We start from the raw sequence: 144,179 nt of genomic DNA on the forward strand, positions 1-144,179 counted from the left end.
TGTCATTCGAAGCAAGGATCACCAGCTATGAATTGCCTACTTTGGACATGTCACATGATGACAGCAATCACTGGATGAGGACATCATGGTCGGAAGAATGGAAGGAACAAGACGAAGAGAAAGACCAGCAACCCGATGGCTTGATACAATCAAGGTAACAGTGGAGAAGACTCTGGTGGACCTATCTAAAATTTGCACACAATTGATCTCCCCATAGAGTGTTTAACACCATCAAGTCGCCATGGCTCTAACCGGAGTTGAAGGTTGTTAAATAACAACCTTACGAAGAATCCCCTTGCGCCACCTTATCGGCTCTGACTTATCAAATTTGAGATTTCACAAGATCTGTTAAGGTACTTAAGTGTATCACATACTTAAAGGATCGTCCGATACCTATAATTCCCTTTATAAATATCCATCCTCCATTCATAGTAACATAGTAACATAGTAACATAGTTAGTAAGGCCGAAAAAAGACATTTGTCCATCCAGTTCAGCCTATATTCCATCATAATAAATCCCCAGATCTACGTCCTTCTACAGAACCTAATAATTGTATGATACAATATTGTTCTGCTCCAGGAAGACATCCAGGCCTCTCTTGAACCCCTCGACTGAGTTTGCCATCACCACCTCCTCAGGCAAGCAATTCCAGATTCTCACTGCCCTAACAGTAAAGAATCCTCTTCTATGTTGGTGGAAAAACCTTCTCTCCTCCAGACGCAAAGAATGCCCCCTTGTGCCCGTCACCTTCCTTGGTATAAACAGATCCTCAGCGAGATATTTGTATTGTCCCCTTATATACTTATACATGGTTATTAGATCGCCCCTCAGTCGTCTTTTTTCTAGACTAAATAATCCTAATTTCGCTAATCTATCTGGGTATTGTAGTTCTCCCATCCCCTTTATTAATTTTGTTGCCCTCCTTTGTACTCTCTCTAGTTCCATTATATCCTTCCTGAGCACCGGTGCCCAAAACTGGACACAGTACTCCATGTGCGGTCTAACTAGGGATTTGTACAGAGGCAGTATAATGCTCTCATCATGTGTATCCAGACCTCTTTTAATGCACCCCATGATCCTGTTTGCCTTGGCAGCTGCTGCCTGGCACTGGCTGCTCCAGGTAAGTTTATCATTAACTAGGATCCCCAAGTCCTTCTCCCTGTCAGATTTACCCAGTGGTTTCCCGTTCAGTGTGTAATGGTGATATTGATTCCCTCTTCCCATGTGTATAACCTTACATTTATCATTGTTAAACCTCATCTGCCACCTTTCAGCCCAAGTTTCCAACTTATCCAGATCCATCTGTAGCAGAATACTATCTTCTCTTGTATTAACTGCTTTACATAGTTTTGTATCATCTGCAAATATCGATATTTTACTGTGTAAACCTTCTACCAGATCATTAATGAATATGTTGAAGAGAACAGGTCCCAATACTGACCCCTGCGGTACCCCACTGGTCACAGCGACCCAGTTAGAGACTATACCATTTATAACCACCCTCTGCTTTCTATCACTAAGCCAGTTACTAACCCATTTACACACATTTTCCCCCAGACCAAGCATTCTCATTTTGTGTACCAACCTCTTGTGCGGCACGGTATCAAACGCTTTGGAAAAATCGAGATATACCACGTCCAATGACTCACCGTGGTCCAGCCTATAGCTTACCTCTTCATAAAAACTGATTAGATTGGTTTGACAGGAGCGATTTCTCATAAACCCATGCTGATATGGAGTTAAACAGTTATTCTCATTGAGATAATCCAGAATAACATCCCTCAGAAACCCTTCAAATATTTTACCAACAATAGAGGTTAGACTTACTGGCCTATAATTTCCAGGTTCACTTTTAGAGCCCTTTTTGAATATTGGCACCACATTTGCTATGCGCCAGTCCTGCGGAACAGACCCTGTCGCTATAGAGTCACTAAAAATAAGAAATAATGGTTTATCTATTACATTACTTAGTTCTCTTAGTACTCGTGGGTGTATGCCATCCGGACCCGGAGATTTATCTATTTTAATCTTATTTAGCCGGTTTCGCACCTCTTCTTGGGTTAGATTGGTGACCCTTAATATAGGGTTTTCATTGTTTCTTGGGATTTCACCTAGCATTTCATTTTCCACCGTGAATACCGTGGAGAAGAAGGTGTTTAATATGTTAGCTTTTTCCTCGTCATCTACAACCATTCTTTCCTCACTATTTTTTAAGGGGCCTACATTTTCAGTTTTTATTCTTTTACTATTGATATAGTTGAAGAACAGTTTGGGATTAGTTTTACTCTCCTTAGCAATGTGCTTCTCTGTTTCCTTTTTGGCAGCTTTAATTAGTTTTTTAGATAAAGTATTTTTCTCCCTATAGTTTTTTAGAGCTTCAATGGTGCCATCCTGCTTTAATAGTGCAAATGCTTTCTTTTTACTGTTAATTGCCTGTCTTACTTCTTTGTTTAGCCACATTGGGTTTTTCCTATTTCTAGTCCTTTTATTCCCACAAGGTATAAACCGCTTACAGTGCCTATTTAGGATGTTCTTAAACATTTCCCATTTATTATCTGTATTCTCATTTCTGAGGATATTGTCCCAGTCTACCAGATTAAGGGCATCTCTAAGCTGTTCAAACTTTGCCTTCCTAAAGTTCAATGTTTTTGTGACTCCCTGACAAGTCCCCCTAGTGAAAGACAGGTGAAACTGCACAATATTGTGGTCGCTATTTCCTAAATGCCCAACCACCTGCAGATTTGTTATTCTGTCAGGTCTATTAGATAGTATTAGGTCTAAAAGTGCTGCTCCTCTGGTTGGATTCTGCACCAATTGTGAAAGATAATTTTTCTTGGTTATTAGCAGAAACCTGTTGCCTTTATGGGTTTCACAGGTTTCTGTTTCCCAGTTAATATCCGGGTAGTTAAAGTCCCCCATAACCAGGATCTCATTATGGGTTGCAGTTTCATCTATCTGCTTTAGAAGTAGACTTTCCATGCTTTCTGTTATATTTGGGGGTTTGTAACAGACCCCAATGAGAATTTTGTTACCATTTTTCCCTCCATGAATTTCAACCCATATGGACTCGACATCCTCATTCCCTTCGCTAATATCCTCCCTTAAAGTGGACTTTAGACAAGACTTTACATAGAGACAAACCCCTCCTCCTCTCCGATTTTTACGATCCTTTCTAAACAGACTGTAACCCTGTAAGTTAACTGCCCAGTCATAGCTTTCATCTAACCATGTCTCGGTTATTCCCACTATGTCAAAGTTACCTGTAGATATTTCTGCTTCTAGTTCTTCCATCTTGTTTGTCAGGCTTCTGGCATTTGCGAGCATGCAGTTTAGAGGATTCTGTTTTGTTCCAATCTCCTCACTGTGGATTGTTTTAGAAATGTTCTTACCTCCCTTCTGAGTATGTTTTCCTGGGTCGTCTTTGTTCGAGTCTAATGTTTTTCTTCCCGTCCCCTCTTCTTCTAGTTTAACGCCCTCCTGATGAGTGTAGCGAGTCTTCTGGCGAATGTGTGTTTCCCAGGTTTGTTGAGGTGTAGTCCGTCTCTGGCGAGGAGTCCATCATACCAGTAATTCACACCGTGGTCCAGGAATCCAAATCCTTGTTGTCTGCACCATCGTCTTAGCCAGTTGTTTGCATCAAGGATCCTGTTCCATCTCCTGGTGCCATGCCCGTCTACTGGAAGGATAGAAGAAAAAACTACCTGTGCATCCAGTTCCTTTACTTTCTTCCCCAACTCTTCAAAGTCCTTGCAGATTGTCGGTAGGTCCTTCCTTGCAGTGTCATTGGTGCCAACATGTATCAGAAGAAATGGGTGGACGTCCTTGGAGCTGAAGAGCTTTGGTATCCTATCGGTCACATCCTTGATCATCGCACCTGGAAGGCAGCATACTTCTCTTGCAGTTATGTCCGGTCTGCAGATGGCTGCTTCGGTGCCTCTCAGTAGTGAGTCTCCCACCACCACCACTCTTCGTTGCTTCTTGGCTGTACTTTTTGCTGTCACTTGTTGCTGTGTGCCCTTTTCTTTTTTGCTTGCTGGTATTGCTTCATTCTTAGGTGTGCCATCTTCATCCTCTACAAAGATTTGATATCGGTTCTTCAGTTGTGTGGTTGGTGATTTCTCCATGGTCTTCTTGCTTCTTTTGGTCACATGCTTCCACTCATCTGCTTTTGGAGGTTCTCTGACACTTTTTGCACCTTCTGTGACCAGTAGAGATGCTTCTGTTCTGTCTAGAAAGTCTTCATTCTCTTTGATGAGTTTCAAAGTTGCTATTCTTTCTTCCAGACCCCGCACCTTTTCTTCCAAAAGGGCCACTAGTCTACACTTCTGACAGGTGAAATTGGATTCTTCTTCTGGTCGATCTGTGAACATGTAGCACATGCTGCAGCTCACCATGTAGGTTGTCACATCTGCCATGTTGCTCCTAGATCCTGCTGACTTGCTGTGTGTTTTCCTTCTTGTGTAATCTACTCAGCCAAGCTCTCTTGCAATAATGTCCTACAGGCAAAAATTCGCGCGCCGTAAGGCGCGCGGTTTGGTGATGCTTTCGAAGCAGCTGGTCCCGGCTGTACCCAACGATCTTCTAGCTTAGGGAGACTTCGCTTCTCCCAGAAGGCACCTGGAATATGCAAATTAGCCTCCTGAAGCTTGAATCCCTGGTTTGGTGATGCTTTCGAAGCAGCTGGTCCCGGCTGTACCCAACGATCTTCTAGCTTAGGGAGACTTCGCTTCTCCCAGAAGGCACCTGGAATATGCAAATTAGCCTCCTGAAGCTTGAATCCCTGGTTTGGTGATGCTTTCGAAGCAGCTGGTCCCGGCTGTACCCAACGATCTTCTAGCTTAGGGAGACTTCGCTTCTCCCAGAAGGCACCTGGAATATGCAAATTAGCCTCCTGAAGCTTGAATCCCTGGTTTGGTGATGCTTTCGAAGCAGCTGGTCCCGGCTGTACCCAACGATCTTCTAGCTTAGGGAGACTTCGCTTCTCCCAGAAGGCACCTGGAATATGCAAATTAGCCTCCTGAAGCTTGAATCCCTGGTTTGGTGATGCTTTCGAAGCAGCTGGTCCCGGCTGTACCCAACGATCTTCTAGCTTAGGGAGACTTCGCTTCTCCCAGAAGGCACCTGGAATATGCAAATTAGCCTCCTGAAGCTTGAATCCCTGGTTTGGTGATGCTTTCGAAGCAGCTGGTCCCGGCTGTACCCAACGATCTTCTAGCTTAGGGAGACTTCGCTTCTCCCAGAAGGCACCTGGAATATGCAAATTAGCCTCCTGAAGCTTGAATCCCTGGTTTGGTGATGCTTTCGAAGCAGCTGGTCCCGGCTGTACCCAACGATCTTCTAGCTTAGGGAGACTTCGCTTCTCCCAGAAGGCACCTGGAATATGCAAATTAGCCTCCTGAAGCTTGAATCCCTGGTTTGGTGATGCTTTCGAAGCAGCTGGTCCCGGCTGTACCCAACGATCTTCTAGCTTAGGGAGACTTCGCTTCTCCCAGAAGGCACCTGGAATATGCAAATTAGCCTCCTGAAGCTTGAATCCCTGGTTTGGTGATGCTTTCGAAGCAGCTGGTCCCGGCTGTACCCAACGATCTTCTAGCTTAGGGAGACTTCGCTTCTCCCAGAAGGCACCTGGAATATGCAAATTAGCCTCCTGAAGCTTGAATCCCTGGTTTGGTGATGCTTTCGAAGCAGCTGGTCCCGGCTGTACCCAACGATCTTCTAGCTTAGGGAGACTTCGCTTCTCCCAGAAGGCACCTGGAATATGCAAATTAGCCTCCTGAAGCTTGAATCCCTGGTTTGGTGATGCTTTCGAAGCAGCTGGTCCCGGCTGTACCCAACGATCTTCTAGCTTAGGGAGACTTCGCTTCTCCCAGAAGGCACCTGGAATATGCAAATTAGCCTCCTGAAGCTTGAATCCCTGGTTTGGTGATGCTTTCGAAGCAGCTGGTCCCGGCTGTACCCAACGATCTTCTAGCTTAGGGAGACTTCGCTTCTCCCAGAAGGCACCTGGAATATGCAAATTAGCCTCCTGAAGCTTGAATCCCTGGTTTGGTGATGCTTTCGAAGCAGCTGGTCCCGGCTGTACCCAACGATCTTCTAGCTTAGGGAGACTTCGCTTCTCCCAGAAGGCACCTGGAATATGCAAATTAGCCTCCTGAAGCTTGAATCCCTGGTTTGGTGATGCTTTCGAAGCAGCTGGTCCCGGCTGTACCCAACGATCTTCTAGCTTAGGGAGACTTCGCTTCTCCCAGAAGGCACCTGGAATATGCAAATTAGCCTCCTGAAGCTTGAATCCCTGGTTTGGTGATGCTTTCGAAGCAGCTGGTCCCGGCTGTACCCAACGATCTTCTAGCTTAGGGAGACTTCGCTTCTCCCAGAAGGCACCTGGAATATGCAAATTAGCCTCCTGAAGCTTGAATCCCTGGTTTGGTGATGCTTTCGAAGCAGCTGGTCCCGGCTGTACCCAACGATCTTCTAGCTTAGGGAGACTTCGCTTCTCCCAGAAGGCACCTGGAATATGCAAATTAGCCTCCTGAAGCTTGAATCCCTGGTTTGGTGATGCTTTCGAAGCAGCTGGTCCCGGCTGTACCCAACGATCTTCTAGCTTAGGGAGACTTCGCTTCTCCCAGAAGGCACCTGGAATATGCAAATTAGCCTCCTGAAGCTTGAATCCCTGGTTTGGTGATGCTTTCGAAGCAGCTGGTCCCGGCTGTACCCAACGATCTTCTAGCTTAGGGAGACTTCGCTTCTCCCAGAAGGCACCTGGAATATGCAAATTAGCCTCCTGAAGCTTGAATCCCTGGTTTGGTGATGCTTTCGAAGCAGCTGGTCCCGGCTGTACCCAACGATCTTCTAGCTTAGGGAGACTTCGCTTCTCCCAGAAGGCACCTGGAATATGCAAATTAGCCTCCTGAAGCTTGAATCCCTGGTTTGGTGATGCTTTCGAAGCAGCTGGTCCCGGCTGTACCCAACGATCTTCTAGCTTAGGGAGACTTCGCTTCTCCCAGAAGGCACCTGGAATATGCAAATTAGCCTCCTGAAGCTTGAATCCCTGGTTTGGTGATGCTTTCGAAGCAGCTGGTCCCGGCTGTACCCAACGATCTTCTAGCTTAGGGAGACTTCGCTTCTCCCAGAAGGCACCTGGAATATGCAAATTAGCCTCCTGAAGCTTGAATCCCTGGTTTGGTGATGCTTTCGAAGCAGCTGGTCCCGGCTGTACCCAACGATCTTCTAGCTTAGGGAGACTTCGCTTCTCCCAGAAGGCACCTGGAATATGCAAATTAGCCTCCTGAAGCTTGAATCCCTGGTTTGGTGATGCTTTCGAAGCAGCTGGTCCCGGCTGTACCCAACGATCTTCTAGCTTAGGGAGACTTCGCTTCTCCCAGAAGGCACCTGGAATATGCAAATTAGCCTCCTGAAGCTTGAATCCCTGGTTTGGTGATGCTTTCGAAGCAGCTGGTCCCGGCTGTACCCAACGATCTTCTAGCTTAGGGAGACTTCGCTTCTCCCAGAAGGCACCTGGAATATGCAAATTAGCCTCCTGAAGCTTGAATCCCTGGTTTGGTGATGCTTTCGAAGCAGCTGGTCCCGGCTGTACCCAACGATCTTCTAGCTTAGGGAGACTTCGCTTCTCCCAGAAGGCACCTGGAATATGCAAATTAGCCTCCTGAAGCTTGAATCCCTGGTTTGGTGATGCTTTCGAAGCAGCTGGTCCCGGCTGTACCCAACGATCTTCTAGCTTAGGGAGACTTCGCTTCTCCCAGAAGGCACCTGGAATATGCAAATTAGCCTCCTGAAGCTTGAATCCCTGGTTTGGTGATGCTTTCGAAGCAGCTGGTCCCGGCTGTACCCAACGATCTTCTAGCTTAGGGAGACTTCGCTTCTCCCAGAAGGCACCTGGAATATGCAAATTAGCCTCCTGAAGCTTGAATCCCTGGTTTGGTGATGCTTTCGAAGCAGCTGGTCCCGGCTGTACCCAACGATCTTCTAGCTTAGGGAGACTTCGCTTCTCCCAGAAGGCACCTGGAATATGCAAATTAGCCTCCTGAAGCTTGAATCCCTGGTTTGGTGATGCTTTCGAAGCAGCTGGTCCCGGCTGTACCCAACGATCTTCTAGCTTAGGGAGACTTCGCTTCTCCCAGAAGGCACCTGGAATATGCAAATTAGCCTCCTGAAGCTTGAATCCCTGGTTTGGTGATGCTTTCGAAGCAGCTGGTCCCGGCTGTACCCAACGATCTTCTAGCTTAGGGAGACTTCGCTTCTCCCAGAAGGCACCTGGAATATGCAAATTAGCCTCCTGAAGCTTGAATCCCTGGTTTGGTGATGCTTTCGAAGCAGCTGGTCCCGGCTGTACCCAACGATCTTCTAGCTTAGGGAGACTTCGCTTCTCCCAGAAGGCACCTGGAATATGCAAATTAGCCTCCTGAAGCTTGAATCCCTGGTTTGGTGATGCTTTCGAAGCAGCTGGTCCCGGCTGTACCCAACGATCTTCTAGCTTAGGGAGACTTCGCTTCTCCCAGAAGGCACCTGGAATATGCAAATTAGCCTCCTGAAGCTTGAATCCCTGGTTTGGTGATGCTTTCGAAGCAGCTGGTCCCGGCTGTACCCAACGATCTTCTAGCTTAGGGAGACTTCGCTTCTCCCAGAAGGCACCTGGAATATGCAAATTAGCCTCCTGAAGCTTGAATCCCTGGTTTGGTGATGCTTTCGAAGCAGCTGGTCCCGGCTGTACCCAACGATCTTCTAGCTTAGGGAGACTTCGCTTCTCCCAGAAGGCACCTGGAATATGCAAATTAGCCTCCTGAAGCTTGAATCCCTGGTTTGGTGATGCTTTCGAAGCAGCTGGTCCCGGCTGTACCCAACGATCTTCTAGCTTAGGGAGACTTCGCTTCTCCCAGAAGGCACCTGGAATATGCAAATTAGCCTCCTGAAGCTTGAATCCCTGGTTTGGTGATGCTTTCGAAGCAGCTGGTCCCGGCTGTACCCAACGATCTTCTAGCTTAGGGAGACTTCGCTTCTCCCAGAAGGCACCTGGAATATGCAAATTAGCCTCCTGAAGCTTGAATCCCTGGTTTGGTGATGCTTTCGAAGCAGCTGGTCCCGGCTGTACCCAACGATCTTCTAGCTTAGGGAGACTTCGCTTCTCCCAGAAGGCACCTGGAATATGCAAATTAGCCTCCTGAAGCTTGAATCCCTGGTTTGGTGATGCTTTCGAAGCAGCTGGTCCCGGCTGTACCCAACGATCTTCTAGCTTAGGGAGACTTCGCTTCTCCCAGAAGGCACCTGGAATATGCAAATTAGCCTCCTGAAGCTTGAATCCCTGGTTTGGTGATGCTTTCGAAGCAGCTGGTCCCGGCTGTACCCAACGATCTTCTAGCTTAGGGAGACTTCGCTTCTCCCAGAAGGCACCTGGAATATGCAAATTAGCCTCCTGAAGCTTGAATCCCTTGAATTACAAAATCGTTTGTAATTTACTTTATCAAACAATTCCGTACCATTTTGCTACATAACTTTTTCCCAATTTCTTATATTACTTTATTTTCTGTGTTGTTTCATTTGAGGGGGGAGACTCAAACATGATGTCACAGGAGGATGGCTCTGCACTCACGCACAGCTTCTATCACCTTCCCATGGAATAGGATGCCATCAGAGGAAGAACAGTGACAGAAGCACCAACCCACAGATTTCTTCACAGCCCTCAAACGAATAGTCAACACCAGACGGTGCTGCTCACACTCACAAGGCTTCTATCACCACTCCCTGTAGACAATTCATTTAAGGGCGGTGATAGAAGCTGTGGTGCGGGGATTCTGTTACACTGCTTCTATCGCCAAACTTTAATAACATCTCATTTTAGGGACGGGTCATAGAAGCAGGGACTGTAGCGGCAGTGAAAAAAGTACATTTAAGGCCACTGAAGATGCAGGCAGCTGCCACATCTCTATCACCATCCGTCCTTCTGACACAGATCAGGGCACAGCAGTGACAGAAGCTGTGTTTTGTGACTGAGGCACCATCCTCTGATGAAGTCCTGTTCCAGGGGAATGATGGAAGCTGCAAGGAAGCAGCTGCAAAGTCGTTCTCCTGAAACAGTATTTGAAATATCACAGGAAAAAAAAGTGCGTTAGATATACAGATTAGCTGTATAGGGAGAATGGTAGAGAATTTTATAAAACAAAGTTTCAAAACGTTGTTAGGGTTTAAAGATGAATATGTTGATGTTCCTGCTCTCCGCCCATACGGCTTCCTCAGAACTCAATACCCCCAATTCCTAAGTTACAAGACTCATTAGACTTAACGCCTGCACCCAGAAATTTTTATCAAAGTTGTTGCCACCTTTGCAGTGTAGGATGGCAGGTAGATTTAGTCATATCACAAATGGATAACTGGCTTCACCCCCCAAAAAAAGAAAAGGCATCTTCAGAAGCCAGGTTGAGATCAGAGATTAAAGCCTCAATGTCCTGGTGTGCAATTCACCATCAAGCTTCTCCTGAACATTTTTTCATTGATGGAACAGGTATTCCCTTACAGTCTGGACAAGATTATGTCCTTTTCAGACCAGATGGGTCTACTGTAAAAATGTTGTCTCCATTTGAGCAAGGTTTTTACCCAGGATTCTTCAGATTGTAGACATCTGATGAGTCCACGATGTTCAGTAAGTCCAGGGCAGGGGTCCAAGTAAAAAAATGAAATAATCCAACCAGAGGGAATTGTGTGCCAATCACCTGGCCCTTTTCTTCTTCAGGGTCATCCCCTCATCCAGACGATTTGGCATACGTTGTGATCCCCTCATCCAGATGATTTGGCATAAGTTTTATGTAAACAACCAGGGATGTACTAAGTGTCTGTGGTGAAACATATATATATATATATATATATATATATATATATATATATATATATCCATGTGTGTAGGGACATATGTCTAGGGTTATATGTGTGACTAGTGATAATGTAACATCTGTCCTGAAGGCAAGTCGCACCTAGGTGTTAATAGGTACTTCCTTGGGACTAGTAGAAATTCTGTCTCCATATCTCACCAGGGTGTCTAACTAGGGCTGAGAAGAAAAGCAACATTTGGCACCTTCTAGGTCTTGGAGAATAATATATATTCATTAGTAGAGCAGCCGTGGCCCAATCAAACATACCGCAATTATGATATTAACCTTGGAGGCCGGTCTAGAAACCTGACCTCAGACCAAAGTTATAAATTTAGGCTGCAGACAGAGAATTGTGTTCACATGTGAGGGCAGCCTGAGAAGCTGATGTGTTCCACCAACTCCATTCACCCCCCCCCCCCCCCTCAGGGAGCAGAAAGTAAACTACCAGTTAGATGATTTCTGTAAGTTTTATCCTGTTTATTTTGACACAGTTTTGCATAAGTTGTATGTCTTTTTATTATCATATTTTTATACCCTTTTTCTTATGGTAAGCATTGAACTTTTTGCTATTAATGTATAAAACTTTAACAAGTTGAACCTTGAATGTTCTAAAAGAATCCATAGCCTAAAGGTGTGTGAGCCTTCTGAGTGATAGACATATTTTTATTAGTATTATTGTTAGTTCCGGGACTCATCGCCCGTGTATTCAATGAGTGGTGGCAGCACGTATGAGGGGCTGTGTGGCCTGGGTCGGTGTGTGATTTATGCTCCCATTACAGCATAGGACAGAGGTTGAATGCTGGACTGAGAGTGGGGAGATAGATTAACCTTTGCAGGCACAACCCCAAGTCACGTGTGAGAGCAGGCACGTGACGAATAAGTGACACCACGGAGAAGGGATCTGTGACAATTGGTGGCGAGCGGTGGGATAGAATTATTTCTATTAGAGCATTAGTGCATGGTTTAAGCAATTATTCCCTGTACTAAAGAATTGGTATCCTTGCGAGGATTGCACCAGTTCTTCAAGGTTCAACTCAGGGCTTACGTAGACATACTTGCAAACAGTTTCCCCTCCCCGTTTTTCTTTTCTATCTTTTATTTGGCAAAGGCTATTCATCGATATGGCAGCCCAGAACAAGAAGCAGAGCAAAGAAGCTCTGACCGGCCTCTGTGAGCAGAGAGGAATAGAGACAGCTGACAGATCCAGGGAGCTGCTGATACGTGCCTTGGTCGAGCAGGACATAGAGCAAAGTGCTGGAAGATCTGGGCAAGGAGAGAGCCCATCTCAGAGAGACCCAGCAATGCCAGCTCTTGCACCGGAGATGCCTGATGGAAATGTCACCAGTGCTGAGGAGCCTATGGACTGTACTTTGCAAATGGACTTACAACGGCTGGGAACAAATGATCCCAATCTGCGCATGCAGCTTATTCTACAGCACCGACAGGCTGAGAGAGAGGCTGCAGAACGCTGGGACCGACAGGCTAAGAGAGAGGCTGCAGAACGCCAGGCTGCTGCTGCAGAACGCCGGGACCGGGCTGAGAGTCAGGCTGCAGAACGCCGGGAGGACAGAGCGTTCCAGCTTCAGATGGCTCAAATAGAGCGGGGTATCAGTCCTCAGATAACCCGCTCCCAGAACATAAATCCAAGGCGGCCACGTCTTGAAAACTTCTATGATGGAGAAGGAAACGGACTTAGGTACTTTCCTACGGGGATTTGAAAAAACCTGCAGGCAGTACCATCTACCCCATGAGCAGAGGGCACAGTATCTAACCCCAGGGTTGAGAGGGAAAGCCCTGGAAGTTTTTGCTGACCTCCCACCAGAGCTAGATGTGAACTATGAGGCCATAAAAGAGGCCCTGATCAGGAAATACAACCTGACACCAGAAGTGTATCGTAGAAAGTTCCGGAACCTACAACGTGGATCAACTGACAGCTATGCGGATGTTGTGAGCACCTTGAGGACCACGTTCCACCAATAGATTAGGGGACTTTCTGTTAACAGTTTTGAGGACTTAACGGATCTTATGGTCAAGGATCAATTTCTTCACATGTGCCCCACGGATGTACGACAATTTGTGTGTGATCGGGAGCCACAAACTGCGGATCAGGCTGCTCAGATTATGGACTGCTATGTGGCTAACAGGATGCCTGAGGTGCGGAAGCCATCGGGATTCAGCTGGAGGGGAGGTAAGCCAAACGGGGACCCTTCTCCCTCTGCCGGCCGATCACCAGTGCTGTCCAAGCCCACCTTCTATGGGGCCCCAGGAAATAGACATTCTCTAGGCGATGCACGCCGGTGCTTCTCCTGCAACAAAGTGGGACATGTTAGCGCTGTCTGCCCTGATAGGGAGAAACGCCCAACTACCACCACAAAGCCGTCTGTGTCCCCACCGTCTGTCCTCTTTGTAGCCAGCTCTGATGCACTAACAGCCGACACTGTTGGCAATAAAGTCACCATTGGTCTCAGAGACACTGGGGCAAAGGTGACCCTGGTGCGTCCAGCCATGATAACCCCTGCTGATATCATACAAGGAAAGACTATGTTTCTAACCGGGATTGGAGGGGTCAGCCCTGCCCATGGCCCGTGTACCTGGACTGGGGAGCAGGGAAAGGACTGAGAAGTGGGAGTATCAGAGGCTATTCCCACCAATGTGTTGCTAGGCACGGACCTGGGGAGGATGGTGTCCCACTATGTTCCTCCCTTGCAAGTAAATGATGCAGAGATGGTGGAAGAAAGAGACCCACCTGAGATCCTGTGCGAGGAGGGAAAATATCCCATTGCACAGGACTGTAATTATGTGGCAGCTGTGACCCGGACTCAGGCTGCGGCTCAGAGATTAGAGGATGAGTCTCAGACAGAACTGCCAGGACAGGAGGCCCATACTGTGGTCCCGGAGCCTCAATACATGGCAGACCCACCAAGGTCCCTGATAACAGACACTGAAGACTCAGCTTCAGACCAGGGCCTGGCAGTCACACTAGGCCAGGGCCTGCAGGCTGACCGTCAGAGTTTCCAGGAGGCCCTGCAGACAGATGTCAGTCTGGAGGAGCTCAGATGTCTTGCAGACCAACCCCCTGCTGCTTCTGGCAAAGAGAGAGTATACTGGGACCAGGGCAGACTGTATACAGAGACTATCCCCACGGATACTGCAGAATCTTGGGACTATGAACGGCGGCTGATGGTCCCTTATCCATTTAGGGAACAATTATTGAGGATTGCCCATGAAATTCCTTTGGCCGGACACCTTGGAATACAAAAGACTAAAGCTCACCTGACACATAACTTCTATTGGCCCAAGATGGGGAGAGATATAGCCAATTACTGCCGATCGTGCGTACTTTGTCAGAGAGTTGGAAAGTCCGGGAATACACAGAAAGCTCCATTGATACCACTGTCAGTGATCGATAAGCCTTTCCAGCGAGTGGCTGTGGATATCACAGGGCCACTTGCAATCCCTAGCAGCTCTGGCAAAAAGTACCTCCTCACAGTGGTGGACTATGCTACACGATACCCGGAAGCTGTGGCACTATCCTCCATCCGAGCAGACAAAGTGGCGGATGCTTTACTGTGTTCTCTCGTGTGGGTTTCCCCAGGGAAATGTTGACCGATCAGGGAACCCAGTTCATGTCTGATCTGATGGAAAGCCTCTGTGAAAGAATACAAGTACAGCATTTTGTGGCCAGCACCTGTCATCCCCAAACCAACGGACTCTGCGAGCGTTTTAATGGAACGCTAAAGCAAATGCTCAAAATGTTGGTAGAGACTGAAGGAAGAGACTGGGAGCGGTACCTCCCCCATCTGTTGTTTGCCTACAGAGAGGTACCCCAGGCGTCTACTGGATTCTCCCCCTTTGAACTGGTTTATGGGAGGAGGGTCAGGGGGCCACTTGATTTGATTAAGGACTGTTGGCAGGATGACCCCAGAACTACTGGAGTCTCAGTGGTCAAATATGTACTGTGGCTCAGAGAGAGAATGCAAAAACTGAGCAACCTGGCCCATGAGAACGTGACCCAGGCCCAAATCAACCAGTAGGTCTGGTACGACCGTAATGCCAGACTGAGGGCGTACAAGGAAGGGCAGGTTTGGGTTTTGCTCCCTATGTTACAGAATAAATTGCAAGCTGCATGGGAGGGACCATATACTGTACATAAGCGGCTGAATGATGTTAATTATGTGGTGACACTAGATGAGCATGCAAAGCGTCAGAAAGTGTTTCATATAAATATGTTGAAGGCTCATCATGCCAGGGAGGCCTGTGTCTTACCTGTCTGTAGCCTGCCTGAAGAGGGGGAGGCTGATCTGTTATTGGATGTGGGGGCCGGGACTCAGTGCATGGAGTCCCTGGAGTCAGCAGAGTTTATCCCTGAGCTATCCCACAGTCAGAGGTCTGAGCTGATGTGGGCGATCAGCGAGTTCACCAAAGTCTTCACAGGGGAGCCTGGGAGGACACACTTAGCAGTTCACCTTGTGGACACTGGTACTAATTCCCCAGTACAGCAGTCTGTGTACCGTGTGTCAGCAGAGGTGAAGGCACACATGAGGGAACAGGTAGAGGAGATGCTGAAACTCAAGGTGATACAAAAATCCCAGAGTGCCTGGGCCTCGCCTGTGGTTCTTGTACCAAAAAAGGACCGTACTACCCGGTTCTGTGTAGACTACAGGAAATTAAATGTACTGACTACATGTGAGGTCTATCCCATGCCGAGGATAGATGAGCTGTTAGAGCAGCTAGCTAAAGCATGTTACCTTACCATCATTGACCTGAGTAGGGGATACTGGCAGATACCCCTGACCAGAGAAGCTCAGGAGAGGTCTGCCTTTATAACGCCATTCGGGCTGTTTGAGTTTCTGGTGATGCCCTCTGGTATGAAGAATACCCCTGCCACCTTCCAGAGGTTTGGTCAATCACTTATTGGAAGGATGTGATGGTTTTGCCGTCACTTATCTTGATGATATAGCCATCTTTAGTGATTCTTGGGAGGAACTCCTCGTACATCTCCCTCAGGTGTTGCAAAAGCTTAAAACTGCAGGTCTTAAGGTACCTTCACACATAACGATATTGTTAACGATATCGTTGCTTTTTGTGACGTTGCAACGATATCGTTAATGAAATCGTTATGTGTGACAGCGACCAACGATCAGGCCCCTGCTGGGAGATCGTTGGTCGCTGAATAAAGTCCAGAACTTTATTTGGTCACTGGACTCCTGCTGACATCGCTGGATCGGCGTGTGTGACACCGATCCAGCGATGTCTTCACTGGTAACCAGGGTAAACATCGGGTAACTAAGCGCAGGGCCGCGCTTAGTAACCCGATGTTTACCCTGGTTACCATCCTAAAAGTTAAAAAAACAAACACTACATACTTGCCTACAGCCGTCTGTCCCCAGCGCTGTGCTCTGCACTCCTCCTGTACTGTCTGTGAGCGTCGGTCAGCCGGAAAGCAGAGCGGTGACGTCACCGCTGTGCTCACAGACAGTACAGGAGTGCAGAGCACAGCGCTGGGGACAGACGGCTGTAGGCAAGTATGTAGCGTTTGTTTTTTTAACTTTTAGGATGGTAACCAGGGTAAACATCGGGTTACTAAGCGCGGCCCTGCGCTTAGTTACCCGATGTTTACCCTGGTTACCGGCATCGTTGGTCGCTGGAGAGCGGTCTGTGTGACAGCTTTCCAGCGACCAAACAGCGACGCTGCAGCGATCCGGATCGTTGTCGGTATCGCTGCAGCGTCGCTTAATGTGAAGGGGCCTTTACTGTTAAGCCAGGGAAGTGTCAGGTAGCCATGCGGGAAGTACAATACCTAGGACACCCGGTGGGGGGAGGACTGCTAAAACCTGAGCCAGGGAAGGTAGAAGCCATTACAGCCTGGGCCACCTCATGAACCAAGAAGCAGGTACTGTCCTTCCTGGGCACGGCTGGTTACTATAGGAGGTTTGTACCAAACTACAGTGCTCTGGTCAAACCGTTAACTGCTCTGACCAGGAAGAGACTTCCTAAAGTTGTCTCCTGGAGTCCTCAGTGTGAGGAGTCGGCATTGGTTAGTTCACCCGTCCTGCAGGCCCCAGATTTCACTTGCCGGTTTGTAGTGCAGACAGATGCCAGCACCTATGGGCTAGGTGCAGTTCTCGGCCAGGTGAACCAACAAGGAGAGGAACACCCAATTCTGTACCTAAGCAGGAAACTCCTACCCAGAGAAGTGGCTTATGCCACCACTGGCAATTGTGTTGGCTCTGCAGAAGCTGCAACCATACCTCTATGGGTGTAACTTCACCGTGATCACAGATCATAACCCACTGAGTTGGCACAACAGAATAGTTGGGGACAATGGGAAATTGCTTAGATGGAGCTTGATACTTCAGCAATATGATTTCACAATTCAGCACACGAAGGGAGTTGATAATGGCAATGCTGATGGCCTTTCTCGCCAAGATGGGGCAGAACCAGATACATGCTCGGGAGCTGACCTGTAAGTAAACCCCCATGCACGTTCATAAGGAGGGAGGTGTGGTGCAATATATATTTATATCTAGGTGTGTGTAGAAACATATGTCTAGGGTTGTATGTGTGACTAGTGATAATGTAACATCTTTCCTGAAGGCAAGCCACACCTAGGTGTTAAAAGGTACTTCCTTGGGAGTAGTAGAAATTCTGTCTCCATATCTCACCAGGGGGTCTAGCTAGGGCCGAGAAGAAAAGCAACATTTGGCACCTTCTAGGTCTTGGAGGGGAGACGCTCATTGCGGCCTAAGGGTAGCTGTCCCTGGGGACCACCTCACAAGTGTCTCCAGAGGAAAATAATATATATTCATTAGGAGAGCAGCCGTGGCCCAATCAAACATACTGCAATTATGATATTAACCTGGGAGGCCGGTCTAGAGACCTGACCTCAGCCCAAAGTTATAAATTTAGGCTGCAGAGAATTGTGTTCACATGTGAGGGCAGCCTGAGAAGCTGATGTGTTCCACCGACTCCATTCACCCCCCCCCCCTCCCTCAGGGAGCAGAAAGCAAACTACCAGTTAGATGATTTCTGTGAGTTTTCTCCAGTTTATTTTGACACTGTTTTGCATAAGTTGTATGTCTCTTTATTATCATATTTGTATACCCTTTTTCTTATTGTAAGCATTGAACTTTTTGCTATTAAAGTATAAAACTTTAACAAGTTGAACCTTGAATGTCCTAAAAGAATCCATAGCCAAAAGGTGTGTGAGCCTTATGAGTGATAGACATATTTTTATTAGTATTAGTTCTGGGACTCATCGCCCATGTATTCGATGAGTGGTGGCAGCGCGTATGAGGGGGTGTGTGGCCTGGGTCGGTGTGTGATTTAGGGGCTGTGCACACGTCAGGATTTTCTCAGGATTTTCTCAGGATTTGTAGCCAAAACCAGGAGTGGGTGATAAATGCAGAAGTGGTGCATATGTTTCTATTATACTTTTCCTCTAATTGTTCCACTCCTGGTTTTGGCTGAAAATCCTGAGAAAATCCTGACGTGTGCACAGCCCCTCATGCTACCATTACAGCATAAGACAGAGGTTGAATGCTGGACTGAGAGTGGGGAGAAAGATTAACCCTTGCAGGCACAACCCCAAGTCACGTGTGAGAGCAGGCACGTGACGAATAAGTGACACCACGGTGAAGGGATCCGTGACAGTCTCCAACTCCAAAAGTTCACATCCAGCGAGCAGTGAATGTGAAGGATTATCTCAGCAGGAACTTCTGGAATCCATGCGAGTGAATTCTTTCAGAAATATTCCTAAGGATCATCTCTCAGATCTGAATATTATGGTGTCCAGATTTTGTTCTCTTTTCAAAGGGAATCACTCAGGACAGGTCGGAAATTTCTTGGAAGTACACAAAAGATTTCTCCATGTTCTCCCCCTTCCTCAACCACATTCTGGAAGATCCTTGCAATTGTCTTTTTCAATCTGGTCCTGCAAGACCTTGTCTGAGGCTTTCGAAAAATGTAATGGAAAATGTATTTATTTTTTTCTTTTGAAACTCAAGTTGAAGCCAATATAAAGTTCCTGACACCACATGGAAGTCTACACCTCCACATTTATAAAGAGAGATAGGAGCAACAGTATCGTTACCAAAACAAATCTGCCCGATCTCTCCCGGTTTCTGTAATTTCCATAACTAATGACTCAGGAGACTATAGAATTTACCAAAAATTTCCTGTCCACGAGTTTTTGATTTTCTGCATAAATATAAGCATCTTCCCTCTCTGGGGTGGGAGAACGGATTATTGGACAGTTTCTCAAGATTGACGGTCCATTTGAGCAAAAAGATTTGCAGGAACATAGTCCAAGGCCAGGTCCGTACTCTGTGGCAGATCAGCCTCCTACTCCATGGCACCTCTTCTCACTAGTAGGCCTCCTTGACATCATGCAGGTCACATCACAATGACGTTGTTGGTCTGATCAGAAGATGCGCACAGAATAGGTGGATTACAGGGCTCTGGAGAGGCGGGCGGTCAGACACTCTCTGGAGCAGGGTCCGATGAATCTTTTTGCACAGCTCAAGTTAACTGACCAGGAAGACCAGCTATTGACTCCCTTAAGTTTTTTCACATACCCGCACATTGACTGAAGTCCTTCCACCTTTTTCAATTCGACAAGCTGCTGTCAAAAAGACACAGCTTAAAATTAAAAGCACAGCAAAAACAACTTGGGTGTTTTAAGTAGCTCAATAATAACCACAACACACACAAAAAAATCCGAAGACATTGGTAAAATACAAGGTTTTATTTTGAACGCTTCTAAACAAATACATGAAGGTTCAACTAATGACCACTGGAATGCTATGGAGAGTTCACTTGTTTTCCACAGCTCCACAGTACGGGGGGCAACACGGTTTACTCAAATCTTGACATTTGGCATGAAGACATAAAATGAAATGAGAAATTGATCAATTCTGGCCAATCTTAAAGCGGTTCTCCAGAATTAGAAAATAAAAAAAAAAAGTGGTTTCATGCTTCCAAGAACAGCACCACCCCCAGTCTACAGGTTGTGTATGGTACTAAAACCCATCTGCCATGCTGACCAGAAACAGTTGGTAGCGACGTTTTGGAGAAGAATGCAACCATATCTTTCAAAATTTTGGGAAAACCCTTTAAAAAAAAAAATTGTAACCCTTGCCTAATAGCTAATTCAGTTTTTGGAGGAGACAAAACAACTACAATTCAGTGACACGTGAATACTGATCATCGCTGAAGGAGCCCGATGGTCTACTGCATCTCGGCTAGGTGTAGGGCTAAAGACTGCGATAAAAAAAAAAGACCTAAAAAAAAAAAAAATTTAGCTTACTGAAGTCAGAACAGACCCTCAATATCCAATCACTGGGGGTCCGACCCCCTGGGCAGATGTACACCAGTTTAAAGAGTCACATTGCATAGCAGCCGCTTCCAGAAACGATGGATCAGATCTGGCGGCTAATCAATGCGGGTCCTGTATATTGAAAATCAACTAATTGATGTTGACCCATTTTAAAGGCTCATCTTAGTAAAAAACCCCTTTAAAAAGTCTCGTCTCACATCATTCAACTAGTCAGAATCCAGGTGACATTGTCTGGCATCTGACAAAAATCAATTTTTTATTTCTTTTTAGGAGGGGGGAACAAAAGTTTGATATGGCAGCTAGGACGATTCGAGTAACCGAAACAAAACATTGAAGTGATAGAATACAGGAATAGTAAATAAAATCATCATGAACTTGACAACAATCCATTTTTTTTCCATTAAACTGTCAAAAACACACAAACAAATGAAATAAATCGTCAAAAAGTTCTGCTCTAAAATCAGAAAGGTGAACAATGGATATCACAGATGAAGCCAGCAGAGGGGGTCTCATATTGGTTACATGTAGTTTTGGATATTTATGGGGGTCACACAACTGAGAAATAATCTTTGTTTTCTTGTATGAAGGCAAGATTATAGTTCTGTTTATTGTGATGGATTTAATGTGATCGATTGGTCTTAAAAACAGAAAATCAGGGGAAAAAAAAACAAAAAAACACACACAAATAAAAACAGCCACGCCGAATGCACATAAAGCATATTAAAACGATAGAAAACATTTCGCTAGTGCAGAATGTCAAATATGCCGAGGCTTCACAACAAGCTGGACATCAATATCAATGACAACCGACGGTTTGCTGGCTTTGTAGTAGTCTGGTGTGAGAAATCGCAAGATGTCACCCCCACATCAGATACCAATGTAGGTCTGGGATGTGTAAACCTAGTGCGGAACAAAGCTCAAAGGACATTGCTGCCCACATACTATGTACTCGGCACATCGCCATAAAGCATTCGCTTCTCATGTTGCAAACTAAACAGAACAAATTAAACAACTTTTTTTTTTCTTCAGGATTTTAGTTTGTCTCTGGAGCCTTTGCCATCTTGGAGTAAAGTTTCTAAAAGAGAGAAAAAAAAAAGATGCAAATATGTACAATTGTCAGAATATATATATATATATATATATATATATATATATATATATATATATATATATATATATATCTTCAGTGCCGATGCTCTAGTGGGCTTCACCTCTCATCACTTTCCTGCAAAGCCAGCGCTCATCAGTACTTAGTGGGAATTTGAGAAGTTGGTTGTGTACACTTTTCAGTAATTCATTTTTTTTTTTTTTTAACGACCCATCCATAAACTGTGCAATCCTTGCCAGTATTGAACGACACTCTCGATTTGCTGCTTTATCAACACACACATCTTTGAGTGTTTGGAAACTGGCTACGGTAATTCAGATCCATCAAGATGTGAAGGCGAATATTAAGAAGATGGCTGTAGAGCACTTCAACTCTGCAGGAAATTAAAGAGAAACCGGCAAAGCCAACTAGGGCAACGGCAATGAAGCAACAAGGGATTTAACAAGAGAATAAGGACATAATATTGCTTATTAAAATCTGCCATTGCTTCACAGCCAATGCTCTAGTGGGCTTTTGTCAGGCTTTCGTACTGGCCATATCAGTCACATGATGTACATGCCAGCACCAATAAGCAGTGGAAATCGGCTTTGTACATGGGGGAGGGGAGTCTGGCAGGCTGAAACAGAACTCGGCCATCCTCAGTGTCCTTTGTGAAAGGACAAAACGCTCACCTTCAGTTTCTGGTAGTGGGGCAAGGTGCTGCAGTGGGTGACCTTAGCCACGTTCTCGTTAGTGTAGAACAAGGAGCACAGTTTGCAGTAAAAACCAGTCTTGGCAACCACAAATTCCACCCCTTATAGAAAGAACATAAAAGAGAAGTCAAAACATGACAACTTTTTACAGGAAAAAACTGCAGCCATTGATCTGCAGTGCAACACGGCACCGCACCGTTACATATACTCACCAACAGGATTGTTGGCCTCAAACGGGCCAAGATTATACTCCGCTGTGCCTCCAACACCCTCGCTAGCAGATACTGGGCGCGTTTGGCCAGCCTCACCGTCCTCTTCATTTTCTTGTTCCGCTTTCTCCATGCTTGTGTTGGGCTCCACCTCAGCCTTCTCTTTTGCAGATTTCTTGGCGGCTCTCGCCTTATCCGGATCCTCGTCGCCGACCTCGTCAAGAGTAACAAAATCATCTATGCTCCCAGAAAACTTGGCTGCGCCCTGACAGCAAAAAACAGGTCATTAATAAATATATTCAAAAGGTCACAAATTTATACCAGCCCCATATTGAAACACAAAAGTCATCCAAATGGCGACTCCCGGATGTGCATTCAGCTTAGTACTTCTGACACGGGGAGGATGACGCTTTACTGACAAGTCTTTCCGCCACAGCTTCTCCTCCGGCTCCAGACTACAAAGAGGAGACTAAGGATGGCGGCTGACTGCACCGATTGGGAGCGTAAACAATCAGACTGTGCTTATGGTTCTCCCCTTTTTTTGCCATTAGAAGGAATCTGTAGTCAATAGACTAATGATTACCTCCTGGAACGCGAGCGGCAGAACATTACCGTGTTGTATCACTCGTGCCGATCATACCTTCTTTTTCTTGGGGACAGGTGCTGAGGGATCTGAAGAGTCCGGTTCCTGCGCCTCACTTTGGTCTTCCACATCGTTGTTTCCTTCAGCCTCATTTGGGTCCAGAACTTCTTCATCAGCCACGGAGCTGCCGGTTTCTAGAAGAGCAGCGGCTTCTTCATCGTTCCCCTCTTCTTCCTCCTCCTCCTCATCATCCTCAGCTAGCTCAGGTTCACAAGAATCGGTCACTATATCTTTCTCATCTGCCTCCTCCGAGGTGTGAATGGTGTCATCGGCGGTGGCTTCTTCAGATGTGGCCTGATCGCCAGTTTTAGAATCTGTCTTTTTCTGCTTCTCCTTTACACTCCCTTTTCGGTCCGGAGAATGAGCTCTCTTGCTACAAAAAAAACAAACAAAAAAAAAATTTGATTAGCGCAACTGACAACTACAACCCTGCCTGCCATGGCGGAATGGAAAGTGACCTAACATTAATAATCTTTAAATAATAATCTTTATTTTTATATAGTGCTAACATATTCCGCAGCGCTTTACAGTTTTGCACACATCATCACTGTCCCCGATGGGGCTCACAATCTAGAATCCCTATCAGTATGTCTTTGGAATGTGGGAGGAAACCGGAGTGCCCGGAGGAAACCTACGCAAACACGGAGAGAACATACAAACTCTTTGCAGATGTTGTCCTGGGTGGGATTACAACCCAGGACCCCAGCATTCTGTCACAATGGGGCGCTAACGGCACTGGGATTTATATATATTAAAAAAAAAAAAAAAAAAAGTTTTCTGAAAACTTTAAATATGTCCGACCCAGTAGAAGATTAATTCGGTGGGATTTGGGGCCATTCACTGGAAATAGGCTGCAAAGTCACCAGTTAAATTACACTGCAACAGAGAGTTTTCATAGGCTACGCCCTCCGTCAGGCTACGCCCTCCGTCTCCTTTACACCCCCTTTTCCGGAGAATGAGCTCTCTTGCTACAGAAAAAAAAAAAAATTTGATTAGCGCAACTGACAACTATAACTCTGCCTGCCATGGCGGAATGGAAAGTGAAATAACATTCTGTCACAAGGGGGCGCTAACGGCACTAGAATATATATATATATATATATATATATATATATATATATATATATATATATATATATATATATATATATATATATATATAGTCTTAGTTACTCACCGGTTAACGGTGTTTTTCGGAGTCCATGACAGCACTACGGAGAGAGGGGATCCGCCCTTCAGGAATAGGAAACCTACAGATACATAAGGGCGGCACCTCTCCCACGCATCAGTTGGTTTACAGAGCACAAGAGGACCACCAAGGTTAATAGCATTCATAATAAACAATAATACAATAACTAACTATTCACTACCCGTGAATTATATATATAAATAAAGGAAGAGGTGTACACCCAGAACTTAAGAAGACGGGAGGGTATGTACAGGTGCTCTCATGGACTCCGAAAAACACCGTTAACCGGTGAGTAACTAAGACTTTATTCGGTCGTCCATGACAGCACTACGGAGAGAATTACAGAGAGTAACTAACTAGGGAGGGACTACAGCTTGCAGCACCCTTACACCAAAAGAGAGGTCAGAGGAGGCACCCAGGTTCAATCTATAATGGTTATAGAAAGTGTTTGGAGAAGACCAAGTAGCAGCCTTACAAATCTGGTCGATCGACACCTCCAATCTTTCCGCCCACGAAGCCGCCATAGCTCTAGTGGAATGCGCTTTAAGACCTTCAGGCGCCGGCTTGCCCTTTGAGATGTATGCCAGCGAGATAGCCTCCCTGATCCATCTAGCTAGAGTAGATTTCGATGCTCTATGCCCTTTCCTACTACCCTGATAGGACACGAATAGGGCATTATCTAACTTCCAGGGATCAGTTACCGCTAGATATTCCAGGATACATTTTCTTACATCTAAAGTGTGTAACTTCCTTTCCTTATCATTAGTAGGATTGGGGAGGAAAGATGGAAGAACTATTTCCTGTGTTCTGTGGAAACTGGACACTACCTTAGGAAGATATGCTGGATCAGGGGACAGTATCACTCTATCATCCCTAAGCTGCATGTAAGGGGGAACCCTGGATAATGCTTGTATGTCACCTATCCTACGCGCCGATGTTATGGCCACCAGGAAGGCTACTTTAAGGGATAGATGTTTAATAGAGGCTGAAGTAATTGGCTCAAATGGGGCCTCTGTCATGGCTGAGAGGACTAGGTTCAGGTCCCATGGCATGACTCTATTCTTCACAATTGGCCTAGACCGTTTTGTTGCCCTGATGAATCTGCTGATCCAGTGATTCTCAGCGATGTTGCAGCCAAAGAGGGCCCCCAAGGCTGATACCTGCACCTTAAGAGTATTTGGGGATAACCCCATATCTAACCCCCTTTGTAAGAACTCCAAGATCTGGTCTATTGGTATTGACTGTCCAGCTATTACCCCCGAGTTCTGAAGAAATCTCTTCCAGATTCTGACATAGATTTTTGTGGTTATCACTTTCCTGCTTTTCAGCAGTGTGTTAATGAGGGCCGGCGAGAACCCCCTATCTTTTAGCAGCGCCCGCTCAAAATCCACGCCGTCAGATGAAGGCCAACCGCTCGAGGATGGTAGACTGGGCCCTGGGATAGGAGATCCGGAATGTCTGGCAAGACCCATGGATCGGACATCGACATAGCCCTCAGGCATGGAAACCACGTCCTTCTGGGCCAGAAGGGGGCAATTAATACCACTGTGGCTTTGTCCTTCCTGATTTTCCTCACCACCAGAGGAAGTAGAGACAGGGGAGGAAAGGCGTAGGCTAGCCTGAAGTTGCAGTCTATGAGGAGGGCGTCTACTGACAGGGGATTTTCTCTGGGGTTCAGAGAGCAGAATTGTGCCACTTTCCTGTTTTCTTTTGTGGCAAACAGGTCTACCTCTGGTTGCCCCCACCTTTCGACGATAAGGTCGAAGATGGTGCTGTTCAGGGACCACTCCCCCTGCCTTAATGTGTTGCGACTTAAGAAATCCGCTGTAGTGTTTTCTGCCCCTTTTATGTGTAGAGCCGTCAACGAGAGAAGATGTTGCTCTGCTAGATGAAACAGACGATCTGCTACACACATCAGGGATCTGGACCGAGTCCCGCCTTGGTGATTTATGTATGCCACGGTGACTCGATTGTCCGAGAATACCCGCACGTGGTGGCCCTGTAGATAGACAAGGAGTGTTTTAACCGCCTGCTCCACAGCCGTTAACTCCTTTAGATTGGAAGACATCTCTATCTGATTACAATCCCACAGCCCCTGTACCAATGTATCCCCCATGTGAGCCCCCCACCCAGAAGGGCTAGCGTCCGAGGTGACCACGCGAGTTATATTATATTCCCAGGGGACCCCTGTGGACAGATTCTCTTGGTCCAACCACCAACCGAGGGATACAATAGCGTCTTGGGATAGGGTCAGCAGACTTTCTAGACACTCCCCCAACTTTTTTTGATGCAATAGCACCTCGCCCTGAAGTATCCTTGTATGATACTGAGCCCATCGGACTGCTGGAATACAGGACGAGAGAGAGCCTAGCAGAGACATGGCTTTCCGTAGGGACATGGTGGGGTTTTTAGTGGCATTCAGCACCTGAAGGTGCAGGCGATCAATTTTTTCTTGAGGCAAACGGCATTCCTGAACCTGGGAATCCAGGGTCAGGCCCAAAAATCGCTGCACCGTCATGGGCTGTAACCGTGATTTTTTAACGTTTAGCATCCACCCCAGACGCTCTAGAGCCGACATCACTTTATGTAACTGTTCTAGACAGTGATCCGCCGTTTTACCTACGATAAGGAGATCGTCCAGGTAGGGGATTACTAGAACGTTGGACTCATGCAGGTGTGCCATAACTTCCGCCATCACTTTGGTAAATACCCGAGGGGCGACCGAAATCCCAAAGGGAAGGGCCCTATACTGGAAGTGCCTGACCACCCCATCCAACCGTACCGCCACCCTTAGGTATCGTTGGTGACCTGCATAAATAGGGATATGATAATAGGCGTCCTTCAAATCCAATACTACCATAAAGCAGTTTTTGAACAGCAGCTTTATTGCGGTATTTATAGTTTCCATTTTAAATGGTTGCACGGTCAGAAACTTATTCAGTGCTCTAAGGTTAATGATTGTTCTGAAGGAGCCGTCTGGTTTACTTATCAGGAATAGAGGAGAGTAGAATCCACTACCCTGTTCGCCTTCCGGAACCTCAGACAGGACATTTTTATTGAGCAGATCATGAACTTCCGCTTCCAGGGCCGCCTGTTCTGCTGGAGAGGATCTGAGAGGGGTGATTCTGAAGAAGTTCTGAGGGATAGAGGAGAATTCTAGCCGCAGACCCGTAGCTATCAACCCCAAAATCCAATCACTGCTGGAGATCTTGGACCAGGCCGGGTAGAAGGCAGATAGTCTACCTCCCACCGGGGCAACTAGTCATTGGGGTGGTTTTTTGACTTCACGGGGTGGCTCCTGACATCCTCCACCAAACATGAACCCCGTACCTTTCTTCTTTTTCTCGTCCCATCTGCTCTGATCTCTAGCCGGTCTCCTCCGAAAGAATCTTTTCCCTGCGAAGGGGCGCCTGTAAGAAGTAGTTGGTAGATTAGGAAACTTCTTCTTCTCATCTCCGGCTTTCTCTAGTAGCTCATCTAGGACTGGCCCAAACAGGTATTCCCCTTCGCATGGGATAGAGCACAGACGAGATCTGGACTGAAGGTCACCCGGCCAACATTTCAGCCATAGGGCCCTGCGTGCTGCGTTCGATAGTCCTGCCGCTCTAGCCGCCATTCTTGCGGAATCCGCAGAAGCATCAGCGAGAAAGGCAGCAGCATTTTGAATTGTTGGCAGGAATTTCAACATGGAATCTCTGGAAACACCTTCTTCCAATTTAGACCCCAGCTGATCTAGCCAGACCATCATCGATCTAGCTGCGCATGTCGCAGCTACCGCAGGTCTCAAGGCACCAGCCGACATTTCCCATGTCCCTTTAAGGAACGAGTCAGCCTTTTTATCTAGAGGATCCTTTAGGGAAGCCATGTCATCAAAGGGGATAGAAGATTTCTTAGATGCCTTGGACACCGCCGCATCTAATTTTGGTGCCTTATCCCATGTGTTCACCATGGGGTCCTCAAAGGGGTATCTTCGTTTAAAGGCCGGTGGAAAAGAGCCTTTTTTCTCTGGCTTTTTCCATTCCCTTTTAATGAGGTTTTGGACCTTGTCATTGAGCGGAAAAGACCTACGTTTTTTAGGGTCTAGACCGCCAAACATTAAGTCCTGTGCTGAAAGTTCTGGCCATTCATCTGCCACCCCCATAGTGGATCTAACTGATTTAATCAGTTTGTCCATTTGGTCCAACGGGAAACAGAACCGGTTAGACTCTTCATCCGAAGAGGATGCTGAGGAGACAGAGGCGTCTGAATCATTCTCCCTACTTGGGCCAACAGACGAATCCGAATTTGAGGCGCTAGGCTCCCTTCTCCTTTTGGAAGGCTCCCCCCGGGATAGGGATTTCAGGGAATCCTTCACCTCCTTTCTGATAATCTCCCTAAGATTTGATGTGAAATCGGGAGACTCCTCCGCCACCTATGGGAGCGGAAAAAAAGTCTATGTAATTCCTCCGGTGCTACCGCTATATAGTATCCCATTCAACTATTTCCTACCGTCTGCCGCACACACGACTGACAAAGTCTTTTAGGGTAGGCGTCTGGCAAAGGGCAAGCGCATAGCGCGCACTCCTTGTTTTTTGATTTACCAGCGCTTTTTTTCCCCTACGGAAATAAACATAGGAAAAGACTGCATCAGGGTACATTCACGAAGATCTCTTACCCAGGCAGTAGCGGTAGGTACCGGATCACTGGGGGGTCGGTCCAGATCCTTCTGTCTAGATCTGCGACTGGGCTGATTACTGCGTCCGCGGGTCTTCGGCTGGGGGTTTGCATGGGACTTCTCCGAGGATCTGTCCTGCTCCTGCTCCAGCAGACCGACGGCAGCTTCCGGCTCATCCATAGCTGCAGATGGGCACACAAGCAGCCCTGCAGCGTTCTGTTCGGCTATAAATAGCCCTTCCCCCGGATCCGGAACATGTGCAGCTGTGTGGCCGAATCAACCCCCCCACGTGCAGGACGCTCCCCCACCCCCAATCGCCCCTCCCCCGCCCCCGCCGCATGCAGGACAGCGGCGCTGCAAGCAAAAAACCGGCCGGCGTTTCACTTCCGGTTTAGGCCTCGCCCCCCTGCGAGTCACTTCCGGTTTCGGGCAGAGAGCTCAGGGACGCACCCGGAAGCCGGGGACGGCTCCGCCGGACCCCCCAGCCGCCCGCCGCTACACTACCGCCGCTCACGGCCGCAGCACAGCGGCGATCGCGGCAGAAGCCAGCGCCCGACCCCCGGCTCCGGTCCCGCCCCCCCCGAACCGAAAGGAGCGCACAGGGCGCTCCCGGAAAGCTTGCCCCGCACTGCATCGACGGGGGCCAGAGGCGGGGAAGACAGAGGCCCAGGGAGAACCGCCCTGTGGGGGGATATACTCACCTTGCTGCCACTGGGGATGGACCTCCTCCGGACGTCGCTCCAGCCTGCACCGCTCACTGTCGTGGAGTCCTACCCGGACCCACCGTGGCGCTTCCAGGGACCCGCACTGCCCGAGGTAGGAGACCCCCTCGCTACCTGGGTCGGACAGCCGGCCTGGGTGCTTGATAGGTGAACGAAGTCGTATCTGAAGGGAATCCTGTCCTCCAGGAACAGGAAACCAACTGATGCGTGGGAGAGGTGCCGCCCTTATGTATCTGTAGGTTTCCTATTCCTGAAGGGCGGATCCCCTCTCTCCGTAGTGCTGTCATGGACGACCGAATAAATATATATATATATATATATATATATATATATATGTGTATGTATGTATGTATGTATGTATGTATGTATGTATATTATTAAAAAGAAAAATAGTTTCTGCGGTCTCTGAAAACTTCTAAATATGTCCGACCCAGTAGAAGATTAATTCGGTGGGATTTGGGGCCACTGGAAATAGGCTGCAAAGTCACCAGTTAAATTAGACTACAGCAGAGAGTGTTCATAGCCTACGCCCTCCGTCAGGTGGTTTAATTTGAACAGGTGAAATGTGAATGGTGGATCCTGTGTTATCTACTGTATATAGAGTTGTTATCAGTCATTGTACAGGAGGAGGAGGTGAGCTGTGACATCACCTATTGTGAATGGTGGATCCTGTGTTACCTACTGTATATAGAGGTGTTATCAGTCATTGTACAGGAGGAGGAGGTGAGCTGTGACATCACCTATTGTGAATGGTGGATCCTGTGTTATCTACTGTATATAGAGTTGTTATCAGTCATTGTACAGGAGGAGGAGGAGGTGAGCTGTGATGTCACCCATTGTGAATGGTGGATCCTGTGTTATCTACTGTATATAGAGTTGTTATCAGTCATTGTACAGGAGGAGGAGGAGGTGAGCTGTGACATCCCCTATTGTGAATGGTGGCTCCTGTGTTAGTTTTCATTATAACCCTGTCTCTTCTTAATCCTCTTGTACAGAGCAGGAATGCCAATATGAGGCTTAAGGTCAGTGAGAACATTTCAAGATCCTGGATTTCTACTTGTTATAGATTAATACATTTTATTATTATATACATAAAAACCAAACACACTTAAACATTAGGCCATTAATGAAAACACATTCTCTTTAAATGAGGCAAACAGGGTACAAACTGCAAAATGTTGGCCTCAGTGGTGCTTTTTTCAATCACTTAGGCCTAATCCAAAACTGCAAATCTGACAGCGAGACAGCAGACCCATTTCTGAATGGAATAAACTTCATCCAAATTTCCCATAAATTCTATCGTAACCGCAGAATAGAATAATCAGGATAATGTAGAATCAGAAGTCGGCGAGACGGTCATCGAAGCAGGCTCACCTCTGGCATAATACATTATACAGAGTGAAAGAAATACTTACCGGTTCTTTTCTTTTTCCTTTTCTTCAATAAGTTTGTTTGGGATCTGTAGGAAAATTTTTTTTAAAATAATCAGCACTAAATAAAAAAAAAAACAAAAAAAAAAAACACTAATCGTTTTAAACTTTTTACCAATTGGATTAATTCTTTTTATATTTTGACAGATCGGGCGATTCTGAACGCGGCGATACCAAATAGGTGTATGTTTTATTTTTAACCCCTTCATGACCATGGGATTTTTCATTTTTCCGTGTTCGTTTTTCACTCCCCTCCTTCCCAGAGCCATAACTTTTTTATTTTTCCGTCAATTTGGCCATGTGAGGGCTTATTTTTTGCGGGACGAGTTGTACTTTTGAACGACATCATTGGTTTTAGCATGTCGTGTACTAGAAAACGGGAAAAAAATTCCAAGTGCGGTGAAATTGCAAAAAAAGTGCAATCCCACACTTGTTTTTTGTTTGGCTTTTTTGCTAGGTTCACTAAATGCTAAAACTGACTTGACATTATGATTCTCCAGGTCAGTACGAGTTTGTAGACACCTAACATGACTAGGTTTTTTTTTTTATCTAGGTGGTGAAAAAAAATTCCAAACTTTGCTAAAAAAAAAAAAAAAAAAAAAAAAAAATTGCGCCATTTTCCGATACTCGTAGCGTCTCTGTTTTTCGTGATCTGGGGTCGGTTGAGGGCTTATTTTTTTGCGTGCCGAGATGACGTTTTTAATGATAGCATTTTGGTGCAGATACGTTCTTTTGATCGCCTGTTATTGCATTTTAATGCAATGTCGCAGCGACCTAAAAAACGTAATTCTGGAGTTTCGAATTTTTTTCTCGCTACGCCGTTTAGCGATCAGGTTATTGCTTTTTTTTAGTTGATAGATCGGGCGATTCTGAGCGCGGCGATACCAAATATGTGTAGATTTGATTTTTTTTTATTGATTTATTTTGATTGGGGCGAAAGGGGGGTGATTTAAACTTTTATATTTTTTTTATTTTTTTCACATTTTTTTTTACTTTTTTTTTTTAACTTTTGCCATGCTTCAATAGCCTCCATGGGAGGCTAGAAGCAGGCACAACGCGATCGGCTCTGCTACATAGCAGCGATCTGCTGATCGCTGCTATGTAGCAGAAATGGAGGTGTGCTGTGAGCGCCGACCACAGGGTGGCGCTCACAGCCACCGCTCATCAGTAACCATAGAGGTCTCAAGGACCTCTATGGTTACAATGGAGACGCATCGCCGACCCCCGATCATGTGACGGGGGTCGGCGAGGACGTCATTTCCGGCCGCCCGGCCGGATGCGGTAGTTAAATGCCGCTGTCTGCGATTGACAGCGGCATTTAACTAGTTAATAGGTGCGGGCAGATCGCGATTCTGCCCGCACCTATTGCGGGCACATGTCAGCTGTTCAAAACAGCTGACATGTCCCGGCTTTGATGCGGGCTCACCGCGGAGCCCTGCATCAAAGCAGGGGATCTGACCTCGGACGTACTATCCCGTCCGAGGTCAGAAAGGGGTTAATGGGGCGAATGGGGGATGATTTGCACTTTTATATATTTTCTTTTTTTTTCACTTGCTTCAATAGCCTCCATTGGAAGCTGTTCAAAACAACGGACGTGGCGGGAAAGATGGGGGCTCTGCGTCGGATCCCGCATCAAAGGAAGACACGGCATGCGCAATACATGTACGGCGCATGTCGTGAAGGGGTTAAAAGTTAATTTGTCAGGAGGTTTCCTTTATACAACCTGAGACCAGCATGATGTAGGAGCAGGAACCCTGATGCCAGTGATGTATCATTTACTGGGCTGTGTGTTGCAATTTCAGTAAAATCAGTGTTTTGTCTGCAGATCATCACTACAGGACTAGGTGCCTCCTAGTCAACTGCTCTGTATAACTCCGCCTCCATCACTTATTGGCAGCCTTCTATTTACACAAGAAGCTGCCAATCAGTGGTGTGGGCGGGGTTACACAGATCAGCATGTGTTATCTGCAGCATAGAAAACAGGGATTGTATCAAAATGAGATCATGACAGCAGCAAGTGACACATTGCTGGAATCAGGGTCTCTCTCTCCACATCATAGCAAAAGCCTGCCGAAAAAATTTTTTTAAGCCTCAGAAAACTTTTTTTTTTTATTTTTTATATACATAATATGGGAAGAAGAAAGAAAAACCCTGATGCTAAGCTGTGGGAAGTGGTTTATCAGACTAGTCCTTCCACTGCGTATGCCTGTAGCAATGATGGTTTCTAGGACTAGGGGACCTACCTCTATTTGCGACTTACACCCCCATCATAGAAACACAACAGTAAGTGACCCTCCTGGGAGCAATGCCACGCTTACCCTTAGCACAAGCTTCTTGTATCTTTCAGACAGCTCTACCTGCAGTGTTTTTCCATGGAAGACTAGAGGGTCAGTTTCACAGCGCTTTACCATGTCCTGAGCATCTTCCACTTTCTCCATTTCAACAACAGACTAAAACAAAAGAACAAAAAAAATAAATATCAAAATACATATTTCTATACCGCCAACATGTTCGGCAGCATTTTTCACTTCAGAATACATGCAAAATGTGTTTACTTAATATACATATATTGAGAAAGGTCCAATAAACCACATTTAATATATATATTTTAACCACCACAACATACGAATACCTTTGCAGGAAATTTAAAGCATTTTCCTCACAGTCGCCCCATGCAATTTTACCTTATTTCTCGCTCTCATTAGGATATAGGTTTTCACTTTGCCGAAGTCCTCGACGAGCTTTAGGAACTCAGCATCCGTGTAGCCGGAACTGGGTAGTTTACTAAGGTGCACAACTTTGCCCGTTTCTGTTTTTTTCCCAATGGATTTTACTTCAGGCTTTTCCCATTTCTAAAGAGAATTGAACACAAGATTGGAATTCTAGGTTTCAGCTTGTTCCTTTAGGTCTCGGCCACTGTGCAGTTCCTTCCTCTAATCTTCCCGGAAAAGCATGAAGAAGTACTGGAAATGTACGAAGAAAAAACGTAACAGAAGGTTACGGGCTATGGCTCGCCACACAGTGATCACTGAGCAAGTGACATACACGTCAGGGGGAGGGGGGGGCAACGAAGGAAACCATTTCCGAAACGCGCGTCGGGGTGCGCACGCCATAACGACCAGGTGTCCTCACTCCTCCTGTACCAGTTGTGACTTGTATTGTTCAAGATTATTGTACTTGTTATTATGTACACCCCTCCTCACATGTAAAGCGCCATGGAATAAATGGTGGAATAATAATAATAATAATGTTATATATCTAAAATGTTTTATGTTGTGTGCACATTTTAATTTATTATCTCTACTGCTATATGCATTAATAAAGGCATATTTTTTTATCAGTATTATCTTGCCTGGCATTTTATGGTCATCCATGGTTGTTGGTTTTTTGAAAAATACAAAAATGCAGAGGGATGATATAGAACAGATATGTTAGAAAGCGCAAACGGTGTGAGACATGTCCGCTGCTCCTGTCAGCACCACTAAGCATGCACAGATGTTAACTTCACCGCACTCCCGATGCGATAGCATCATTATAATTACCAGGAGGGCTAACAGAGGAAAGAAAACACTGTTGTAAGCAATTTTTTAAAAATTTCTATTACAAGGAAAGGAAAGTAATTACCGTATTTTTCGGACTACAAGACGCACTTTCCCCCCCCCCCCCCCAAAAAAAAGGGGGGAAAATGGGGAGTGCGTCTAATAGTCGCAATGCAGGCTTACCGTGGTGGCAGAGGTCCGGTGGCAGAGGAGGCGCAGTAAGCGGGGTCCCTTTCTCCGATGAGGTGATTCAGCAGCCCGGTATGCAGCAGAGCCGGGTGAATCCTGTTGTTATCGGTGGTGGCGGCCATTTTCCTGAGGCCGCGCGTGCGCAGATGGAGCGCTCTGCTTCCCGGGGCTTCAGCAAAATGGCCGCCGCGATCTCCATCTACGCACGCGCGGCCTCCCGCGGCCATTTTCCTGAAGCCCCGGGAAGCAGAGCGCTTCATCTGCACACGCGCGGCCTCAGGAAGATGGCCGCGCCCACCGATAACAACAGGATTCACCCGGCTCTGCTGCATACCGGGCTGCTGAATCACCTCACCGGAGAAAGGGACCCTGCTTACTGCGCCTCCTCTGCCGCCACGGTAAGCCTGCATTGCCTGCACGGTAAGCCTGGGACCCCTCTCACGCCATACCTCTCACTGCACCTCCTGATCCCAGCACCTCCTGATCCCAGCACCTTCTGATCCCAGCACCTCCTCATCCCAGCATCACCCCACCTCTGCCGACACCTTGCCTCCTGTGACCCTGCTCTGCCACCGCCAGACCTCAGGTAACATACTGTTAATTCGGACAATAAGACGGACCCCCATCTTATAAAAAAATCTTTTTTTCTGCAATTTTCACCCCAAATTTGGGGTGCGTCTTATGGTCCGGTGCGTCTTATAGTCCGAAAAATACGGTACTAAAAACAGACAGGAAACAAGAGCAAACAATTCTTTGGATGGGTTGTCCAGGATTGGGGAAAAAAAAAATTCTACCCACAGCGCTACCATTGTCCAACGGTGGGTTCTGGTTATTTCTGCTCTGCTCAAATGGTAGACAATAGAGCAGAGATGCACAAATAACCGCTGTCCGGACACATTCTGACTTGACGTGCAAGTCTAGTCGGAATGTAGCTGGGAATATGCACTTCGCATACTTGTGGTTACAAGCCCTGTATGTACCGTGTCTATTGTTAATCAGGGGAGGTGCCGTGGTCAGGCAACTTGGCATGAGGTAGCAAGTCTGGGAAGTGATAATCTCTTGGATATAAAACCTTCACTGTAAGTAAGGGTACCGTCACACTAAGCGACGCTGCAGCGATACCGACAACGATGTCGATCGCTGCAGCGTCGCTGTTTGGTCGCTGGAGAGCTGTCAGACAGCTCTCCAGCGACCAACGATTCCGAAGTCCCCTGGTAACCAGGGTAAACATCGGGTTACTAAGCGCAGGGCCGCGCTTAGTAACCCGATGTTTACCCTGGTTACCAGCGCAAACGTAAAAAAAAAACAAACACTACATACTTACATTCCGGTGTCTGTCCCCCGGCGCTGTGCTTTCCTCTGCACTGTCAGCGCCGGCCAGCCGGAAAGCAGAGCGGTGACCTCACCGCTGTGCTTTCCGGCTGGCCGGCGCTAACAGCCAGTGCAGAGAAGCACAGTGCCGGGGGACAGACACCGAAATGTAAGTATGTAGTGTTTTTTTTTTTTTTACGTTTACGCTGGTAACCAGGACAAACATCGGGTTACTAAGCGCGGCCCTGCGCTTAGTAACCCGATGTTTACCCTGGTTACCAGTGAAGACATCGATGAATCGGCGTCACACACGCCGATTCAGCGATGTCTGCGGGAGATCCAGTGCCGAAATAAAGTTCTGGACTTTCTGCGCCGACCAACGATGGCACAGCAGGATCCTGATCGCTGCTGCCTGTCAAACTCAACGATATCGCTATCCAGGACGCTGCAACGTCACGGATCGCTAGCGATATCGTTCAGTGTGACGGTACCTTAAACGGCACACAGCTTAATAAAGGACAGCTGCATTTTGTGATTTAGGCTTCATCTCCTGCTGTCTTCGGACATAGCAAAACCTGCTGACAGATTCTCTTTAAGAGAGCATTACCCAGGTAGTGGACTACTTTAAGACTAGCATGAAGGGTATTTCTGCATATACACAGACCAAAAAATTTCTTAAAAATAATTGAGAACTTACCTTCATACATTTATATTTCTGAGACAAGTTAACGCGAACAGGTTTCCCGTTGATGAGAGCTTGGTTTGTGCTGTAATAGTCTGCTACCGCCATTGCCTCTTCTGGGGTGGACATTTCGATGTACGCCTTTACAAAAAAAAAAAAAAATCCTTTAGCTTTGGAACACAAACTGCAGCACCAAGAGGGATAATGATATGAAGATGGTGAAAAAAAATACGGGAACAACATTTTCAAAACATCCTGATGGTTTAATTTTTTTCCAGTACCGAGTATGACGTGCAGAAATCATGGCACTTACAGCCTCATCTGCCATCAATGAGGTCATTAATGGCCGTCTGAGGAACGTTCTGCCACGCTGAATGCATTTGAGCAAATCATCAAGATCCACTACTGGCAGCTCCTTTGTAATCACCGACCAATGACATCCCGGATGTGCCCGATGAGAGAAGTCCGGAGACGCTAAAGCCATGGTGGTACATTTAAGGCCACGCAGGCGGCTGACACTTGCACTAGCAACATGCAGCCTGGTGTTGTCAAACGGCTCCTGGGACACTGGAGAAATGGCCGCACCATCAGTTCCACCAACATATCGATGTAATACATAGGTGTTAGTGTACCTGGGATGAAGACCTTCACTGGTCCTACTCGCGGGGAGACCATGTACGGTGGCCAGACCCCTCTAGCTTTTATAAAGCCATAACACAAAAACCCACATAAATCCAGGGCATATAAACTAAGTAGTACTATCACAACACTTGAAAGGGACCAGTATACAATGCCAGTATCAAAAAAATGAAATTTTATTCAACATTAATACAGATTAAAATCACAGAGCAAGGTGACTACAACGAAAGCAGGGATCAAGCCACTCTTAATATGTAACTGACACAAGATCTAGTAGAGTGCCTACAGTGCTAATAAATTACAAAGGACTAGTGTCCACAATGCTAAAAACTACCCAGTGTAGGGGCACCATACAAGGCCCTAGAAACTTACTAATAGCATTGACATAGGAAGTAACACATAGCATAAGCCAGCACTTACATGTAATCGTATCTTTGGAGTCTGTGGCGTCCCTGCCGCCCCAACGCACGTTTCGCTTCTTCGTCAGGAGGTCCGGTGGCAGAGGTGCGGTGGCAGAGGAGGCGCAGTAAGCGGGGTCCCTTTCCCCGGTATGGTGATGCAGCAGGCCCGGTATGCAGCAGAGCCGGGTGAATCCTCTTGTTATCGGTGGGCGCAGCCATCTTCCCGAGGCCGCGCGTGTGCAAATGAAGCGCTCTGCTCCCGGGGCTTCAGGAAAAAGGCCGCGGGAGGCCGCGCGTGCGCAGATGGAGATCGCGGCGGCCATTTTCCTGAAGCCCCGGGAAGCAGAGCGCTCCATCTGCGCACGCGCGGCCTCCGGAAAATGGCCGCCACCACCGATAACAAGAGGATTCACCCGGCTCTGCTGCATACCGGGCCTGCTGTATCACCATACCGGGGAAAGGGACCCCGCTTACTGTGCCTCCTCTGCCGCCACACCCCCGCAACCGCACCGCTGCCACCGCACTTCTGCCACCTAGGTAAGCCTGCATTGCGACTATTGGACGCACCCCCCATTTTCCCCCCTTTTTTGGGGGGGAAAAAGTGCGTCTTTTAGTCCGAAAAATACGGTGTATATATATATATATATATATATATATATATATATATATATATATTACACATACAAGTCTTGTAACTTATTTTTCCATCACCCTTAACACATACCTCATTCATTCTCTTTAAAATGAGAAAATTGGTAATGACTCCGAACGGCTCGGCCAGCCCCGGCAGCTGTTTCGTCAGATTCTTCCCTCGCTCAAAGTTTATGATGCGAACAACTCTACCGGTGTTGTGCTGGAAGAGGAGACGGATAAAAATTTAACGCCGATGAATTCAGCGCGTCCCAACATTTCTATCACTAGCATTCTCATTCTCTGGGACAGCCTCCGAGAATTGGTCAATAAATGTCCCATTCTAATTAAACAGGATACGTGCGCACGATGGCCGCCAGTATCGGTGCGCACGTGTCCTTGCGGGATGTCAGACCGCCTCTGTAAGTGAACATGTACATACCGGTCTGTCCTGCATACGTCTTGGTCCAGGACCCTGATCATGCATTCCTGAAATACAAGAATACACCATTACACTAAACATTACATTTTACAATACAACAGGATGTGAACAAGTCGTCGTTAGTACATGCATGGGCCATAGACGACTATGGACGGAGTGGTGTATCAAAAGGAGCCCTTTTTTTCTCCTTCGCCTCATTGGGGGACACAGACCATGGTGTATGCTGCTGCAAATAGGAGGCTGACACTAAGGCTATGTTCACACATAGCGTCGGGTCCCTGCGGGTTCTCCCGCAGCGGATTTGATAAATCTGCAGGGCAAACCCGCTGCGGTTATCCCTGCAGATTTATCACGTTTTGTCCTGCGGGTTCCGCTGCGGGATTTAACTCCTAATATTGATGCTGCATATGCAGCATCAATAGTAATGTTAAAAATAATAAAATAATGATATACTCACCCTCTGACGTCCCGATCTCCTCGGCGCTGCAGGCGGCGGTCCGATTCCAAAGATGCTGTGCGAGAAGGACCTTCGTGACGTCACAGTCATGTGACCACGACATCACCGCAGGTCCTGGTCGCATAGCAAACCTGAGACCGGACGGCCGCGTGCAGCGCTGAGAGGTGAGTATAGCATTATTTTTTTATTTTAATTCTTTTTTTTTTTTTACACAAATATGGTTCCCGGGGCCTGGAGGAGAGTCTCCTCTCCTCCACCCCGGGTATAACCCGCACATTATCCGCTTACTTCCCGCATGTTGGGCACAGCCCCATGCGGGAAGTAAGCGGATCAATGCATTCATATGGGTGCAGAATCGCTGCGATTCTGCACAAAGAAGTGACATGCTGCGGGTTGTAAACCGCTGCGTTCCCGCGCGGTTTTTCCCGCAGCATGTGCACAGCGGTTTCCATAGGGTTTACATGTTACTGTAAACGCTATGGAAACTGCTGCGGACCCGCAGCTGCAAAATCGCCGCGGTTCTGCAGTAAAAACCGCAAAGTGTGAACATGGCCTAAGTGATACAAAGAACGTTCGCTCCTCCCCTGCAGTATACACCCTCCTGCTTGCTCTCAGCTAACCAGTTCTTGTTTAGTGTCTGTAGGAGGCACTTGGGTCTGGTTCAGACCCCAACGTTTTTATTTTATTTGTTACTTTTTTAATTACCGGAGTGAAGGGAGCGACGGATCCTTTCAAGGTTCCGATCTCCCCCGAACAATCAACAGGCGAGAATGCGGAGTGTCGCCTCCCCGTACCCTCTCCTGCGACGTGGGAAGCCATGCCTGAGCTCACTTTAGGGGCGACTGTTCCTTCGAGTCCCGATCTCCCCACACCAGCAGCAGGCGACCACATGGAGTGTCGCCTTCACGTATCCTCTCCTGGAGCCAGGCCTAATGCTGGACAACTGGCCCTGTCCACCCGGGGGCTGAACTCCGTGGGCGATAGACTTCTTTAGCCATCAGGGTCCAGCCTCAAGTGAGTGGGAACTTCACCCGGAAGTCTTCCATCAGATCTGCCTTCACTGGGGCACTCCAGATGTAGATCGGATGGCGTCCAGACTGAACGCCAATGTACTCGTGTTCATGGTTCGGCCTCAAGATCCAAAAGCCATTGCAGTGAATTCTCTGGTTCTTCCGTGGTACCAGTTTCCATAACCCCCCTTCCCCTACTTCCAAGAGTCGTTTGGAAGCAGGAAGGCCCCCAGTGGTCCTGGGAGATCCGCACGGACCACGCTAGGTTTTTTGTTGCAGAGCTAGTACTTTTCCGTCTTATTGCAACGGAACTGCAAGTAGGGACTTTCTCGCAGGGAGTTTTCACATGTGGTCCTTCCCTTTCACATACCATTAGATCTTTAGTACCTTAAAGGGAACCTGTCACCCCCCCCCCCACCCCTTCCAGGCGTTTTTAACTGAAGGAGCCACCTTGTGCTGCACTAATGCTGCATTCTGTCAAAGTGGCTCTTTTAGTTGTAGTCCCTGCCAACGCTAAAGTAATCTTTTTTATAATTTGTCCCCAATACCTCTAATTTGTCAGGGGGGGCGTGTCTTTCCCCCTGACACAAATGCCTCCCGGCCATCACTCAGGGCCTCTGTGCGCCAGGCGCCGCCTCCATTTCCTTCATGAATGTCCCCGGCGCCTGCGCTGTAAGTTCGAAGGGCAGCGCAAACTGCGCATGCCCGGAAGGAAAAAAAAAAATTGTCCTAGGAGTCTTACAGTAAACGCCTCTTTGATCCAGACAGACTTTACTGTCAGGGAAGGTTGCCCCTTTTTTCTCGGTGATCTCGTCATCCTGAGAAGTCTTCGGAGCTAGACGCTCTGTTCTTTCAGACTTTTTCCTTATTATCATCAAGGCAAGGTTGTCCTCAGGCCATCCCCGTCCCTAGTTACCATGGTGGCATTGTATTCCCAATGTTACGAGTGCATTGATCTTCCCTCATCTCTTTCCGCAGAAGCCCACAAAACTGGATGGGTTATCCATATTCTGGACGAAGTGAGTGCTCTCAGTAGGTACGTATCGTGCACGGCGTCCTTCCGAAGGTTGGATACCTTATTTGGGCTTCCTGACGGTCAGAGGAAGGCTTCCTGACGGTTACAGGAAGGGTTTAGACATTTCATTGGCCATGTTAGCCTGGAGGATTCGTTACACCATCCAGGAGCCCTTCTGGGTTAGACGTCAGCCTAACTCCACTCCACTCTGTCGATTGAGGTTTCTTGGGCTCTAGGCACCAGGCGTCGGTAAAGCACGCCTGCAAGCTTGCGGGTTTGTCCAGTCCACATGCAGTCTTGAAGCACTATAATTCCAAGACTTCTGCAGATGTGAGTCTGGGCAGGCTGACTCTGTAGGCCGCGGTGGTGCTCTCGTAAGTAGCGGTTACACAGGGCCTGATCTGATGTTGTACCCACCCAGGGACTGCTTTGGGACATCCCACGGTCTGTGTCCCCCAATGAAGCGAAGGATAAATAGGGATTTTTGTGTACTCACCTTAAAATCCTTTTCTCCGAGCCATTCATTGGGGGGACACAGCTCCCACCCTGTTATTAGCTTCTGCTTGTTTTATAGTTTGACATGCTATACTCTCAAATAATTTGACATGCTATACGCTCATATGTTATTGATCTCCTACTGCTTTTGCACCGATCTGGTTAGCTGAGAGCCAGCAGGAGCGTGTATACTGCAGAAGAGGAGCTAACTTTATTTGTATCACTTAGTGTCAGCCTCCTATTGGCGGCAGCATACACCCATGGTCTGTGTCCCCCAATGAATGGCTCGGAAAAAAAGGATTTTACTGTGAGTACACAAAAATCCCTATTTTTTATACATCCACAGGAAGATTTATTAAGTCTCTCCAACTGAAGCTTTCTATCGTTCCCGTTTCTGTGGCCAGCAAGCAGATTTCTGTGATGTTCCCAATGCATTAACCACTTTACCCCCAAGGGTGGTTTGCACGTTAATGACCGGGCCAATTTTTACAATTCTGACCACTTTCCCTTTATGAGGTTATAACTCTGGAACGCTTCAACGGATCCCGGTGATTCTGACATTGTTTTCTCATGACATATTGTACTTCATGATAGTGGTAAAATTTCTTTGATATTACTTGCGATTATTTGTGAAAAAAACGGAAATATGGCGAAAATTTTGAAAATTTCGCAATTTTCCAACTTTGAATTTTTATGCAATTAAATCACAGAGATATGTCACACAAAATACTTAAGTAACATTTCCCACATGTCTACTTTACATCAGCACAATTTTGGAACCAACATTTTTTTTTGTTAGGGAGTTATAAGGGTTAAAAGTTGACCAGCAATTTCTCATTTTTACAACGCCATTTTATTTTAGGGACCACATCTCATTTGAAGTCATTTTGAGGGGTCTATATGATAGAAAATACCCAAGTGTGACACCATTCTAAAAACTGCACCCCTCAAGGTTCTCAAAACCACATTCAAGAAGTTTATTAACCCTTCAGGTGTTTCACAGGAATTTTTGGAACGTTTAAATAAAAATTAACATTTAACTTTTTTTCACTAAAAATTTACTTAAGCTCCAATTTGTATTATTTTGCCAAGAGTTACAGGAGAAAATGGACCCCAAACCTTGTTGGACAATTTGTCCCGAGTACGCTGATACCACATAAGTGGAGGTAAACCACTGTTTGGGCGCATGGCAGAGCTTGGAAGCGAAGGAGCGCCATTTGACTTTTTAATGCAAAATTGACTGGAATTGAGATGGGACGCCATGTTGCGTTTGAAGAGCCACTGATGTGCCTAAACATTGAAACCCCCCACAAGTGACACCATTTTGGAAAGTAGACCCCCTAAGGAACTTATCTAGAGGTGTGGTGAGCACTTTGACTCACCAAGTGCTTCACAGAAGTTTATAATGTAGAACCGTTAAAATAAAAAATAATTTTTGTGAAAAAAAAAATGATCTTTTCGCCCCCAATTTTTTATTTTCCCAATGGTAAGAGAAGAAATTGGAACCAAAATGTTGTTGTACAATTTGTCCTGAGTACGCGGATACCCCATATGTGGGGGTAAACCACTGTTTGGGCGCATGGGAGAGCTCGGAAGGGAAGGAGCGCCGTTTGACTTTTCAATGCAAAATTCACAGGAATTGAGATGATACGCCATGTTGCGTTTGGAGAGCCACTGATGTGCCTAAATATTGAAACCCCCCACAAGTGACACCATTTTGGAAAGTAAACCCCCTAAGGAACTTATCTAGATGTGTAGTGAGCACTTTGACCCACCAAGAGCTTCAGAGAAGTTCATAATGCAGAGCCGTAAAAATAAAACAAAATTTTTTTCCCACAAATATTTTTTAGCCCCCAGTTTTGTATTTTCTTGAGGGGAACAGGAGAAATTGGACCCCAAAATTTGTTGTGCAATTTGTCCTGAGTGCGCTGATGCCCCATATGTGGAGGAAAACCACCGTTTGGGCGCATGGGAGGGCTCGGAAGGGAAGGAGCGCCATTTGGAATGCAGACTTAGATGGAATGGTCTGCAGAGCCCCTAATGTACCTAAACAGTAGAAACCCCCAACAAGTGACCCCATATTGGAAACTAGACCCCCCCCCACGAACTTATCTAGATGTGTTGTGAGAACTTTGAGCCCCCAAGTGTTTCACTACAGTTTATAACGCAGAGCCGTGAAAATTAAAAAAATCTTTTTTTTTCCCCACAAAACTTATCTTTTAGCCCCCAGTTTTGTATTTTTCCAAGGGTAACAGGAGAAATTGGACCACAAAAGTTGTTGTCCTATTTGTCCCGAGTACGGTGATACCCCATATGTTGGGGTAAACTCCTGTTTGGGCACACAGGAGAGCTCGGAAGGGAAGGAGCACTGTTTTACTTTTTCAACGCAGAATTGGCTGGAATTGAGATCGGACGCCATGTTGCGTTTGGAGAGCCCCTGATGTGCCTCAACAGTGGAAACCCCCCAATTATAACTGAAACCCTAATCCAAACACACCCCTAACACTAATTCCAACGGTAATCCTAACCACACCTCTAACCCAGACACACCCCTAACCCTAATCCCAACTCTATTCCCAACCGCAAATGTAATCCAAACCCTAACCCTAACTGTAGCCCCAACCCTAACTGTAGCCCCAACCCTAACTGTAGCCCCAACCCTAACTGTAGCCCCAACCCTAACTGTAGCCCCAACCCTAACTGTAGCCCCAACCCTAACTGTAGCCCCAACCCTAACTGTAGCCCCAACCCTAACTGTAGCCCCAACCCTAACTGTAGCCCCAACCCTAACTGTAGCCCCAACCCTAACTGTAGCCCCAACCCTAACTGTAGCCCCAACCCTAACTGTAGCCCCAACCCTAACTGTAGCCCCAACCCTAACTGTAGCCCCAACCCTAACTGTAGCCCCAACCCTAACTGTAGCCCCAGCCCTAACTGTAGCCCCAGCCCTAACTGTAGCCCCAGCCCTAACTGTAGCCCCAGCCCTAACTGTAGCCCCAGCCCTAACTGTAGCCCCAGCCCTAACTGTAGCCCCAGCCCTAACTGTAGCCCCAGCCCTAACTGTAGCCCCAGCCCTAACTGTAGCCCCAGCCCTAACTGTAGCCCCAGCCCTAACTGTAGCCCCAGCCCTAACTGTAGCCCCAGCCCTAACTGTAGCCCCAGCCCTAACTGTAGCCCCAGCCCTAACTGTAGCCTTAGCCCTAACTGTAGCCTTAGCCCTAACTGTAGCCTTAGCCCTAACTGTAGCCTTAGCCCTAACTGTAGCCTTAGCCCTAACTGTAGCCTTAGCCCTAACTGTAGCCTTAGCCCTAACTGTAGCCTTAGCCCTAACTGTAGCCTTAGCCCTAACTGTAGCCTTAGCCCTAACTGTAGCCTTAGCCCTAACTGTAGCCTTAGCCCTAACTGTAGCCTTAGCCCTAACTGTAGCCTTAACCCTAACTGTAGCCTTAACCCTAGCCCTAACCCTAACTGTAGCCTTAACCCTAGCCCTAACCCTAGCCCTAACCATAACCTTAGCCCTAACCCTAACCCTAATGGGAAAATGGAAATAAATACATTTTTTAAATTTTTTTTTATTTTTCCCTAACTAAGGGGGTAATAAAGGGGGGTTTGATTAACTTTTATAGCAGGTTTTTTAGCGGATTTTTATGATTGGCAGCCGTCACTCACTGAAAGACGCTTTCTATTGCAAAAAATATTTTTTGCGTTACCACATTTTGAGCGCTATAATTTTTCCATATTTTGTTCCACAGAGTCATGTGAGGTCTTGTTTTTTGCGGGACGAGTTGACGTTTTTATTGGTAACACTTTTGGGCACGTGACATTTTTTGATCGCTTTTTATTCCGATTTTTGTGAGGCAGAATTACCAAAAACCAGCTATTCATGAATTTCTTTTGAGGGAGGCGTTTATACCGTTCCGCGTTTGGTAAAATTGATAAAGCAGTTTTATTCTTCGGGTCAGTACGATTACAGCGACATCTCATTTATATAATTTTTTTTATGTTTTGGCGCTTTTATACGATAAAAACTATTTTATAGAAAAAAATAATTATTTTTGCATCGCTTTATTCTGAGGACTATAACTTTTTAATTTTTTGCTGATGTTGCTGTATGGCGGCTCATTTTTTGCGGGACAAGATGACGCTTTCAGCGGTACCATGCTTATTTATATCTGTCTTTTTGATCGCGTGTTATTCCACTTTTTGTTCAGCGGTATGATGATAAAGCATTTTTTGCCTCGTTTTTTTTTTTTTTTTCTTATGGTGTTTACTGAAGGGGTTAACTAGTGGGCCAGATTTATAGTTCGGGTCGTTACGGACGCGGCGATACTAAATGTGTACTTTTATTGTTTTTTTTTTTTTATTTAGATAAAGAAATGTATTTATGGGAATAATTTTTTTTTTTTTTTACACACTTGTAAAAAAATTTTTTTTAACTTTTTTACTTTGTCCCAGGGGGGGACAATACAGATCGGTTATCTGCCAGTTTGCACAGCACTCTGACAGATCACCGATCTGTCTGAGAGCAGTGCAGCGTTACCAAGTGCCTGCTCTGAGCAGGCACTTGGTAAGCCACCTCCCTCCCTGCAGGACCCGGATCCGCGGCCATCTTGGATCCGGGACTTGATGCAGGGAGGGAGGTAAGAGACCCCCGGAGCAACGCGATCACATCGCGTTGCTGCGGGGGTCTCAGGGAAGCCCGCAGGGAGCCCCCTCCCTGCGCGATGCTTCCCTGCACCGCCGGCACATCGCGATCATGTTTGATCGCGGTGTGCCGGGGGTTAATGTGCCGGGGGCGGTCCGTGACCGCACCTGGCACATAGTGCCGGATGTCAGCTGCGATAAGCAGCTGACACCCGGCCGCGATCGGCCGCGCTCCCCCCGTGAGCGCGGCCGATCGGCTATGACGTACTATTCCGTCCTTGGGAAGTAAAGCCCACCCCACATGGACGGAATAGTACGTCTAATGGCAGAAAGGGGTTAAAATATCTTTAAAAAAAAAAAAAAAAAAAGTAGAAAAAAACTTGGCAAAAGAGTCCAATGTGTGACAATAATGACCCCCAGCGATCAGTGCAGAACTCATTCAAAATCAATAGGTTGTCTTTGTAATGCTGGACATTACAGATCCTCCAGAGATGCCCTTTATAAAAGCTGTTGATTATGGAATCACAAAGAAAGTGTCCCATCTCTGGATAACCCAGAGCCATAACTTTTTTTTTAACATTTTTCTGTCAATATGGCCGTGTTGGGCTTTTCTTTGCAGGACGAGTTGTGCTTTTTAACTACACTACATAACAATATGACTCTCCAGGCCATTAAGAGTTTGCAGATACCAAACATGTATAGGTTCTTTTTTTATTTAAGTGGTGAAAAACAAATACATTGCTTATGTCACCATTTTCCAAGACCGGTAGCGTTTCCATTTTTCGGGATCTGGGGCTGGATGAGGGTTTATTTTTCATGCCCTGAGAAGACATTTTTATTGATACCATTTTGTGGTAGAGACGATGGATTGATCGCCTGTTATTACAATGCTGCAGCAATAAAAAAACAAAACAAAACGTACTTCTGTCAGTTCATTACGCCGCTTACCACTGATTAATTTAGATAGATTGGACATGTCTGAACGCAACAATAGTAAATGTGTATTTTTTTGTTTTATTTTCAATGGGTCAAGAGGGAGGTGATTTGAACATGTGTTTTCTCTCTTATTTTTTAAAACTTTATTTTTCACCGTGTACAATAGTTTCCTTAGGAGACTTGAAGCTGCGATCATCCGATCACCTGTGACACACATAGTAGCACTTCAGCCCTACTCTGTGTGGGAGAAATCATGATCTATGAATGCCGGCCACGAGCCGGCGTTCATAAAAGTCATAATGACAGGCACAAGGGGTCTTCTGCAGACCCTCAGATGTCATGGCAACTCATCGGCACCCTGTGATCACGTGTGTTGTGCTTCCGGCCAACACGTATGAAATGCCGCTGTCAGTGATTGCCAAGCTCGTCTATGAGGTGTAACAGATCGATGATTTCACGTCGGGCGGGTAATTAATAGGACAAATCTCAAACTCACCTAAGTGACCCCTTTGGTTTCCTCGTCTTCCCTCAGGTCCACCTCCCATAGAAAGCATTGAATGAGCTGGGGGTGGCGGTCCCAAAAGTCCTGGTGCATGATTTGTAGACTGCCGCAGCATGCCCGGCTCCCCTCCACTGCAAGACAAATATGTTTATCACTATGAAGCCAAAAGCACCCATTACTAGCGGATATAGGGATTGATGGCTGCCGTGAATGCACAGACTGACTGCCACCCATCATAATAGCTCAGGTGAGTGGATACTTACGCGCCATGTCCTTTCCAACGTGGATATCTAGATTTTAAAAAGAAAAAAAAAGGTTAAAAAAAAAAATTACACCTCACACTTAAGGTCTAAAATTGTCAAATATTTATAAATATTTATTTACATTTTTAGGTTGTTTTTCTTACGAATTTTGCATTTAATAAAAAATATAGTAACAAATATAGAATTCATAAGAAAAACAACTTAATGTAAAAAAGAAAGAAATTAAAGAGTCATCTTTAATGGAGCCATAAACAATGAATGGTGCAGCCATCACTCCATGTACATTGGGTAGTTCAGAGCCCCATTCTCTGCATCAGTGGAGGAAAACCCTTTTCCAACCAGTGTCTTCGTTTAACTGCTCTTCGACTGCCAATCAACCAGAGGGGGGTAAATTGCGGCCACAACCAGCCCACAGACTGAGACATCAGAAAGGCTGAAACAGTGGTAGACGGCCGCACCCTGCCCTCTCCAGCCATACCATGCCCTCGCCAGCCACACCATGCCCTCTCCAGCCATACCATGCCCTCGCCAGCCACACCATGCCCTCGCCAGCTACACCATGCCCTCGCCAGCCACACCATGCCCTCGCCAGCTATCTGTCCACCGCCACCTGCGTCCTCAGGATGCAGAAAGCAGTGAATACAATGGTGAAGGATGTAGCCGCTGGCTCCTTCTTCCACCAATCAGCAAGTGATTACATCGCGCCTGCTGTATGGAGAGTCAGTGCAAAAGAGACCGAAGGAAAGTAACAGGGAAAAAGGAGCGAAGAGGGTATGTTTTTTTCCTTCATAAGTGTATGGGATGTTTACATGTATATAGGAGGCCGCGTGGGGTCTCACACTGCATGTACAGGAGCCGCGTGGGGTCTCACATTATACAGGAAATGCATACTGTATGTAGGGAGTGATGTTACCAGGGAATAGGGAGCAAGGAGAGCACCGTATTTTTCAGACTATAAAACGCACCGTACCATAAGACGCACCCCAAATTTGGGGTGAAAATTGCAGAAAAAAAGATTTTTTATAAGATGGGGGTCCGTCTTATTGTCCGAATTTAAGATCTCTTACCTGAGGGCAGGCAGTGGCAGAGCAGGGTCACAGGAGGCATGGTGGTGGCAGAGGTGAGGTGATGCTGAGCTGCGGTGGGCGGAACGGCGTGCACCTGAGCAGGGTCCCATCCTGCTTAGGTGGGCGACGCCATGGCCTGGTGTCCATGGGGAGGTTGCGGCAGTGCTGTGGCGGCGGCAGATGTGCGGTCACTTCCTCAGGTGGCGGCGGCAAGGGTCCCTTCCACATTTGAGATGACGCCACGTCGGTATTGAAGGAGAGCAGCAGAGCTGGGTGAGTCACGGCTTTCCCGGTGGCGGCGGCCATCTTCCTGAGTTTGCGCGTACACAGATTCAGTACTCTGCTTCCCAGGGCTTCAGGAAAATGGCCGCAGGAGGCCGCGCGTGCGCAGATGGAGATCGCGGCGGCCATTTTCCTGGAGCCGAGATCTCAAACTGCGCATGCGCGGCCTGTTTCCTGAAGCCCCAAGAAGCAGAAAACTTAATCTGCGCACGCGCGGCCTCAGGAAGATGGCCGCCGCCACCGGGAAAGCCGTAACTCACCCAGCTCTGCTGCTCTCCTTCAATACCGGGCCGCAGCATCACCTCAAATGTGGAAAGGACCCTGCTCACGCCAAACCGCTCACCGCGCCACATCATCCCGGCACCTCTGTCGCCGCCACAATGCCGGTAAGCCTGCATTCCAACTATAAGACGCACCCCCCATTTTCCTCACAATTTTGGGGGGAAACAGTGCATCTTATAGTCGGAAAAATACGGTATGTTTTTTTCCTTCATAAGTGTATGGGATGTTTACATGTTTATAGGAGGCCGCGTGGGGTCTCACATTATACAGGAAACGCATACTGTATGTAGGGAGTGATGTGGGGCTCATGCAGAATATATCTATATACTATATAAGCCATATATATATGGCCTGTATGTAGGGATGTCCGCATAATTCATTCTGGTCAATATTCAGTGATACAATTATTATTTTATAGAAAGATGTTAATTTTAATACTGAGCAGAATTATTTTCAGCCTATTGGTTCGGCGCTCCACAACAATCTCTCCTGTGGCCCCTTGGGAATATTAATTGCCTACCCCTTCCATAGACTATAGCAGGCCATAAAATGTAATGGTCCAAGCAGAGCAACGGTTTTCGGGAGTGTAAGCCTACAGGAGGTGGACAATCGGGTGCAGGCTACTATGTCTCAGTGTCAGACTCCTGTAGGCATACACTCCGGATGATGCACATTAGGCAGCACGTTCGCTCTGCCGGCACCATTACAGCCTATGGCCTCGTCGCCGCAAATGTCTGAAACCCAATTTGCGGTGTTTCGGGCGTATGCCCTGACGGGGAACTGAGTGTGTCCTTAAACACACCGTTAAAGCACCCTAAGCAGCTTGCACATGTTTCTGAAGCTGTGGGAAGTGGCTGTCAGACACAGCCAGACTCCCCAAAGAGAAGATAAGCAGAAGGTTTATCATCATGTTTACCTTTTCCATCTCTTGCGTGCACAGCACAGAACCAACGTTTGTGTACACAGATTAGGCAGCAATACCCTCTTCTGGATCCAGTGAACCTGTTATCACTGGATATAAAGAGGGAGCAGTAACTGCTGGGTGCTAGGAGGCCCAGGAAGCCGAAATTCCCCGGTAACTGAGGTAATATACCAGCCCCAATTACAGGGGAAATCAGCAATGTGGTAAAAAAAAAAAAAAAAAACGCATAAAGTCCAATCTACAATCCTAACACCTTGACAATACAGATTATATTCCGAAAAACAAATGTAATGATAATACTTGACGTACAGGTTGATCAGCAGCAGACAATGCTTTCTGTGAGTCGGGCCGTTGACGTGATCATGCCAGCCCTACAGAAAAAATATTATTTAGTATCACAGTACAAATACAATAAAACTGGGCAAAATAATTCCTCTCACAAAAGCAGCGAGAGGGTATGAGAAATTGTGCATTTTTTTCTTTTTATTACAGAACCGTACAAGAATGCAAAGGCCAAAAAGTTCCTCAAATTTAGTCTATTGTCCACATGTTGTGACACAAGTGTCAGATACCATCAAAACCGAGCTTCCTATTCCTCCCGAGAGAGGGGTTGTCTAGAATTAGAAAAACATGGGTCCTATCTTCTAGAAACAACATCACATCTGCCCACAGTAAATTCTGGCATTTCAGCAAACTGCAATACCACACTCCTCCTGTGGTCAGATATGGCACTGTCTTTAGAAGAAAGTAGCTGTGGTGTCACGCGTTCTATGTCAACCATTATCAGGCATCCGCAGACTGAGCAGGAGTGGACGTCAAAACTTGGCTCGCTCTTTCTGTATCCCTCATAACACCGAAATGGAAAAAGCCATAGGGTCTCCATGCCATTTAGTCCAACAGGATCCCCATAATACCCCTTCTAGAAGATACACTCCCTAATAAGAAAAAGTAATATATCTGAAAACAAAAGTATAAAAACCCTCATTAAAATCCCTAAAAACAGAAAAAATATGCAAAAGAAGAAAATAATGTCAATCCAGCCCAAGCCCAGCAATTCTTTCGAGCTTTTCTTTGCTTCTATATACTCTTATATTACTGATAAATATGAAGATATCTTCTCTATGGATCTGTCAATCCCCACTCCTCCCCGTACTGTATTTAGCTGTAAAAGAGGGATTTTTGGTTCTTACAGTAAAATCTCTTTCTTGGAGCCTTCATTGGGGGACACAGGTAACCATGGGTGTATGCTGCTGTCGCAAGGAGGCTGACACTATGCAAATAAAGAAGAAGTAACTCCTCCCTGGCAGTATACACCCTCCGACAGGCACCAGGCAACTCAGTTGGTGCAAAAGCAGTAGTAGGAACAGGTAATATAAAACTCAACCTATGTACCAACCCACAACAACGGCACGTTGGCCAACACAGTACAACTTCAAGGGAGGGTGTTGTGTCCCCAATGAAGGTTCTAAGAAAGATTTTACGGTGAGTACCAAAAATCCCTTTCTTTCTCGCCTCATTGGGGGACACAGGTAACCATGGGACGTCCAAAAGCAGTCCCTAGGGTGGGATATTCTGCAGAAAAAGAGGAGTTAGGTCGGCCGGTCAGAAACCACCCCTTGCAGTATCCTCCTACCAAGGCTCGCGTTCGCAGAAGCCTGAGTATGCACCTTGTAGAATTTGACAAAGGTGTGAATGGATGACCACGTTGCGGCCTTGCAAACCTGCAAAGCTCCCACAGCCCGGGTAGAGTGAGCCTTCACCCCCGACGGAGGCCGTTTCTCTTGAACACGGCATGCCTCCAGAACCGCCGAACGGATCCAACGAGCAATTGTGGACTTGGAGGCGGAGCGCCCCTTTCACCGCCCTTCCGAGACGACGAACAGAGAATCGGCCTGACGAAAAGAGGCAGTTCTGGCGAGAAATTCGGATAGCCCTGACCACATCCAACTTGTGAAGAGATTTCTCCAAGGGATGAACCGGGGAAGGGCACAAGGAAGGGAGGACAATGTCCTCATTGATGTGAAAAGCCGAAACCACCTTTGGTAGAAAGGAAGGAACTGGACGAAGAACCACTTTGTCCTGATGCAGGACTAGAAAGGGAGAACAACAGGACATTGCCGCCAACTCCGACACGCTTCTAATGGAGGTGATGGTGACCAAAAAGGCCACCTTCCAGGATAGAAGCGAGAAGAAAATGTCCTAAATCGGTTCAAAGGGCGTACGCTGGAGGACGTCCAAAACGAGGTTGAGGTCCCAAGGCTCGACAGGAGGACGATAAGGGGGAGCTATATGAGCGACCCCCTGGATGAAGGTCTTCACCTGAGGCAGGGAGGCCAGGTCTCTTTGAAAAAGAATGGACAGAGCAGAAATCTGACCCTTCAAGGTGCTAAGGGAAAGACCCGAATCTAGACCCGCTTGAAGGAAACTGAGAAGGGATGGAAGGGAAAAGGTCATAGGAAACAGATTGTTGTCCTGACACCACCGGAAAAAAGCCTTCCAACACCTGTGGTAAATACGCGAGGAAGCCGGTTTTCTCGCCCTTATCATAGTCTGGATGACGCCATGAGAAAAACCCACGTCCTTCAGGACCGCGGCCTCAACGGCCATACCGTTAAATTCAGAGACCGAGAATTCGGGTGGAAGAGGGGGCCCTGCGAAAGAAGGTCCGGACGATCCGGAAGCCTCCACGGAACGTCCGATAGCATGTTCACCAGTTCCGCATACCAGGCCCTGCTTGGCTAATCCGGAGCTACTAAGAGCACTGGAACCCCTTCTGTCTTGATCTTTTTTTTACAACCCTTGGGATCAAGGGGAGGGGTGGAAACAGATAGGGCATCTGGAACTGGATCCACAAGATCACGAGAGCATCGCATCCGACGGTCATCAGATCCTGAGATCTGGAGACGTACTGGGGAACCTTATGGTTTGCCCGGGAATCCATCATGTCGACGTCTGGAACGCCCCACCGCTGGCAAATCTGGCTGAAGACTGCAGGAAGAAGAGACCACTCGCCCGCCACGATGCCCTGGCGACTCAAAGTCAGCTTCCCAATTGTCCACTCCTGGGATGTGGATGGCTGACAGAGAGGGAACGTGACCCTCCGCTCAACGCAGAATTTTTGCCACTTCCGCCATGACTTGTCTGCTGCGAGTCCCTCCCTGATGGTTTATGTAAGCCATGGCTGTGGCGTTGTCCGACTGAATGCGGACCGGTTTCCCTGAAAGGAGAGACTCCCAGCGGATGATGGCTAGGAAGATGGCTCTGATTTCCAAGAGGTTGATAGGGAGGCGCACCTCCTGAGCAGTCCAGCGGCCCTGGGCCGTGAGGTGGAGAAAAACTGCTCCCCCAACCTTGGAGACTGGCGTCGGTGGTGATCACCTGCCAGCGGGGAGGGAGAAATGACCTCCCGCGCAGAATGGAGGTGGACAGCGTCCACCAAGAGAGAGACTGTTTCAGTCTCTCCCAGTCAGTGGGCGAGAGGCGAAACGGACGATCCAGGGAAAGTGGGTTCCTGTCCCAGGCAGACAGAAGAGCCTGCTGGAGGGGACGAGAGTGGAACTGAGCATAGGGGACCGCTTCCATGGAAGCGAGCATTTCCCCAGAACCCTCATGGCGAGGCGGAGAGACAGAGGATTCGGGCTCTTTAGAGCTCTGACCCCCCGGCGAAGAGAAAGGAACTTCTTTGGGGAGAAAGACCTGAGCCCGAGAGGTATTGAATTCCATGCGCAGGAACTCCAGGCGCTGAGTTGGAATCAGGGAAGACTTATGATAATTAACCAGCCGAGGCGAAGAAGCGTGTCCAGAGTAAGTTGGAGGCTCTGGCTGCAATCCTGACGGGATGGACCCTTGATCAAGAGGTCGTCGAGGTATGGGATTACCAGGATCCCCTTCGAACGAAAAATGGCCATGACAGCTGCCATGACCTTCGTGAAGACCCTGAGCGCAGACCGAAGGGGAGGGCCGTGAACTGATAATGATGACCCTGGATCGCGAACTGGAGGAATCTCTGATGCCGTACGCAAATAGGAACGTAAAGGTACGCATCTCGGATATCCACGGAACACAGAAACTCTCCCAGTTCCATGGACGCGATCACCGAGCGTAGAGATTCCATCCTGAAGGGCCGAATCCTGAGATAGCAGTTCAGCTGCTTGAGATCCAAAATTGGACGGAGAGAGCCGTCCTTTTTTGGAACCACGAACAGGTTTGAGTAAAAACCCGAAAACCTCTCGCGATAAGGCATCGGAACTACGACTCCTGAGGCGAGGAGCGAATCGACGGCCTGGAGAAGTCCTGAGAGGTGGGAGAGCTGTTTGGGAGGATGAGAGAGCAGGAAACGTCTTCCTGGGGGGTGATGAAAATTCTATCTTGTAGCCTGAAGTGACGATCTCCCTGACCCAGGCATCGTCAACTACTGATAGCCAAACCTCTGAGAACAGAAGAAGCCGGCCCCCCAACCCTGGAGGGATTTCCAGGTGGGGGCGACCCGTCATTTGTTAGAAAACCTGTGCCCCCGAGATCCCGATCGCTTTGCGGGGTGGCTCTTAGCCCTCCAGCGTGGTGGAAGTCTGAAAGAAGGTTTTCTTCGGTCTCCCTGCGAGGAAGAATGGTCCTGGTTGGAGTTTCCTGAGGTGAAGGACCGAAAAGGGCAAAAGGACTGGGGGCCCCTCCTGTTGAAGGGACGTTTGGGCTTGGACTGGGGTAAGGAGGTACTCTTACCCCCTGTAGCGTCCGAGATCATTTGATCCAACTGCGTGCCCAAGAGTCTAGAACCCTGGAAGGGCAGACTAGTGAGAGATTTCTTAGAAGCGGGGTCAGCGTTCCACGCTTTTAGCCAGAGAATTTGGCGAATGGCCACAATATTGCTATTAGCCCTGGTGGAGCAGGCCGCTGCATCAAGGGAGGCATTCATGAGGTATTTTCCCGCAGGAGAAATCTTATCCACCAAATCAGACAGTTCCTCAGCAGGAGCAGAGGCCAAAATGCCCCTGCACAGGGTCTTGGCCCAGGCTGACACAGCCTTGGCTACCCAGGACGAGGTGAAACTATGGCAGAGGGAGGCTCCGGACGCCTCAAATGCCGATTTGCTAATGCCTCGATTTGCCTGTCTGTGGGGTCCTTAAGGGAAGCCGCGTCCAGGATAGACAGCCGTCTGCGAGGATAGCCTGGAGACGGGCGGGTCGACCTTAGGAGACTCGGACCATTTGGAGACAAGGTCGGAGTGAAAGGGGTATAGCACGTCAAGCCTTTTCCTGCCAGGGAAACGCTTACCAGGGTTTTCCCAGTGTGTAGAGGTAGTGTTATCAAACTCCTTGTGATTAGGAAAAACCCTAGAGGGACGTTTAATCCGTTTAAACGCAACGGAGACGTCCTGAGAGATTGCCTCATACTCTTTAAGCTCAAGTGTTTGAATGATAGCTGAAATATGGCTATCGACCATCTCCTGTGTTCCGGAAGTCTGATCTGCATCAGAGTCAGATTCCGAATGAGAGGATAGGTCAGACCCAACGTCCGCCTGCGAGGAGAGGGAATAGATGTTTCGTACTGTTGCTTGAAGATCCCCTACCTGGGGTTGAGGAACGCATCAGGATCCCTTGTAGGATGGAGGGTCCTGAAAGAAGTCCTCCTTCCCGCGCCACGAACTCCGGCGCAGAAGACGGCGTCGACCCCTAACCAGGGGGAGAGGGTCACTGGAAATGACCGCCAACTTCCTCTCAGCCCACTCTGAGGAGAGGGATGAGGAGGGGAATGGGCAGGACTGGCCACCGAGGAAAAAGGTCACCCTGAACACCCAAAAGGGTGACAGGGGACAAGTCCTGCCCAGCGGGTGCGATGTGGGTAATACCACACTGCGCTCTCGGTTGCTCAAGGTGGGGAAAACAGGGTGAGAAAAACTGCACACTGTTACCCTGAAGAAAAGAGTCTGAAAAAGAAAGGGAAAAGGTTAATAAACAAAACAAATCCCTGTAAAAAGAAATGTGGATCTGAGGTTAGATCCAGGTCCGCCTCCTACAGACACTAAGCAAAAACTGAGTTGCCTGGTGCCTGTCGGAGGGTGTATACTGCCGGGGAGGAGCTACTTCTTTATTTGCATAGTGTCAGCCTCCCAGTGACAGCAGCATACACCCATGGTTACCTGTGTCCCCCAATGAGGCGAGAAAGAAAACATTAGCTGCAGAAGGAACCTCCCCCTATTGGCATTAGGACAAAAGATAACTAAGCTCTGTCCTTGGCCTATGAGGTCAGGGCATAAGTTGTCCACCAGTCAAAAATGGAACTAATCATGAGGCTACCACCTGTGCTGCATTTCTTCTATACTTCTTGTTTGGTACGTCTAGGTTTAGTTGCCGGTTTTACACATCTGTCAAGCATGGATCATGTGCGAATCTGTAGACGTAGAACTCATGACTGGTCCTCATGCCCTCAGCTAACTCTGTAATATCTATATACGGAGCAGCTAGGTCAGGTTGAGAGACACGGCGGTCAGGCTTGATTTTCCTGATTCAAGCATGGTCGGCATTCACGGATACGTGAAACCGGTCTAAGTGAAGGGAATACGGTTCTGTAATAAATTCAGATGGTTGAAATTAATATTTTGCTCTTCTCTACGGCTACAACATTCCTTACAAAAATATTCTTTGGTGAGGTTTATAATCTGCTGTAAAGAAAAGTTATTGAGCTCACGATGTCGGAAATGTTGGTACTCATCGAGAAAACAACAAAAATGCTAGAGTGTTTGTAGAAGACAAGAAAGAAGTGGTCACGTGAAAAATCTGCCGTCCAGGAAAAAAGTTGGCTTCCATATTTTTTTTAATGTTTAGAAACGAAGTGAGAATAGAGAAGGAATTCTTGGGGTAAATGTCAAGTTTGAGATTTCAAGAGACTAGTCGGAAAAATAACAGTTTGAGGGAATAACGGGGGGGAGAGCAGAAGTTATGGCCAAGTGAAGGACTGAAACGGGATCTTCAGATAATGCCCACCTACCCACCCACCAGACATTACTTGGTACATAAGTTAGAGGGAAGACGTGACACCATTGGCCGATATCGGAAGTTAACCAACGAGGTTCGGCAATGCCATCAATTAAGATTTTGCCCTGATCATATTACATTGATCGAGGGCTAGTGGGAGCTGAACAACCAATGGATTTGTATAGTTTCCTAAGACTTTTACAGCCCGAACCATCTAAGTGAGATTGGAGTATAAAATCCTGGAGAAATTGGTATCCAACAAGATTACAATATTTTGGAACAAGGACAATACAGATACGACTTGAGAGGGAATGCTACATGAAAGAAAATTAAGCGAAAAGTAGCGGGACAAAATTGGATTTTGGCTGATGATCATAAGCACTATACAGACAAAGTGAGAATATTTGAGAAGATACCATTATCTAAGATGTGGAAAAATTTGAGTAAATGTTTTTAAAAAGGTCAGAGTGAACCCAAAGCGTAGGAATTATCATGACTTCTACAAAGGAGTATAAGGTTTCATGGCCAAAATAAGCTATGGAGGTAGGAACTCACCTTCTTAGCATGTATTGGTAAGTCACAGAGAGAACAGATATGGGGAAAATCTTTTGGCATTACTCCATGGAAATCGTCAATGTTTCTAATGGACGGCATTCCTCTTGCCTTTTCAAAGACAGATCGCTCTTGCGCTTGGCTGTAGCTCATGGGCTCGTAGTCGTTACCAAGCTTACGGAAAGGAGCATCAGATGAGAAGCGGTCTTCTCTAAACCTTTCCCGATCTCTTAAGCGGTCGTCTATATCCAGCCTTTCGCGATAAGCGGACTCTCGAGAGCGGCTCCCGTGGTCATAATCGACCACATGGTCGAGACCAGATGAGCGATCACCAAAGCTCTCTCTTCTGAAAGGTCTTACGTCATTATCCCAGTCACCGCCAGAACCTCTCATAGGCTCTCGTTGAAGCCTCTCTCTGTAACCTAACATAGACATGTCTTCCGACCTCCTCCTCTTAATCTGCTGAATTAGCTGCGGCAAACTTTCAGGAGTAATCTTTTCCTCTGGATAGCGACTTAATTCATCCAAATCCCTAGAGGACAGACCAAAGCTGGCCAAGATCTTATTGGCCGGATTGGGTTCTCCTCTGTGTTGAGGAGGCATAGGTGGAGGAGCTCGATTACCAAGACTAAATATCGATGGCAAGTTTTTGGAGGAATTGGACAATGAGCCACGAGAGCCTTGGGGGCCAGAACCGACGTTCATAAAGTCTCTGCCTAAAGACTGAGAAAAGGGCTTCGACATGTTACTGCGCTGGTTCATGGCAAGAAGAACAAAAATGAGAATGTCCCGAGAAGGAGTATATTTACGGCTGAGAATGTGGCTATGAGGACTGAAGGATCTTCGTTACGCAGAAAGACGGCACACAATTCTGTAGAAAAACAAGTAATTTTAGTCAACACAACAGAAATCTGGAAACAATTTGAACAAAAATAGGATTAAAAAAAAAATTAACATTTCCTAAACACATAGTACCAAGAATTAAAATAAAGTGTAAGGATCCAATAACAGAGGACGAGCTGCTAAGCAGATGGTGAACAGAGAGGCAAGAAAGTTGCACGTAGAGATGGATCTACACGAGACTGCTCAGTTTTCAATTCGGTACTGGTTTGGGATGGTAGAACTTTTAGAGTTGAGTCATTACTTAAAATGTCCACATTCTTATACTGTTCATGGTTAAAAGGACATTGACCCGAGAAAGAAAACATACAAGTACATATTAAAAGGATAAACCAAGCAAGATTGACCAGGTCGGTGAAAAAGGACAAACGCAATTCATAAAAGGTGAACATGATACTTTATCAACCGTTTTAAAACGGACGGTATTATCTGGGTTCTAATCCCACCCAGGACAACATCTGTAAAGAGTTTGTATGTTCTCTCCGTGTTTGCGTGGGTTTCCTCCGGGCACTCCGGTTTCCTCCCACATTCCAAAGACATACTGATAGGAAATTTAGATTGTGAGCCCCATCGGGGACAGCGATGATAATGTGAGCAAACTGTAAAGCGCTGCGGAATATGTTAGCGCTATATAAAAAGATTATTATTATTATTAGTACGGGAAGCTAAAAATATGGGATAGCACTTCTCCAGATCAAATTATTTTCTACCAGCACTTACAGAGTATCGAATAAGGTAAAGCATGGACACCGAGAGAGTTCTTCCGAAATAAGAGAGGAAGTCAGAAAAGTAAGGTTTCCTGCTATGTTTTATCCTATGAAATTGCACGGATCCAGTCTAAATAGTAAAGCAAGAAAGTAAACCGATAAAGTAGAGTCTGAAATAAAACTACATAAAGTCGGTAAATATTCTGATGGATCCATCAGATGGAAATGTTTTTCTAATGCAGTTAAGACAAAGTATACAGCTACAAAAGATGAAGTTAACCTTCAGATCGCACCGAAATGGCACAGTATAGCATGAACTGAGTGTAGCCTAAGCATTTAACATTTTCTGTCACCCATCACCGAAGCAGACTAGGTGAAGAATTGTATCCTATCAGCAAGAAACCATATATTTTCTGACTTCTCCTCGTACAAAGAGGTGGAGCATCAAATTAGGCCCTCAATCAAGAGCAGGAGGCAATGTAGATTACAGATACTACACAATGAGAACATCATTCTACAGATCGTATTTTACACAAGCTCACAGGTGGCACTTTTCTCACACATGATAGTGATATTGAATAGCCAAACCAGCTATGAAGAGGTGGCAACTTGCTTTTTAAGCCAATGTATACCATTCTGAACAAAGCTAAAACAGGGAACAAGTGCATTTCCCAGACATGAGAGAGAATTAGAAGTCGTGTGAACAGGTTGCACCTCTTGGGGTACCTTGATGGCAGCTGGGAGAACACTGGTCCAACTTTTAGTCTGAAGTCCACTCATTAGCACGAACAGATTTGTTTAAAAATACATAATTACATATGCATAGAAGACCTCTATGACCGGTGTGGTCATCATTAGATGAGGCAAAGGGACAGAGATTGCACAATTCAGGAGCCGGTCAGGTCAGTTTAGAAGCAAAATTAAAACAAAACAAAAAAAGTGAAACGTTCAAAGCACCAATAACCTGGCACATCTGGGACATAGCCAGACCTGGAGAAGTCTGTGGTGGAATAGTGTAAGGTTACAGGACTACAATGAAGAAAAGGCATCAAACTCTAAAGCAGAGGCCCCAACTGTTTTCGGTCTCACAGGACATTTGCAAATGGGGCATAACCAACTGACATGGGCCATCGTTCTAGTACTAACTGCAAGTGACAAGTTACCGAGTTGCCACCAGCTGGAGAAGCGCATGGGGCTCCCAAGTTACCGGACGCAAAGTGCCTTAATGCTATAAACAAAGTTAAGAATCAAAAGGAGAAATAAAATCTGAGAAGTTTTGTTTGTTATAGGTTCTTAAAGCAGTTTGTGTTTAGCCCCGATCATCCATGTCAACCACAACTCTAACTTCAGTTAGAGGAAAAAGGGCTGAGCGATCAAATAAAGGACACCTGGGAGATATGCAATAACTCTAAGGCCCATTTACACGGCCCAATAAATAGTGTAGTCATGAACCAGTGTAAGGTTGGGTTCAGACAGCAGTGCCTGGACTGACTGCAGGTCTGCTGACCTAAACTTAAACTTCTATATGCATCTGACAATGTAAGTTTAGGTCAGTCTGGACATTGTGGTCCATAAGAGGTCCTTGAAATATGGTCGTCTGAACCGTGCAGCCGAGTACTAAATACAGGGGCAAGCAGCGGTGGGTGACAATGCAAAAAAAAAAAAACAGTGGGGGTTGAGGGAAAAGAGAATTTTACAAAACCATTGAAGATTTTTTTCTATGCAAGGGCCACCTCGTTTCTTAACATTGCAGCGGCTTCAGGTCCTGGCATCCTGCTGCCTCAGCATAGACACATTGCACATATATAGCCTCACCTCTCCTTTGCTCCGTGCATCGGCCAATTTACCTGCAATGTAAGTTTATTTTATAACAAGCTCTGTAGATATTGAGTGACCAATAAATCTTGGGAAATTTCAGCTCCGAAGCCTTAAAGGGATTGTCCACTACTAGGACAGCCCCTTCTTGAACTAAATGTTTGCCCCGCTAAAAAAAAAAAAAAAGTACTCCCTTCCCATGCCGGCGCTGTTCCAGTGACGTCAGCACTCGCTACCCCGGGGATCTCGTGCGGTGCTGTGACACTTGGTGCCCAGCGCTCAATCACCACTGGCGTCTCCGTCCCCACCTTCGTACGGCATGAAGATGAAGCCACGGATAAGCTGCAGCCCTGACGTCCTCTTCACCTTCAATCTGTACGAAAGCGGGACAGTAACACCAATGCTGCCGGATACCAGGCACCATGTGTTACAACAACCGCATGAGAACCCCAGGAACACGAGTGCTGACACCACAGGAACGGCGACAGCATGGGAGGCGAGTATAGGATTTTTAGTTTTAGCAGGGCCAAACATGTAGTTCAAAAAGGGATTGTCCTAGTAGTGGAACACCACTTTAAAGAAGTCGGCCACTACTTGGACAACTTCTTCTCGTTCCCCATGTTTAGCCAAGTTAACATAAAAAAACACCTTCCATGCCGGCGCTGTTACAGCGGTGTTGGAACTGGTGTTCCAGGGGCTCACGTGAGGTTGTTCTCATGTTAGCCCTGTGCCCAATCACCGCTGGTGTCACTGCCCCCACCTTCAGATGGATAAGTAATTAACGGAAGGTTAGTTGCCTCCTGATTGCTTATACGTTCGAAGGCGTCCACAGTGACACCAGCGGTGGTTGGGCGCAGGGCTTACGTGACGCAACAAGCTGATGTCAGGTAACACAGAACCCACCCGAACTATTTGGTGGTTGCAGCTCGCTCTCTTCCATCCTTGCTTCAAAACTTGGCACCAGCGATTAGGCTCAGCGATGTACTGCTGTTAGCGGGGCGTTACTGCCTTACTGCAGGGAGTCGACTATCAATCGGCATGACATCGGCAGTAGCGCCCCGTCAACAGAGCAGCCAGGAAAAAGTCCTGAAAGAATCCTTTAAAATATTAAAGATTTAGATCTGCTCTGAGGCTCCCTTAAGGTACCATTACACTAAACGACTTACCAATGATCACGACCAGCGATACGACCTGGCCGTGATCGTTGGTAAGTTGTTGTGTGGTCGCTCGGGAGCTGTCACACAGACGGCTCTCTCCAGCGACCAACGATCAGGGGAACGACTTCGGCATCGTTGAAACTGTCTTCAACGATGCTGAAGTCCCCCTGCAGCACCCGGGTAACCAGGTTAAACATCGGGTTACTAAGTGTAGGGCCGCGCTTAGTAACCCAATATTTACCGTGGTTACCATTGTAAAAGTAAAAAAAAAAAAAAAAAAAAAAAAACACTACATACTCACATTCTGATGTCTGTTACGTCCCCCGCCGTCAGCTTCCCGCACTGACTGTGTCAGCGCCGGCCGTAAAGCAGAGCACAGCGGTGACGTCACCGCTGTGCTCTGCTTTACGGCCGGCGCTGACAGTCAGTGCAGGGAAGCTGACGGCGGGGAACGTGACAGACATCGGAATGTGAGTATGTAGTGTTTTTTTTTTTTTTTTTACTTTTACAATGGTAACCAGGGTAAATATTGGGTTACTAAGCGCGGCCCTGCGCTTAGTAACCCGATATTTACCCTGGTTACAAGTGAACACATCGCTGGATCGGCATCACACACGCCGATCCACCGATGACAGCGGGTGATCAGCGACCAAAAAATGGTCCTGATCATTCCCCAACGACCAACGATCTCCCAGCAGGGGCCTGATCGTTGGTCGCTGTCACACATAACGAGATCGTTAGCGGGATCATTGCTACGTCACCAAAAGCGTGACATTGCAACGATATCGTTAACAAAATCGTTATGTGTGAAGGTACCTTTAAAGGGAATCTGTCAGTAACATTACTGACGTAATCACCATTCTCGCAGAGCACAGCCTGACTGAGTGACCTATGAACCAAGCACCTGGTAAAACACCGTAAGCGCACCTACACCGCATGTGCTTTTTTAACTGCGTATTTACCACATCTAATGCAAGTCTATATGGAAATTCAGCACAGAAGACATGCCACAAGAGAAATTGACATGCTGCGGCTCATAAACCCGCACCGCAGGTGTGTTTAGGCAGCGTACAAAAGATGCACAGACAATATAACTTTCACCTGTTTATATGGGATATGTATTCATTCCCCTATTATCTACATATATTTCATGTTCATTCTCCACCTAACAGAGAATATAATATACAACCTGTTTATATGGGATATATGTTCATTCTATTATCTTCATATATTCCATATTCACTCCCATTTAACAAGCAGAGGGAATACGATATACACCTGTTTATACGAGGCTGAAGTTGGTTTCCTATTTGTCAGTTTCTTCAGCAATTTTTCATTTTCCGTTTTTTTATAGGTTTAACAACAAAAAGTATGCATCACAATAATAACATGCTATGCAGCAAGGTGCCCTGATGCGAATAAACTTAACCCCTTCCCGACCTGTGACGCCACGTAGGCGTCATGAAAGTCGGTGCCAATCCGACCTGTGACGCCTATGTGGCGTCATGGAGGGATCGCGTCCCTGCAGATCGGGTGAAAGGGTTAACTCCAATTTCACCTGATCTGCAGGGTCAGGGGGAGTGCTACTTCAGCCCAGGGGGGTGGCTTCGCCCCCCCACCCCCCCCCCCCCCGGCTACGATCGCTCTGATTGGCTGTTGAAAGTGAAACTGCCAATCAGAGCGATTTGTAATATTTCACCTATGAAAACTGGTGACATATTGCAATCCAGCCATGGCCGATGCAGCAATATCATCGGCCATGGCTGGAAACCCTGATCTGCCCCCCCCCCCCCGATCTCCTACCCAGTCCTCCGTCCTGTGCTCCGCTCCCACATTGTCCTGTCCGCTCCCCCTCCCCCGTGCTCCAATCTACCCCCCTCATACTTATCGAGCCTCCCGATGTCCGTCCGTCTTCTCCATGGGCGCCGGCATTTTCCAAAATGGCGGGTGCATGCGCAGTGCGCCTGCCGAATCTGACGGCAGATTTGTTCCAGGTATATTTTGATCACTGTGATAAAACCTATCACAGTGATCAAAATAAAAAAAAAAATAAAAAGAAGTAAATGACCCCCCCCCCTCCTTTATCACCCCCATAGGTATGGACAATAATAAAATAAAGAAAATATATATATTTTTTTCCACTAGGGTTAGAATTATGCTATGTGCACACGGTGCGGATTTGGCCGCGGATCCATAGTAGTTTTCCATCAGGTTTACAGTACCATGTAAACCTATGGAAAACCAAATCCGCTGTGCCCATGGTGCGGAAAATACCGCGCGGCAACGCTGCGTTTTATTTTCCGCAGCATGTCAATTCTTTGTGCGGATTCCGCAGCGTTTTACACCTGTTCCTCAATAGGAATCCGCAGGTGAAATCTGCACAAAAAAAAAACACTGGAAATCCGCGGTAAATCCGCAGATAAAATGCAGTGCCTTTTACCTGCGGATTTTTCAACAATCCTGCGGAAAAATCTCACACGAATCCGCAACGTGGGCACATAGCCTTAGGATTAGGGTTGGAATTAGGGTTAAGATTAGGCTTGTGGTTAGGGTTATGGTTAGTGTTAGGGGTGTGTTGGGGTTAAAGTTGTGGTTAGGGTTGGGATTAGGATTGGGATTGGGGTTACGGGTGTGTTGGGGTTAGGGTTGTGATTAGGATTATGGCTACAGTTGGGATTAGGGTTAGGGGTGTGTTGGGGTTAGTGTTGAAGTTAGAATTGAGGGGTTTCCACTGTTTAGGCACATCAGGGGTCTCCAAACGCAACATGGCGCCACCATTGATTCCAGCCAATCTTGCGTTCAAAAAGTCAAATGGTGCTCCCTCACTTCTGAGCCCCGACGTGTGCCCAAACAGTGGTTTACCCCCACATATGGGGTACCAGCGTACTCAGGACAAAATGGGCAACAACTATTGGGGTCCAATCTCTCCTGTTACCCTTGCGAAAATAAATTATGTTTTAGCAAGCAATTTTTTTTATGAGGAAAGAAAAATTATTTTTTATTTTCACGGCTCTGCGTTATAAACTTCTGTGAAGCACTTAGGGGTTCAAAGTGCTCACCACATATCTAGATAAGTTCCTTGGGGGGTCTAATTTCCAAAAATGGGATCACTTGTGGGGGGTTTCTACTGTTTAGGCACATCAGGGGCTCTGCAAACGCAACGTGACGCCCGCAGACCAGTCCATCAAAGTCTGCATTTCAAAAGTCACTACTTCCCTTCCGAGCCCTGCCGTGTACCCAAACAGTGGTTCCCCCCCCCCACATATTGGGCATCAGCGTACTCAGGACAAACTGGACAACAACTTTTGGGGTCCAATTTCTCCTGTAACCCTTGGGAAAATAAAAAATTGCAGGCTAAAAAAATAATTTTTGAGGAAAGAAAAATTTTTTTTTATTTTCACGGCTCTGCATTATAAAGTTCTGTGAAGCACTTGGGGGTTAAAGTGGTCACCGCACATCTAGATAAGTTCCTTGGGAGGTCTAGTTTCCAAAATGGGGTCACATGTGGGGGAGCTTTAATGTTTAGGCACACAGGGGCTCTCCAAACACAACATGGTGTCCGCTAACGATTGGAGCTAATTTTTCATTCAAAAAGTCAAATGGCGCTCCTTCCTTTCCGAGCCTTGCCGCGTGCCCAAACAGTGGTTTACCCCCACATATGAGTTATCAGTGTACTCAGGAAAAATTGCCCAATAAATTTAAGGATCCAGTTTATCCTGTTGCCCATGTGGAAATGAACAAATTGAGGCTAAATGAAATTTTTTGTGAAATAAAAGTATTTTTTTATTTTCTCGGATCAATTTGTGAAGCACCTTGGGGTTCAAAGTGCTCACTAGGCATCTAGATAAGTTCCTTGGGGGGTCTAGTTTCGAAAATGGGGTCACATGTGGGGAAGATCCAATTTTAAACACAGGGGCTCTCCAAACGTGACATGGTGTCCGCTAAAGAGTGGAGCCAATTTTTCATTGAAAAAGTCAAATGGCGCTCCTTCCCTTCGGAGCCCTGTCGTGCGCCCAAACAGTGGTCCCCCTCCCCCCATATGAGGTATCAGTGTACTCAGGACAAATTGTACAATAACGTTTGGGGTCCAGTTTCTCTTTTTACCCATGGGAAAATAAAAAAATTGTTGCTAAAACATAATTTTTGTGACTAAAAAGTTAAATGTTCATTTTTTTCTTCCATGTTGCTTCTGCTGCTGTGAAGCACCTGAAGGGTTAATAAACTTCTTGAATGTGGTTGTGAGTACCTTGAGGGGTGCAGTTTTTAGAATGGTGTCACTTTTGGGTATTTTTAGCCATATAGACCCCTCAAACTGACTGTGAGGTGGTCCCTAAAAAAAAAAATGGTTTTGTAAATTTTGTTGTAAAAAATGAGAAATGGCTGGTCAACTTTTAACCGTTATAACTTCCTAGCAAAAAAAAATAAATTGTTTCCAAAATTGCGCTGATGTAAAGGAGACATGTGGGTAATGTTATTTGTTAGCTATGTTGTGTCACATATCTCTCTGGTTTAACAGAATAAAAATTCAAAATTTGAAAATTGCGAAATTTTCTAAATTTTAGCCAAAATTTCCATTTTTTTTCACAAATAAACGCAAAAATTATCGACCTAAACTTACCACTAACATGAAGCCCAATATGTCACGAAAAAACAATCTCAGAACCGTTAGGATCCGTTCCTGAGTTATTACCTCATAAAGGGACACTGGTCAGAATTGCAAAAAAACGGCCAGGTCATTAAGGTCAAAATAGGCTGGGTCATGAAGGGGTTAAGTTTGTCTTATATTCCAAAAAATATGGTACTCCTGTTTACACGGGATGAGTACATTCCCCCGTTATCCACATATACTCCATATTCATTCCCCACCTATCAAGCTCAGGGAATATAACACACCTGGTTAGATGGGATATGTGCTAATTCCCCTATTATCTACATATGTGCCATGCCTCAGGTGCACAGGACATTCATATTCCATCCCATAATGTCTATTCCATCCCATAATGTCTATTCCATATCTGTGATGTTATATGGTAGGATACAAGGTAAAGTATCCAGGCTCTGAGGGAACACACGAGAGATAGTGTCACCACAAAGACACGCAGCAGGCCCGGGCGCCATGATAAATGCTAGAGTGTATGGGCTCCTTCCAGGTGTGACGTCATTTCCGGGGGCGTGTCATATCGGGAGGGGGCGTGTTTTCAGTCACATCATGAAGGCGGCAAAGCAAAGCAGCAGGATTATAGCTTGTGGACGCCATGGCACATGGAGGTTAGTGGTTTCAGGGTGAAAAAATGCTACTTGCTGCTCGCTATTGGGGGGAGGCACTGTGGTGGACGACCTGCTTGTCTGTGTGGGGGGCACCGCTGCTGCTGTGGGGGACCCCCGTGGTGGGCTTTGTGGGGGGGGGGGGCACCGCTACTGCTGTGGGGGACCCCTGTGGTGGGCTTTGTGGGGGGGGGCACCGCTGCTGCTGTGGGGGACCCCCGTGGTGGGCTTTGTGGGGGGGGCACCGCTGCTGCTGTGGGGGACCCCCGTGGTGGGCTTTGTGGGGGCACCGCTGCTGCTGTGGGGGACCCCTGTGGTGGGCTTTGTGAGGGGGGCACCGCTACTGCTGAGGGGGAACCCTGTGGTGGGGGGGCACCGCTGCTGCTGTGGGGGACCCCTGTGGTGGGTTTTGTGGGGGGGGGGACACCGCTGCTGCCGGCTGTTGTGGGGGACCCCCGTGGTGGGGGGGGGGGCACCGCTGCTGCTGGGGGGGACCCCTGTGGTGGGGGGGGCACCGCTGCTGCTGTGGGGGACCCCCGTGGTGGGCGGGGCACCGCTGCTGCTGTGGGGGACCCCCGTGGTGGGCTTTGTGGGGGGGCACCGGTGCTGCTGTGGGGGACCCCCGTGGTGGGCTTTGTGGGGGGGGGCACCGCTGCTGCTGTGGGGGACCCCCGTGGTGGGGTTTGTGGGGGGGGGGCACCGCTGCTGCTGTGGGGGACCCCCGTGGTGGGCTTTGTGGGGGGGGGCACCGCTGCTGCCGGCTGTTGTGGGGGACCCCTGTCGTGAGATTTTGGGGGCACCTGCTGCTGGCTATTGTGGGGGACCCCTGTGGTGGGATGTTGTGGGGGGGACCCCTGTGGTGAGATTTGGGGGGGCACCTACTGCTGCTGGCTGTTGTGGGGGACCCCCTGTGGTGGGCTGTTGTGGGGGGCACCTGCTGCTGCTGGCAATTGTGGTGGGACCCCTGTGGTGGGATTTTGGAGGGCACTTGCTGCTGCTGACTATTGTGGGGGACCCCTGTGGTTGGATTTTGGGGGGCACCTGCTGGCTGTTGGGGGGGACCCCTGTGGTGGGGTTTGGAGGTGACCTGCTTACGGGGTGGACCCCTTTTAGTGGGGGAGACCTGTGGTGGGGTTTGAGGGTGACATGCTTGTGGTTCGGTTTGGGGGGGTGTGACCTGTCTATTGGGGGGGACCCCTGTTGTGGGATTTGAGGGCTATCTGCTTGTGGGATGTGGGGGGAGACCTGCTGCAGGCTATTGGGAGACCCCTGTGGTGGGACGTGGGGAGGCGACCTGCCTGTGGTGGGACGTGTTGAGGCGACCTGCCTGTGGTGGGACGTGTTGAGGCGACCTGCCTGTGGTGGGACGTGTTGAGGCGACCTGCCTGTGGTGGGACGTGTTGAGGCGACCTGCCTGTGGTGGGACGTGTTGAGGCGACCTGCCTGTGGTGGGACGTGTTGAGGCGACCTGCCTGTGGTGGGACGTGTTGAGGCGACCTGCCTGTGGTGGGACGTGTTGAGGCGACCTGCCTGTGGTGGGACGTGTTGAGGCGACCTGCCTGTGGTGGGACGTGTTGAGGCGACCTGCCTGTGGTGGGACGTGTTGAGGCGACCTGCCTGTGGTGGGACGTGTTGAGGCGACCTGCCTGTGGTGGGACGTGTTGAGGCGACCTGCCTGTGGTGGGACGTGTTGAGGCGACCTGCCTGTGGTGGGACGTGTTGAGGCGACCTGCCTGTGGTGGGACGTGTTGAGGCGACCTGCCTGTGGTGGGACGTGTTGAGGCGACCTGCCTGTGGTGGGACGTGTTGAGGCGACCTGCCTGTGGTGGGACGTGTTGAGGCGACCTGCCTGTGGTGGGACGTGTTGAGGCGACCTGCCTGTGGTGGGACGTGTTGAGGCGACCTGCCTGTGGTGGGACGTGTTGAGGCGACCTGCCTGTGGTGGGACGTGTTGAGGCGACCTGCCTGTGGTGGGACGTGTTGAGGCGACCTGCCTGTGGTGGGACGTGTTGAGGCGACCTGCCTGTGGTGGGACGTGTTGAGGCGACCTGCCTGTGGTGGGACGTGTTGAGGCGACCTGCCTGTGGTGGGACGTGTTGAGGCGACCTGCCTGTGGTGGGACGTGTTGAGGCGACCTGCCTGTGGTGGGACGTGTTGAGGCGACCTGCCTGTGGTGGGACGTGTTGAGGCGACCTGCCTGTGGTGGGACGTGTTGAGGCGACCTGCCTGTGGTGGGACGTGTTGAGGCGACCTGCCTGTGGTGGGACGTGTTGAGGCGACCTGCCTGTGGTGGGACGTGTTGAGGCGACCTGCCTGTGGTGGGACGTGTTGAGGCGACCTGCCTGTGGTGGGACGTGTTGAGGCGACCTGCCTGTGGTGGGACGTGTTGAGGCGACCTGCCTGTGGTGGGACGTGTTGAGGCGACCTGCCTGTGGTGGGACGTGTTGAGGCGACCTGCCTGTGGTGGGACGTGTTGAGGCGACCTGCCTGTGGTGGGACGTGTTGAGGCGACCTGCCTGTGGTGGGACGTGTTGAGGCGACCTGCCTGTGGTGGGACGTGTTGAGGCGACCTGCCTGTGGTGGGACGTGTTGAGGCGACCTGCCTGTGGTGGGACGTGTTGAGGCGACCTGCCTGTGGTGGGACGTGTTGAGGCGACCTGCCTGTGGTGGGACGTGTTGAGGCGACCTGCCTGTGGTGGGACGTGTTGAGGCGACCTGCCTGTGGTGGGACGTGTTGAGGCGACCTGCCTGTGGTGGGACGTGTTGAGGCGACCTGCCTGTGGTGGGACGTGTTGAGGCGACCTGCCTGTGGTGGGACGTGTTGAGGCGACCTGCCTGTGGTGGGACGTGTTGAGGCGACCTGCCTGTGGTGGGACGTGTTGAGGCGACCTGCCTGTGGTGGGACGTGTTGAGGCGACCTGCCTGTGGTGGGACGTGTTGAGGCGACCTGCCTGTGGTGGGACGTGTTGAGGCGACCTGCCTGTGGTGGGACGTGTTGAGGCGACCTGCCTGTGGTGGGACGTGTTGAGGCGACCTGCCTGTGGTGGGACGTGTTGAGGCGACCTGCCTGTGGTGGGACGTGTTGAGGCGACCTGCCTGTGGTGGGACGTGTTGAGGCGACCTGCCTGTGGTGGGACGTGTTGAGGCGACCTGCCTGTGGTGGGACGTGTTGAGGCGACCTGCCTGTGGTGGGACGTGTTGAGGCGACCTGCCTGTGGTGGGACGTGTTGAGGCGACCTGCCTGTGGTGGGACGTGTTGAGGCGACCTGCCTGTGGTGGGACGTGTTGAGGCGACCTGCCTGTGGTGGGACGTGTTGAGGCGACCTGCCTGTGGTGGGACGTGTTGAGGCGACCTGCCTGTGGTGGGACGTGTTGAGGCGACCTGCCTGTGGTGGGACGTGTTGAGGCGACCTGCCTGTGGTGGGACGTGTTGAGGCGACCTGCCTGTGGTGGGACGTGTTGAGGCGACCTGCCTGTGGTGGGACGTGTTGAGGCGACCTGCCTGTGGTGGGACGTGTTGAGGCGACCTGCCTGTGGTGGGACGTGTTGAGGCGACCTGCCTGTGGTGGGACGTGTTGAGGCGACCTGCCTGTGGTGGGACGTGTTGAGGCGACCTGCCTGTGGTGGGACGTGTTGAGGCGACCTGCCTGTGGTGGGACGTGTTGAGGCGACCTGCCTGTGGTGGGACGTGTTGAGGCGACCTGCCTGTGGTGGGACGTGTTGAGGCGACCTGCCTGTGGTGGGACGTGTTGAGGCGACCTGCCTGTGGTGGGACGTGTTGAGGCGACCTGCCTGTGGTGGGACGTGTTGAGGCGACCTGCCTGTGGTGGGACGTGTTGAGGCGACCTGCCTGTGGTGGGACGTGTTGAGGCGACCTGCCTGTGGTGGGACGTGTTGAGGCGACCTGCCTGTGGTGGGACGTGTTGAGGCGACCTGCCTGTGGTGGGACGTGTTGAGGCGACCTGCCTGTGGTGGGACGTGTTGAGGCGACCTGCCTGTGGTGGGACGTGTTGAGGCGACCTGCCTGTGGTGGGACGTGTTGAGGCGACCTGCCTGTGGTGGGACGTGTTGAGGCGACCTGCCTGTGGTGGGACGTGTTGAGGCGACCTGCCTGTGGTGGGACGTGTTGAGGCGACCTGCCTGTGGTGGGACGTGTTGAGGCGACCTGCCTGTGGTGGGACGTGTTGAGGCGACCTGCCTGTGGTGGGACGTGTTGAGGCGACCTGCCTGTGGTGGGACGTGTTGAGGCGACCTGCCTGTGGTGGGACGTGTTGAGGCGACCTGCCTGTGGTGGGACGTGTTGAGGCGACCTGCCTGTGGTGGGACGTGTTGAGGCGACCTGCCTGTGGTGGGACGTGTTGAGGCGACCTGCCTGTGGTGGGACGTGTTGAGGCGACCTGCCTGTGGTGGGACGTGTTGAGGCGACCTGCCTGTGGTGGGACGTGTTGAGGCGACCTGCCTGTGGTGGGACGTGTTGAGGCGACCTGCCTGTGGTGGGACGTGTTGAGGCGACCTGCCTGTGGTGGGACGTGTTGAGGCGACCTGCCTGTGGTGGGACGTGTTGAGGCGACCTGCCTGTGGTGGGACGTGTTGAGGCGACCTGCCTGTGGTGGGACGTGTTGAGGCGACCTGCCTGTGGTGGGACGTGTTGAGGCGACCTGCCTGTGGTGGGACGTGTTGAGGCGACCTGCCTGTGGTGGGACGTGTTGAGGCGACCTGCCTGTGGTGGGACGTGTTGAGGCGACCTGCCTGTGGTGGGACGTGTTGAGGCGACCTGCCTGTGGTGGGACGTGTTGAGGCGACCTGCCTGTGGTGGGACGTGTTGAGGCGACCTGCCTGTGGTGGGACGTGTTGAGGCGACCTGCCTGTGGTGGGACGTGTTGAGGCGACCTGCCTGTGGTGGGACGTGTTGAGGCGACCTGCCTGTGGTGGGACGTGTTGAGGCGACCTGCCTGTGGTGGGACGTGTTGAGGCGACCTGCCTGTGGTGGGACGTGTTGAGGCGACCTGCCTGTGGTGGGACGTGTTGAGGCGACCTGCCTGTGGTGGGACGTGTTGAGGCGACCTGCCTGTGGTGGGACGTGTTGAGGCGACCTGCCTGTGGTGGGACGTGTTGAGGCGACCTGCCTGTGGTGGGACGTGTTGAGGCGACCTGCCTGTGGTGGGACGTGTTGAGGCGACCTGCCTGTGGTGGGACGTGTTGAGGCGACCTGCCTGTGGTGGGACGTGTTGAGGCGACCTGCCTGTGGTGGGACGTGTTGAGGCGACCTGCCTGTGGTGGGACGTGTTGAGGCGACCTGCCTGTGGTGGGACGTGTTGAGGCGACCTGCCTGTGGTGGGACGTGTTGAGGCGACCTGCCTGTGGTGGGACGTGTTGAGGCGACCTGCCTGTGGTGGGACGTGTTGAGGCGACCTGCCTGTGGTGGGACGTGTTGAGGCGACCTGCCTGTGGTGGGACGTGTTGAGGCGACCTGCCTGTGGTGGGACGTGTTGAGGCGACCTGCCTGTGGTGGGACGTGTTGAGGCGACCTGCCTGTGGTGGGACGTGTTGAGGCGACCTGCCTGTGGTGGGACGTGTTGAGGCGACCTGCCTGTGGTGGGACGTGTTGAGGCGACCTGCCTGTGGTGGGACGTGTTGAGGCGACCTGCCTGTGGTGGGACGTGTTGAGGCGACCTGCCTGTGGTGGGACGTGTTGAGGCGACCTGCCTGTGGTGGGACGTGTTGAGGCGACCTGCCTGTGGTGGGACGTGTTGAGGCGACCTGCCTGTGGTGGGACGTGTTGAGGCGACCTGCCTGTGGTGGGACGTGTTGAGGCGACCTGCCTGTGGTGGGACGTGTTGAGGCGACCTGCCTGTGGTGGGACGTGTTGAGGCGACCTGCCTGTGGTGGGACGTGTTGAGGCGACCTGCCTGTGGTGGGACGTGTTGAGGCGACCTGCCTGTGGTGGGACGTGTTGAGGCGACCTGCCTGTGGTGGGACGTGTTGAGGCGACCTGCCTGTGGTGGGACGTGTTGAGGCGACCTGCCTGTGGTGGGACGTGTTGAGGCGACCTGCCTGTGGTGGGACGTGTTGAGGCGACCTGCCTGTGGTGGGACGTGTTGAGGCGACCTGCCTGTGGTGGGACGTGTTGAGGCGACCTGCCTGTGGTGGGACGTGTTGAGGCGACCTGCCTGTGGTGGGACGTGTTGAGGCGACCTGCCTGTGGTGGGACGTGTTGAGGCGACCTGCCTGTGGTGGGACGTGTTGAGGCGACCTGCCTGTGGTGGGACGTGTTGAGGCGACCTGCCTGTGGTGGGACGTGTTGAGGCGACCTGCCTGTGGTGGGACGTGTTGAGGCGACCTGCCTGTGGTGGGACGTGTTGAGGCGACCTGCCTGTGGTGGGACGTGTTGAGGCGACCTGCCTGTGGTGGGACGTGTTGAGGCGACCTGCCTGTGGTGGGACGTGTTGAGGCGACCTGCCTGTGGTGGGACGTGTTGAGGCGACCTGCCTGTGGTGGGACGTGTTGAGGCGACCTGCCTGTGGTGGGACGTGTTGAGGCGACCTGCCTGTGGTGGGACGTGTTGAGGCGACCTGCCTGTGGTGGGACGTGTTGAGGCGACCTGCCTGTGGTGGGACGTGTTGAGGCGACCTGCCTGTGGTGGGACGTGTTGAGGCGACCTGCCTGTGGTGGGACGTGTTGAGGCGACCTGCCTGTGGTGGGACGTGTTGAGGCGACCTGCCTGTGGTGGGACGTGTTGAGGCGACCTGCCTGTGGTGGGACGTGTTGAGGCGACCTGCCTGTGGTGGGACGTGTTGAGGCGACCTGCCTGTGGTGGGACGTGTTGAGGCGACCTGCCTGTGGTGGGACGTGTTGAGGCGACCTGCCTGTGGTGGGACGTGTTGAGGCGACCTGCCTGTGGTGGGACGTGTTGAGGCGACCTGCCTGTGGTGGGACGTGTTGAGGCGACCTGCCTGTGGTGGGACGTGTTGAGGCGACCTGCCTGTGGTGGGACGTGTTGAGGCGACCTGCCTGTGGTGGGACGTGTTGAGGCGACCTGCCTGTGGTGGGACGTGTTGAGGCGACCTGCCTGTGGTGGGACGTGTTGAGGCGACCTGCCTGTGGTGGGACGTGTTGAGACGACCTGCCTGTGGTGGGACGTGTTGAGGCGACCTGCCTGTGGTGGGACGTGTTGAGGCGACCTGCCGCTTATGGAGGGATCCCCTTTATTGGGGGGCGACCTGCTTATGGGTTGGGTTTGGGGGGCTGATGAGGGCTTAGGCTGGGTGGAGTGGACGTCCGATAAGAGTTTAGGCTGGGTCGGGGGTGGACGTCCGATGGGGGGGTTTGTGCTGGGTGGGGTGTCCGCGTCTGATGGGGGTGTGTGCTGGATGGGGTTGTGTGCTGGATGGGGGGGTCCACGTCCTGTGGGGGTTTGGCCGTCCGGTGGGGGTTTATTATTGGGTGGGCGTGGTGTACGATGGGAGTAATGTTTGGAGGAGGGGTGGACGTCCGATGGGGGTTTATGCTGGGGGGTTAAGCTGGGGTGGCATCCGATTGGGGGGGTGTCTGATGGGATTTATGGTTGGGGGCAGGGGGCGTCATATGGGGATTTACGCTTGTGGGAGGGAATGTCTGGTGGGCTTTGGGTTTATCCTGTGGGGTCCGCTGGTTAATGTGAGATGGAGGTTTCTGACTGGGGGAGCGAGGTTATGCTGTGTGGCCTTCTGGTTGATGTGGGGGAGCTAATGCTTCATTGGGGTACACACAAAAAAAATGGGTGTATGCTGCTTATGCTATGCAAAAAAAATTTTTTAGGTATTTTCTGTAGAGGAGGGTACACCACCAACTAGCACGAAGCTAATCCGTTTTAACTTAATGTCAGTAGGAGGAAGACATGGGTCTGGACCGACAAGCCCAGTTTAGGCCTTAGGTTTTGGGAGGTTTTTTTATTAACGATTTTTCTTTTTAATTTTTTTTTTTCTTCCCAGATATGGCTTTTGAGGGCGACAGTGGAATTGTCACTCTAATCTCCCACCTAGAATTGTCACTACCATATCATCTGTGGTCTACGAGGCAAGGCCCTAACACATCAAGAGTGTTTGGGGTTCCCCGGAGGACCGTTCATGCCACGAATCGCCCTACCCTCTCGCCTCTCTGCGTCCAGGTTATTCCATGCCCATCTTCATCATCGCTCTGCGAAAAAGGATTTGTGATCTTAAGGACTGGTATATCCTACGAGGCAGTAAGGGGGCTACTTTAAAAAAAAAAAAACACAGGACAAATATGTCCTAGTTTTCCCCTGAGCAATGTGGACGTCTCCTGAGGAAACCTTCCTATTCATGCAGCCTCCACGTTTTCCAGAGGCTCCTGTGACCTTGCTCTTAAAATATCCTGGCTTTGGTCTAGGCCTTCTCTGGTGGCCGGTCCACACCGCCAGCGCCCTGAACAATCATGCACGCCAACTTTCTAGTGCGTCCTACTGTGCGCCTATCAGTTTAAGAGTACTTCGCTTCTGCAACAGAGGACTAAAGTCTGCCTCCCAAGAGATCTGTTCAAATTTGGTTGTTTTGGAAATGTTCTGTCCAAAAAAAAAAAAGACGGGACAACTCTCTGACCCGCCAGGAAAAGACGAGACCTTCCTTTAGGCCAGCTCCCTCCTGGCATCCATGAACCCACCAGCACTGGTCTGCTAGGCCTGGATCTAGCAGACTCTCTTCGACATGATGGGGCATTCCCACCTTGGATGTTTCTCAGGATCGGCTGCCGTGTCCTTCACAATTCAAGGCCGGTATTATGATCTCTGGTCCGGGACACCGAAACCTCAGACACAGGAGGCAGGCCTGAGGGGGGTGCTTCAGAGCCGCATACCCTACCGACAGTCCTGCCCGCATGCACCAACAGCATATTACATTTTTACAATACTTTAGAAATGCATAAAATGAAACAAGCAAAGGCATAAAGTTTTTCTATGCAAAAAAGGCAGTTTTATAAAATTAGAAATATTTCTATATCTAATGTTAAAATGATATTTATCCAGTATTTCTATAAGTAAAAGTCTGAGATTTCTGTGAGAAATGGTAATTGTTTACCTCTAAAACCAGTTCTGAATGTAAATAAAACATTGCTCTGATTAAGTCTCCACATTGTATTTGTCTTTCATTTCATGCGTAGGGCAGGACAAGCCCATGATGTATCTGTGTAAAGCTAGGTTCACATTGCGTTAATGGGTTAACGCTAACGGACTGCGTTGCACGGCGAAAATGTCGAAATTAACGCCGTGCAACGGGTCAGTTTGCGCACCCATTGACAGCAATGTTACTTTTAGCTGAAGCGCATCACTAGCGCATGCCATTTTCGGCACGCGCTAGCGATGTGCCGTTCTTTTGTGACGGACCTCGGACGCTGCTTGCAGCGTCCGAGGCCCGTTCCTCGCTACCGCAGATCGGGGATCTGCGTTAGCGGGGAGGGTGAACGCCGACCCTCTAGAAACATTGCGTCAGCGCAATCCGCTAGCGCTATGCGCTTAACGGATTGCACTAACGCAATGTGAACCTAGCGTAAGACGTAAGGTGCTATAATAACAGCCTTGGGCTGGTTTCACACCAGCATTCGGCAGGGCTGCGGATGGCAGCCTTCTTCCTCCGTTAAGCCCCGCACAATGCCGCACCTCTTCCTTCAGTTCCGCCTACATCTGCATGCGTCCTGCATACCCTATCTTTAACATTGGGTACGCAGGCCAAGCGGATGCCTCTGCATGCGCTGTTTTAACGCTGCGCCGACCGCAACAAAATGCAACATGTTGCGTTCGACGCAGTTCAGCGCATCGTCAAAACGACACGTGCCTGTGTACCCAATGTTAAAGATAGGGGATGCATGCAGACGTAGGCGGAGCTGAAAGAAGAGGTGTAGCAGTGGGTGGGGCTTAACGGAGGAAGAAGGCTGCCGAACGCTGGTGTGAAACCAGTCTTAGACAGGTAAACCACTTTTGAAACAATGTTCACTTGTACAAGCATTTAACCCCTCAGTGACGGGGCCAATTTTTTAAAATCTGACCAGTGTCACTTTATGTAGTAATAACTCTGGAATGCTTCAACATATTCCATTGATTTTGAGGTTGTTTTTTCCCCTGACATATTAGACTGTATGATAATGGTAAACTTGGGCTAATGATAAACTTAGGTTAATATGTTTTGCTTTATTTTGTAAAAATATCAGAAATTTAAAAAAAATAGAAATTTTCAAATTTTGAATGATTTTCCCTTTAAGGCCGGAGTCACACTAGAGAGGAATACGGACTAGTGCTATGCGAGAAAAAAAAAATTGCATAGCACTCGGACCAATGTTAATCTGTTGGGCAGCTCCCATCACGTTTTTTTTCTTTTCACGGCCGTATTATATGTGCGAGTGAAATTGCACTATGCTGCGATTTGCACCGTATATCAGCCGAGAATCCCCAATGAAAGTCTGTTTATGCAAGAAAAACTCACACCACACGGGCCATCAGTGTGACTTGCGAGAAATACGCAACGGTGTCCTTTGAAAGGCTTGCAATTCAGGTGCAGTGTACAGTAAAATCACACTGACAGCTTACAATATTTACAAATAGTTAATTTGTCGGCTTCTGTCAAATCATTGCAGGATAGGAGACATGGTTTACATACAGTAAACCATTGCAGAACGGTTAGATTTATATAGGTCAGTGACTAATACGGTGAGTAGTATGTGTGTGTGTAAAATTTGGGACCTGTATGTATTTAATAAAAATGTTTTCACTGAAAAAACTGGCGTGGGCTCCCACATAATTTTCTGTGCCACAGAGGGAAAGTCAGTGACTGAGGACAGATATTATAGCCTAGAGAAGGACCATGGTTATTGCCACCCCAGAAAAGGTGCATCTGTAAGATGCTCCAATTCTGGCACTCAGCCTCTGTTCTCACTGCCCTGTAGCGGTGGCATATGGGGTAATAAGGGGTTAATGTCACCTTTTGTATTGTAAGGTGACAGTAGGCCAGCTTACTAATGGAGAGGTGTCTGATAGATGCCTCTCCATTACTAACCTGTGGGCTTGATGTTACTTGACAATAAAATGGTGACATCAACCCCACAAATCTGAGCCCCACTGCTACAGGGCAAGTGGGAAGAGCGAGGCTAAGTACCAGAATTGGCAGATCTATAAGATGCGCCATTTCTGGGATGGCTGAGAGCTGATGGTTTTTAGCCTCTGGGGCTGCCAATATCCATGGCCTCTTCACAGACTATTAATATCAGCCTACAGCTTTTATAGGGGGACCCCATGTCAATATTTTGTGTCCCACTGTAAAATAGCCAGTAAAGGCTATTAATAACCTGGGAACCTTTATGGTTATTGGCTCCTTTCCAGAATATTAACATCAGCTGTCCCTCTGCTGGTTATGAAAATTATGCCGTGCTAGATATAGACACTGACATTCACAGCAGCGCGTCCGCCCCGATGCTCTTTTCTGACTCCTTTCTCAGGCCCCCAAAAAAGTGTTAACTAAGTACCCTTTATTTTCTTGCACTGTAGCCGTTCACTTACTACAGGGTATTCAATCATTGTTTCTGTCCCCCCACATAAAGTACGACCACTATCTATATGCCTTTATATACAGCATTCTAGAATGCTGTGTATATATAGTAGGCCCACTGCCTGTATACCCTTATACACAGCATTTTATAAAGCACAACCACTATCTGTATGCCCTTAAGACTTGCCTGGCCCCATACAATGGGCTTTGCTAGTCTTAATCCAGGGCCTTCTCCTCTTCTATCACCGTCCTTCTTTCTTTGAGTCGATGACGTGTCCTATGTCATCCACACGGTGTCTTCCATCGTGCTCCTGTGCATCGCACTTCTTTCTGCCCGTTGCAGTACTTTGCTTTGTGCTCGGCAGAGAAGTGTTCCTGCACAGAAGCGTGATGAGGGAGGTTGTGTGGATGATGTAGAACACATCCACGGGAAGGACTGTGCCGGATGAAGACCAGCGCCAAACAACACCGGACCGCCCCGTAGGTGAGTATAAGAAGTTATTTACATTATGCACATTGGCTTAGGGACATACCGTATATACTCGAGTAGAAGCTGACCACCCCCCCTAATTTTGCCACAAAAAACTGGGAAAACTTAATGACTCGAGTATAAGCCTTAGGGTGGAAAATGCAGCAGCTACTGGTAAATGTCAAAAATAAAAATAGATACCAATAAAAGTAAAATTAATTGAGACATCAGTAGGTTAAGTGTTTTTGAATATCCATATTGAATGAGGAGCCCCATATAATGCTCCATACAGTTCATGATGGCCCCATAAGATGCTCCATATTAAAATATGCCCCATATAATGCTGCACAAATGTTAATAATGGCCCCATAAGATGCTTCATAGAAACTTTTGCCCCATACAATGCTGCATAAAGGCTGATGGCCCCATAAGATGCTCCATAGATTTTACTCCATAGATTATGCCCCATGAGATGCTCCACACATTATGCCCCATTTACTGTTGCTGCGAATAAAAAAAAAAAAAAAAACACATACTCGCCTCTCTTCGCTCAGGCCCCCGGCACTTTCCACTGCTGCGTGCTGCTCTGTCTTCCATCCTCTGCACTGACTGTTCAGGCAGAGGGCGGCACGCACACTAACTACGTCATCGTGCCCTCTGACCTAAACAGTCACAGCCAGAGGACAGAGCGGCCCGCAGCGGTGCAAAGGGGAGAGGTGAATATCGCGCAATGCTCACCTCCCCCGTCATCCTCAACTGCTCCCGACGCGGTCCCTGGCAGCTTCTCACTGTCAGATGGTCTCCGGGAATCGCCAGCGTCTTCCTTTGTTCAGCTGTCACGAACAGCTCATTAAAGAAATGAATATGCATCCATATTCATTAATGAGCGGTTCCACGTGACCGTTGAACAAAGGAAGAGCTGCCCGGAGACCATCGGACATGCAGGGACCGCGCCGGGAGCAGGTGAGTATGTGACAGCCGCCGCTCCCCCTCCCCCGCTGACAATGACTTGAGTATAAGCCGAGAGGGTCACTTTCAGCCCAAAAAAGTGGGCTGAAAATCTTGGCTTATACTCGAGTATATACGGTATGTACGGTACAGCACTGTAGAAGGGTGTGTATAAGGGCATATAGGTTCTGGTGGTACTATATATGGGGAAAACCTGGTGACAGGTTCACTTTAAGAAACCTATGGAACTAGGTAAAAAATAGCATTTTTTGGATGGTGAAAAACTTGTAATTTAAATATTGATGAAGGCTGAGCTGCAGGTGGTCTGTGTCTCTTCATAAGTTTAAGGCCGGGGTCACACTAGCGTAGAATACGGACGAGCGCTATGTGAGAAAACATCGCATGGCACTCGGACCAGTGTTAATCTATGGGGCAGATCACATCTGTGATTATTTTTTCATGCCGAATCGGCATACGAGAACAATCGCAGCATATATACCTGACAGGGGCCCATACATTCTGATATCATCAGTAATATATACCTGACAGGGGCCCATACATTCTGATATCATCAGTAATATACACCTGACAGGGGCCCATACATTCTGATATCATCAGTAATATATACCTGACAGGGGCCCGTACAGTCTATATCTACAGTAATATATACCTGACAGGAGTCCGTACAGTCTGTATCTACAATAATATATACCTGACAGGAGTCCGTACAGTCTGTATCTACAATACTATATACCTGACAGGAGCCCGTACAGTCTGTATCTACAATAATATATGCCTGACAGGAGCCCGTACAGTCTGTATATACCATACTATATACCTGACAGGAGCCCGTACAGTCTGTATCTACAATAATATACACCTGACAGGAGCCCGTACAGTCTGTATATACAATAATATATACCTGACAGGAGCCCGTACAGTCTGTATCTACCATACTATATACCTGACAGGAGCCCATACAGTCTGTATCTACAATACTATATATGTGACAGGAGCCCGTACAGTCTGTATCTACAATAATATACACCTGACAGGAGCCCGTACAGTCTGTATATACAATAATATATACCTGACAGGAGCCCGTACAGTCTATATCTACAATAATATATACCTGACAGGAGTCCGTACAGTCTATATCTACAATACTATATACCTGACAGGAGCCCATACAGTCTGTATCTACAATAATATATACCTGACAGGAGTCCGTACAGTCTGTATCTACAATACTATACACCTGACAGGAGCCCGTACAGTCTATATCTACAATAATATATACCTGACAGGAGTCCGTACAGTCTGTATCTACAATAATATATACCTGACAGGAGCCCGTACAGTCTGTATCTACCATACTATATACCTGACAGGAGCCCATACAGTCTGTATCTACAATACTATATACCTGACAGGAGCCCATACAGTCTGTATCTACAATAATATATACCTGACAGGAGCCCGTACAGTCTATATCTACAATAATATACACCTGACAGGAGTCCGTACAGTCTATATCTACAATAATATATACCTGACAGGAGCCCGTACAGTCTGTATATACAATAATATATACCTGACAGGAGCCCGTACAGTCTGTATCTACCATACTATACACCTGACAGGAGCCCATACAGTCTGTATCTACAATACTATATAAGTGACAGGAGCCCGTACAGTCTGTATCTACAATAATATATACCTGACAGGAGTCCGTACAGTCTATATCTACAATAATATATACCTGACAGGAGTCCGTACAGTCTATATCTACAATAATATATACCTGACAGGAGCCCGTACAGTCTATATCTACAATAATATATACCTGACAGGAGCTCGTACAGTCTATATCTACAATAATATATACCTGACAGGAGCCCGTACAGTCTATATCTACAATAATATATACCTGACAGGAGTCCGTACAGTCTGTATCTACAATAATATATACCTGACAGGAGTCCGTACAGTCTATATCTACAATAATATATACCTGACAGGAGCCCGTACAGTCTATATCTACAATAATATATACCTGACAGGAGCCCGTACAGTCTGTATCTACAATAATATATACCTGACAGGAGCCCGTACAGTCTATATCTACAATAATATATACCTGACAGGAGTCCGTACAGTCTGTATCTACAATAATATATACCTGACAGGAGCCCGTACAGTCTATATCTACAATAATATATACCTGACAGGAGTCCGTACAGTCTGTATCTACAATAATATATACCTGACAGGAGTCCGTACAGTCTGTATCTACAATAATATATACCTGACAGGAGCCCGTACAGTCTATATCTACAATAATATATACCTGACAGGAGTCCGTACAGTCTATATCTACAATAATATATACCTGACAGGAGTCCGTACAGTCTGTATCTACAATAATATATACCTGACAGGAGTCCGTACAGTCTGTATCTACAATAATATATACCTGACAGGAGCCCGTACAGTCTATATCTACAATAATATATACCTGACAGGAGCCCGTACAGTCTGTATCTACAATAATATACACCTGACAGGAGTCCGTACAGTCTATATCTACAATAATATATACCTGACAGGAGCCCGTACAGTCTGTATATACAATAATATATACCTGACAGGAGCCCGTACAGTCTGTATCTACAATAATATATACCTGACAGGAGCCCGTACAGTCTATATCTACAATACTATATACCTGACAGGAGCCCGTACAGTCTGTATCTACAATAATATATACCTGACAGGAGTCCGTACAGTCTATATCTACAATAATATATAACTGACAGGAGCCCGTACAGTCTGTATCTACAATAATATACACCTGACAGGAGTCCGTACAGTCTATATCTACAATAATATATACCTGACAGGAGCCCGTACAGTCTGTATATACAATAATATATACCTGACAGGAGCCCGTACAGTCTATATCTACAATAATATATACCTGACAGGAGTCCGTACAGTCTATATCTACAATACTATATACCTGACAGGAGCCCGTACAGTCTGTATCTACAATAATATATACCTGACAGGAGCCCGTACAGTCTGTATATACCATACTATATACCTGACAGGAGCCCGTACAGTCTATATCTACAATACTATATACCTGACAGGAGCCCGTACAGTCTATATCTACAATAATATATACCTGACAGGAGCTCGTACAGTCTGTATCTACAATAATATATACCTGACAAGAGCCCGTACAGTCTGTATCTACCATACTATATACCTGACAGGAGCCCGTACAGTCTATATCTACAATAATATACACCTGACAGGGGCCCGTACAGTCTATATCTACAATAATATATACCTGACAGGAGTCCGTACAGTCTATATCTACAATAATATATACCTGACAGGAGCCCGTACAGTCTATATCTACAATAATATATACCTGACAGGAGCCCGTACAGTCTATATCTACAATAATATATACCTGACAGGAGCCCGTACAGTCTATATCTACAATAATATATACCTGACAGGAGCCCGTACAGTCTATATCTACAATAATATACACCTGACAGGAGCCCATACAGTCTGTATCTACAATAATATATACCTGACAGGAGCCCGTACAGTCTATATCTACAATAATATATACCTGACAGGAGCCCGTACAGTCTATATCTACAATAATATATACCTGACAGGAGCCCGTACAGTCTATATCTACAATAATATATACCTGACAGGAGCCCGTACAGTCTATATCTACCATACTATATACCTGACAGGAGCCCGTACAGTCTATATCTACAATAATATATACCTGACAGGAGCCCGTACAGTCTATATCTACAATAATATATACCTGACAGGAGCCCGTACAGTCTATATCTACAATAATATATACCTGACAGGAGCCCGTACAGTCTATATCTACAATAATATATACCTGACAGGAGCCCGTACAGTCTATATCTACAATAATATATACCTGACAGGAGCCCGTACAGTCTGTATCTACAATAATATATGCCTGACAGGAGTCCGTACAGTCTGTATCTACAATAATATATACCTGACAGGAGCCCGTACAGTCTATATCTACAATAATATATACCTGACAGGAGCCCGTACAGTCTGTATCTACAATAATATACACCTGACAGGAGTCCGTACAGTCTATATCTACAATAATATATACCTGACAGGAGCCCGTACAGTCTGTATATACAATAATATATACCTGACAGGAGCCCGTACAGTCTGTATCTACAATAATATATACCTGACAGGAGCCCGTACAGTCTATATCTACAATACTATATACCTGACAGGAGCCCGTACAGTCTGTATCTACAATAATATATACCTGACAGGAGTCCGTACAGTCTATATCTACAATAATATATAACTGACAGGAGCCCGTACAGTCTGTATCTACAATAATATACACCTGACAGGAGTCCGTACAGTCTATATCTACAATAATATATACCTGACAGGAGCCCGTACAGTCTGTATATACAATAATATATACCTGACAGGAGCCCGTACAGTCTATATCTACAATAATATATACCTGACAGGAGTCCGTACAGTCTATATCTACAATACTATATACCTGACAGGAGCCCGTACAGTCTGTATCTACAATAATATATACCTGACAGGAGCCCGTACAGTCTGTATATACCATACTATATACCTGACAGGAGCCCGTACAGTCTATATCTACAATACTATATACCTGACAGGAGCCCGTACAGTCTATATCTACAATAATATATACCTGACAGGAGCTCGTACAGTCTGTATCTACAATAATATATACCTGACAAGAGCCCGTACAGTCTGTATCTACCATACTATATACCTGACAGGAGCCCGTACAGTCTATATCTACAATAATATATACCTGACAGGAGTCCGTACAGTCTATATCTACAATAATATATACCTGACAGGAGCCCGTACAGTCTATATCTACAATAATATATACCTGACAGGAGCCCGTACAGTCTATATCTACAATAATATATACCTGACAGGAGCCCGTACAGTCTATATCTACAATAATATATACCTGACAGGAGCCCGTACAGTCTATATCTACAATAATATACACCTGACAGGAGCCCATACAGTCTGTATCTACAATAATATATACCTGACAGGAGCCCGTACAGTCTATATCTACAATAATATATACCTGACAGGAGCCCGTACAGTCTATATCTACAATAATATATACCTGACAGGAGCCCGTACAGTCTATATCTACAATAATATATACCTGACAGGAGCCCGTACAGTCTATATCTACCATACTATATACCTGACAGGAGCCCGTACAGTCTATATCTACAATAATATATACCTGACAGGAGCCCGTACAGTCTATATCTACAATAATATATACCTGACAGGAGCCCGTACAGTCTATATCTACAATAATATATACCTGACAGGAGCCCGTACAGTCTATATCTACAATAATATATACCTGACAGGAGCCCGTACAGTCTATATCTACAATAATATATACCTGACAGGAGCCCGTACAGTCTGTATCTACAATAATATATGCCTGACAGGAGTCCGTACAGTCTGTATATACCATACTATATACCTGACAGGAGCCCGTACAGTCTATATCTACAATAATATATACCTGACAGGAGCCCGTACAGTCTATATCTACAATAATATATACCCGACAGGAGCCCGTACAGTCTATATCTACCATACTATATACCTGACAGGAGCCCGTACAGTCTATATCTACCATACTATATACCTGACAGGAGCCCGTACAGTCTATATCTACCATACTATATACCTGACAGGAGCCCGTACAGTCTATATCTACCATACTATATACCTGACAGGAGCCCGTACAGTCTATATCTACCATACTATATACCTGACAGGAGCCCGTACAGTCTATATCTACCATACTATATACCTGACAGGAGCCCGTACAGTCTATATCTACCATACTATATACCTGACAGGAGCCCGTACAGTCTATATCTACCATACTATATACCTGACAGGAGCCCGTACAGTCTATATCTACCATACTATATACCTGACAGGAGCCCATACAGTCTGTATATACCATACTATATACCTGACAGGAGCCCGTACAGTCTATATCTACCATACTATATACCTGACAGGAGCCCGTACAGTCTATATCTACCATACTATATACCTGACAGGAGCCCGTACAGTCTATATCTACCATACTATATACCTGACAGGAGCCCGTACAGTCTATATCTACCATACTATATACCTGACAGGAGCCCGTACAGTCTATATCTACCATACTATATACCTGACAGGAGCCTGTACAGTCTATATCTACCATACTATATACCTGACAGGGGCCCGTACAGTCTGTATATACAATAATATATACCTGACAGGAGCCCGTACAGTCTATATCTACCATACTATATACCTGACAGGGGCCCGTACAGTCTATATCTACAATAATATATACCTGACAGGAGCCCGTACAGTCTGTATCTACCATACTATATACCTGACAGGAGCCCGTACAGTCTATATCTACCATACTATATACCTGACAGGAGCCCGTACAGTCTATATCTACCATACTATATACCTGACAGGAGCCCGTACAGTCTATATCTACCATACTATATACCTGACAGGAGCCCGTACAGTCTGTATCTACCATACTATATACCTGACAGGAGCCTGTACAGTCTATATATACCATACTATATACCTGACAGGGGCCCGTACAGTCTGTATATACAATAATATATACCTGACAGGAGCCCGTACAGTCTGTATCTACAATAATATACACCTGACAGGAGCCCATACAGTCTATATCTACCATACTATATACCTGACAGGAGCCCATACAGTCTAGTGTCTTCACCAGTGAGCTGACTAGACTGTATGGGCTGCAGTCAGGACCTGGCAGGAGCCCATATATTCTGCTGGCTTTAATAATTTATACCTTGAAGGAGCACATACATTCTAGTGTCATGTATGGGCTGCAGTCAGGGCCAGGCAGCCGCCCATAAAGTCTGCTATCTTCAAGAATATATACCTGACTGCAGCCCATACACTCTAGCATCTTCAGTAGTGAGCCGGCTACACTGTATGGGCTGCAGTCAGGACCTGGAAGGAGCCCATACACTCTAGGCTCAACCCGGGCGCCATTACTGAACGCGAGCGCCATAATGGACGACTGACGTAGCTCTCTGCTCACAAGAAGCAGCTCCGTATCTAAGGAGATAAACACTCAAAAGTCTCCCGCCTCCTCCTCACCGGTGTTCCGCTCCGCGCCCCGCACACACCGCTCTCACGTCGTCAGGACCAAGCGCGAGCCTCCGAAGACGGATTGTTTTCACCACTTCCGGTTCCGGGCGAGAGTTTAAAAAAAAAAAAAAAAAAAAAAGCGCAGATCATAGAGTTCACTTCCGGATTGGAAGATAGTACGCAGCAGAAACCGGAAGTGACTGTTTACAACTGCGTTACTTTGGCAACGTGAACTCTATTGTGAGGGGAAAAAAAAAATAAAAGGATAAAATGTAAAAAAAAAAAATAAAGGAAAAGAGCAATTGAAAAATGAAAGAAAAAATATAGATGCAAAACTGTAAACTAAAAGTATATCTTAATAAATCCACTGATGAAAACTCTGGTGTTGTCGTCGTTATTCTTCCATACGTCGTGCTGTATTTCACCAGCTGAGTAAAATCGCTTTGAGGCAACTTTAATTCATTTCGAATTATTATTATTTCTGTTTTTACAAAAATATCTTTTTTTTTTTTTTTTGCAAAATACAGTAAAATAGGGTCCAGATCGCATTAAACTGGATTGTAAAGGGCCAGGATGGGGTTAAAAATATGAGTGTGACTAGGTCTCATCCAGCGTTATGATGTACGATCTGCAGTCATGAATAGTAGGTTTATTCCCAATGGTGTCATCCAAATGCAGTTTTGGAGACCGACTTTTCAACAGGACACTGGGAAGAGCGCAGGGTCCATCCATGCCTATGTTCCAATTAATTGTGTCAGAGGAATCAAGGATCAGGGCCAGTTCCTGGTATGTTATGTCTTGGAAATACAGGCTTCAGAGTTAGGTTTCCATTATTTTTTATTTATGGATTTCTTTCTTTATACTGCTTTGATAAACAGGGGTCTCGAAAGTACCAGTAAAATTGTGCATGATCCCATCCCCGCTGGCCATCTGTCCAATTAAGGCATATGAAATCATCAAGCCCATGCAGACAAAATGAAGGATTACAGTAATTGAATGCCATTTTCACTAAAATGTAACTATCTAAAAAAAAAAAATTGGGAGTTTTCCACCACTTCCTCAGAAGCTCACAATAATGGAGGCTCACAGGGGTCCAAAAACACAGTAAACAGGATATAGTTTTGCATTTTACAGAGAGGAGAAAGGAACTTTGTATATTTGTTCTATCTCCAAGTCCAGAATTGAATGGACGCCAGCTATGTACAAACCTGAAGACCAAAAGCTGTACATGAAGTCACTCGGGGACAGACTGTACCTAACTCAATGGACATGTTTGTTACAAAATCAGCTGTCGAATGAGAAATGTACTAACAGTAAGAATAAAATTCGTAGTCAGACAAGGCTGGATTCCTGTCACAAGTTCTCCTCAATTTACATGCAGACGCTATTTTCAAGAAGGCTGGATTTTACATTTAAAAAAAAGGAGGAATCTAAATTTCTGGACGAATCATCAACAATCTTAAATACGTAGACGATATATTGACAGCAACAAGCGTAGATGGAATGAAGGCCTTATTACGAAGGGTCAAGATGGAAAGCTCAAACCCGGGACTGCTACTCTACAGAAACAAGACAAAGATATTCACCACTGCCAGGTACAACTGGGACACTTGAGATGGACGGTGATGAACTGGAAGTTATAAAGGAGTTCAACCTACTCAGATCGATGATCACTCACGATGTGCAATGACAACACAGGAAGTCAATAGAATAGCTCTGGGCAAATCAACAATGAAGTCACTGGATGAGGTCTTCAAATCAAGGAACATTTCAGTGGCGATGAAGACACGACGCCTACATAGTCTGGTCTTTTCTGTGGTAACATATCAATGCAAAACCTGGACGATAAAGAAGCAAGATAGAAGAATTGTCGCCTTTGAAATGTGGTGCTGGAGAAGGAGATTATCAATATCATAGATGGCAAGAAGGACAAACAAATCCATTTTGGAACAAATCAAGCCAGACATGTCATTCGAAGCAAGGATCACCAGCTATGAATTGCCTACTTTGGACATGTCACATGATGACAGCAATCACTGGATGAGGAAATCATGGTCGGAAGAATGGAAGGAACAAGACGAAGAGAAAGACCAGAAACCTGATGGCTTGATACAATCAAGGTAACAGTGGAGAAGACTCTGGTGGACCTATCTAAAATTTGCACACGATTGATCTCCCCATAGGGTGTTTAACACCATCAAGTCGCCATGGCTCTAACTGGAGTTGAAGGTTTTTAAATAATAACCTTGCGAAGAATCCCCTTGCTCCACCTTAACAGCTTTGACTTATCAAATATGAGATTCCACAAGATCTGCTTAGGTACTTAAGTGTATCACATACTTAAAGGATCATCCGATACCTATAATTCCCTTTATAAATATCCATCCTCCATTCCTAAAATCATTTGTAATTTACTTTATTAAACAATTCCGTACCATTTTGCTACATATTTTTTTCCCAATTTCTTATATTACTTTATTTTCTGTGATGTTTCATTTGAGGGGGGGGAAGACTCAAACATGATGTCACAGGAAGATGGCTCTGCACTCACCCACAGCTTCTATCACCTTCCCATGGAATAGGATGCCATCAGAGGGAGAACAGTGACAGAAGCACCAACCCACAGATTTCTTCACAGCCCTCAAACGAATAGTCAAAACCAGGCCGTGCTGCTCACACTCACAAGGCTTCTATCACCACTCCCTGTAGACGATTCATTTAAGGGTGGTGATAGAAGCTGTGGTGCGGGGATTCTGTTACTCACACTGCTTCTATCGCCAAACCTTAATAACATCTAATTTTAGGGATGGGTCATAGAAGCAGGGACTGTAGCAGCAGTGAAAAAAGTACAGTTAAGGCCACTGAAGATGCAGGCAGCTGCCACATCTCTATCACCATCCTTCCCTCTGACACAGATCAGGGCACAGCAGTGACAGAAGCTGTGTTTTGTGACTGAGGCACCATCCTCTGATGAAGTCCTGTTCAAGGGGAAAGATGGAAGCTGCAAGGAAGCAGCTGCAGAGTCGTTCTCCTGAAACAGTATTTGAAATATCACAGGAAAAAAAAAAGTGCGTTAGATATACAGAGTAGCTGTATAGGGAGAATGGTAGAGAATTTTATAAAACAAAGTTTCAAAACGTTGTTAGGGTTTAAAGATGAATATTTATGTCGATGTTCCTGCTCTCCGCCCATATGGGTTCCTCAGAACTCAATACCCCCAATTCCCAAGTTACAAGACTCATTAGACTTAACGCCTGCACCCAGAAATTTTTATCAAAATTGTTGCCACCTTTGCAGTGTAGGATAGAAGGCAGATTTAGTCATATCACAAATGGATAACTGGCTTCACCCCCCCAAAAAGGAAATACATCTTCAGAAGCCATGTTGAGATCAGAGATTAAAGCCTCAATGTCCTGGTGTGCAATTCACCATCAAGCTTCTCCTGAACATTTTGTCAGTGATGGAACAGGTATTCCCTTACAGTCTGGACAAGATTATGTCCTTTTCAGACCAGATGGGTCTACTGTAAAAATGTTGGCTCCATTTGAGCAAGGTTTTTACCCAGGGTTCTTCAGATTGTAGACATCTGATGAGTCCACGATGTTCAGTAAGCCCAGGGCAGGGGTCCAAGTGAAAAAAATGAAATCATCCAACCAGAGGGAATTGTGTGCCAATCACCTGGCCCTTTTCTTCTTCTTCAGGGTCATCCCCTCATCTAGACGATTTGGCATACGTTGTCATCCCCTCATCCAGACGATTTGGCATAAGTTTTATGAAAACAACCAGGGATGGACTAAGTATCTGTGGTGAAATAGATATATATCCATATGTGCGTAGGGACATATGTCTAGGGTTATATGTGTGACTAGTGATAATGTAACATCTGTCCTGAAGGCAAGTCACAACTAGGTGTTAATAGGTACTTCCTTGGGACTAGTAGAAATTCTGTCTCCATATCTCACCAGTGGGTCTAGCTAGGGCCGAGAAGAAAAGCAACATTTGGCACCTTCTAGGTCTTGGAGGGGAGACGCTAATTGCGGCCTGAGGGAAGCTCTCCCTGGGGACCACCTCACAAGTGTCTCCAGAGGAAAATAATATATTCATTAGTAGAGCAGCCGTGGCCCAATCAAACATACTGCAATTATGATATTAACCTGGGAGGCCGGTCTAGAGACCTGACCTCAGACCAAAGTTATAAATTTAGGCTGCAGAGAATTGTGTTCACATGTGAGGGCAGCCTGAGAAGCTGATGTGTTCCACCAATTCCATTCACCCCCCCCCCCCCCCTCAGGGAGCAGAAAGCAAACTACCAGTTAGATGATTTCTGTAAGTTTTCTCCAGTTTATTTTAACACTGTTTTCCATAAGTTATATGTCTTTTTATTATCATATTTGTATACCCTTTTTCTTATTGTAAGCATTGAACTTTTTGCTATTAAAGTATAAAACTTTAACAAGTTTAACCTTGAATGTCCTAAAAGAATCCATAGCCAAAAGGTGTGTGAGCCTTATGAGTGATAGAAATATTTTTATTAGTATTAGTTAGTTCAGGGACTCATCGTCCATGTATTCGATGAGTGGTGGCAGCGCTTATGAGCGGGTGTGTGTCCTGGGTCGGTGTGTGATTTATGCTCCCATTACGGCATAAGACAGAGGTTGAATGCTGGACTGAGAGTGGGGAGATAGATTAACCCTTGCAGGCACAACCCCAAATCACGTGTGAGAGCAGGCACGTGATGAATAAGTGACACCACGGAGAAGGGATCTGTGACAATTGGTGGCGAGCGGTGGGATAGAATTATTTCTATTAGAGCATTAGTACATGGTTTAAGCAATTATTCCCTGTACTAAAGAATTGGTATCCTTGCGAGGAGTGCACCAGTTCTTCAAGGTTCAACTCAGGGCTTACATAGACATACTTGAAAACAGTTTCCCCTCCCCGTTTTTCTTTTCTATCTTTTATTTGGCAAAGGCTATTCATCGATATGGCAGCCCAGAACAAGAAGCAGAGCAAAGAAGCTCTAACCGGCCTCTGTGAGCAGAGAGGAATAGAGACAGCCGACAGATCCAGGGAGCTGCTGATACGTGCCTTGGTCGAGCAGGACATAGAGCAAAGTGCTGGAACATCTGGGCAAGGAGAGAGCCCATCTCAGAGAGACCCAGCAATGCCAGCTCTTGCACCGGAGATGCCTGATGGAAATGTCACCAGTGCTGAGGAGCCTATGGACTGTACTTTGCAAATGGACTTACAACGGCTGGGAACAAATGATCCCAATCTGCGCATGCAGCTTATTCTACAGCACCGACAGGCTGAGAGAGAGGCTGCAGAACGCTGGGACCGACAGGCTGAGAGAGAGGCTGCAGAACGCCAGGCTGCTGCTGCAGAATGCCGGGACCGGGCTGAGAGAGAGGCTGCAGAACGCCGGGAGGACAGAGCGTTCCAGCTTCAGATGGTTTAAATAGAGCAGGGTATCAGTCCTCAGATAACCCCCTCCCAGGACATAAATCCAAGGAGGCCACGTCTTGAAAACTTCCCCGTGATGGAGAAGGATAAGGACTTAGATACTTTCCTGCGGGGATTTGAAAAAACCTGCAGGCAGTACCATCTACCCCGTGGGCAGTGGGCACAGTATCTAACCCCAGGGTTGAGAGGCAAAGCCCTGGAAGTTTTTGCCGACCTCCTCCCAGAGCTAGATGCGAACTATGAGGCCATAAAAGAGGCCCTGATCAGGAAATACAACCTGACACCAGAAGTGTATCGTAGAAAGTTCTGGAACCTACAACGTGGATCAACTGACAGCTATGCGGATGTTGTGGGCACCTTGAGGACCAGGTTCCACCAATGGATTAGGGGACTTTCTGTTAAAAGTTTTGAGGACTTAACAGATCTTATGGTCAAGGATCAATTTCTTCACATGTGCCCCACGGATGTACGACAATTTGTGTGTGATCGGGAGCCACAAACTGCGGATCAGGCTGCAAGGATTGTGGACTGCTATGTGGCTAACAGGATGCCTGAGGTGCGGAAGCCATCGGGATTCAGCTGGAGGGGAGGTAAGCCAAATGGGGACCCTTCTCCCTCTGCCGGCCGATCACCAGTGCTGTCCAAGCCCACCTTCTATGATAGGGAGAAACGCCAAACTACCACCACAAAGCAGTCTGTGTCCCCACCGTCTGTCCTCTTTGTAGCCGGCTCTGATGCGAGGGCAAATGAGAACTGTCAATCTGTCACTGTTGGCAATAAAGTCACCATTGGTCTCAGAGATACTGGGGCAGAGGTGACCCTGGTGCGTCCAGCCATGATAACCCCTGCCGATATCATACAAGGAAAGACTATGTCTCTAACCGGGATTGGAGGAGTCAGCCCTGCCGTGCCCATGGCCCGTGTACCTGGACTGGGGAGCAGGGAAAGGACTGAGAGAAGTGGGAGTATCAGAGGCTATTCCCACCAATGTTTTGCTAGGCACGAACCTGGGGAGGATGGTGTTCCTCCCTTGCAAGTAAATGATGCAGAGATGGTGGAAGAAAGAGACCCACCTGAGATCCCCTGCGAGGAGGGAAAATATCCCATTGCACAGGACTGTAATTATGTGGCAGCTGTGACCCGGAGTCAGGCTGCGGCTCAGAGATTAGAGGATGAGTCTCAGACAGAACTGCCAGGACAGGAGGCCCATACTATGGTCCCGGAGCCTCCATACATGGCAGACCCACCAAGGTCCCTGAAACAGACACTGAAATCTCAGCTTCAGACCAGGGCCTGGCAGTCACACTAGGCCAGGGCCTGCAGAGTGTCAGTCAGAGCTTCCAGGAGACCCTGCAGACAGATGTCAGTCTGGAGGAGCTCAGATGTCTTGCAGACCAACCCCCTGCTGCTTTTGGCAAAGAGAGAGTATGCTGGGACCAGGGTAGGCTGTATACAGAGACTATCCCAACGGATACTACAGAATCTTGGGACTATGAACGGCGGCTGATCGTCCCTTATCCATTTAGGGAACAATTATTGAGGATTGCCCATGAAATTCCTTTGGCCGGACACCTTGGAATATAAGACTTAAGCTCGCCTGACACATAACTTCTATTGGCCCAAGATGGGGACAGATATTGCCAATTACTGCCGATCGTGCGTGGTTTGTCAGAGTTGGAAAGTACGGGAATATACAGAAAGCTCCATTGATACCACTGCCTGTGATCGATGAACCTTTCCAGCGAGTGGCTGTGGATATCATAGGGCCACTTGCAATCCCTAGCAGCTCTGGCAAAAAGTACCTCCTCACAGTGGTGGACTATGCTACACGATACCCGGAAGCTGTGGCACTATCCTCCATCCGAGCAGACAAAGTGGCGGATGCTTTACTGACTGTGTTCTCTCGTGTGGGTTTCCCCAGGGAAATGTTGACCGATCAGGGAACCCAGTTCATGTTTGATCTGATGGAAAGCCTCTGTGAAAGAATACAAGTGCAGCATTTTGTGGCCAGCACCTGTCATCCCCAAACCAACGGACTCTGCGAGCGTTTTTAATGGAACGCTAAAGCAAATGCTCAAAATGTTGGTGGAGACTGAAGGATGAGACTGGGAGCGGTACCTCCCCCATCTGCTGTTTGCCTACAGAGAGGTAACCCAGGCGTCTACTGGATTCTCCCCCTTTGAACTGGTTTATGGGAGGAGGGTCAGGGGGCCACTTGATTTGATTAAGGACTGTTGGGAGGACGACCCCAGAACTACTGGAGTCTCAGTGGTCGAATATGTACTGCGGCTCAGAGAGAGAATGCAAAAACTGAGCAACTTGGACCATGAGAACGTGACCCAGGCCCAAATCAACCAGAAGGTCTGGTACGACCGTAATGCCAGACTAAGGGCCTACGAGGAAGGGCAGGTTTGGGTGTTGGTTCCTATGTTACAGAATAAATTGCAGGCCGCATGGCAGGGACCATATACTGTACATAAGCAACTGAATGATGTTAATTATGTGGTGACACTAGATGAGCATGTAAAGCGTCAGAAAGTGTTTCATGTAAATATGTTGAAGGCCCATCATGCCAGGGAGGCCTGTGTCTTACCTGTCTGTAGCCTGCCTGAAGAGGGGGAGGCTGATCTGTTACTGGATGTGGGGGTCCGGACTCAGTACATGGAGTCCCTGGATTCAGCAGAGTTTAACCATGAGCTATCCCACAGTCAGAGGTCTGAGCTGATGGGGGCGCTCAGCGAGTTCACCAAAGTCTTCACAGGGGAGCCTGGGAGGACATACTTAGCAGTTCACCATGTGGACACTGGTACCAATCTCTCAGTACGGCAGTCGGCGTACCGTGTCAGCAGAGGTGAAGGCACACGAGGGAACAGGTAGAGGAGATGCTGAAACTCAAGGTGATACAAAAATCCCAGAGTGCCTGGGCCTCGCCTGTGGTTCTTGTACCAAAAAAGGACCGTACTACCCGGTTCTGTGTAGACTACAGGAAATTAAATGTAGTGACTACATGTGAGGTCTATCCCATGCCGAGGATAGATGAGCTGTTAGAGCAGCTAGCTAAAGCATGTTACCTTATCATCATTGACCCGAGTAGGGGATACTGGCAGATACCCCTGACCAGAGAAGCTCAGGAGAGGTCTGCCTTTATAATGCCATTCGGGCTGTTTGAGTTTCTGGTGATGCCCTTTGGTATGAAGAATGCCCCTGCCACCTTCCAGAGGTTTGGTCAATCACTTATTGGAAGGATGTGATGGTTTTGCCGTCACTTATCTTGATGATATAGCCATCTTTAGTGATTCTTGGGAGGAACTCCTTGTACATCTCTCTCAGGTGTTGCAAAAGCTTAAAATTGCAGGTCTTACTGTTAAGCCAGGGAAGTGTCAGGTAGCCATGCGGGAAGTACAATACCTAGGACACCGGGTGTGGGGAGGACTGCTAAAACCTGAGCCAGGGAAGGTAGAAGCCATTACAGCCTGGGCCACCCCACAAACCAAGAAGCAGGTACTGTCCTTCCTGGGCACGGCTGGCTACTATAGGAGGTTTGTACCAAACTACAGTGCTCTGGTCAAACCGTTAACTGCTCTGACCAGGAAGAGACTTCCTAAAGTTGTCTCCTGGAGTCCTCAGTGTGAGGAGACAGCATTGGTTAGTTCACCCGTCCTGCAGGCCCCAGATTTCACTCGCCGGTTTGTAGTGCAGATAGATGCCAGCATCTATGGGCTAGGTGCAGTTCTCGGCCAGGTGAACCAACAAGGAGAGGAACACCCAATTCTGTACCTAAGCAGGAAACTCCTACCCAGAGAAGTGGCTTATGCCACCATTGAAAAAGAATGTTTGGCAATTATGTGGGCTCTGCAGAAGCTGCAACCATACCTCTATGGGTGCAACTTCACCGTGATCACAGATTATAACCCACTGAGTTGGCTCAACAGAATAGTTGGGGACAATGGGAAATTGCTTAGATGGAGCTTGATAATTCAGCAATATGATTTCACAATTCAGCACAAGAAGGGAGTTGATAATGGCAATGCTGATGGCCTTTCTCGCCAAGATGGGGCAGAACCAGATACATGCTTGGGAGCTGACCTGTAAGTCAACCCCGATGCACATTTATAAGAAGGGAGGTGTGGTGAAATATATATTTATATCTATATGTGTGTAGAGACATATGTCTAGGGTTATATGTGTGACTAGTGATAATGTAACATCTGTCCTGAAGGCAAGTCGCACCTAGGTGTTAATAGGTACTTCCTTGGGACTAGTAGAAATTCTGTCTCCATATCTCAACAGGGGGTCTAGCTAGGGCCGAGAAGAAAAGCAACATTTGGCACCTTCTAGGTCTTGGAGGGGAGACGCTAATTGCGGCCTGAGGGAAGCTCTCCCTGGGGACCACCTCACAAGTGTCTCCAGAGGAAAATAATATATATTCATTAGTACAGCAGCCGTGGCCCAATCAAACATACTGCAATTATGATATTAACCTGGGAGGCCGGTTTAGAGACCTGACCTCAGACCAAAGTTATAAATTTAGGCTGCAGAGAATTGTGTTCACATGTGAGGGCAGCCTGAGAAGCTGATGTGTTCCACCAACTAAATTCACCCCCCTCAGGGAGCAGAAAGCAAACTACCAGTTAGATGATTTCTGTAAGTTTTCTCCAGTTTATTTTGACACTGTTTTGCATAAGTTGTATGTCTTTTTATTATCATATTTGTATACCCTTTTTCTTATTGTAAGAATTGAACTTTTTGCTATTAAAGTATAAAACTTTAACAAGTTGAACCTTGAATGTCCTAAAAGAATCCATAGCCAAAAGGTGTGTGAGCCTTATGAGTGATAGACATATTTTTATTAGTATTAGTTAGTTCCAGGACTCATCACCCATGTATTCAATGAGTGGTGGCAGCGCGTATGTGCGGGTGTGTGGCCTGGGTCGGTGTGTGATTTATGCTCCCATTACAGCATAAGACAGAGGTTGAATGCTGGACTGAGAGTGGGGAGAAAGATTAACCCTTGCAGGCACAACCCCAAGTCACGTGTGAGAGCAGGCACGTGACGAATAAGTGACACCACGGAGAAGGGATCCGTGACAGTCTCCAACTCCAAAAGTTCACATCCAGCAAGCAGTGAATGTGAAGGATTATCTCAGCAGGAACTTCTGGAATCCATGCGAGTGAATTCTTCTTTCAGAAATATTCCTAAGGATCAGCTCTCAGATCTGAATATTATGGTGTCCAGATTTTGTTCTCTTTTCAAAGGGAATCACTCAGGACACGATGGAAATTTCTTGGAATTACACAAAAGATTTATCCATGTTCTCCCCTTTCCTCAACCAGATTCTGGAAGATCATTGCAATGGTCTTTTTCAATCTGGTCCTGCAAGGCCTTGTCTGAGGCTTTCGAAAAATGTAATGGAAAATGTATTTATTTTTTTCTTTTGAAACTCAAGTTGAAGCCGATATAAATTTCCTGACGCCACATGGAAGTCTACACATCCACATTTATAAAGAGAGATAGGAGCAACAGTATCGTTACCAAAACAAATCTGCCGAATCTCTCCCGGTTTCTGTAATTTCCGTAACTAATGACTCAGGAGACTATAGAATTTACCAAAAATTTCCTGTCCACGAGATTTTGATTTTCTGCATAAATATAAGCATCTTCCCTCTCTGGGGTGGGAGAAGGGATTATTGGACAGTTTCTCAAGATTGACGGTCCATTTGAGCAAAAAGATTTGCAGGAACTTAGTCCAAGGCCAGGTCCGTACTCTGTGGCAGATCAGCCTCCTACTCCTTGGCACCTCTTCTCACTAGTATGCCTCCTTGACATCATGCAGGTCAGTTGGTCCTATCAGAAGATGGGCACAGAATAGGTGGATCACAGGGCTCTGGAGAGGCGGGCGGTCAGACACTCTCTGGAGCAGGGTCCGATGAATCTTTTTGTACAGCTCAAGTTAACTGACCAGGAAGACCAGCTATTGACTCCCGTAAGTTTTTTCACATCCCCGCACATTGAAGTCCTTCCACCTCTTTCAATTCGACAAGCTGCTGTCAAAAAGACACAGCTTAAAATAAAAGTACAGCAAAAACAACTTGGGTGTTTCAAGTAGCTCAATAATGACCACAACACACACAAAAAAATCCGAATACATTGGTAAAATACAAGGTTTTATTTCGAACACTTCTAAACAAATACATGAAGGTTCAACTAATGACCACTGGGATGCTATGGAGAGTTCACTTGTTTTCTACAGCTCCACAGTACGGGGGAGGGCAACACTGTTTGCACAAATCTTGACATTTGGCATGAAGACATAAAATGAAATGAGAAATTGATCAATTCTGGCCAATCTTAAAGCGGTTCTCCAGAATTAGAAAAAAAAAATAAAAATGTGGTTTCATGCTTCCAAGAACAGCACCACCCCAGTCTACAGGTTGTGTATGGTACTACAACCCATCTTACATGCTGACCAGAAACAGTTGGTAGCGACGTTTTGGAGAAGAATGCAACCATATCTTTCTAAATTCTGGAAAAACCCTTTAAAAAAAAAATGTAACCCTTGCCTAATAGCTAATTCAGCTTTTGGAGGAGACAAAACAACTACAATTCAGTGACACGTGAATACTGATCATCGCTGAAGGAGCCCGATGGTCTACTGCATCTCGGCTAGGTGTAGGGCTAAAGACTGCGATTAAAAAAAAAAACATAAAAAAAATATAGCTTACTGAAGTCAGAAAAGACCCTCAATATCCAATCATTGGGGGTCCGACCCCCTGGGCAGATGTACACCAGTTTAAAGAGTCACATTGCATAGCAGCCGCTTCCAGAAACGATGGATCAGATCTGGCGGCTAATCAATGCGGGTCCTGTATATTGAACATCAACTAATTGATGTTGACCCATTTTAAAGAATCATCTTAGTGAAAAACCCCTTTAAAAAGTCTCGTCTCACATCATTCAACTAGTCAGAATACAGGTGACATTGTCTGGCATCTGACAAAAATCAAATTTTTTTTTATTAAGTTTGATATGGCAGCTAGGACGATTCGAGTAACCGAAACAAAACATTGAAGTGATAGAATACAGGAATAGTAAATAAAATCATCATGAACTTGACAACAATCCATTTTTTTTCCATTAAACTGTCAAAAGCACACAAACAAATGAAATAAATCATCAAAAAGTTCTGCTCTAAAATCAGAAAGGTGAACAATGGATATCACAGATGAAGCCAGCAGAGGGGGTCTCATATTGGTTACATGCAGTTTTGGATATTTATGGGGGTCACACAACTGAGAAACAATATTTGTTTTCTTGTATGAAGGCAAGATTATAGTTCTGTTTATTGTGATGGATTTAATATGATCGATTGGTCTTAAAAACAGAAAATCAGGAAGAAAAAAAAAAATAAAAAAAATAAAAACAGCCACACCGAACGCACATAAAGCATATTAAAACGATAGAAAACATTTCGCTAGTGCAGAATGTCAAATATGCCGAGGCTTCACAACAAGCTGGACATCAATATCAATGACAACCGACGGTTTGCTGGCTTTGTAGTAGTCTGGTGTGAGAAATCGCAAGATGTCACCCCCACATCAGATACCAATGTAGGTCTGGGATGTGTAAACCTAGTGCGGAACAAAGCTCAAAGGACATTGCTGCCCACATACTATGTACTCAGCACATCGCCATAAAGCATTCGCTTCTCATGTTGCAAACTAAACAGAACAAATTAAACAACTTTTTTTTTTCTTCAGGATTTTAGTTTGTCTCTGGAGCCTTTGTCTTCTTGGAGTAAAGTTTCTAAAAGAGAGAGAAAAAAAAGATGCAAATATGTACAATTGTCAGAATATAGATATTGCTTCAGTGCCGATGCTCTAGTGGGCTTCACCTCTCATCACTTTCCTGCAAAGCCAGCGCTCATCAGTACTTAGTGGGAATTTGAGAAGTTGGTTGTGTACACTTTTCAGTAATTCATTTTTTTATTTTTATTTTTTAACGACCCATCCATAAACTGTGCAATCCTTGCCAGTATTGAACAACACTCTCGATTTGCTGCTTTATCAACACACACATCTTTGAGAGTGTTTGCAACCTGGCTACGGTAATTCAGATCTATCAAGATGTGAAGACGAATATTAAGAAGATGGCTGTAGAGCACTTCAACTCTGCAGGAAATGAAAGAGAAACCGGCAAAGCCAACTAGGGCAATGGCACTGAAGCAACAAGGGATTTAACAAGAAAATAAGTACATAATATTGCTTATTAAAATCTGCCATTGCTTCACAGCCGATGCTCTAGTGGGCTTTTGTCAGTCTTTCGTACTGGCCATATCAGTCACATGATGTACATGCCAGCACCAATAAGCGGTGGAAATCGGCTTTGTACATGGGAGAGGGGAGTCTGACAGGCTGAAACAGAACTCAGCCATCCTCAGTGTCCTTTGTGAAAGGACAAAACGCTCACCTTCAGTTTCTGGTAGTGGGGCAAGGTGCTGCAGTGGGAGACCTTAGCCACATTCTCGTTAGTGTAGAACAAGGAGCACAGTTTGCAGTAAAAACCAGTCTTGGCAACCACAAATTCCACCCCTTATAGAAAGAACATAAAAGAGAAGTCAAAACATGACAACTTTTTACCGGAAAAAACTGCAGCCATTGATCTGCAGTGCAACACGGCACCGCACCGTTACATATACTCACCGACAGGATTGTTGGCCTCAAACGGGCCAAGATTATACTCCGCTGTGCCTCCAACACCCTCGCTAGCAGATACTGGGCGCGTTTGGCCAGCCTCACCGTCCTCTTCATTTTCTTGTTCCGCTTTCTCCATGCTTTTGTTGAGCTCCACCCCGGCCTTCTCTTTTGCAGATTTCTTGGCGGCTCTCGCCTTATCCGGATCCTCGTCGTCGACCTCGTCAAGAGTAACAAAATCATCTATGCTCCCAGAAAACTTGGCTGCGCCCTGACAGCAAAAAACAGGTCATTAATAAATATATTCAAAAGGTCACAAACTTATACCAGCCCCATATTGAAACACAAAAGTCATCCAAATGGCGACTCCCGGATGTGCATTCAGCTTAGTACTTCTGACACGGGGAGGATGACGCTTTACTGACAAGTCTTTCCGCCACAGCTTCTCCTCCGGCTCCAGGCTACAAAGTGGAGACTAAGGATGGCGGCTGACTGCACCGATTGGGAGCGTAAACAATCAGACTGTGCTTATGGTTCTCCCCTTTTTTTGCCATTGGAAGGAATCTGTACTCAGACTAATGATTACCGCCTGGAACGCGAGCGGCAGAACATTACCGTGTTGTATCACTCGTGCCGATCATACCTTCTTTTTCTTGGGGACAGGTGCTGAGGGATCTGAAGAGTCCGGTTCATGCGCCTCACTTTGGTCTTCCACTTTGTTGTTTCCTTCAGCCTCATTTGGGTCCAGAACTTCTTCATCAGCCACGGAGCTGCCTGTTTCTAGAAGAGCAGCGGCTTCTTCATCGTTCCCCTCTTCTTCCTCCTCCTCTTCATCATCCTCAGCTAGCTCAGGTTCACAAGAATCGGTCACTATATCTTTCTCATCTGCCTCCTCCGAGGTGTGAATGGTGTCATCGGCGGTGGCTTCTTCAGATGTGGCCTGATCGCCAGTTTTAGAATCTGTCTTTTTCTGCTTCTCCTTCACACTCCCTTTTCGGTCCGGAGAATGAGCTCTCTTGCTACAGAAAAAAAAAATATATATATATATATATATATATTTGATTAGCGCATCTGACAACTACAACCCTGCCTGCCATGGTGGAATGGAAAGTGACCTAACATTCTGTCACAAGGGGGCGCTGACGGCACTGGGATTTATATATATATTAAAAAAAGTTAAAAAGAAAATCATTCCTGCGGTCTCTGAAAACTTCTAAATATGTCCGACCCAGTAGAAGATTGTGTTATCTACTGTATATAGAGGTGTAATCAGTCATTGTACAGGAGGAGGTGAGCTGTGACATCACCTATTGGGAATGGTGGATCCTGTGTTATCTACTGTATATAGAGGTGTTATCAGTCATTGTACAGGAGGAGGTGAGCTGTGACATCACCTATTGGGAATGGTGGCTCCTGTGTTAGTTTTCATTATAACCCTGTCTATTCTTAATCCTCTTGAACAGAGAAGGAATGCAAATATGAGGCTTAAGGTACCGTCACACATAGCGACGCTGCAGCGATACCGACAACGATCCGGATCGCTGCAGCGTCGCTGTTTGGTCGTTGGAGAGCTGTCACACAGACAGCTCTCCAGCGACCAACGATCCCGAGGTCCCCGGTAACCAGGGTAAACATCGGGTAACTAAGCGCAGGGCCGCGCTTAGTAACCCGATGTTTACCCTGGTTACCATCCTAAAAAGTAAAAAAACAAACGCTACATACTTACCTACAGCCGTCTGTCCTCGGCGCTCTGCTTCTCTGGTCTGGCTGTGAGCGCCGGGCAGCCAGAAAGCAGAGCAGTGACGTCACCGCTCTGCTTTCCGGCTGACCGACGCTCACAGCCAGAGCAGGAGGAGAGCAGAGCACAGCGCTGGAGGACAGACAGCGGTAGGTAAGTATGAAGTGTTTGTTTTTTTACTTTTAGGATGGTAACCAGGGTAAACATCGGGTTACTAAGCGCGGCCCTGCGCTTAGTTACCCGATGTTTACCCTGGTTACCAGCAAAGACATCGCTGAATCGGTGTCACACACGCCGATCCAGCGATGTCTGCGGGGAGTCCAGCGACGAAATAAAGTTCTGGACTTTCTTCCCCGACCAGCGATCTCCCAGCAGGGGCCTGATCGCTGCTGCCTGTCACACTGGACGATATCGCTAGCGAGGACGCTGCAACGTCATGGATCGCTAGCGATATCGTCTAGTGTGACAGTACCTTTAAGGTCAGTGAGAACATTGCAAGATCCTGGCTTTCTACTTTTTATAGATTAATACATTTTATTATTATATACATAAAAACCAAAAACACTTAAACATTAGGCCATTAATGAAAACACAGTCTCTTTAAATGAGGCAAACGGTACAAACTGCAAAATGTTGGTCTCAGTGGTGCTTTTTCTTTATCGCTTCATTAGGGGACACAGATAACCGTGGGTGTATGCTGCTGCTGCTGCGAGGAGGCTGACACTATGCAAAAATGGAAAAGAACAACAGCCCCTCCCCGGCAGTATATACCACCGACAGGCACTGAGCACCTCAGTTTGTGCTTAGTGTCTGTAGGAGGCGGACCTGGATCTCCCAGATCCGCAGCTAATCATTTTTTGCCTTCGCAGGTTTGTTGTGTTTTACTAATTGTTTATTTTGTTTTCCAGATTCAACTTGTAGTGAACCAGGGTGTTAATTCAGTCTGCCTTCCCATTATTAGCGGCTGAGCGAGCAGTGTGGTGTCACCCACATCGCAACACTCAGGCCTGCTGGTAGGACATTTCTCCCTGCGCCTTCATTGGTGCCTCAAGGTGAGATTGGTGGCCGGTCCTTGCCGAATTTCCTCCTCACCCCTCTCCTCGGACAGGGCTGAGAGGGAGACGGTAGTCACCAGCGGTGACCTCCCCCCTTTTTTTCCTCAAGGGGGTTGATGCAGTCTCCTGGAAGAGGGTTCTTCTCTCCAGCGTCCCTGCTTTACCTTGGGCCCCTGGAGGACCCTCATACAGCGCTCAAGATGAGGTAATGAAGATATATCGGAGGAAGGGGATTGTTGTTTGTATTATGCACCATTTCCACGCTGGCTCCCTTCCCTCCCCTGGACCTGTCAGCGCTGCCTTGCTTTCAGCGCCGCGGCTTCCCTTTTTTACTTTCACTTTACCTCAGTTCGGGCCGGTCGGCTCCTAATCGCCCACGCTTTCTTGGCGCCCAGTGATATTCTAATAGAGCTCACACGCCCCCTTCTGCCGCTGGACCTATCAGGGGTTTCTCTCTTCCCGGTCATTTGCTGTGCGCTTAACCCCTCCCCCCCTTCCCCACGAGGCCTCCATTCCTCCTCCATCTTGGATTCTGCTTCCTATCCGGACGCTACTCCACTCGGGGGGCACAGATACCGGCTCAGCTGCAGCTCTTTCCTTCCTGTACGGTAGGCTTTCATCCGTACCCTAGCAACCCTCCCCTGCAGCATATCATACTCCGGAGGCAGCGCTGCAGTAGTTTAGACTTACACAGGCAGAGCTTTCCAACCCTTTTTTTCTTACTATAAGCTCACAGCCTACATATGTCCACCTCTATTGGGGCTTCTGCTTCCAAACCCACCATCATTCATTACGCTTGCTCACGCTGCAAGAAAAAGTGGTCAGCAGGTTAGTCGTCACCCTTCTGCCAATCCTGCAGTCCGCCTACCATGTCTGCTCCGCAGGAACTTCCGAATCTCGGGATGAGTGCACTCCCCCTCCCCCAGAGTGGGCAGTTGCTATGTCTCAGTCTCTGAATTGACTAAAGTATCCCAATCTCTGGTCCAGGCGCTTGAACGACTTCCGCATCTACAGCCACCAGTGCTCCAACTGTCTCTCATGGCGAGTCACACACACCTGTTATCGACCTTCAGAAGAACGCTCCGGACGGCCGTTCTAGAAAGATGTCCCTGTCTGGCTCCTCTTCCAGCTCTCCGGGTCTCTCAGCAGTTCCCAAGCTGCTCTTCCCAATTCCCCTCTTCGGAGGAGGACCTTGGGTCGGACATAGATTCCCAGTCCGGGTCTGACTGACCAGACGTCTGGCATACAGGCTATTGTGGATAGTCTCATCTTGGCTATCTCTCAAACTCAAGCTTAAACAGGACGAGGTTCCGTCACAGGATCCTTCTGTCTCCTTCAAACGGGTCAAGCGTCCTTCTCGCTCCTTTCCCAATCACGAGGAATTTGAGTCTACCCTGTCTAAGCACTGGGAACATCCCGAGAAGCGCTTCCCAGGCAGAAAACACCTGGAGTATTATACCAGATTAGTGCCGACCTTCTTGCCAAATAGGCAGAATCTCCGAAGGTGACCCGCCGGTTTCCCGTTTTTCATCCAAGACGGTCTTGTCCTTAGCTGGCGGTGCGTCGCTAAAGACGCTACGGACAGACAGATTGAGACTCTAGCCAAATCAGCTTTCGAGGCATCAGGAGCTTCCCTCTGCCCCAGTTTCGCCTTCACCTGGGTGGCAAAGGCCATTTCCGCCTGGGCCAAGATTCTTCGACGAGGCATTTTGGCTTCGGCTTCCCCACAGGAACTGGCTGATTTGGCGGACCAGATTGGCCACGCGGGCAAATACATTTTGGCTGCCTCCTTGGATGCAGCGGCCTGTTCCACTAGGGCAAGTAGCAACATCATTGCTATATGCCGCATTCTTTGGCTCAAAGCATGGAGCGCAGATACAACTTCTAAGAAGTCTCTCACCAACCTAGCCTTTCAGGGTTCCAGACTCTTTGGCTCTCGCTTAGACCAGATCATTTCTGATGCCACGGGAGGAAAAAGTACTTCCATCCCTCAGTCCAGACCAAAACATTTCTTCAATAAAAAAGGGCCGTAGGCCTTTTAGGCACTTTTGTCAATTTCGGACCTCTGACCCCTCTTCCCAGCAGGAGCAACCTTCCGCTTCAGGAGAGCGGAGGAGACCCTCTTACAAGCCTGCCCCTAGATGGAGAACTAAGAGCCACCCTTTCAGGTCCTCTGGCTCCCGTTCCGATAGATTTCATTTTAAGTGGCGGGTCGCCCCAACCTGGAATGAGTTCCAGGGTGGGAGGCAGACTTCTTTCCTCCCGGAACGCCTGGCTGTCTGTAGTCAGCGACGCCTGGGTCAGAGAGGTAGTTACCTCCGGTTACAAGATCAAATTTTCTTCCCTTCCGAAAAATCGTTTCTTCCTCTCTTCAGGCCGTCTCTTCCCTGGTCACAGCTGGCGTAGTCGTTCCTGTCCCTTCAAACGAGCGTTTTTCGGGGTTTTACTCGAACCTCTTTGCAGTCCCCAAGAAGGACGGTTCCCTTCGCCCAATTCTGGATCTCAAGTTTTTGAACCGACATGTTCGACTCCGCCACTTCAGGATGGAGTCCTTGCGGTCTGTGATTGCCGCCATGGAGCCCTGGGAGTTCCTGTGTTCGGTGGATATTCAGGATGCATACCTTCATGTTCCTATCTGCGTACGGAACCAGAGGTACCTTCGGTTTGCTATCCAGGAAGAGCACTACCAATTCACAGCCCTCCCGTTCGGCCTGGCATCGACCCCCAGGGTCTTCACCAAGATCATGGCGGCGGTCATGGCCATCCTTCGTTTTAGGGGGATACTCATCATCATCCCCTACCTGGACGATCTTTTGATCAGGGATTCTTCTCATCGAGACTCTGGACACTCTGACTCGCCTCGGGTGGATCATCAACCGGGACAAGTCCTCTCTGATTCCCTGCCAGCGTCTGTCCTTCCTGGGCATGGAATTCAACACGAACTTGGCTCGGGTCTGCCTCCCACTGGACAATTTCTCCGGTCTCCGCAAGGCAGCCCGATCTCTCAAACACCCAGCTCCTCGCTCACTTCGGTTCTGCATGGCACTCCTGGGAAAGATGGTTGCCTCCATGGAGGCCGTTCCCTTTGCCCAATTCCACACACGTCCCCTCCAACTGTTTCTTCTCTCCACAGATCCACGACCTCACTGGACCACCCCGTTCGTCTGCCTCGGCAGGTTCGGCAGTCACTGACCTGGTGGACCCTGTCTTCATCGCTCCTCAGAGGGAGGTCTTTCCTTCCGCTTCAGTGGCAGGTCATCACCACAGATGCCAGCCTGCTCGGTTGGGGAGCGGTCTTCCGACATCTCACAGCGCAGGGTCGCTGGACCCACCAGGAGGCGGCTCTTCCTATCAACTTACTGGAGATCAGAGCAATCTTCCTTGCCCTACTCCACTGGCAATCACTCTGGGCCAGTCGTCCCGTCCGCATCCAGTCGGACAACGCCACACCCATGGCGTTCTTAAACCACCAGGGCGGGATGCGCAGCAGTCAGGTAATGGCAGAGGCAGCAAGGATACTTCATTGGGCGGAACGTCACGTTCCGGTCATTTCAGCTGTCCACATTCCGGGCGTCGAAAATTGGGCAGCCGACTTCCTCAGCCGCCAGGGCCTGGTGGCGGGCGAGTGGTCTCTCCATCCCTCAGTAATCGACCAGATTTGTCTTCGTTGGGGCACCCCAGACGTCGACCTCATGGCATCTCGGATGAACCACAAGGTTCCTCAGTTTGTCGCCAGATCCCGGGACCCTCAGGCCATCAGCCACGACACCCTGGTAATCCCATGGTCAGTGTTTCAGTTTCCTTACCCGTTTCCCCCACTTCCCTTGATCCCAAGGGTAGTAAAAAAGATAAAGTTAGAGGGGATTCCGGTCATACTCATAGCTCCATAAAGGCACAGATGATTGGCCTCGGGGAGACCAAAACATCCAACACCGCGGAGACACCATCACGTGTTTCTCAACGCAGTGATTCCAGAACACTGCCCCCATCCCTTATGGGAAATATCCATCCACAGACAGCTGTTTCGGGGTTCGAGAAACACGTAATGGTGTCTCCGCAGCTTCTTTACATGCATCTGCATATTCCCATAAGGGATGGGGGCAGTGTTCTGGAATCACTGCGTTGAGAAACACGTGATGGTGTCTCTGCGGTGTTGGATGTTTTGGTCTCCCCGAGGCCAATCATCTGTGCCTTTGTAGCCTTTTTACTAGGCACTGCTCCTAATAGCCAGATTCCTACTCCACACTGATGAGGGGCAAAAACCCCGAAACAGCTGTCTGTGGATGGATACCATGCTTGGCATAGGTGGCTTTCCTTCATAGGATGCTGCCCTTCCCGTGGTTGTTCCTTCCCGGGGAAAGGCCTGGCTATTCACTGCTTGCGTCGAGAAACACGTGATGGTGTCTCCGCAGTTTCTTTACATGCATCTGCATATTTCCCATAAGGGATGGGGGCAGTGTTCTGGAATCACTGCGTTGAGAAACACGTGATGGTGTCTCCGCGGTGTTGGATGTTTTGGTCTCCCCGAGGCCAATCATCTGTGCCTTTATAGCCTTTATACTAGGCACTGCTCCTAATAGCCAGATTCCTACTCCACACTGATGAGGGGCAAAAACCCCGAAACAGCTGTCTGTGGATGGATACCATGCTTGGCATAGGTGGCTTTCCTTCATAGGATGCTGCCCTTCCCATGGTTGTTCCTTCCCGGGGAAAGGCCTGGCTATTCACTGCTTGCGTCGAGAAACATGTGATGGTGTCTCCGCAGCTTCTTTACATACTCATAGCTCCAGACTGGTCAAGACGCCCCTGGGGCGCGGAGCTGGTCAACATGCTCGCGGATACCCCTTGGAGACTCCCAGACCGCTCAGATCTTCTCTCACAGGGCCCACTCTTCCACCAGAGTTCTCAGTCCCTGCATTTAACGGCATGGCTGTTGAGGCCGCGGTTCTGAGGGAGTCTGGTTTTTCTCGTCAGGTCATACAGACTATGATCAGAGCCAGGAAAGCCAGCTTCTTCTCGCATTTACCACAGGTACTGGAAAGCTTTCTTCCGGTGGCGCAAGACACACAACGTCTTTCCCATGACTTTTTTTCCCTTCCGGACTTTCTGGGCTTCCTGCAGTCGGGTCTCGACTCGGGTTTGTCCCTCAGTACCCTAAAAGGTCAAGTTTCCGCCTTGTCCATTCTTTTCCAAAGGGACTTGGCTTCCGCCTCTCAAGTGAAGACTGTTCTGCAAAGAGTTGCTCATCTTGCTCCTCCTTTTCGTCCTCCGCTGGAACCTTGGGACCTCAATTTGGTTCTCAATGCCCTTCAGACCGTTCCTTTTGAACCGCTTCAGGACGTCTCTTTTTCCTTTCTTTCCTGGAAGGTGGCCTTCCTCATTGCCATCACTTCAATTAGAAGAGTTTCAGAGTTGGCAGCATTATCCTGCCGCGCCCCCTTCCTGATTCTTCATCAGGACAAGGTCGTTCTAAGACCTGTCCCCGAATTTCTTCCCAAGGTGGTTTCCACTTTCCACATCAATGAGAATATCATTCTTCCTTCTTTTTGCCCTTCTCCTGTTCACCCCTTGGAGAAGTCTCATCACAAGCTTGACGTTGTCAGGGCCGTTCGGATCTAACTTTCTAGAACTGCCCTTTTTCGCAAATCGGACTCACTGTTTGTCATTGCTGAGGGTCGTCGGAAAGGCCTTCAAGCGTCCAAATCCACCATTTCTCGCTGGATTCGTTCTGCTATAACGGAATTCTACCGTGCTCAGGAGCCATAGTCTCCTCCTGGGGTACGGGCCCACTCCAACAGAGCGGTCGGTGCTTCCTGGGCTGTTCGTCACCAGGCCTCCGCTTTGCTTGTTTGCAAGGCTGCCACTTGGTCGTCTTTACATACGTTCACGAGGTTCTACAGGGTTCATACCCAGACCTCGTCAGATGCAGGTTTTGGTAGGAAGGTACTGCATTAGGCAGTCGCACACCGGCCGACCGGAGACCCTTTTCTCGCTTCCTTTCTACCCACCCTTTTCCGGGACTGCTTTTGGACATCCCACGGTTATCTGTGTCCCCCCATGAAGCGATAAAGAAAGAGGGTTTTTTGGTACTCACCGTAAAATCTCTTTCTTGGAGCCTTTATTGGCTCACACAGCACCCTCCCTGGTTACTTGTTCTTGGTACCGTGTTTGGGCCTACAAGTCCTGATTGAGTTGGTACTCATGTGTTCTCAGTTATGGTTGTTTCTCCTACTGCTTTTTTCACCAACTGAGGTGCTCAGTGCCTGTCGGTGGGATACACTGCCGGGGAGGGGCTATTGTTCTTTTCCTTTTTTGCATAGTGTCAGCCTCCTAGCAGCAGCAGCAGCAGCATACACCCACGGTTATCTGTGTCCCCCAATGAAGGCTCCAAGAAAGATTTTACGGTGAGTACCAAAAATCCCTCTTTTCAATCACTTAGGCCTAATCCAAAACTGCAAATCTGACAGAGACAGCAGACCCATTTCTGAAATGGTATAAACTTCATCCAAATTTCCCATAAATTCTATAGTAACCGCAGAATAGAATAATCAGGATAATGTAGAATCAGAAGCCGGCGAGACTGTCATTTTAGCAGGCTCACCTCTGTCATAATACATCATACAGAGTGAAAGAAATACTTACCGGTTCTTTTCTTTTTCCTTTTCTTCAATAAGTTTGTTTGGGATCTGGAGAAAAAAAAAATTAAAAATAATCAGCACTAAATTAAAAAACAACAACAACAAAAAAAAAACACTAATAAAACTAACTTTTCCGCTACGCCGCTTACCAAATGGATTAATTCTTTTTATATTTTGACAGATCGGGCGATTCTGAACGCGGCGATACCAAATATGTGTATGTTTTATTTTTAATGGGGGATGATTTGCACTTTAATATATTTTTTTTTTTTCACTTTTCACTTGCTTCAACAGCCTCCATTGGAAGCTGTTCAAAACAGCTGACGTGGCGGGAAAGATGGGGGCTCTGCGTCGGATCCCGCATCAAAGGGAGACACGGCATGCGCAATACATGTACGGTGCATGTCGTGAAGGGGTTAAAAGTTAATTTGTCAGGAGGTTACCTTTATACAACCAGAGACCAGCATGATGTAGGAGCAGGAATCCTGATGCCAGTGATGTATCATTTACTGGGCTGTGTGTTGCAATTTCAGTAAAATCAGTGTTTTGTCTGCAGATCACAACTACAGGACTAGGTAGGTGCCTCCTAGTCAACTGCTCTGTATAACTCCGCCTCCATCACGGATTGGCAGCTTTATTTACACAAGAAGCTGCCAATCAGTGGTGTGGGCGGGGTTACACAGATCAGCACGTGTTATCTGCAGCATAGAAAACAGGGATTGTATCAAAATATCATGACAGCAGCAAGTCACACATTGCTGGAATCAGGGTCTCTGTCTCCACATCATAGCACATCATATATACATAATATGGGAAGAAGAAAGAAAAACCCTGATGCTAAGCTGTGGGAAGTTGTTTATCAGACTAGTCCTTACACCGGATCTGCCTGTAACATGGCGGTAACAATGATGGTATCTAGGACTAGGGGACCCACCTCTATTTGCGACTTACACCCCCATCATAGAAACACAACAGTAAGTGACCCTCCTGGGAGCAATGCCACGCTTACCCTTAGCACAAGCTTCTTGTATCTTTCAGACAGGTCTACCTTCAGTGTTTTTCCATGGAAGACTAGAGGGACAGTTTCACAGCGCTTTACCATGTCCTGAGCATCTTCCACTTTCTCCATTTCAACAAAAGACTAAAACAAAAGAACAAAAAAAGAAAAAAATATAAAAATACATATCTCTATAGCGCCAACATGTTCAGCAGCATTTTTCATTTCAAAATACATGCAAAATGTGTTTACTATACATACATACGTATACATACATATACATACATATACATACATATATATATATTTTTTAATAATATAGGTATGTTTAAATATATATGCGCTTGAGAAAGGTCCAATAAACCACATTTATTTTTTCTAATGGAGTGCTGCCTTCATTTTTCTGGATAATAGCATGAGGCTTGGTATATACCTGGATAGATATATATATATATATATATATATATATATATATATATATATATATATATATATATATATATATATATATATATATATATATATTTTTTTTTTTTTATTAACCGCCACAACATATGAATACCTTTGCAGGAAATTTAAAGCATTTTCCACAGTTGCCCCATGCAATTTTACCTGATTTCTCACTCTCATTAGGATATAGGTTTTCACTTTGCCGAAGTCCTCGACGAGCTTTAGGAGCTCAGCATCCGTGTAGCCGAAACTGGGTAGTTTACTAAGGTGCACAACTTTGCCAGTTTCTGTTTTTTTCCCAATGGATTTTACTTCAGGCTTTTCCCATTTCTAAAGAGAATAGAACACAAGATTGGAATTCTAGGTTTCAGCTTGTTCCTTTAGGTCTCGGGCACTGAGCTGTTTCTCAACTAAACTTCCTGGAAAAGCATGAAGAAATACTGGAAATGTATGAACAAAAAGTTAACAGAAGGTTACGGGCTATGGCTTGCCACAGAGTGATCACTGCGCAAGTGACATACACGTCAGGGGGGTGACAAAGGAAACTATTTCAGAAACGCGCGTCGGGGTGCGCATGCCATAGCGACCAGGTGGACCTTAACAAGGTATAGACCTCTAATTTTTATTTCCAAATTTATTCTTACGAACAATATGCACTTTGCTCCTATATGTAGACCACCCCCTTGTTCCTTTGTAATGTGACACTACTTGCACTTTATTCACAATCTGTAGAATGTAAGCCCGCAAGGGCAGGGTCTTCGCCCCTCTGTATCAGTCCGTCATTGTTAGTTTGTTTACTGTATGTGATATTTGTAACTTGTATGTAACCCCTTCTCATGTACAGCACCATGGAATCAATGGTGCTATATAAATAATAATACTAATAATAATAATAATAATAATAATAATAATAATAATAATAGAATTTCCCCACCCCTTTTTTTCTAATATCTTCAATATTTTATACATACTTTTATTATGGGATCACAGATAACTATTAATTTGTTGGTTTTGTAGGAGGTACTTTACAAGTGTCCAGAGTGTCATTTTGGTCTAATTATCTATACACTTATAAAAAAAAAATTCTGGTCCAGCCTTTTGATTGATTTTAATTATTTTGTAGATTGTGAGCCCTCGCAGGCAGGGTCCTCTCTCCTCCTGTACCAGTTGTGACTTGTGTTGTTCAAGATTATTGTACTTGTTTTTATTATGTATACCCCTCCTCACATGTAAAGCGCCATGGAATAAATGGCGCTATAATAATAATAATAATTATGTTATATATATAAAATGTTTTATGTTGTGTGCACATTTTAATTTATTATCTCTACTGCTATATGCATTAATAAAGGCATATTTATCAGTATTATCTTGCCTGGTATTTTATGGTCATCCATGGTTGTTGGTTTTTAAAAAAAATATAAAAAATGCAGAGGGATGATATAGAACAGATATGTTGGAAAGCGCAAACGGTGTGAGACATGTCCACTGCTCCTGTCAGCACCACTAAGCATGCACAGATGTTAACTTCACCACACTCCCGATGCGATAGCATCATTATAATTACCAGGAGGGATAACAGAGGAAAGAAAACACTGTTGTAAGCAATTTTTTTTTAAATTTATATTACAAGGAAAGGAAAGTAATTACTAAAAACAGACAGGAAACAAGAGCAAACAATTCTTTGGATTGGTTGTCCAGGATTGGGGAAAAAAAATTCTACCCACAGCGCTACCATTGTCCAATGGTGGGTTCTGGTTATTTCTGCTCTGCTCAAATGATAGACACAGAGCAGAGTTGCACAAATAACCGCTGTCCGGACACATTCTGACTTGACGTGCATGTCTAGTCACAATGTAGCTGGGAATATGCACTTTGCATACTTGTGGTTACAAGCCCTGTATGTACCGTGTCTATTGTTAATCAGGGGAGGTGCCGTGGTCAGGCAACTTGGCATGAGGTAGCAAGTCTGGGAAGTGATAATCTCTTGGAGATAAAACCTTCACTGTAAGTAAACGGCACACAGCTTAATAAATGACAGCTGCATTTTGTGATTTAGGCTTCATCTCCTGCTGTCTTCGGACATAGCAACACCTGCTGACAGATTCTCTTTAAGAGAGCATTACCCAGGTAGTGGACTACTTTAAGACTAGCATGAAGGGTATTTCTGCATATACACAGACCAAAAAATGTCTTAAAAATAATTGAAAGCTTACCTTAATACATTTATATTTCTGAGACAAGTTAACGCGAACAGGTTTCCCGTTGATGAGAGCTTGGTTTGTGCTGTAATAGTCTGCTACCGCCATTGCCTCTTCTGGGGTGGACATTTCGATGAACGCCTTTACAAAAAAAAAAAAAATAAATCCTTTAGCTTTTGGAACACAAACTGCAGCACCAAGAGGGATAATGATATGAAGATGGTGAAAAAAAATACGGGAACAACATTTTCAAAACATCCTGATGGTTTAATTTTTTTCCAGTATCGAGTATGACGTGCAGAAATCATGGCACTTACAGCCTCAGCTGCCATCAATGAGGTCATTAATGGCCGTCTGAGGAACGTTCTGCCACGCTGAATGCATTTGGGCAAATCATCAAGATCCACTACTGGCAGCTCCTTTGTAATCACCGACCAATGACGTCCCGGATGTGCCCGATGACAGAAGTACGGAGACGCTAAAGCCATGGTGGCTGACACTTTCACCAGCAACATGCGGCCTGGTGTTGTCAAACGGCTCCTGGGACACTGGAGAAATGGCCGCACCATCAGTTCCACCAACATATCGATGTAATACATAGGTGTTAATGTACCTGGGATGAAGAACTGCACTGGTCCTACTCGCGGGGAGACCATGAACGGTGGCCAGACCTCTCTAGCTTTTATTCTGGAACTAGCAGCTCTGCGTTACATGGTTGCACACATATACTATACTAGCTGTTTCCAGCCAGCTAACGCTCGGCACGCTCATTGCTATCTAATTAACGCTGCTGGTGATTAAACTAAAGTAAATAATAACATTCAATAGCGCTTACGCAGGTAGTAAATTAACATTCTGAATAATACTAATACATTTTATTCACAGTGTAAAATCAAAAACAAATTGGATTCAGTAAGATGTGCGTTTTTTATTCATTCCAGCATCTAAACAAATTTCAAAAGGAAACATACATTAAGTTAAAATTTCTCCTTAAACACAATTAAATGTATAGTCATTTTCAAAGATCTTTCCTTGACTTCTACCAGGTACAATTTGAACTGAAAGACCTTTACAACTTGTTACTCTAGAGAATGCGGTGTATATTGACCATGTGTGAATACAGGATCAGGTAGGAGAACGGAGAAGGCCAATCTTATCGAATGTTTGTCCTTGCAATTTTGTAATTGTCATGGAATAAGCCAGACGAATTGGGAATTGTTTTTTTGTTAACTTAAACGGGATATCACAATTTTTGCTAGTGTCCAATGGTATCCTTGGTAATGTGTGGGGACGGAGCCTCGTGTGGTAATATGTGGGGACGGAGCCTCGTGTGGTAATATGTGGGGACGGAGCCTCGTGTGGCGATGTGGTGGGGGGAATGTGTGGCGATGTGGTGGGAGGTGGGATTGTGTGTGGTGATGTGGTGGGGGCGGGATTATGTGGTGATGTGGTGGGGGGCGGGAGTGTGTGTGGCAAAGTGGCGGGATTGTGTGTGGTGATGTGGTGGGGGGCGGGATTGTGTGTGGTGATGGGCGGGATTGTGTGTGGTGATGTGGTGGGGGGTCGGATTATGTGTGGGGATGGTCGGATTATGTGTGGTGATGTGGTGCGGATTGTGTGTGGTAATGTGGTGGGGGCGGGATTATGTGTGGTGATGTGGTGGGAGGCGGGATTATGTGTGGTGATGTGGTGGGAGGCGGAGCAACTGTGCAGGGGCGGGATTAGCGAGTAATCACGATGCCTCATTCATATACATATATATATTTATTACACATACAAATCTTGTAACTTATTTTTCCATCCCCCTTAACACATACCTCATTCATGGTGTTTAAAAGGAGAAAATTGGTAATGACTCCAAACGGCTCGGCCAGCCACAGAAGCTGGTGCTTCAGATTCCTCCCTCGCTCAAAGTTTATGATGCGAACAACTCTACCGGTGTTGTGCTGGAAGAGGAGATGGATAAAAATTAACGCCGATGCATTCAGCGCCTCCCGACATTTCTATCTCTAGCATTCTCATTCTCTGGGACAGCCTCCGAGAATTGGTCAATAAATGTCCCATTTTAATTAAACAGGATACGTGCGCACGATGGCCGCCAGTATCTGTGCGCACGTGTCCTTGCGGGATGTCAGGCCGCCTCTGTAAGTGAACAAGTACATACCGGTCTGTTCTGCATACGTCTTGGTCCAGGGCCCTGATCATGCATTCCTGAAATACAAGAATACACAATTACACTAAACATTACATTTTACAATATAATAGGATGTGAACAAGTCGTCGTTAGTACATGAACGGTCCATAGATGTCTATGGATGGAGTGGTGTACCAAAAGGAGCCTTTTTTTCCTCCTTCGCCTCATTGGGGGACACAGACCGTGGTGTATGCTGCTGCCACTAGGAGGCTGACACTAAGTGATACAAAGAACGTTCGCTCCTCCCCTGCAGTATACACCCTCCTGCTGGCTCTCAGTTAACCAGTTCTTGTTTAGTGTCTGTAGCAGGCACTTGGGTCTGGTTCAGACCCCAACGTTTTTATTTTATTTTTTAATTAACGGAGTGAAGGGGCGACGGATCCTTTCAAGGTTCCGATCTCCCCCGAACCATCAACAGGCGAGAATGCGGAGTGTCGCCTCCCCGTACCCTCTCCTGCGACGTGGGAAGCCATGCGTGAGCTCACTTTAGGGGCGACTGTTCCTTCGAGTCCCGATCTCCCCACACCAGCAGCAGGCGACCACATGGAGTGTCGCCTTCACGTATCCTCTCCTGGAGCCAGGCCTAATGCCGGACAACTGGCCCTGTGCACCCGGGGGCTGAACTCCGTGGGCGATAGACTTCTTCAGCCATCAGGGTCCCACCTCAAGTGAGTGGGAACTTCACCCGGAAGTCTTCCATCAGATCTGCCTTCACTGGGGCACTCCAGATGTAGATCGGATGGCGTCCAGACTGAACGCCAATGTACTCGTGTTCATGGTTCGGCCTCAAGATCCAAAAGCCAGTGCAGTGAATGCTCTGGTTCTTCCGTGGTACCAGTTTCCATAACCCCCCTTCCCCTACTTCCGAGAGTCGTTTGGAAGCAGGAAGGCCCCCAGTGGTCCTGGGAGATCCGCACGGACCACGTTAGGTTTTTTGTTGCGGAGCTAGTACTTTTCCGTCTTATTGCAACAAAACTGCAAGAAGGGACATTCCATTTCACATACCATTAGATCTTTAGTACCGTAAAGGGAACCTGTCACCCCCCGCCCCCCACCCCCCCCCCCACCCCTTCCAGGCATTTTTAACTGAAGGAGCCACCTTGTGCTGCACTAATGCTGCATTCTGTCAAAGTGGCTCTTTTAGTTGTAGTCCCTGCCAACGCTAAAGTAATCTTTTTTATAATTTGTCCCCAATACCTCTAATTTGTCAGGGGGGCGTCTCTTTCCCCCTGACACAAACGCCTCCCGGCCATCACTCAGGGCCTCTGTGCGCCAGGCGCCGCCTCCATTTCCTTCATGAACGTCCCTGGCGCCTGCGCTGTAAGTTCAAAGGGCAGCGGAAACTGCGCATGCCCGAAAGAAAGATAAAAAAAAATGGTCCTAGGAGTCTTACAGTAAACTCCTCTTTGATCCAGACAGACTTTACTGTCAGGGAAGGTTGCCCCTTTTTTCTCGGTGATCTCGTTCATCCTGAGAAGTCTTCGGAGCTAGACGCTCTGTTCTTGCAGACTTTTTCCTTATTATCATCAAGGCAAGGTTGTCTTCAGGCCATCCCCGTCCCTAGTTACCATGGTGGCATTGTATTCCCAATGTTACGAGTGCATTGATCTTCCCTCATCTCTTTCCGCAGAAGTCCACAAAACTGGATGGGTTATCCATATTCTGGACGAAGTGAGTGCTCTCAGTAGGTACGTATCGTGCACGGCGTCCTTCCGAAGGTTGGATACCTTATTTGGGCTTCCTGACGGTCAGAGGAAGGCTTCCTGACGGTTACAGGAAGGGTTTAGACATTTCATTGGCCATGTTAGCCTGGAGGATTCGTTACACCATCCAGGAGCCCTTCCGGGTTAGACGTCAGCCTAACTCCACTCCACTCTGTCGATTGAGGTTTCTCGGGCTCTAGGCACCAGGCGTCGGTAAAGCACGCCTGCAAGCTTGCGGGTTCGTCCAGTCCGCATGCAGTCTTGAAGCACTATAATTCCAAGACTTCTGCAGATGTGAGTCTGGGCAGGCTGACTCTGTAGGCCGCGGTGGTGCTCTCGTAAGTAGCGGTTACACAGGGCCTGATCTGATGTTGTACCCACCCAGGGACTGCTTTGGGACATCCCACGGTCTGTGTCCCCCAATGAAGCGAAGGATAAATAGGGATTTTTGTGTACTCACCGTAAAATCCTTTTCTCCGAGCCATTCATTGGGGGGACACAGCTCCCACCCTGTTATTAGCTTCTGCTTATTTTATAGTTTGACATGCTATACTCTCATAAATAATTTGACATGCTATATGCTCATATGTTATTGATGAACTACTGCTTTTGCACCGATCTGGTTAGCTGAGAGCCAGCAGGAGCGTGTATACTGCAGAGGAGGAGCTAACTTTATTTGTATCACTTAGTGTCAGCCTCCTATTGGCGGTAGCATACACCCATGGTCTGTGTCCCCCAATGAATGGCTCGGAAAAAAAGGATTTTACGGTGAGTACACAAAAATCCCTATTTTTTATACATCCACAGGCAGATTTATTAAGTCTCTCCAACTGAAGCTCTCTATCGTTCCCGTTTCTGTGGCAAGCAAGCAGATTTCTGCGATGTTCCCAATGCATTAAAATATCTTTTAAAAAAACAAAGTAGAAAAAAAACTTGGAAAAAGAGTCCAATATGTGACAATAATGACCACCAGCGATCAGTGCAGAACTCATTCAAAATCAATAGGTTGTCTTTGTAATGCCGGACATTACAGATCCTCCAGAGACGCCCTTTATAAAAGCTGTTGATTATGGAATCCCATTAAAGTGTCCCATCTCTGGATAACCCAGAGCCATAACTTTTTTTTTAAAAAAAAATTCTGTCAATATGGCCATGTTGGGCTTTTCTTTGCGGGACGAGTTGTGCTTTTTAACTACACTACATAACAATATGATTCTCCAGGCCATTAAGAGTTTTCAGATACCAAACATGTATAGGTTCTTTTTTATTTAAGCGGTGAAAAACAAATACATTGCTTATGTCACCATTTTCCAAGACCGGTAGCGTTTCCATTTTTCGGGATCTGAGCCTGGATGAGGGTTTATTTTTTATGCCCTGAGCGGACATTGTTATTGATACCATTTTGTGGTAGATACGATGGTTTGATAACCTGTTATTACAATGCTGCAGCAGTAAAAAAAACAAAAACAAAACGTAATTCTGTCAGTTCATGTCACGATATGGTATGAAATATCATAGAAGTAGTTTCTCTTGTTAGCAGGCTGCGGGCTAAAAAGCCCCCCTTTCCCTTTCACTCAGCCAAAAGCTTTCCTTTCCAAGGTATGGGGGAAGAAGAGTTTATTACCTCTAGCTCGGAGAGCAAAGGTATTTACGACCGGCATCCCTGCAGTGGAAAGTGACCGGCTAGAACTGGATTATAAGTCTCTGGAATCTATGGAAGTTCTTTGTTCTGTTTTTGTAAGATATTAAGCAAACCGTTTAAGTTAAGAACACGAAAATATATATTCTTAATCTCCCTCGGTGGATCTACCCATCACTCTAAACACGGGCTTCTAACTCCAACTGGTAAAGAAGTAAGGATTTCTCTGTAAATATGTATCCCAGATAGGACATATTTGATCTCATTAGAATGCCCACGTTAATCCGAGATGAATGCTGGGTTTGTTATGACTATGACACGTTTTGTAGCGGAGTTATAGAAATTAGATAAAGGTTAGGGTAAAATTAGTTAACTGAAGAGGTAGGAGGGACGAGGTGATCCAACCCCTTTCTGGGATGTTACAGGCTGCAGCTATAATTGTCTGCCCAGATCCCAGCAGTCTGCTTGTCTTTTCCTGGAGAGCCCTGAGCACGTCCAATGAACTGGGACGTATGGAAACTCCACTAGCCTGGTTGCCTACAATGCTTTGAACACATGTAAGTGTTATTCTCATGTAATCCTTGTTTTTTTTTTAAATTACCCTGTACATATTTGCAATTGTCTCATTTGTAAAACATCTTTTTATATAAACACTGCCTGAAACTTTTGATGGGGTATATTTAATACTAGTCCGTTCATCCTGTTCTAAACCATACCCTAAGTCTCCTGAAGGGAATTACGCTAATGTTGTGTTGGGTTAGCTTCGGACCCATTTAATCGAAGCTGGTGGCAGCGATACAGTGTGCAGGCTTTTGGGTGATGTTGTAGCGACTGCGGCGTTGATAATTATTGTTCCTGCCTGAGTGGGAGTAGTTTATCGCATCGCTGCAGCGTGCCCAATAGCCAGTACATAGCAGGCAGCCTTTCTGGCGACTAATTACCCCAGGTGCAGTACCTAATCTGACCTGAGAGTAAGGGGGCGCCAGAGAGCTGCAAGTGTTAAGTGGAACTGTAAGCGGGATATACATAAATCCCTGCAGTTCGTGGTATAGTGAAGAGCAGTGGGATACCTAGAATAAGCCCCTGCTGTAAACTAAGAGGTCAATAGCCTTGTGTGTGTTTTTCATCACAGTGTGGAGTGGAGGGATAACTAAGATAAGCCCTCACCTGCACATGTGATAACCGTCTGTTGGCCTAAAGTCACCCCGATCCGTGACGTAGGGGTGACGGTCACGGTGTGAATCGTGACAGTTCATTACGCCGCTTACCACTGATTAATTTACTTTAGATAGATTGGACATTTCTGAACGCAACAATAGTAAGTGTGTATTTTTTTTGTTTTATTTGCAATGGGTCAAGAGGGAGGTGATTTGAACATGTGTTTTCTTTCTTATTTTTTAAAACTTTATTTTTTACCGTGTACAATAGTTCCCTTAGGAGACTTGAAGCTGCGATCATCCGATCACCTGTGACACACATAGTAGTACTTCTGCCCTACTCTGTGTGGGAAAAATCATAATCTATGAATGCCGGCCACGAGCTGCAGTCCCTCAGCTGTCATGGCAACTCATCGGCACCATGTGGTCACGTGTGTTGTGCTTCCGGCCGACACGTATGAAATGCCGCTGTCAGCGATTGCCAAGCTAGTCTATGAGGTGTAATAGATCGATGATTTCAAGTCGGGCGGGTAATTAATAGGACAAATCTCAAACTCACCTATGTTACCCCTTTGGTTTCCTCGTCTTCCTTCAGGTCCACCTCCCATAGAAAGCATTGAATGAGCTGGGGGTGGCGGTCCCAAAAGTCCTGGTGCATGATTTGTAGACTGCCGCAGCATGCCCGGTTCCCCTCCACTGCAAGACAAATATGTTTATCACTATGAAGCCAAAAGCACCCATTACTAGCGGATATAGGGATTGATGGCTGCCGTGAATGCACAGACTGACTGCCACCCATCATAATAGCTCAGGTGAGTGGATACTTACGCGCCATGTCCTTTCCAATCTGGATATCTAGATTTTAAAAAGAAAAAAAGATTTTAAAAAAATTACACCTCACACTTAAGGTCTAAAATTGTCAAATATTTATAAATATATACAGTGGGGCAAAAAAGTATTTAGTCAGTCAGCAATACAGAAAATGTTTGACCTCTGTCATTGCCAACAAAGGATATATTACAAAGTATTGAGATGAAATTTTGTTTCTGACCAAATACTTATTTTCCACCATAATATGCAAATAAAATGTTAAAAAAACAGACAATGTGATTTTCTGGATTTTTTTTCTCAGTCTGTCTCCCATAGTTGAGGTCTACCTATGATGTAAATTACAGACGCCTCTCATCTTTTTAAGTGGTGGAACTTGCACTATTGCTGACTGACTAAATACTTTTTTGCCCCACTGTATTTACATTTTTAGGTTGTTTTTCCTTACGAATTTTGCATTTAATAAAAAATATAGTAACAAATATAGAATTCATAAGAAAAACAACTTAATGTAAAAAAGAAAGAAATTAAAGCGCCATCTTTGATGGAGCCATAAACAATGAATGGTGCAGCCATCACTCCATGTACATTGGGTAGTTCAGAGCCCCATTCTCTGCATCAGTGGAGGAAAACCCTTTTCCAACCAGTGTCTTAGTTTATCTGCTCTTCGACTGCCCATCAACCAGAGGGCCACAACCAGCCCACAGACAGACATCAGAAAGGCTGAAACAGTGGTAGACGGCCGCACCATGCCCTCGCCAGCCACACCATGCCCTCGCCAGCCACACCATGCCCTCGCCAGCCACACCATGCCCTCGCCAGCTATCTGTCCACCGCCACCTGCGTCCTCAGGATGCAGAAAGCAGTGAATACATTGGTGAAGGATGTAGCCGCTGGCTCCTTCTTCCACCAATCAGCATGTGATTACATAGCGCTGTATGGAGAGTCAGTGCAAAAGAAACCGGGGGAAAGTACCAGGGAAAAGGGAGCGAGGAGGGTATGTTTTTTTCCTTCATAAGTGTATGGGATGTTTACATGTATATAGGAGGCCGCGTGGGGTCTCACACTGCATGTACAGGAGCCGCGTGGGGTCTCACATTATACAGGAAACGCATACTGTATGTAGGGAGTGATGTTACCAGGGAACAGGGAGCGAGGAGAGTACCGTATTTTTCGGACTATAAGACGCATCGTACCACAAGACGCACCCCAAATTTGGGGTGAAAATTGCAGAAAAAAAGATTTTTTATAAGATGGGGGTCCGTCTAATTGCCCGAATTTAAGATCTCTTACCTGAGGGCAGGCAGTGGCAGAGCAGGGTCACAGGAGGCATGGTGGTGGCAGAGGTGAGGTGATGCTGAGCTGCGGTGGGCGGAACGGCGTGCACCTGAGCAGGGTCCCATCCTGCTTAGGTGGGCAACGCCATGGCCTGGTGTCCATGGGGAGGTTGTGGCAGTGCTGTGGCGGCGGCAGATGTGCGGTGGCAAGAGTCCCTTCCACATTTGAGATGACGCCACGTCGGTATTGAAGGAGAGCAGCAGAGCTGGGTGAGTCATGGCTTTCCCGGTGGCGGCGGCCATCTTCCTGAGTTTGCGCGTGCGCAGATTCAGTACTCTGCTTCCCAGGTCTTCAGTAAAATGGCTGCAGGAGGCCGCGCGTGCGCAGATGGAGATCGCGGCGGCCATTTTCCTGAAGCCGAGATCTCAATCTGCACATGCGCGGCCTCTTTCCTGAAGCCCCAAGAAGCAGAAAACGTAATCTGCGTACGCGCGGCCTCAGGAAGATGGCCGCCGCCACCGGAAAAGCCGTAACTCACCCAGCCCTGCTGCTCTCCTTCAATACCGGGCCGCAGCGTCACCTCAAATGTGGAAAGGACCCTGCTCACGCCATACCGCTCACCGCGCCACATCATCCCGGCACCTCTGTCGCCGCCACAATGCCGGTAAGCCTGCATTCCAACTATAAGACGCACCCCCTATTTTCCTCACAATTTTTTGGGGAAAAAGTGAGTCTTATAGTCGGGAAAATACGGTATGTTTTTTTCCTTCATAAGTGTATGGGATGTTTACATGTTTATAGGAGGCCGCGTGGGGTCTCACACTGCATGTACAGGAGCCGTGTGGGGGCTCACATTATACAGGAAACGCATACTGTATGTAGAGAGTGATGTGGGGCTCATGCAGTATATATCTATATACTATATAAGCCATATATATATATGGCCTGTATGTAGGGATGTCCGCATAATTCATTCTGGTCAATATTCAGTGATACAATTATTATTTTATAGAAAGATGTTAATTTTAATACTGAGCAGGATTATTTTCAGCCTATTGGTTCGGCGCTCCACAACAATCTCTCCTGTGGCCCCTTGGGAATATTAATTGCCTACCCCTTCCATAGACTATAGCAGGCCATAAAATGTAATGGTGCCAGCAGAGCAACGGTTTTCGGGAGTGTAAGAGTACAGGAGGTGGACAATCAGATGCAGTCTACTATGTCTCAGTGTCAGACTCCTGTAGGCATACACTCCGGAAAATGATGCACATTAGGCAGCACGTTCGCTCTGCCAGCATCATTACAGCCTATGGCCTCGTCGCCGCAAATGTCTGAAACCCAATTTGCGGTGTTTCGGGCGTATGCTCTGATGGGGCACTGAGTGTGTCCTTAAACACACCGTTAAAGCACCCTAAGCAGCTTGCACATGTTCCTGAAGCTGTGGGAAGTGGCTGTCAGACACAGCCAGACTCCCCAAAGAGAAGATAAGCAGAAGGTTTATCATCATGTTTACCTTTTCCATCTCTTGTGTGCACAGCACACAACCAACGTTTGTGTACACAGATTAGGCACAGATTAGGCAGCAATACCCTCTTCTGGATCCAGTGAACCTGTTATCACTGGATGTAAAGAGGGAGCAGTAACTGCTGGGTGCTAGGAGGCCCAGGAAGCCGAAATTCCCAGATAACTGAGGTAATATACCAGCCCCAGTTACAGGGGAAATCAGCAATGTGGTAAAAAAAACAAACAAAAAAAAAAAAAAAACAATGCATAAAGTCCAATCTACAATCCTAACACCTTGACAATACAGATTATATTCCGAAAAACAAATGTAATGATAATACTTGACGTACAGGTTGATCAGCAGCAGACAATGCTTTCTGTGAGTCGGGCCGTTGACGTGATCATGCCAGCCCTACAGAAAAAAATTATTTAGTATCACAGTACAAATACAATAAAACTGGGCAAAATAATTCCTCTCACAAAAGCAGTGAGAGGGTATGAGAAATTGTGCATTTTTTCTTTTTATTACAGAACCGTATAAGTCAGCAAAGGCCAAAAAGTTCCTCAAATTTAGTCTATTATCGACATGTTGTGACAAAAGTGTCAGATACCATCAAAACCGAGCTTCCTGTTCCTCCCGAGAGAGGGGTTGTCTAGAATTAGAAAAACATGGGTCCTATCTTCTAGAAACAACATCACATCCGCCCACAGTTAATTCTGGCATTTCAGCAAACTGCAATACCACACTCCTCCTGTGGTCAGATATGGCACTGTCTTTAGAAAAAAGTAGCTGTGGTGTCACGCGTTCTATGTCAACCATTATCAGGCATCCGCAGACTGAGCAGGAGTGGACGTCAAATCTTGGCTCGCTCTTTCTGTATCCCTCATAACACCGAAATGGAAAAAGCCATAGGGTCTCCATGCCATTTAGTCCAACAGGATCCCCATAATACCCGTTCTAGAATATAGACACTCCCTAATATGAAAAAGTAATAGATCTGAAAACAAAAGTATAAAAACCTCATAAGAATCCCTAAAAACAGAAAAAAATATGAAAAAAAAAAAAAAAAAAAAGGTCAATCCAGCCCAAGCCCAGCAATTCTTTTGAGCTTTTCTTTGCTTCTATATACTCTCATATTACTGATAAATATAAATATATCTTCTCTATGGATCTCTGTCAATCCCCACTCCTCCCCGTACTGTATTTAGCTGTAAAAGAGGGATTTTTGGTTCTTACAGTAAAATCTCTTTCTTGGAGCCTTCATTGGGGGACACAGGTAACCATGGGTGTATGCTGCTGTCGCTAGGAGGCGGACACTAAGCAAATAAAGGAGAAGAAGTAGCTCCTCCCCGGCAGTATACACCCTCCAACAGGCACCAGGCAACTCAGTTGGTGCAAAAGCAGTAGTAGGAACAGGTAATATAAAACTCAACCTATGTACCAACCCACAACAACAGCACGTTGGCCAACAGTACAACTTCAAGGGAGGGTGCTGTGTCCCCCAATGAAGGCTCCAAGAAAGATTTTACGGTGAGTACCAAAAATCCCTTTCTTTCTCGCCTCATTAGGGGACACAGGTAACCATGGGACGTCCAAAAGCAGTCCCTAGGGCGGGATATTCTGCAGAAAAAGAGGAGTTAGGTCGGCCGGTCAGAAACCGCCCCTTGCAGTATCCTCCTACCAAGGCTCGTGTCCGCTGAAGCCTGAGTATGCACCTTGTAGAATTTGACAAAGGTGTGAATGGATGACCACGTTGCGGCCTTGCAAACCTACAAAGCTCCCACAGCCCGGGTAGAGTGAGCCTTCACCCCCGACGGAGGCCGTTTGTCTTGAACACGGTATGTCTCCAGAACCGCCGAACGGATCCAACGAGCAATTGTGGACTTGGAGGCGGGGAGCCCCTTTCACCGCCCTTCCGAGACAACGAACAGAGAATCGGCCTGACGAAAAGAAGCAGTTCTGGCGAGAAATTCGGATAGCCCTGACCACATCCAACTTGTGAAGAGATTTCTCCAAGGGATGAACCAGGGAAGGGCACAAGGAAGGGAGGACAATGTCCTCATTGATGTGAAAAGCCGAAACCACCTTTGGTAGAAAGGAAGGAACTGGACGAAGAACCACTTTGTCCTGATGCAGAACTAGAAAGGGAGAACAACAGGATAATGCCGCCAACTCCGACACTCTTCTAATGGAGGTGATGGTGACCAAAAAGACTACATTCCAGGATAGAAGTGAGAAGGAAATGTCCTGAATCGGTTCAAAGGGCGTACGCTGGAGGACGTCCAAAACGAGGTTGAGGTCCCAAGGCTCGACAGGAGGACGATAAGGGGGAGCTATATGAGCGACCCCCTGGATGAAGGTCTTCACCTGAGGCAGGGAGGCCAGGTCTCTTTGAAAAAGAATGGACAGAGCGGAAATCTGACCCTTCAAGGTGCTAAGGGAAAGACCTGAATCTAGACCCGCTTGAAGGAAACTGAGAAGGGATGGAAGGGAAAAGGTCATAGGAAACAGATTGTTGTCCTGACACCACCGGAAAAAAGCCTTCCAACACCTGTGGTAAATACGCGAGGAAGCCGGTTTTCTCGCCCTTATCATAGTCTGGATGACGCTATGAGAAAAACCCGCGTCCTTCAGGACCGCGGCCTCAACGGCCATACCGTTAAATTCAGAGACCGAGAATTCGGGTGGAAGAGAGGGCCCTGCGAAAGAAGGTCCGGACGATCCGGAAGCCTCCACGGAACGTCCGATAGCATGTTCACCAGTTCCGCATACCAGGCCCTGCTTGGCTAATCCGGAGCTACTAAGAGTACGGGAACCCCTTCTGTCTTGATCTTTTTTTTTTACAACCCTTGGGATCAAGGGGAGGGGTGGAAACAGATAGGGCATCTGGAACTGGGTCCACGAGATCACGAGAGCATCGCATCAGACGGCTATCGGATCCCGAGATCTGGAGACGTACTGGGGAACCTTGTGGTTTGCCCGGGAAGCCATCAAGTCGACATCTGAAACGCCCCACCGCTGGCAAATCTGGCTGAAGACTGCAGGAAGAAGAGACCACTCGCCCGCCACGATGCCCTGGCGACTCAGAAAGTCGGCTTCCCAATTGTCCACTCCTGGGATGTGGATGGCTGACAGAGAGGGAACGTGACCGTCCGCCCAACGCAGAATTTTTGCCACTTCCGTCATGACTTGTCTGCTGCGAGTCCCTCCCTGATGGTTTATGTAAGCCATGGCTGTGGCGTTGTCCGACTGAATGCGGACCGGTTTCCTTGAAAGGAGAGACTCCCAGCGGATGATGGCTAGGAAGATGGTTCTGATTTCCAAGAGGTTGGTAGGGAGGCGCGCCTCCTGAGCAGTCCAACGGCCCTGGGCCGTGAGGTGGAGAAAAACCGCTCCCCAACCCTGGAGGCTGGCGTCGGTGGTGATCACCTGCCAGCGGCGAGGGAGAAATGACCTCCCGTGCAGAATGGAGGTGGACAGCATCCACCAAGAGAGAGAGGCAAAACGGACAATCCAGGGAAAGTGGGTTCCTGTCCCAGGCAGACAGAAGAGCCAGCTGGAGGGGACGAGAGTGGAACTGAGCATAGGGGACCGCTTCCATGGAAGCGAGCATTTCCCCAAAACCCTCATGGCGAGGCGGAGAGACAGAGGATTCGGGCTCTTTAGAGCTCTGACCCCCCGGCGAAGAGAAAGGAACTTCTTTGGGGAGAAAGACCTGAGCCCGAGAGGTATTGAATTCCATGCGCAGGAACTCCAGGCGCTGAGTTGGAATCAGGGAAGACTTCTGATAATTAACCAGCCGAGGCGAAGAAGCGTGTCCAGAGTAAGTTGGAGGCTCTGGCTGCAATCATGACGGGATGGACCCTTGATCAAGAGGTCGTCGAGGTATGGGATTACCAGAATCCCCTTCGAACGAAAAATGGCCATGACAGCTGCCATGACCTTCGTGAAGACCCTGAGCGCAGACCGAAGGGGAGGGCCGTGAACTGATAATGATGACCCTGGATCGCGAACCGGAGGAATCTCTGATGCCGTACGCAAATAGGAACATGAAGGTACGCATCTCGGATATCCACGGAACACAGAAACTCTCCCGTTCCATGGACGCGATCACCGAGCGTAGAGATTCCATCCTGAAGCGCCGAATCCGGAGATGGCGGTTCAGCTGCTTGAGATCCAAAATTGGACGGAGAGAACCTTCCTTTTTTGGAACCACGAACAGGTTTGAGTAAAAACCCGAAAACCGCTCGCGATAAGGCACCGGAACTACGACTCCTGAGGCGAGGAGCGAATCGACGGCCTGGAGAAGTCCTGAGAGTTGGGAGGGCTGTTTGGGAGGATGAGAGAGCAGGAAACGTCTTCCTGGGGGGCGAAGAAAATTCTATCTTGTAGCCTGAAGTGACGATCTCCCTGACCCAGGCATCGTCAACTACAGATAGCCAAACCTCTGAGAACAGAAGAAGCCGGCCCCCCCACCCTGGAGGGATTTCCAGGTGGGGGCGACCCATCATTTGTTAGAAAACCTGTGGCCCCGAGATCCCGATCGTATTGCGGGGTGGCTCTTAGCCCTCCAGCGTGGTGGAAGTCTGAAAGAAGGTTTTCTTCGGTCTCCCTGCGAGGAAGAACGGTCCTGGTTGGAGTTTCCTGAGGTGAAGGACCGAAAAGGGCAAAAGGACTGGGGGCCCCTCCTGTTGAAGGGACGTTTGGGCTTGGACTGGGGTAAGGAGGTACTCTTACCCCCTGTAGCGTCCGAGATCATTTGATCCAACTGCGTGCCGAAGAGTCTAGAACCCTGGAAGGGCAGACCAGTGAGAGATTTCTTAGAAGCGGGGTCAGCGTTCCACACTTTTAGCCAGAGAATTCGGCGAATGGCCACAATATTGCTATTAGCCCTGGTGGAGCAGGCCGCTGCATCAAGGGAGGCATGAGGTATTCTCCCGCAAAAGAAATCTGATCCGCCAAATCAGACCGTTCCTCAGCAGGAGCAGAGGCCAAAATACCCCTGCACAGGGTCTTGGCCCAGGCTGACACAGCCTTGGCTACCCAGGACGAGGCAAAACTAGGGCAGAGGGAGGCTCCGGACGCCTTAAATGCCGATTTTGCAAAGGCCTCGATTTGCCTGTCCGTGGGGTCCTTAAGGGAAGCCGCGTCTGGGATAGACAGAACCGTCTGCGAGGATAGCCTGGAGACGGGCGGGTCGACCTTAGGAGATTCGGACCATTTGGAGACAAGGTCGGAGTGAAAGGGGTATAGCACGTCAAGCCGTTTCCTGGGAAACGCTTACCAGGGTTTTCCCAGTGTGTAGAGGTAGTGTTATCAAACTCCTTGTGATTAGGAAAAACCCTAGAGGGACGTTTAATCCGTTTAAACGCAACGAAGACGTCCTGAGAGCTTGCCTCATAGTCTTTAAGCTCAAGCGTTTGAATGATAGCTGAAATAAGGCTATCGACCATCTCCTGTGTTCCGGAAGTCTGATCTGCATCAGAGTCAGATTCCGAATGAGAGGATAGGTCAGACCCGACGTCCGCCTGCGAGGAGGGGGAATAGATGTTTCGTACTGTTGCTTGAAGATCCCCTACCTGGGGTTGAGGAACGCATCAGGATCCCTTGTAGGATGGAGGGTCCTGGAAGAAGTCCTCCTTCCCACGCCACGAACTCCGGCGCAGAAGACGGCGTCGACCCCTAACCAGGGGGAGAGGGTCACTGGAAGTGACCGCCGACTTCCTCTCAGCCCACTCCGAGGAGAGGGATGAGGAGGGGAACGGGCAGGACTGGCCACTAAGGAAAAAGGTCACCCTGAACACCCGAAAGGGTGACAGGGGACAAGTCCTGCCCAGCGGGTGCGATGTGGGTAATACCACACTGCTCTCTCGGTCGCTCGAAGTGGGGAAAACAGGGTGAGAAAAACTGCACCCTGTTACCCTGAAGAAAAGGGTCTGAAAAAGGGGAAAAGGTTAATAAACAAAACAAATCCCTGTAAAAAGAAATGTGGATCTGAGGTTAGATCCAGGTCCGCCTCCTACAGACACTAAGCAAAAACTGAGTTGCCTGGTGCCTGTCGGAGGGTGTATACTGCCGGGGAGGAGATACTTCTTTATTTGCATAGTGTCAGCCACCTAGCGACAGCAGCATACACCCATGGTTACCTGTGTCCCCCAATGAGGCGAGAAAGAAAACATTAGCTGCAGCAGGAACCTCCCCCTATTGGCATTAGGACAAAAGATAACTAAGCTCTGTCCTTAGTCTATGAGGTCAGGGCATAAGTTGTCCACCAGTCAAAAATTGAACTAATCATGAGACCACCACCTCTGCTGCATTTCTTCTATACTTCTTGTTTGGTACGTCTAGGTTTAGTTGCCGGTTTTACACATCTGTCAAGCATGGATCATGTGCGAATCTGTAGACGTAGAACTCATGACTGGTGCTCATGCCCTCAGCTAACTCTGTAATATCTATATACGGAGCAGCTAGGTCAGGTTGAGAGACACGGCAGCCAGGCTTGATTTTCCCGATTCGAGCATGGTCGGCATTCACGGATACGTGAAACCGGTCTAAGTGAAGGGAATACGGTTCTGTAATAAATTCAGATGGTTGAAATTAATATTTTGCTCTTCTCTACGGCTACAACATTCCTTACAAAAATATTCTTTGGTGAGGTTTACAATCTGCTCTAAAGAAAAGTTATTGAGCTCACGATGTTGGAAATTTTGGTGCTCATCGAGAAAACAACAAAAATGCTAGTGTTTTTGTAGAAGACAAGAAAGAAGTGGTCACGTGAAACAAATCTGCCGTCCAGGCAAAAAGTTGGCTTCCATATTTTTTTTAATGTTTAGAAACTGAGTGAGAAGAGAGAAGGAATTCTTGGGGTAAATGTCAAGTTTGAGATTTCAAGAGACTCTAGTCGGAAAGATAAAAGTTTGAGGGAATAACGGGAAAGGGGGGGGGGGGGGGAGCAGAAGTTATGGCCAAGTGAAGGACTGAAACGGGATCTTCAGATAATGCCCACCTACCCACCCACCAGACATTACTTGGTACATAAGTTAGAGGGAAGGCATGACACACCATTGGCCGATATCGGAAGTTAACCAACGAGGTTCGGCAATGCCATCAATTAAGATTTTGCCCTGATCATATTACATTGATCGAGGTCTAGTGGGAGCTGAAGAACCAAGGGATTTGTATAGCTTCCTAAGACTTTTACAGCCCAAACCATCTAAGTGAGATTGGAGTATAAAATCCCGGAGAAATTGGTATCCAACAAGATTACAATATTTTGGAACAAGGACAATACAGATACGACTTGAGAGGGAATGCTACATGAAAGAAAATTAAGCGAAAAGTAGCAGGACAAAATTGGATTTTGGCTGATGATCATAAGCACTATACAGACAAAGTGAGAATATTTGAGAAGATACCATTATCTAAGATGTGGAAAAATTTGAGTAAATGTTTTTAAAAAGGTCAGAGTGAACCCAAAGCGTAGGATTTATCATGACTTCTACAAAGGAGTATAAGGTTTCATGGCCAAAATAAGCTATGGAGGTAGGAACTCACCTTCTTAGCATGTATTGGTAAGTCACAGAGAGAACAGATATGGGGAAAATCTTTTGGTATTACTCCATGGAAATCGTCAATGTTTCTAATGGACGGCATTCCTCTTGCCTTTTCAAAGACAGATCGCTCTTGCGCTTGGCTGTAGCTCATGGGCTCGTAGTCGTTACCAAGCTTACGGAAAGGAGCATCAGATGAGAAGCGGTCTTCTCTAAACCTTTCCCGATCTCTTAAGCGGTCGTCTATATCCAGCCTTTCGCGATAAGCGGACTCTCGAGAGCGGCTCCCGTGGTCATAATCGACCACATGGTCGAGACCAGATGAGCGATCACCAAAGCTCTCTCTTCTGAAAGGTCTTACGTCATTATCCCAGTCACCGCCAGAACCTCTCATAGGCTCTCGTTGAAGCCTCTCTCTGTAACCTAACATAGACATGTCTTCCGACCTCCTCCTCTTAATCTGCTGAATTAGCTGCGGCAAACTTTCAGGAGTAATCTTTTCCTCTGGATAGCGACTTAATTCATCCAAATCCCTAGAGGACAGACCAAAGCTGGCCAAGATCTTATTGGCCGGATTGGGTTCTCCTCTGTGTTGAGGAGGCATAGGTGGAGGAGCTCGATTACCAAGACTAAATATCGATGGCAAGTTTTTGGAGGAATTGGACAACGAGCCACGAGAGCCTTGGGGGCCAGAACCGACGTTCATAAAGTCTCTGCCAAAAGACTGAGAAAAGGGCTTCGACATGTTACTGCGCTGGTTCATGGCAAGAAGAACAAAAATGAGAATGTCCCGAGAAGGAGTATATTTACGGCTGAGAATGTGACTATGAGGAAGACTGAAGGATCTTCGTTAAGCAGAAACGGCACACAATTCTGTAGAAAAACAAGTAATTTTAGTCAACACAACAGAAATCTGGAAACAATTTGAACAAAAATAGGATTAAAAAAAAAAATTAACATTTCCTAAACATAGTACCAAGAATGAAAATAAAGTGTAAGGATCCAACAACAGAGGACGTGCTGCTGAGCAGATCGTGAACAGAGAGGCAAGAAAGTTGCACATAGAGATGGATCTACACGAGACTGCTCAGTTTTCAATTCGGTACTGGTTTGGGATGGTAGAACTTTTAGAGTTGAGTCATTACTTAAAATGTCCACATTCTTATACTGTTCATGGTTAAAAGGACATTGACCCGAGAAAGAAAACATACAAGTACATATTAAAAGGATAAACCAAGCAAGATTGACCAGGTCGGTGAAAAAGGACAAACGCAATTCATAAAAGATGAACATGATACTTTATCAACCGTTTAAAAATGGACGGCATTATCTAGTACGGGAAGCTTAAAATATGGGATAGCACTTCTCCAGGTCAAATTATTTTCTACCAGCACTTACAGAGTATCGAATAAGGTAAAGCATGGACACAGCGAGAGCTCTTCCTAAAAAAAAGGGGAAGTCAGAAAAGTAAGGTTTCCTGCTATGTTTTATCCTATGAAATTGCACTGATCCAGTCTAAATAGTAAAGCAAGAAAGTAAACCGATACCGTAGAGTTGGAAATAAAGCTACATAAAGTTGGTAGTAAATTTTCTGATGGATCCATCAGATGGAAATGTTTTTCTAATGCAGTTAAGACAAAGTATACAGCTACAAAAGATGAAGTTAGCCTTCAGATCGCACCGAAATGGCACAGTATACCATGAACGGAGTGTAGCCTAAGCATTTAACGTTTTCTGTCACCCATCACCGAAGCAGACTAGGTGAAGAATTGTATCCTATCAGCAGGAAACCATATATTTTCTGACTTCTCCTCGTACAAAGAGGTGGAGTATCAAATTAGGCCCTCAATCAAGAGCAGGAAGCAATGTATATTACAGATACTACACAATGAGAACTTCATTCTACAGATCATATTTTACACAAGCTCACAGGTGGCACTTTTCTCACACATGATAGTGATATTGAATAGCCAAACCAGCTATGAAGAGGTGGCAACTTGCTTTTTAAGCCAATGTATACCATTCTGAACAAAGCTAAAACAGGGAACAAGTGCATTTCCCAGACATGAGAGAGAATTAGAAGTCGTCTGAACAGGTTGCACCTCTTGGGGTACCTTGATGGCAGCTGGGAGAACACTGGTCCAACTTTTAGACTGAAGTCCACTCCTTAACAGGAACAGATTTGTTTAAAAATACATAATTACATATGCATAGAAGACCTCTATGACCGGTGTGGTCATCATTAGATGGGGCAAAGGGACAGAGATTGCAGAATTCAGGAGCCGGTCAGGTCAATTTAGAAGCAAAGTTAAAAAAAAAAAAAAGTGAAAAGTTCAAAGCACCAATAACCTGGCACATCTGGGACATAGCCAGACCTGGAGAAGTCTGTGGTGGAATAGTGTAAGGTTAGAGGACTACAATGAAGAAAAGGCGTCAAACTCTAAAGCAGGGGCCCCAACTGTTTTCTGTCTCACAGGACATTTGCAAATGGGGCATAATCAACTGACATGGGCCATCGTTCTAGTACTAACTGCAAGTGACAAGTTACAGAGTTGCCACCAGCTGGAGAAGCGCATGGGGCTCCCAAGTTACCGGACGCAAAGTGCCTTAATGCTATAAACAAAGTTATGAATCAAAAGGAGAAATAAAATCTGAGAAGTTTTGTTTGTTATAGGTTCTTAAAGCAGTTTGTGTTTAGCCCCGATCATCCATGTCAACCACAACTCTAACTTCAGTTAGAGGAATAAGGGCTGAGCGATCAAATAAAAGACACCTGGGAGATATGCAATAACTCTAAGGCCCATTTACACGGCCCAATAAATAGTGTAGTCATGAACCAGAGTAAGGTTGGGTTCAGACAGCAGTGCCTGGACTGACTGCAGGTCTGCTGACCTAAACTTAAACTTCTATATGCGTCTGACAATGTAAGTTTAGGTCAGTCTGGACAGTGTGGTCCATAAGAGGTCCTTGAAATATGGTCGTCTGAACCGTACAGCCGAGTACTAAATACAGGGGCAAGCAGCGGTGGGTGACAATGCAAAAAAATAGTGGGGGTTGAGGAAAACGAGAATTTAGCAAAACCATTTAAGATTTTTTTCCATGCATGGACCACCTCCATTCTTAACATTGCACCGGCTTCAGGTCCTGGCATCCTCCTGCCTCAGCATAGACACATTGCACATATATAGCCTCACCTCTCCTTTGCTCCGTGCATCGGCCAATTTACCTGCAATGTAAGTTTATTTTATAGCAAGCTCTGTAGATATTGAGCGACCAATAAATCTTGGGAAATTTCAGCTCCGAAGCCTTAAAGGGGTTGTCCACTACCAGGACAGCCCCTTCTTGAACTAAATGTTTGCCCCGCTAAAATTTTAAAAAAATTTAAATAAATAAAAGTACTCCTCTCCCATGCTGACGCTGTTCCAGTGACGTCAGCACTCGCTACCCCGGGGCTCTAGTGCGGTGCTGTGACACTTGGTGCCCAGCGCTCAATCACCACTGGCGTCTCCGTCCCCACCTTCGTATGGCATGAAGATGAAGCCACGGATAAGCTGCAGCCCTGACGTCCTCTTCACCTTCAATCTGTACGAAAGCGGGGACGGTAACACCAATGCTGCCGGATACCAGGTACCATGTGTTACAACAACCGCACGAGAACCCCAGGACCACGAGTGCTGACACCACAGGAACTGCGACAGCATGGGAGGAGAGTACAGGATTTTTAGTTTTAGCGGGGCCAAACATTTAGTTCAAAAAGGGATTGTCCTAGTAGTGGAACACCACTTTAACCCCTTTACCCCCAAGGGTGGTTTGCACGTTAATGACCAGGCCAATTTTTACAATTCTGACCACTGTCCCTTTATGAGGTTATAACTCCGAAACGCTTCAACGGATCTTAGCGATTCTGAGATTGTTTTCTTGTAACATATTGTACTTCATGATAGTGCTAAAATTTCTTCGATATAACTTGCGTTTATTTGTGAAAAAAACGGAAATTTGGCGAAAATTTTGAAAATTTCACAATTTTCCAACTTTGAATTTTTATTCTGTTAAACCAGAGAGTTATGTGACACAATATAGTTAATAAATAACATTTCCCACATGTCTACTTTACATCAGCACAATTTTTGAAACAAACTTTTTTTTTTCAAGGAAGTTATAAGGGTTAAAATTTGACCAGCAATTTCTCATTTTTACAACCAAATTTACAAAACCATTTTTTTTAGGGACCACCTCACATTTGAAGTCATTTTGAAGGGTCTATATGGCAGAAAATACCCAAAAGCGACACCATTCTAAAAACTGCACCCCTCAAGGTGCTCAAAACCACATTCAAGAAGTTTATTAACCCTTCAGGTGATTCACAGCAGCAGAAGCAACATGGAAGGAAAAAATTAACATTTTACTTTTTAGTCACAAAAATGATCTTTCAGCAATAATCTTTTTAATTTCCCAAGGGTAAAAAGAGAAAATGGACCTCAAAAGTTGTTGTCCAATTTATCCTGAGTACGCTGATACCCCACATGTGAGGGGGAACCACTTTTTGGGCGCATGGCAGGGCTCAGAAGGAAAGGAGCGCCGTTTGACTTTTTCAAGCTAAATTTGGCTGGAATTGAGATCGGACGCCATGTCGCGTTTGGCGACCCCCTGATGTGCCTAAACAGTGGAAACCCCCCACAAGTGACCCTATTTTGGAAACTAGACCCCCTAAGGAACTTATCTAGATGTGTCATGAGCACTTTTATCCCCCAAGTTATTCACAAAAGTTTATAACGCCCGGGCGTGAAAAAAAAAATTCCTATTTTTTCCACAAACATGATCGTTTAGTCCCCAATTTTTTATTTTCTCAAGGGTAAAAGGAGAAATTGGACCCCAAAAGTTGTTGTCCAATTTGTCCTGAGTACGCTGATACCCCATATGTGGGGGGGGACCACTGTGTGGGCGCATGGCAGGGCTCAGAAGGAAAGGAGCGCCGTTTGACTTTTTCAAGCTAAATTTGGCTGGAATTGAGATCGGACGCCATGTCGCGTTTGGCGACCCCCTGATGTGCCTAAACAGTGGAAACCCCCCACAAATGACCCCATTTTGGAAACTAGACCCCCTAAGGAACTTATCTAGATGTGTCATGAGCACTTTTATCCCCCAAGTGCTTCACGAAAGTTTATAACGCCCGGGCGTGAAAAAAAAAAATCCTATTTTTCCACAAACATGATCGTTTAGTCCCCAATTTTTTATTTTCTCAAGGGTAAAAGGAGAAATTGGACCCCAAAAGTTGTTGTCCAATTTGTCCTGAGTACGCTGATACCCCATATGTGGGGGGGGACCACTGTTTGGGCGCATGGCAGGGCTCAGAAGGAAAGGAGCGCCGTTTGACTTTTTCAAGCTAAATTTGGCTGGAATTGAGATCGGACGCCATGTCGCGTTTGGCGACCCCCTGATGTGCCTAAACAGTGGAAACCCCCCACAAATGACCCCATTTTGGAAACTAGACCCCCTAAGGAACTTATCTAGATGTGTCATGAGCACTTTTATCCCCCAAGTGCTTCACGAAAGTTTATAACGCCCGGGCGTGAAAAAAAAAATTCCTATTTTTTCCACAAACATGATCGTTTAGTCCCCAATTTTTTATTTTCTCAAGGGTAAAAGGAGAAATTGGACCCCAAAAGTTGTTGTCCAATTTGTCCTGAGTACGCTGATACCCCATATGTGGGGGGGGACCACTGTGTGGGCGCATGGCAGGGCTCAGAAGGAAAGGAGCGCCGTTTGACTTTTTCAAGCTAAATTTGGCTGGAATTGAGATCGGACGCCATGTCGCGTTTGGCGACCCCCTGATGTGCCTAAACAGTGGAAACCCCCCACAAATGACCCCATTTTGGAAACTAGACCCCCTAAGGAACTTATCTAGATGTGTCATGAGCACTTTTATCCCCCAAGTGCTTCACGAAAGTTTATAACGCCCGGGCGTGAAAAAAAAAAATCCTATTTTTTCCACAAACATGATCGTTTAGTCCCCAATTTTTTATTTTCTCAAGGGTAAAAGGAGAAATTGGACCCCAAAAGTTGTTGTCCAATTTGTCCTGAGTACGCTGATACCCCATATGTGGGGGGGGACCACTGTTTGGGCGCATGGCAGGGCTCAGAAGGAAAGGAGCGCCGTTTGACTTTTTCAAGCTAAATTTGGCTGGAATTGAGATCGGACGCCATGTCGCGTTTGGCGACCCCCTGATGTGCCTAAACAGTGGAAACCCCCCACAAATGACCCCATTTTGGAAACTAGACCCCCTAAGGAACTTATCTAGATGTGTCATGAGTACTTTTATCCCCCAAGTGCTTCACGAAAGTTTATAACGCCCGGGCGTGAAAAAAAAAATTCCTATTTTTTCCACAAACATGATCGTTTAGTCCCCAATTTTTTATTTTCTCAAGGGTAAAAGGAGAAATTGGACCCCAAAAGTTGTTGTCCAATTTGTCCTGAGTACGCTGATACCCCATATGTGGGGGGGACCACTGTTTGGGCGCATGGCAGGGCTCAGAAGGAAAGGAGCGCCGTTTGACTTTTTCAAGCTAACTTTGGCTGGAATTGAGATCGGACGCCATGTCGCGTTTGGCGACCCCCTGATGTGCCTAAACAGTGGAAACCCCCCACAAGTGACCCCATTTTGGAAACTAGACCCCCTAAGGAACTTATCTAGATGTGTCATGAGCACTTTTATCCCCCAAGTGCTTCACGAAAGTTTATAACGCCCTGGCGTGAAAAAAAAAATTCCTATTTTTTTCCACAAACATGATCGTTTAGTCCCCAATTTTTTATTTTCTCAAGGGTAAAAGGAGAAATTGGACCCCAAAAGTTGTTGTCCAATTTGTCCTGAGTACGCTGATACCCCATATGTGGGGGGGGACCACTGTTTGGGCGCATGGCAGGGCTCAGAAGGAAAGGAGCGCCGTTTGACTTTTTCAAGCTAACTTTGGCTGGAATTGAGATCGGACGCCATGTCGCGTTTGGCGACCCCCTGATGTGCCTAAACAGTGGAAACCCCCCACAAGTGACCCCATTTTGGAAACTAGACCCCCTAAGGAACTTATCTAGATGTGTCATGAGCACTTTTATCCCCCAAGTGCTTCACGAAAGTTTATAACGCCCTGGCGTGAAAAAAAAAATTCCTATTTTTTTCCACAAACATGATCGTTTAGTCCCCAATTTTTTATTTTCTCAAGGGTAAAAGGAGAAATTGGACCCCAAAAGTTGTTGTCCAATTTGTCCTGAGTACGCTGATACCCCATATTTGGGGGGAACCACTGTTTGGGCGCATGGCAGGGCTCAGAAGGAAAGGAGCGCCGTTTGACTTTTTCAAGCTAACTTTGGCTGGAATTGAGATCGGACGCCATGTCGCGTTTGGAGAGCCCATGATGTGCCTAAACAGTGGAAACCCCCCACAAGTGACCCCATTTTGGAAACTAGACCCTCTAAGGAACTTATCTAGTTGTGTGGTGAGAATTTTGAACCCCCACGTGCTTCACTAAAGTATATAATGCCCAGGCGTGAAAATAAAAAATCCTATTTTTTCCTACAAAAATGATATTTTAGTCCCCAATTTTTAATTTTCCCAAGGGTACCAGGAGAAATTGGACCCCAAAAGTTGTTGTCCAATTTGTCCTGAGTACGCTGATACCCCATATGTGGGGAGGAACTACTGTTTGGGCACACGTTGGGGCTCGAAAGGGAAGTAGTGACGTTTTGGAATGCAGACTTTGATGGAATGTTCTGCTGGCATCATGTTCCATTTGCAGAGCCCCTGATGTGACTAAACAGTAGAAACCCCCCACAAGTGACCCCATTTTGGAAACTGTACCCCCTAAGGAACTTATCTAGTTGTGTGGTGAGAATTTTGAACCCCCACGTGCTTCACTAAACTTTATAATGCCCAGGTGTGAAAATAAAAAATCCTATTTTTTCCCACAAAAATGATATTTTAGTCCCCAATTTTTAATTTTCCCAAGGGTACCAGGAGAAATTGGACCCCCAAAGTTGTTGTCCAATTTGTCCTGAGTACGCTGATACCCCATATGTGGGGAGGAACTACTGTTTGGGCACACGTTGGGGCTCGAAAGGGAAGTAGTGACGTTTTGGAATGCAGACTTTGATGGAATGTTCTGCTGGCATCATGTTCCATTTGCAGAGCCCCTGATGTGACTAACAGTAGAAACCCCCCACAAGTGACCCCATTTTGGAAACTGTACCCCCTAAGGAACTTATCTAGTTGTGTGGTGAGAAATTTGAACCCCCACGTGCTTCACTAAAGTTTATAATGCCCAGGCGTGAAAATAAAAAATCCTATTTTTTCCCACAAAAATGATATTTTAGTCCCCAATTTTTAATTTTCCCAAAGGTAACAGGAGAAATTGGACATCAAAAGTTGTTGTCCAAATTGTCCTGATTACGCTGGTACGCCATATGTGGGAAAAAACTGTTTAGGCACACGTTGGGGCTCGAAAGGGAAGTTGTGACGTTTTGGAATGCAGAAATTGTCTGCGGTCGTCATGTTCCGTTTGCAGAGCCCCTGATGTGCCTAAACAGTAAAAAAAACCCACAAGTGACATCATTTTGGAACCTAGACCCCCCCCAAGGAACTTATCTAGATGTGCCCCCTTTTTGGAACTAATGTACGCTTTCTTGTAAAGTAAATTAGTAGTGCATGGAGGAGTGGTACAATCTGAAGCAATCCTTCATACACAGGCCAGGTTTTTCGGGGCAGGTGTCGCATTGATAAATGGTGTCCTTGCGTATTCCCCTTTTGTAACACACTCGGCACCTTTTTTGCGGCTTACCTTTTCTGCCGGTTGGCGGGACCACCCCCGGAAAATGCTGGCCTGGTACGATACGAGCACCTTCAGTTCCGGAAGTACTGGGGCCCTCTCCTTCCGGAGTACCAAATATCAGGGCCTTAACCACTACCTCCTGGAACTGAAGGTACGACGTATCGGTGTGGCGTGCACATCGTAACAGCAGGAAAGCGTTGAGCATTGCCATTTGTACGATGTGGACGGCCAACTTTTTGTACCACACCTTGGCCTTTCTCAAAGCACTGTATGGTTGGAGGAGTTGATCAGAGAGATCAACCCCCCCCATGCTTTTGTTGTAGCCCAGTACACAGTCCGGTTTGCAGACCTGTGTAGAGGTACCCCGTACAGTGCTGAGGGCTCTGCCATCACCATGTATGGTGGTCAAGAGAAGGACATCCCTCTTGTCCTTGTACTTGACCACCAGCAGGTGGTCGCTACATTGGGCCTTGCTCTCACCTTTTCTGAGCATCTGCCGAAGTAGCGTCTTTGGGAGGCCTCTCTGATTTTTGCGCACAGTACCGCAGGCTGCGGTACCTCGCGCAGAGAGGGATTTGTAGAGTGGGATGCTGGTATAAAAGTTATCAGTATAGAGGTGATAACCTTTATCCAGCAGTGGGTGCACCAAATCCCACACGATCTTCCCACTCACTCCCAGGACAGGAGGACACTCAGGGGGTTCAATCCTGCTGTCCTTCCCTTCATACACTCTAAACCTGTGGATGTACCCTGAGGCACTCTCACACAGCTTGTAGAGTTTGATTCCGTACCTGGCCCTTTTGTTGGGCAGGTATTGACGGAATCCGAGCCGCCCCTTAAAATGGACCAAGGACTCATCCACGCAGATGTCCCTTTTGGGCACGTACACTTCAGAAAACTTTTTGTTGAAGTGTTCGATGACCGGCCGAACTTTGAACAGACGGTCAAAGTTGGGGTCATCTCGTGCGGGACACTGTGCATTATCGGAATAATGCAGGAATTTATGGATGGCCTCAAAACGTCTCCGAACCATGGCCATTCGGAATACTGGAGTGTTATATAAAACATCTACACTCCAATATTGCCGCATTTCTGGCTTCTTCACGATCCCCATGTGGAGGACCAGGCCCCAAAACTGCATCATTTCAACTGCGTCTACAGGAGACCAGTTGGAAAATGATGTACCGGGGTTTTGCTCCAAAAATTGACGAGCATACAAATTAGTTTGCTCCACCATGAGGTTAATAAAATCCTCAGAGAAAAAGACTTTGAAAAAGTCTGTTTCTGTGAGGCCCGTGGTGTCAAACTTGATTCCTGATTCTGCCACAAAATCAGGAATCAGTGGCTCGTAATTTTCGGGGGGCGAGGTCCATGTGGGTTCCGCAGTGGGGAGCGCTGGTTCAGGAGTGGTGGGGGCTGCCTCATCTTCTGTCCTGGGGCGTCTGCGTGGTGGTTCCGCAGGACCCGAGGAGGAAGAGGAGGAGGAGGAGGAAGAGGAGGAGGAGGAGGAAGAGGATGAAGAATCAGAAAAGTGAAGAAAAGTGGGATCCTCTCCCTCGCTATCAGTGTCGGAGGCAAGGAAAGCATATGCCTCCTCCAATGAATAGCGCTGTTGGGACGAACGGGACGAGCGGGACATTTTTGTGTGAATATGGTGATTGGGTGCACTTTATTGATAACTGTATGTGTATGTGTGGGGGGATAGTGATTTGTGCAAACTTATCTGAAAAGAAAATGCTAAAAGGAGAAGAAAAACCTGTAAAAAAAAAAAAAAGGCAGGCACAAACTCTGATAAGAGAACTGCGTCACTTATCAAAGTTTGGCGGCTGCGGGATGTGTGTACGGAGGTTGCGCAAAAAGGCTGAAGGGAAAAAAGCGAGCGCGAGAGTTGATCGGTGAACTGCGTCACCAATCAACGCTCGGCGGCTGTTAAATGGGCGCACGGAAGGAGGTGCAAAGGGGGGTAAAAAGAGGGGGAAGGGAGATGGGGGTGGAAGTGGGGATTGGGCAGGGATCAGTGATCAAAACGTACGGTTGTAGTCAGGTGGCGCAAAAGGGGGGTGAAAAAAAAAAAAGGAAAACGGCAGG

At 47.2% G+C, this 144,179-nt stretch overlaps 2 protein-coding genes and 1 long non-coding RNA gene across 4 annotated transcripts in view; 1 reads left to right on the forward strand and 2 right to left on the reverse strand.

The window, feature by feature from the left end:
• Nucleotides 1–19,610: 19,610 nt before the first annotated feature.
• On the reverse strand, nt 19,611–88,295 carry LOC138675303 (matrin-3-like). Of its 2 annotated transcripts, XM_069763390.1 has the most exons (15): nt 88,198–88,295; nt 58,098–58,965; nt 50,881–50,942; nt 48,019–48,045; nt 47,750–47,886; nt 38,697–38,743; nt 38,349–38,477; nt 36,600–36,725; nt 33,548–33,715; nt 33,182–33,313; nt 30,849–30,892; nt 22,866–23,241; nt 22,229–22,490; nt 21,996–22,117; nt 19,611–21,291 (listed from the first exon to the last, which is right to left on the reverse strand). In XM_069763390.1, the coding sequence occupies exons 2-15, from the start codon at nt 58,854–58,856 to the stop codon at nt 21,250–21,252; spliced, it is 2,433 nt and encodes an 810-aa protein (XP_069619491.1). In that variant the 5' UTR covers nt 58,857–58,965; nt 88,198–88,295; the 3' UTR covers nt 19,611–21,249. The 2 variants fall into 2 exon arrangements, with proteins under 2 accessions (XP_069619491.1, XP_069619492.1); XM_069763391.1 differs by lacking the exons at nt 50,881–50,942; nt 58,098–58,965 and having other exon boundaries at nt 88,198–88,291.
• LOC138675299 (uncharacterized) lies at nt 67,577–77,059 on the forward strand. The gene is made up of 2 exons (XR_011320664.1): nt 67,577–67,941; nt 75,909–77,059. It is a non-coding gene; the product is annotated as an uncharacterized lncRNA (long non-coding RNA).
• An 11,508-nt stretch (nt 88,296–99,803) lies between the features above and the next one.
• LOC138675302 (matrin-3-like) overlaps nt 99,804–144,179 on the reverse strand; it is a 61,387-nt gene continuing 17,011 nt past the window's right edge. Inside the window, exons 2-15 of the mRNA XM_069763389.1 lie at nt 133,279–134,147; nt 126,074–126,135; nt 122,943–122,969; nt 122,674–122,810; nt 117,586–117,632; nt 117,239–117,367; nt 115,437–115,562; nt 113,383–113,550; nt 112,783–112,914; nt 111,778–111,821; nt 102,986–103,361; nt 102,352–102,613; nt 102,119–102,240; nt 99,804–101,455 (exon numbers count right to left, since the gene is read on the reverse strand). Coding sequence (XP_069619490.1) covers nt 101,414–101,455; nt 102,119–102,240; nt 102,352–102,613; nt 102,986–103,361; nt 111,778–111,821; nt 112,783–112,914; nt 113,383–113,550; nt 115,437–115,562; nt 117,239–117,367; nt 117,586–117,632; nt 122,674–122,810; nt 122,943–122,969; nt 126,074–126,135; nt 133,279–134,037 — 2,433 coding nt within the window. The 5' untranslated portion in view covers nt 134,038–134,147 and the 3' untranslated portion in view covers nt 99,804–101,413. The remainder of the gene's footprint in view (nt 101,456–102,118; nt 102,241–102,351; nt 102,614–102,985; nt 103,362–111,777; nt 111,822–112,782; nt 112,915–113,382; nt 113,551–115,436; nt 115,563–117,238; nt 117,368–117,585; nt 117,633–122,673; nt 122,811–122,942; nt 122,970–126,073; nt 126,136–133,278; nt 134,148–144,179) is intronic.

Source organism: Ranitomeya imitator, chromosome 4 (genome assembly GCF_032444005.1).
Source record: "Ranitomeya imitator isolate aRanImi1 chromosome 4, aRanImi1.pri, whole genome shotgun sequence".
In the NCBI taxonomy this organism is placed as follows: domain Eukaryota; kingdom Metazoa; phylum Chordata; class Amphibia; order Anura; family Dendrobatidae; genus Ranitomeya; species Ranitomeya imitator.

Excerpts from the sequence above, each read along its gene's own strand:
- LOC138675303 (XM_069763390.1), bottom strand. The coding sequence starts at position 58,856 with ATGAACCAGCGCAGTAACATGTCGAAGCCCTTTTCTCAGTCTTTAGGC. Across the intron at positions 48,046-50,880 it reads TGTCTGCTGCTGATCAACCT|ATATCCACGTTGGAAAGGAC; the intron begins GTACGTCAAGTA and ends TTTAAAATCTAG. Across the intron at positions 33,716-36,599 it reads AGAAATATAAATGTATGAAG|AAATGGGAAAAGCCTGAAGT; the intron begins GTAAGTTCTCAA and ends AATTCTCTTTAG.